Source organism: Pangasianodon hypophthalmus, chromosome 12, assembly GCF_027358585.1.
Source record: "Pangasianodon hypophthalmus isolate fPanHyp1 chromosome 12, fPanHyp1.pri, whole genome shotgun sequence".
Lineage (NCBI taxonomy): Eukaryota > Metazoa > Chordata > Actinopteri > Siluriformes > Pangasiidae > Pangasianodon > Pangasianodon hypophthalmus.
Window position 1 is genome coordinate 4,451,128 of NC_069721.1, and position 144,179 is coordinate 4,595,306.

The 144,179-nt window shown below is 38.2% G+C and overlaps 7 protein-coding genes and 1 long non-coding RNA gene across 18 annotated transcripts; 6 read left to right on the plus strand and 2 right to left on the minus strand.

Moving 5' to 3' along the window:
- The first annotated feature begins 8,944 nt into the window (after positions 1-8,944).
- LOC113527300 (uncharacterized) lies at positions 8,945-12,739 on the plus strand. The gene is made up of 3 exons (XR_008303118.1): positions 8,945-9,258; positions 11,853-12,027; positions 12,211-12,739. It is a non-coding gene; the product is annotated as an uncharacterized LOC113527300 (long non-coding RNA).
- Positions 12,740-15,415: 2,676 nt separating this feature from the next.
- On the minus strand, positions 15,416-23,317 carry LOC113527719 (uncharacterized). Of its 2 annotated transcripts, none has more exons than XM_026915799.3 (3): positions 23,180-23,317; positions 22,996-23,085; positions 15,416-21,863 (listed from the first exon to the last, which is right to left on the minus strand). In XM_026915799.3, the coding sequence occupies exon 3, from the start codon at positions 21,772-21,774 to the stop codon at positions 16,135-16,137; it is 5,640 nt and encodes a 1,879-aa protein (XP_026771600.3). In that variant the 5' UTR covers positions 21,775-21,863; positions 22,996-23,085; positions 23,180-23,317; the 3' UTR covers positions 15,416-16,134. The 2 variants fall into 2 exon arrangements, with proteins under 2 accessions (XP_026771600.3, XP_053094825.1); XM_053238850.1 differs by having other exon boundaries at positions 22,983-23,085.
- A 515-nt stretch (positions 23,318-23,832) lies between these two features.
- LOC113527299 (transmembrane protein 273) lies at positions 23,833-32,824 on the plus strand. Of its 4 annotated transcripts, none has more exons than XM_053238851.1 (6): positions 23,833-26,352; positions 26,439-26,514; positions 31,959-32,012; positions 32,190-32,306; positions 32,397-32,421; positions 32,506-32,824. In XM_053238851.1, exons 1-6 carry the CDS (start codon positions 26,323-26,325, stop codon positions 32,531-32,533), a joined length of 330 nt encoding a protein of 109 aa, XP_053094826.1. In that variant the 5' UTR covers positions 23,833-26,322; the 3' UTR covers positions 32,534-32,824. The 4 variants fall into 4 exon arrangements, with proteins under 4 accessions (XP_053094826.1, XP_053094828.1, XP_034165382.1 ...); XM_053238853.1 differs by having other exon boundaries at positions 32,196-32,306; XM_034309491.2 differs by lacking the exons at positions 23,833-26,352; positions 26,439-26,514 and adding an exon at positions 29,002-29,306.
- A 3,559-nt stretch (positions 32,825-36,383) lies between these two features.
- Positions 36,384-53,625, plus strand: vstm4b (V-set and transmembrane domain containing 4b). 2 transcript variants are annotated; one of them, XM_026915384.3, is made up of 8 exons: positions 36,488-36,876; positions 37,912-38,310; positions 45,515-45,568; positions 45,806-45,913; positions 50,122-50,155; positions 50,248-50,369; positions 50,490-50,554; positions 51,477-53,622. In XM_026915384.3, exons 1-8 carry the CDS (start codon positions 36,825-36,827, stop codon positions 51,600-51,602), a joined length of 960 nt encoding a protein of 319 aa, XP_026771185.1. In that variant the 5' UTR covers positions 36,488-36,824; the 3' UTR covers positions 51,603-53,622. The 2 variants fall into 2 exon arrangements, with proteins under 2 accessions (XP_053094831.1, XP_026771185.1); XM_053238856.1 differs by lacking the exon at positions 45,515-45,568 and having other exon boundaries at positions 36,384-36,876; positions 51,477-53,625.
- A 3,303-nt stretch (positions 53,626-56,928) lies between these two features.
- lrrc18b (leucine rich repeat containing 18b) lies at positions 56,929-60,927 on the plus strand. Its single transcript, XM_026915615.3, has 2 exons — positions 56,929-58,421; positions 59,311-60,927. Exon 2 carries the CDS (start codon positions 59,313-59,315, stop codon positions 60,078-60,080), a length of 768 nt encoding a protein of 255 aa, XP_026771416.2. The 5' UTR covers positions 56,929-58,421; positions 59,311-59,312; the 3' UTR covers positions 60,081-60,927.
- A 4,311-nt stretch (positions 60,928-65,238) lies between these two features.
- si:dkey-191m6.4 (rho GTPase-activating protein 22) lies at positions 65,239-90,510 on the plus strand. 4 transcript variants are annotated; one of them, XM_026915685.3, is made up of 10 exons: positions 65,239-65,977; positions 70,142-70,341; positions 75,727-75,814; positions 83,795-83,923; positions 86,384-86,591; positions 87,188-87,320; positions 87,509-87,582; positions 87,676-87,797; positions 87,887-88,808; positions 88,942-90,510. In XM_026915685.3, exons 1-10 carry the CDS (start codon positions 65,935-65,937, stop codon positions 89,162-89,164), a joined length of 2,142 nt encoding a protein of 713 aa, XP_026771486.2. In that variant the 5' UTR covers positions 65,239-65,934; the 3' UTR covers positions 89,165-90,510. The 4 variants fall into 4 exon arrangements, with proteins under 4 accessions (XP_026771486.2, XP_026771487.2, XP_053094668.1 ...); XM_026915686.3 differs by having other exon boundaries at positions 65,244-65,977; positions 87,914-88,808; XM_053238693.1 differs by lacking the exons at positions 65,239-65,977; positions 70,142-70,341; positions 75,727-75,814 and adding an exon at positions 80,999-81,708.
- A 119-nt stretch (positions 90,511-90,629) lies between these two features.
- On the minus strand, positions 90,630-114,113 carry mapk8b (mitogen-activated protein kinase 8b). Of its 3 annotated transcripts, none has more exons than XM_053238695.1 (12): positions 113,906-114,113; positions 106,908-107,086; positions 106,637-106,766; positions 106,134-106,192; positions 104,511-104,649; positions 101,892-102,057; positions 101,067-101,138; positions 98,056-98,238; positions 97,560-97,684; positions 95,456-95,519; positions 95,125-95,202; positions 90,630-94,066 (listed from the first exon to the last, which is right to left on the minus strand). In XM_053238695.1, the coding sequence occupies exons 2-12, from the start codon at positions 107,027-107,029 to the stop codon at positions 93,918-93,920; spliced, it is 1,287 nt and encodes a 428-aa protein (XP_053094670.1). In that variant the 5' UTR covers positions 107,030-107,086; positions 113,906-114,113; the 3' UTR covers positions 90,630-93,917. The 3 variants fall into 3 exon arrangements, with proteins under 3 accessions (XP_053094670.1, XP_053094669.1, XP_026770947.3); XM_053238694.1 differs by lacking the exon at positions 101,067-101,138 and adding an exon at positions 99,890-99,961 and having other exon boundaries at positions 113,906-114,110; XM_026915146.3 differs by lacking the exon at positions 101,067-101,138 and adding an exon at positions 99,890-99,961 and having other exon boundaries at positions 93,907-94,071; positions 113,906-114,041.
- Positions 114,114-119,083: 4,970 nt separating this feature from the next.
- On the plus strand, positions 119,084-135,434 carry frmpd2 (FERM and PDZ domain containing 2). Its single transcript, XM_053238745.1, has 24 exons — positions 119,084-119,096; positions 119,368-119,531; positions 121,020-121,085; positions 121,249-121,428; positions 123,851-123,861; positions 124,302-124,428; positions 125,113-125,184; positions 125,334-125,511; positions 125,670-125,805; positions 125,918-126,056; positions 126,964-127,116; positions 127,350-127,535; positions 128,514-128,720; positions 129,037-129,161; positions 129,821-129,903; positions 130,414-130,491; positions 130,633-130,740; positions 130,896-131,012; positions 131,157-132,361; positions 132,474-132,567; positions 132,712-132,904; positions 133,919-134,064; positions 134,247-134,428; positions 134,929-135,434. The coding sequence occupies exons 1-19, from the start codon at positions 119,084-119,086 to the stop codon at positions 131,333-131,335; spliced, it is 2,322 nt and encodes a 773-aa protein (XP_053094720.1). The 3' UTR covers positions 131,336-132,361; positions 132,474-132,567; positions 132,712-132,904; positions 133,919-134,064; positions 134,247-134,428; positions 134,929-135,434.
- The last annotated feature ends 8,745 nt before the right edge of the window (positions 135,435-144,179 follow it).

The following is a 144,179-nucleotide window of genomic DNA, read 5'->3' on the forward strand; positions in this document are numbered from 1 at the left end:
GCTGTTGTAGAAAATGAATCAACATCTTTATCTTCAGTGCTTTGGTATAGTCGAAATGATTAGACATCAATTCTAATTAGCACTTTTATTTATATCCTTAAGAAGGTGTACAGCTTTCACTACATTTAATGCCTCACCTTTTCGAAACGGGATGTTCCACACATGCTCCACAGTAGCTACAGTGAGTCTGAGGTTTTAAGCCCACCCACCACTGTTTGTTTACCATGTGCCAATGTGTCTTATCAGTCAACGCATGGTGTGACGTGTGTGTATGTATATGTATATGTGTGTTTCAGGGCAGCGTGTGGAGAGGAGGGGGTGTCAGATGGCTGGGTTCATTTCCGGATAATTCTCTGCTGTCAGAGGACATCAATATGGCAGTGCCAGAGGTCTCTTGGGAAGGAGCAGGTAGAAAGTGCTGAAAGCTTGGAGATGTGGGTCCAGGCATGTCTTAAACACATGGATGTTGGGGCAGCTTCCTGAGGTTTCACCAGCGTATGGACGAGAGAATGTGGGAGCCAACACAACGCAGATTAAATCAATTTTTAACGTCAACTCATCCATCCATATTCATGGAATATATATATGTGTGTGTATATATATATATATATATATATGTGTGTGTGTGTGTGTGTGTGTGTGTGTGTGTATACAGTGGGATGGAATATCTAGTGTCTAAGACATAACATACAAGATAAGGCAGAGACACTGTACACAGGACTACATAAAGGGCAGATAGTCTGACCGGTCCAAGATCAATGTACAAAACTAGAGCTTCAGTACCGTAACATGCACAGTACAATACAGACAGTGAGAAGCTGAGAAGACTGGATTCAAACTACACATGAGCATAAACCATCCTAACTGGGAGAATATAACACGTAGCAGCAAAAAGATGTATATAGATTGAAGTAAACATGATATCTGGAAGAACTGTCCTAAGTAAGAAGTGAGAATAGTCCATGTGAATGTAGAATAATGTAGAATGAAGCTCAATATGAGATAAGCTGTAGCTGTAGTAATGTAATTAATAAGTAATGTAATGTGATACCATTCGCAATAACATTGTACAACAGCTCACCTGTGTGTGACTGATGATAACACTTTCACATTACACTACTACAAGAAAGCTATCGTTTAGAAAGCTGTCCTTATATTCTACATTCTCAAGGTTCTTCATATTCATTATTCACTACCAGGTTTCACAAGCGTACTCATGTAAATACTGATGTAAATCTGGTTAAATCTACAACTGTGTTCCATATCTGCACTACTCCATTTAATTTAACTTATTGTATTTTATATTTTATATTTTATATTTTGTGTGTGTATGTGTTGTATCTTGCTACTGACCATGCTGCTGTAACACAAGAATTTCCCTCATGGGATCAATAAATCAAGTCTATCTATCTATCTATCTATCTATCTATCTATCTATCTATCTATCTATCTAATTAGGTTATGGGGTGTACATCCATATCTGCAGAGGTCATGGTAGAAATAAACAGAGGTTGTATTCATTTCAGTTCACTGCCAGTCAAACATTTTTCAACACCTGCAGTTTGTTGTAAGGAATAAAACACAAGATGGCTTGCTGTTATAGACGAAAACCCATGATGAATAATTTTCCTATAACAGCACATCCCGAAGTGTTTTCCCCCATCTTATACCACAGCAGTTTGCCAATGATTACAATTTCTCATTTACGTCTTTCTTTTTAACCATTTATAGTTAGATTCAATATTGTAGGAATTATTACTGATTTTAATATTGATTATTTTCCAATAACAGCATGTCCTAAAATGATTTATTCTTCACAGCAGTTTGGCAATGATTGTTTTTAATAAATGAAGAATGACATCATACTTTTTATCTGTTTAGAGTTACATTTAATGTTGTGGAATGTTCATGAAGCTTGTTTCTGTTATCACTTATGTTATAAAATCTATATACGTTAGTTCCCTCACCTACCTCTCTTTTTCTCTCTCTTGACGTCAGTAAGACAAAAAACACAGCTTGTCAAGTTACCATGAAACTGGAGTCCTATGTGCTGAAGACTTTCCTGTGCTGAAATGTGCTGGCTGTTACAAAGTGCTGACACTGGAGACTCCTTCCATAAATGTTAAATAAACAGCTCTTTACAGAACACTTCACCATATCAACAATTATAGGTTTTTCCTTTAAAAAAAACATTATTATTTAACAATGTGTTCATGATTAGTCTTACATTATGTAGCTTGTCTGCCATACAAGTCCCCGTGAATGAGTTGTTGCTATAGAAACAATAATATATTAAAATAATACTCACCTGTGATTTGAATTACAGCTGTTGATTTGAATTTGACAGGCACTATGATCAAAGCTGCTATTATAGAAAATGAATCAGTCAGATTCGAGAATTAAACAGTGCTGTAGTACAATACAGATACAGAATCGCAGTTAAATAAGAAATGCTAGATCTTTGTAAAACTTATTAATAGGACTCTAAATGAGTGCTTTATTAAAGACAGGCTCACTTGGACGATAAGGCTGTTAAGAGTGCCGTATAGATAAAAGACTCATAGACAGCACTAGTATTAAGTATAAAATATAAATATATGCTGTGTATAAAGCACCTAATTAGAGTGATATGGTTATCATTCTGGCCTTTTCTGATTCAATTAGATGTAGATTGTTCCAATATAAATAGTCATTTCTAACATTTCTCAATGCACTAAACATTTTACAATTGACATATACTTATTCTTTGGTTAGATTTCCAAAGTTTAGAGCATTTAAAATGATCTCATTTAAACAGAAATGTTAAAATACACAGTGTTCAGAAGCTTTGGATTGGCAATATTTGCTATATTAAGTAAGAAGAAATAGAGTTTCAGATGTTAATTTTTATTTGTGTGTGTGTGTGTGTGTGCGTGTGTGTGCAGACACGTGTTTGCGTGTGTGTGTGTGTGTGTGTGTGTGTGTGTGTGTGTGTGTGTGTGTGTGTGTGTGAGAGAGAGAGAGAGAGATTATAATGGCCTACAGGCATCTTACTAATTTCTTTCGATTTTATGTCAGCAGAGTGTGTGAGTTCATTCTGAAATGCCTGCTTTTAGTAGAAATACGGAGCAGATCCAGGGACGCAAGTCAAAACCAAACTGTTCCTGGCCTCATTCTTTTTGTCTGGGTTAAACAGTGGTATGTAAATCTTTCCTGGATTATATCAGTGATTTTTGTTAGAAACTCACATTAACCATGCAGCGTTGCTTTATGGTGGATGGCAAGTGATGAAAAAAAAAACAAGTGAAACTAGAGAACATGCAAATCTACTGTGCTACAAACACACAGTTCAGATCAAAGATTAAAAGGAAATGAGAAATAAGCAGCAACAAAGCATCTGCTCACACTACCTTCCTCCTTTCTTTAACCCCAACACCCTGCTAAGCCCCATGGCCCTGAGGTCACGCAAAATTCAGTCACACTGAGTCTGAAAACATAAAATGCCAGAGCTCCCATAATCCCTGTGCAGTGTGTTTCCACTTTAGCAATAATTGTATTTTCCCTGCACATATTTAATAGAACAACAGCAACGCTCACTGCTCATTTAATTCCTTCCAGGTGTTCACCATTCAAATAATAAAGGAGAAGGGCACTGATACAAGTGTGCATCACTGACCAGAGCTATTTGCTGCTCTCTCCTTCAGCTAAATAATTCTACTTCTATATAATTAGCATGAGGATGTTAGCACAATGATATGATTCTGTGCACAGTATTAATACAACAACTGACATTTCTCTCTATACAAGTGCAAAATTCATATTTTACTCCTATGTGTACAGAGGGCTCTATCAGGCTGTGACGCGGCTGTAGCAAAGCCCAGAATGCCACTCACAATGAATCAGGACAGCAGACAGTCTAGCGTGTGTTAGTGTGCGTTTTATACGTGTGGCATTTAATAGAAAGTATAAGCATGAGAGTTGTGTAAAGTTCAGGCAAACTAAAGACTTTCCTTGATCAATGATGCCATCTAGTGGAGGCACTTACCAAATAGTTGATGCTCTGCTTAGGAAAGTGCTACAAAAAAAGTCTACTTTCTACCTAGATAAAGTTCAACACTAGGAATTGTGCCACCAAAAACATTGCAACCAGAAGAGTAAGACTGCCAAAGATTAATGACTAAAGAAGGTATCCTCTTTCTGCTAAAAAAAAAAAAACAGATTAAATATGCAAAGTATCAAAATATGAAAATATAATGTTACTTTCAATCAGAAATTAGAAATTTTGGCTAACATTGTGTCCTTTCTTCAATGGCCATAATATCAATAAAGCATCTACTAGGCGAAAGAGATAAAAACTGACCATAAAGACGAAAACATCTAAAGCAGCCACTTAGATATGAAGGAATATTAAATAAATGAATGAATGAATGAATGAATAAATAAATAAAATGTGTCAATGAATAAATATAATTAATTGAAATTTGAACAAAATGTAAAGTGGCACATATATTTATTTGTTTATTTGTTTGTTTCATTGATGCTACATGTGAACCTGATAATATCCTTTGTCATTAAACCTGTCACCTTTAACCTTCAATCACAGAGAGCTTACTGATTGGTTGAGGATTTATGACACTGCAACTTATTGCACTGTGTGCGATTTGTCAGTCATCTCCATGGCAACATCCACAACTTAAGAGAAGAAAATAAAACACAGATTTCCTACATGTGCCCTAAACCACTATCTGTCTGTCTGCCTGTCATATAGTGGTTTAGGGCACATGTAGGAAATCTGTGTTTTATTTTCTTCTCTTAACTTGTGCATTTGTGACAAAAATAATTCATGAAATCACCAGATCTTTGAGCGAGATATATTTGATATAGAATGTGTTTCTGGTATAGTTTATCTCGAGAGCATTTACAGCATAGCTAATGCACTTAGCTAATGCCAATGCTTGTTATTCACAAAACAAGTTAGTTCCTGTTACCACCTACATTACGCTCCTGTTATTACATTCACATTATAATTGTTTATAGCAGCTATAACATTCCCTCACAAGCTTCTCTTTCTCCTGACGATAATAAGACATACAGAGCTTGTCATTTTACAGAGAAAAACACAAAACAGCACTGTTTACATGAAACGATCTTTGCTCAGTTGAATGAAATGGAAATGTCGGCCAATATTGTGACAGAGAATATCCTTTTGAAAAAGAGGGCTTGTAGAAATGATGACGCACTCGTTATTACTGTTTGAGGCCATGAAACACTTGTTATACAATCGCTGTTTGTCAGATAAATATTAAAAATGGGCCTAGCTGTTGCCATTTCTTTTATTTACTTTCATACAGTGATGTTTTTTTAAAAGGATTTTCATTTAATTATCTTGTAGTCTTTCAAAAGCATAAAAAAGAAAAATAAATTATTACAATTTATGCAACATTGAAAAAAAAACACAGCTTAAATTATTAATATAACAAGTCAAGCACTTTTTCAGTCACATTTCAGGTTTTCAGGTCAAAATCAAGTAAAATGGTCTGAGAATACTAATCAGAAACCCATTCAGACCCACTGTTATTATTATTATTATTATTATTATTATTATTAATAGTAGTAGTAGTAGTAGTAGTAATATAGCCCTGTGATGGTCTGGTGTGTATTCCCACCTCCCACACAGCACTAACAGAGACAGACAGAAGGTGTAGCTGCTCCACTCCCTTGAACAGGGAAGAGTGAGGACATCATCTGTGTTTGAACATAGTGTATACGCCAATTAGCCATAGCATTAAAACCACTGAGATGTGACGTGAATAACATTGATTATTTCATCACAATGGCACCTGTCATGGGGTGGGATATATTAGGCAGCAAGGAAACAGTCTTGGAGTCAAAGTGTTGAAGCAGGAAAAATGGGTAAGTGTAATGATCTGAGCGAATTTGACAAGGACCAAATTGTGATGGCTAGACGACTGGGTCAGAGCATCTCCAAAACGGCAGGTCTTGTGCGGTGTTCCCGGTATGCCGTGGTTAGTACCTAACAAAAGGGGTCCTTGGAAGGACAACCGGTGAACCGGCATCAGGATCATAGGTTTCCAAGGCTCACTGATGCATGTGGGGGGTGAAGACTAGACCATCTGGTCCGATCCCACAGAAGAGTTACTGTAGCACAAATTGATGAAAAGTTAATGCTGGCTATGATAGAAAAGTGTCAGAACATACAGTGTGTGTAGCCGCAGACCAGTCAGAGAGCCCATGCTGCCCCTGTCCACTGCAGAAAGTACCTACAATGGGCACGTGAGCATCAGAACTGGACCATGGAGCAATGGAAGAAGGTGGTCTGATGAATCATGTTTTCTTTTACATCATGTGGATGGTCAGGTGAAGAGACGGCACCAGGATGCGCTATGGGAAGAAAGCAAGCCGAAGAAGGCAGTGTGATGCTCTGGGCAATGTTCTGCTGGGAAACCTTGGGTCCTGACATTCATGTGGCTGTTACTTTGACATGTACCACCTACCTAAACATTGTTGCAGACCAAGTTCACCTCTTCATGGCAACGGTATTCCCTAAGAGGCAGTGGCTTCTTTCAACAGGGTATTGCGCCCTACCACACTGCCAAAATTGTTCAGGAATGGTTTGAGGAACATGACAAAGAGTTCAAGGTGTTGACAAATTCCCCAGATCCCAGTCTGATCGAGCATCTGTGGCATGTGCTGGACAAACAAGTCCAATCCAGGTGGCCCCACCTCACAACTTACAAGACTTAAAGGATCTGCTGCTAATGTCTTAGTGCCAGATACCACAGCACACCTTCAGAGGTCTTGTGGACTCCATGCCTCAAAGGGTCATAGCTGTATTGCAGCACAAGCGGGACCTACACAATATTCGGTTTTAATGTTACTCAACAGTGTAGGTATAGGCTGCAGGATTGGGAGAAATTCTGAGCTGATAGCAACAATGCAACAGTATGCTGAAGAGCAGAGCTTGGAGGAGATTAGTACAGCCACGTTGCATGCAGAAACAGATCTTGATGTACCCTCAGTGGCTGCTTCTGATTGTCTGAACTTGCTTTGCTCATGAAGATCAAAATGTAATGCAGACAGGGACATGGGTGAATGGTATCCTGTAATCTCTTTCTTTCTTTATTTTTATCTCATAACAGTAGGTGTAGCTTTAGTAATTATTAGTAGAACTGATGACTCTTCTGGGATGAGTGATGAAACATCTTCAGGGTTATAAATCATGATCAGATGCTATTACTATGAGACTTTTGTAATGATGCATGAACAGAGTAGGAAAATCCCACACCTCAGTGCCATCAGTGCGTCACTGTTGAGTCCCTACGTTTACCTAACACACTGCAGGGAGACCTGACTGCACACAGATAACACACAGCAAACTGCTACAAAACCCTGCATTGCCCTCAGCCAGCAGTACACACGTCTTTTTATTGTCCATTGACGTCATGAGTTAATGTTCGCACTGCTCTTCTTCACTGCTTACAAACAACAGAATGAATTCTGTTATCAGGCAGTCATAAGCGCTTCATGTTCTTGGAAAGCTGTACCTTCTTATTTATTCTTATTTCATTCTTGTCTTGATCAAATTATCATTATTATTATTATTATTATTATTATTATTATTATTATTATTATTATTGTTATTGTTATTATTGCTTATCACAAAGGTGAATATCAAGAGCAAAGAGGCCACATGCCCCTAGAAAAATCATCATCATCATCATCAACAACAACAACAACAACAACAACAACAACAACAATAATAATAATAATAATAATAATAGGCTAATAACTGATTAAATAAAAAAAAAAGGTTTTGCTTGTGGAGTTCTACATTGTGTGTTCTTTGGGGGTTTTCATTATTATTATTATTATTATTATTATTATTATTATTATTAGTTGTAGTAGCAGTGGTATTGTTTATCACAAAGGTGAATATCAACAGCAAAATGTCCACATGACCCTAGGAAAAAAAAAATAATAATAATAAAATAATAATAATAATAACAATAATAATAATAATAGTAGTAGGCTAATAACTGATTAAATAAAAAAAAGGTTTTGTTTGTGGAGTTCTACACTATATGTTCTTTTGGGGTTTTCATTATTATTATTATTATTATTATTATTATTATCATTATTATTGTTGTTGTTGTTGTTGCTGTTGTTATAGTTGTTGTATTTTATTTGGACTTCAGTTTTCTGGACAGTGTTTAAGTTCTGAAGCTCTTAAGTGAATAAATGAAATGATTTATGTGGGAAGAGACTCAGAACTTAACTGCTGCACTGCATCTTTATTTTATGAATAAAATTCGACGTGGAGCGGCAGCACTTCCTTTAATTTATAGTGATTTTGGATGAAAAGCATGTTGAGCACAATGAGCACAGCAGGTACATTTACAGATGTTGAAGTGCTACCTGCAGTCCAGAGTGACCGGTGCTGTCCAGCATCACATGACCTCATGCCACACTGGCGCAAGCTCCGCTCTGATGCTCAATCTGTGCGCACTGACTGCTCTGTAACTAGCCATGGCTTTGCTGAGAAGTCTCTATCTTCTGGAGATCCTTGCCTTGCAGCTGGTGTCACTTTTCAGTGTGTTGCCCGCTGATGTTTCTGAAGCGCCAGATGCGCGCGTGATTACAGATGTGTCCAAGCAGCGCTCGTGGAATGACGCGCTCCAGGTCCCAGATGTTCGGCGTCATGTAGCGCGCAAAAAAGCGCCTCGCTTCATGCTGGAGCTGTACGAGGAACATCTGAGGAACCCTGCGATTCTGCAGGGGAGCATCGTGAGGAGCTTGGCAGGTGCGTAAAACCCTCAGCAGCACTCAGACCAGTCCACAGAACACCATCTGCTCTTAGCACTGCATCTTTTCACACACACCTCTTTTTTTCCATGCCTCTGTTTGCCATTCTGTTATAGCTGCACTGTACTATCTTTCAGCGCAATCGAATGGCGCGTTTCACTTTTTCAACCTGACATCATTTGGCCACCGAGAGAAGATCACCAGAGCGGACTTCCGGTGGTTTCGGCGCGCGCACGCGCTTTTACCTGGACATCACTTTTACAGAGTAAGTTTTAGTTTAGTTTATTCTGAGGTCAGAAGCATCAGACTCACAGCTCTCTCTCTGATGTCGGGTCTTAGGTGGATTTGTATGAAGTGCTGGACAGCAGAGTGAAACCATGGCGAGGAAACCTGGTGCTGTCACGGTTACTGTCTGTGTACACTGAAGGATGGGAAGTGTTTAATATCACACAGACGGTGAGTTACACACACACACACACACACACACCTGATCCATGCACTTCCTCTGATACAGACACACAGATATCAGGGGGGTCTGGATACTTGCTCTTGCACTGCCATGTGAAGAGTGCATCAGGGTAAAGCAATGTGGTTGTTCTGTTAGGGGACAGTTTCAAACTTTCGCACAAGCCACAAATACTATTTTTTTTTCTATTTCTGTAAGTTTATTAAATATAAAGTAACTGTGCATTAACATTTGACCTTCTACAGGTATCGAAGCAAGCTCAAATCAACCAGTATGATCTGTGAAATGTTTCACATTATATTTCTTTATCTGACTCTCAGTCACTCATGACAATGCACATATCTCTTACCTATATTTAAGACTAATACCTGCATATATGATATTTTTTATATTATAATATGGTGTAATTACCATTCATACTGTTATCTACTCAATAGCTACTGCACATATTCACCACTCATAGCCTTGTTATTTATTTACTCTGTGTGTGTGTGTATATATAGATATATACACTGCACATATTCACCACCCATATATATATGGGTGGTAAATATGCGCTGTAGCTACTGAGTAGATAACAATATGAATGACTATGAAAAACTATAATATGATATAGTGTGTGTGTGTGCGTATATATATATATATATATATATATATATATATATATATATATATATATATATATATATATATATGTATGTATGTATGTATGCACACAATCACCATCCACTTTATTAGGAACACCTGTACACCTGCACATTCATGCAGTAGTTAGCTCATCAGCCAATCAAGTGGCAGCAGCACAATGCAAAATTCATGCAGATACAGCAAGAGCTTCAGTTAATATTCACATGAAACATCAGAAAGGAGAAAAAGTGTGATCTCTGTGATTCATGGCATGGATGTTGGTACCAGAAGGGCTGGTTTGAGTATTTCATAAACTGCTCGCAGGGAATTTCACACACAGCATTCTCTATAGTTTACACGGAATGGTGTGAAAAGCAAAAAACATTCTGTGAGCAGAGGGTCTGCAGGCTGAAACACATTGTTGATGAAAGAGATCAGAGGAGAATGACCAGACTGGTTAGAGCTGACAGGAAGTCTATAATAACTCATATAAGCACTCTTTACAACCACGGTGAGCAGAAAAGCATCACAGAATGCATAACACATCAAACCTTGAGGTGAATGGGCTACAACAGCAGAAGAGCACATTGGGTTCCACTCCTGTCAGCCAAGAACATGAAATCTGAGGCTATCATGGGCACAGACTCACTGAAACTGGACAGTTGAAGACTGAAAAAAAGACAGGTGATTTTTTTTTTCTAATCTTCTACTGTCCAGTTTGTGTGAGTCTGTGCCCATGATAGCCTCAGATTCCTGTTCTTGGCTGACAGAAGTGGAGCAAACATTGTAATGTTGATGTAAACATTAACTGAAGCTCTTGACCTGTATCTGCATGATTCTGCGCTGCTGCCACATGATTGGCTGATTATCTCGTTACAGTGGCCCCTGTAAACGGGTGGGATATATTAGGCAGCAAATGAACAGTCAGTTCTCGAAGTTGATGTGTTGGAAGAAGGAAAAATGGTTAAGCATAAAGATCTGAACGACTTTGACAAGGGCCAAATTGTGATGGCTAGACTGGGTCACAGCATCTCCAAAACGGCAGGTCTTATCTGGTGTTCCTGGAATGCAGTGGTTAGTACATACCAAAATTGGTCCAAGGAAGGACAACCGGTGAACTGGCAACAGAGTCATGGGCATCCAAGGCACATTGATGTGCATGGGGAGCAAAGGCCAGCCCGTCTGGTCCGATCCCACAGAAGAGCTACTGTAGCACAAATGCTGGCTCTGATAGAAAGGTGTCAGAACACACAGTGCATCGCAGCTTGCTGCATATGTGGCTGCAACATGGATGCACTAAGGGAAGAAGGCAAGCCAGCAGAGGCAGTGTGATGTTCAGTATGGCAGTGGTATTCCCTAATGGCAGTGGCCTCTTTCAACAGGATAATGCGCCCTGTCACACCGCAAAAATTCAGGAATTGTTTGAGGAACATGACAAAGAGTTCAAGGCATTGACTTGGCCTCCAAATTCCCCAGATCTCAATCTGATTGAGCATCTGTGGGATGTGCTGGACAAATTGATAGAATCATTGCCAAGTGTAGTAACAAATTGTCTAGGTCAGTATTTAATTACTGGTATACCTGCATAAAATCTGGATCTGGGTTTTTTGAGTCCACTTGTCCCCTTAGTGAGATGGGTGCACTGCAAATCAAATTATTCACCTGCTTACAGCCCCAATGGCTGGGGTTGGTTCCCTGGCAAGTAGTCGTACCTGGGCTGTGGTGGTGAGAGCACTGAGGCCTAACCACTAGTCCTCCAGGGACTCTGAGCCATACAACATGTAGTAGCCTATAAAAACCATGTATGCGTGAATATCCTCAAACCTTGCATTTTTTTTTTCCAAGGCACTCTTGGTAGTCAGTCCCACAATTTATAGATCCACATTCACACTCCAGTACACTAACAGTGCAACAAGGCTGACAAAACTGTATGTTTGTTGTCTCAAATGTATAATAGGTCACCAAATGGATTCTCAACAGCAGTACAAATAACGGCATCTTGGTTGTTTCAACTTTAACATCGGGTCACTGGTTGGAGACAACTGTACAGAGTGCGAGAGAAATGGGCCATGAGGAAAATGATGCCTATTTGGTTATCTACTCAGACGATGGTCGAAGAGGCTCTGGTAAAGGTGATCTTTTTTTTATCACAAAAGCCCTCTATGCTGTCCATATCAAATTTAATCTCTTTTTTATATAAGTAAATGTGTTTTACTACAAGTACAGTAATAGTTTCACACAAGTGGATTTTTTAGATGCTGGACTTTCACTTTTATCAGAGTAGCATTTCTGAAGTCATTTTTATGATTCCACAGGTGAAGGAGTTTCTCCATCAGGTCAGAACACTGACTCACCCTTAGAGTTCCTCGAGTACAAAAGCTCCCTCCAGGCCGCGGTGCGAAGGCGCAGGAGTACACATCAAAGGGCAGCTGAAAATGAGCATGCTGTAAATTGTCAAAGAACACCTCTCTATGTGGACTTTGTAAAACTCGGTTGGTCCGGATGGATAATATCACCAAGTGGCTACAATGCATACCATTGCACTGGGTCCTGTCCGTTTCCACTCAGTGGAAGCTTACGTGCAACTAACCATGCCATTGTGCAATCCATAGTAAACACATTAAAACTGTCCAAAAAAGTGGCAAGGCCATGCTGTGTACCAGACAACCTTCAACCTATAAGTCTGTTGTACTTTGACGATGAGGAAAATGTTGTTCTCAAACAATATGACGATATGGTGGCAGGCAGCTGTGGCTGCCACTGAATGCACTACTGTACATCACCATCTGTTGAATTTTTAATATAATCCATAGGGAATGATATAGGCGAATAAAGAGCAGTGTGTTGCAACAGAAAACATTACCATGATGTTTGTGTGAACACCAAAAAAAGCTGTCAATCCAATTATTTTCAGACTTTTTAAGCTTTTATATGGAAAAAAAAAACATGAATGGTAAGGTAAAAACTGAGATTCTCCCTGTATTTATTACCTCTGCTTTATGTAATGCAAAAACAGTTGAAAAATATTACCCTTTTTCCCTGAAGAAGAGATCAGGTTATATAAAATATACTGTATAGTGGGGCTCAATTAGCATGTTATACCAACTCTGAGCACTAGGGCCATCTGTTTTTTCCCCCTTCCCCTTTGTGGGACCAAGTGAAAAATTCAGTGGAGTGAAATGTTAACAATGGTTATGTTATACCAGTTTTCACCACAAGGAGCCACTGTTTCCTAAATATTATCTGCAGAGAAAAAAAGTTTAGCTCATTGTTTATAATTACCACATGGGTTGTGATGATGGAATGGTTAAATATAGCAGCATATTATGTTTTGTGTCAAAAATAACTAGGCTAGTTTTTTTGTTTGTCCTCATATGCACCTGTTTTGAGCTGTACAGATGCAGATCTGGTATCAGTCAGATTAACAACCAAAAGACATCTCATTGTCATGAACATAATGTGGAACAATGTGAAATCCAAAGTGACTAGGTTTTCCCCTTGTTAGCTAATGCGTCTGAGCACAATTCATCAGTATCACTTAAAAGGCAGAATTTGTCTTTGTCAGTAATCTTTTGCTAAAGTGCATCAACTTTTGATTGCCTCTAAATGGCCTGTTTTTTCAACCATGATTCCATGAGCATGAGTAGTAAAATAAAAATAACCACACCCAGCTATGATCCAACAGAAAAAGTCAGTTTGCGCTCCAGTCCCTGTGAAACCAACTAGCAAGCAGCAACGCTAGCAGGATTATCACTGCTTTAGCTAACGTGGGAACTGTGAGTACCGGACTCCATGTTTGGCTTTCAGTAGCCAATTAAGTCCTGCCCAAATCTGCCCTTTTTCTGGGAACTACAGACGGGTGGCACATTTAAATGCTTTTTTATTGCTGGCAAGGTTTGGGTCCACTCGTCTCTTTAGAGGGAAGGGTCACTGCAAAATCAATACAAAATTCCTCTGACTGATCACCTAATGCTGTGGGGTTACGAGCAACAAGCAGCACTATACTTTACAGCAATGTTTGTGCAACGTAAGGGTAAATGCAGCAGTTTTTACTGTGATACAAATGCATATAATGCAGCCTCATTGAGCCATCACGTTGCTCAAACCAGGGCAATAACAGTATGTGGTGTATTTAACCAAGATTCCACGACTAAGTGGAGGACCACTTCACTTCAGGTTTCCTTCAGACCTGTTGAAGTATTCCCATATGCTCATGTCATTGCTGAGTGCAAATGACACTGTTGTCATTTTATGACCTCAACCTCATGAGGCTACATCACAATTGTTCTCTGGCCATTCTCTTCAACCCAAGTGACCAAGGTGTCCTCCATTTAGTTGCAGAACCACGGTTACATATGTGGCCTTCTGTTCCATGTAGAATCGGTCAAAGCTTTGGTACTGTCTCTGTGCTCGCTCTACCGTATGTATGTGTAATGAAGCAACATTCAGTCTGTAAATTCTGAAGGTAGATGGTGAGCCCCATGCCTTATTTTGTAAAAGTCTGAAAGTGACACTGCTTATCGGACCACAGAGGAGGTAGCGATAGCATGTGGAGAGAGCATCTCTTTACCTGCATTTCATTATTTTTTTTACCCAATGGGCTAACCTAATTAGAGACTCTTAATGATGCTCCCCCAAAAAAAGAGACCACTGATCAGTGACCCATCAACTGCTAGTCACTTCCACATAGCACTTAAGAGCCCTCACTGGATACAGAGCTGACCTGGGTACTTTATCATCTCTTGATATTATTATTAATATACTGAGGTGCTAATACCATTGGAATGCTTGGTTCGGCCACACATGTTTGAGCTCCAGTCCCCAACGCTTAAGATGCATGCTGACCAGTAACACATGCAATTCACCAACTCGTCTTGCTATAGTGATGGCCTGCAATACAGCACTTTATATCTGTATCTTCCGTTGGCACCCACTGCTTAGCACCAGCTCTGGAACCCGCTGCCAGGCCATTGTTTCATGTGGTGGTTGGAAATGTACCTGGCGCTCAGATAATGTTGCCACATGCACTCTTGGAGAAGACCTAGAAAGAGATGCTTCTAGCTGGCTCCCCCTTAAGGTTGAAACTGTTATATCATGCAAATTGTTAGCGTGTAGTAACTCCGCTGTTTGTTTGTTTTTTCCACCTGGTCCCACAAAGGATAAAGGAAAAAATCAGGAGATCTTTGTGGTCAAACTTGGTATAACATATTAATTGTTAGCCATCTGTTTTTATTGCTTACACAATAAAAAAAAAACCCTGATTTGGCAACATGCTAGTTTTTTTTCCCCTTCCCTTTAGGGCTTATATATACTTTAGTTAATGCTCAGAGGTAGATACCTCAGATTCATATCACAGTGAAATTTCAGAAGTCATTAATGTGTTAAAAACGTCTGTGGAAACGTGCTTAAAGAGAAAATGCATAACACAATTCACATCTAAACATGGACAGTGATTGATCTAAACAGGGGTTTATTTAGACCAGTCACTTAAAGCTGACCATTCTTACTTAATATGAAATGTTAGACATTTGTTGAGTTTTATTGGAATGGTTTACATTTTATGAAGCCAGCAACACAGCCTCATGAAATCAATCAATCATTTCAAAATACACAAAATATTACATAAATACACCAAATACATAATTAATGTCCAACTTAACCTTTAAATATGCCATTTAAGACATACAGCCACTACTTTCACTCTTCTCTATTTAATCAGTGCATTTTGTCATCCGCAACAGTAAATATGGCAAAGAATGTGAACATTGTTATTTTTTTTTTAAATACACTTGCAATAATCACTGGGAAAAGCACTATTTTTAGACATTCTTGTAATAACATAATAACCCAATCAAACATCACAAAATACATTAGAAAATACCAAAGGCCAATACCAAAGGAAAGAAGGAAACTAGAGTATTTTAGAGCTAGGCGCAAAACATGTATAAAACATGTATATTCATCTAGGACAAAAATACTAGTGCCTGAATTCAGACTCACTTAACTCCAAGACCATTTATTGGTCTATAAGGTAATTACATTTATCTTCATCTATTTTAACAAATTCTGATTATGTTTAATCAAAAGTGCTCTTTTAATACACGCACAGCTCATGGGTAGGGATGACGCTCTCTTTTGTGCTTTTCATAAAGGTCATCATGCATTTCTATCTCACTGGCTTTTAATAAGTTCAAGTAAGCAGGGGCAACAACAGAGCTTGCTTTAACAGTGGATTTCGGTTATGGTAAAGATGAGACAGGCACTGGAACAAAGCCATGATATAGCATAAGTGGAGGTGCGTTCACAACTTCTACAGATTGTGCCCGTGGTACAGACCCTTCAAGTGACTGAACCGGCAGTTGGACGTAACTTCCTGTCTCTGGATCAAAGAAGGTTTTCGTCTTGACCTGCACAGGCATGTCCACCACAAAGTACTGTCCAGAATCAAGATCTTGCAGAAGCTTCCTCTGGGTCATTGGGAAAGACTGTGGTACAATGTTATTTGTTGGAGAGCCATAAGTATGTTCAATGCTGTTTCGTCGCAAAGGTGCTGTCTGTGCAGTGGCAAGCTTCTTTAACGCCTCCGTATTGGTTTTAGAGACAGGATCTTCAGCGCTAAGTAACCTATGCTCATGTTTGCCACTTGAAAATCTGTCCAAACTATGAGCCCTGCGGTACAGCTTATGTGGTAGGTATTTCTCACTAGTACGTCCCAATCTCTCACAGTCAACATTTATATTCTGGGTATCAAACTGATTTTTGTGTTGTGATTGATTTTCTTTTTGCTTTTCAGCCACACAGCTCTTTGCATCACCATCCATATTGATTAGACTGCTTTGACATCCATGCTGTAGTTTCCTTCCAGTATCTTTCTCCTTCCTATGGCTGTTTGGTTTACTATGATGTGTGGCATGTCTTTCACTTGTGTGGCTCTTTGCCAGCGACCTCTCACTGCTGCTTTCCCCAGTGCTTTGATTGCTGCTACCTCTGTCAATACTATGTTCTCGTTGGTGTGACCTGTCACTGAGAACTTTGTCACTACTCTGGTGCCTCCTCTCACGTTTCTGACAGGAACCCTTCTCACTGCTCCGGCCACGCTCTGATTTACTTTTAGCTTCTGCTTTCTGGATCCTCTTTGTGGTCAGCTTCATAGCACGACGCAGCGCTTTCTCTGTTTTTGGAGGGACAACAGGTGGCTTGCCCTGAAGCTGATTTTCAATGCCACTACAGGCTGATTCAGATCTGTCACTTGGTGCCTTTGATCCCTCTATGCTGTCTGTAGGTGCAGTGTAGAATGCAAGCTCCTCCACAGTGTCTTCTGCACTCATTTCACAGTTTTCTCTTCCCTCTGAAACTAAGGTTTTAGCCAATTGCCACTCCTCTTCTTCTAGCACTGTAGAAGTATCCATCAGTCCTTTTCTGTCCCGGACTGTGGTGGATTGAGAGGATGGATGGGGTACAACCTGTATTGATGACTGGTTTGGCTGGGTGATTCGGACAGGTGTGGAAGGCAAACATTGCATGTCTACAATGTCCTTGAAAATGTCTGGATCTTCTTCACCCCGTTCAGACCCACTTAAGCTTTCTCTAGGCGACCATGGCTGTGTAACTCCTGCAACAGTTTTATGGAGTATGGGTCTTACTGTTTTGGTAACAGGGGATGCACTGAATGTGTTGTCTTTCACTTTAAATAAAGCAGGTTTTCCCAGTGTGGGAGAAGAGGCATTGGACTGGCATGTTGGTGTTAGATTGTGAGCTGAGTCTATCAAACAGCGCACCCACCCTCCTTTTTCCACATCTTGTGGAGGAGGAACTGCCATGTCTGAGTTATGCAGTTTACTTTCAGGGTTGCTATTGGAACAGGAATCCATTGTGTCTAAATTCTCACATTTTCTTTCTTCACCATTATTCAAAGATGGTAAGTCTTCTGTTTTGTGTGAAAAGGATGAGTCCTCTGATAGTTTGGAAGGTAGATTGCTTTGTTCTAATGGTTTAACATCTACCAATGATGAAGGTTCAGCTTGATTAAGAATATCGTAAAGGGTTATCCTATCCATTGGAGCATTATCAGCATTTAACAAATTCAAGGTTGGTTTCCTCTCAGATTCATCATCAGGTTCATCAGTGTTCCCAAAATGGTCAGATAAATACTCCTTGCTTTCACCATGACATTTGGATTTGGTCTGGTTGCCTGTTTTTCTCAAAACGTCAGAAGCACTTTCATTCTCTGGTTTAGTCACATCTTTTTTGTCCTTTTCATTTCTTGTGGCATCTTTATTACCAGTTTGAATGGCCTGTTTATCAGCAATTTCTCCACCTAGATTTTCTTCATTTCCCATGGCTAGTTTTGAATTGTTGTCAGGTACTTTCTTGCTGTCTGAATATGCCTCTCTTTCTGTATGATTATGTTCTGTTAAAATTTCTTCACCTTCAGTCAAACCCATTATATCCTTTGGTGAAATTGCTTTTTGTTTTAATAAGTCATTTCTGGGGTGGACCATGAGACCATCTCCTTGATGCAAATATTCTTGGACATTTAAACTTGGCACTACTTGTTCTCTGTTGAATTTTTCCATAAGTGATGATACATGGCCGATTACTGGTCCTTTATCCTTTGGTAGATTAGCTTTCTGCACTTCAGTGCTTAAACATTCGTCATGATTCACTGATCTCTCAACACTCCCTAAATCTTCCTTTCTTTGTCTTTCATTAATTGCTCTGTCTTCACTTTGGGAATTTGCTCCTTCTCGTCTAGGAGGAGCCTCGGGTTTGTAAGAGCTCTTCTTTTTCTGAATAGATGACTCATCTTCACCAACACTAACAAGCTTATTGTCAATATAGTCCTGGACTACTGAACTTTCTTGACCGAGGCTTATATTTTTAGGCGTGGACACTGTTTCTTTAAGTTCAGTTACATTAGCCATTGACTTGATATTGCTTGTGTCACCTTGTTGACCACGTCTGTCAGATCTGTCCCTGTCTGAATATATCAGTCTACTTGGGCTGTGCTTTGCAGCACCTTCCTGCTTATAAGGTTCAGCTAATTTTACCTCAGGCACATGACATTCACCATAATTGGTGTCTATGTCTGACATGCATCCAACATTTTGGCTAGTTGGTGTAAAATCAGAAATGGCCTTGTGACCTCGTCTGTCTGGTATAACACTTCCTGTTTCCTTCTGGCCCAATGCTAGCATATTCTCTTGATTGTCTCTTTTCATGGGTAAATCCTGTCCATTTTCCCTATCACTTTGCTTTTGTCTCCGTTCTTTCTCAGCATTACTTTTCTCCAAAGCCATTGTGGCTAGCTCATACTTATCCTTTACTATGTTCTTTTTCTTTGAGACTGGGACTGTATTTGAGGACTGTTCCTTTAAAGTGAACAGTGCTATTTTTGCTGACGTGTTTCCTTTCATAGAAAAAGCATTTTTGGATACTCCTTTTTCAGTGCATATACCCAGGTCATTCTTCAAGGGTACGTTATAATTATTTTTTGTAGAGGCATCATTTGTTACACTTTCTTTTATAAGTGGAGCATCCATATTTTCCTGTACTTTATCTTTATGCACATCTACATTCAATTCCCTCTTTCTCAGCTCATCTCTTCCTGCAGAAATTACATTCTCTTGCCAATATTCACATTCATCGCCATCATCATAATTCTCATCTACATTCACATATCTTTGATTTTTGATGTAGTTGTTCTGTCTTGCAGAAAATAAATGCTTAGTTTTTGTTTCTTTACTTTGACATTCGTTATATCTAAAAGGTCTTTCTTCTGCCTTACATATTCCTCCTGTATTCAATTTTTCTTGATTTCTACTACCTGAAACTGTCGGGGCGTCTTGTTGCGGATTGTGCTTCTTTAAAACTGTAGGAAAATATTTTTCCTTCAGAGCTACAGCATCTGTTTTCTGAGTCAGTACCTTGTCTGCAGTCCCAACATTCAGGTGGGTATATTCATGGTTTGCATTGTTTATTTCAGGTTTAGTCAAATGACATTTTCTTTGCAGTTCCTTACTATCCTTCTCTGGCAAATGTTCTTTGCTCAACTTCTGTTCAGCACTTTTATTTACTATAGAATGAGAACCAGGAACATCCATTGGCATGGTTTTAGTGTTCAATTCTACTGGACTAGATTTCCGGTACAAATTTAACGATGGATATGTAGCTTTGGCCAAAGAGTTCTTTTTTGATTTCAAAGGTTTAATAGGTGAGCCTCTATTTCCAGCTTGCAGTAGACTAAGTCCCAAAAAGTCATCTGGCAAAGTGCTATTTATATGACCGCTGGATTGAGAGCTCTGTACGTCTGCAGTTGCAGGACTCATTGGATAGTTAATGGTTTTTTGAACAGTCGATATGGTTTTAGAATCTGTGATTTCTGGACTCTCCAGAACATTTTTGGTAACATCCTGTTCAATCAGAGGAGATAGTTTATTTTGGTCTGCTGCATCTAAACCTTTAAACTTTGGTGGGCTGTATGTTGCCTTGACCCGTTTTCTGTTGTCCTTGAGATTAAACAAGAGACTTGATGCCTTGGATTTGTATCCTTCTCGTTTGATCTCAGGTGATGGACGAATCTCTGTCTCATGGAGTGCTGGGAAATCAAGGGCTACGGGCGAGTGAACAGACTGCAGTATCTCTGAGTTTCCTGTACCTTGTCTGGAGGGTATGACTGGAGTCAACAGCTGTGAAATACTGAATGGAGTTGGATTTAAGCAGGTTGCTTCTTCCACTGTTCTAACCTCCTTTTTATTTTGTATTGCACCCTCCTCTCCAGTGTTTAACCTTTCGCAGCCAGGTGAGCTGACAAGTGGCTGAACAACACCTTTTGCCCTGCTTCGACTTTTCCTCCAAGGAGCATAAAGGTCCCCTTCAGACTGACACCTCTGAAATGATCCAGAGGACGTCTGCAGCACTTGTGGCTGAAGAGTCTCAATTTGAAGGTCAGGCAGTTTCAGGAGCTTTAGCTCAGAATGTTTTTCTGATACTGGAGGTACAGTTTTCGAAGTCTGTGCTGTGCACTGTGATAAATCTGGTTTAGATTTATGCTGAGGTTCCAGAGGTGAGGTGCTTTGGCTTGTCTCTCTTTTATTTGGCTGTGGTACATGTAATCTGTTTGAATTGTTCAGTTCTCTGTAAAGTGGGGAATCATACAATCCAGCTGGGCTATTGCATGGAAACATCTCCATGTTCTCCAGTCCAAACCTATTTAAGTCTCCCCAGGACTGGAATGGGCTGAATTCACTGTGAAGGAAAAAGTTTTTGGAATTCAGTTTTCTCAGCTTAGTGGATTTGCTGTGTTGATTTTTAGATGATTTTCCTGATGAGTTATATGTATCCTGGATTGATTTATTAACAGTCCCTTTCTCAGAGGGCTTACGATGATTCTTGACCTGGTAAATGTGTTCATCCATAAGGTGGTTTTGATAATCTGAAGAAAACTCTGATAGCTCCGTTTGGATGCTAAGCAGTGCTGATTTGTCCCATGAGTCCCCGTTTGTCATTTTTGTGTCACTGTTTTTCTTAGCTGCAAATGCGGAAAAAAGTGATGACACCTTTGATTTGTTTTTATTTATTTGCCATGGTGTGTTGTACATGCCATTGGGCCAGTGAGCTCCATGCTTCTTAACATCCAAGGCAGAGTTCTCTCGAGGCTTTTTTGGTATCTCTTCAGCTAGTGGCTTGTGACAGTCTACTGGAGATGGTAAAAGTTCTGAGTCATTGTAGATTGCCTCATCACCGATGCACAGACTCTTAAAGGCCCGGTCTGTAAGGTTCATAACCTCTCGGTCCGTCTCATCCATAAAGCTATCCAGGTTGGAAGGGTGCTGCATGCTTGCTTTTTGGCTCACATGCTGTTTCTCCAGGCAGCTCATGGTGAATGTATAATCCACGTACTTCAGTCTGATGTCTGTAACATCCTACGTGGCCATCACCAGTATTTCACCACTACCTCATGATTTTCCTGCAAAAAACAGATATCAGATTATATGAAATTGCTTCCCTTTTAGCAGGCCTTTCTTTCAGAGGGTTTAACCTTCTCATGTGTTAAACCAGAAGGGTAAAGTGCACAAGTACATTTAAGAGAAATGCACCAAGCCACACATAAACTATTTTTAGGAGAGCCTGGATGCCTATCTGCCTTTCCCAACACATAAGCCATGTGCAGCAGCATGACTACAAGCATGAAGATAAGCAATTCCCATCCATGGGCTTAACAAAAATAGCTCAGCATTCACATGATACACAAGACCTGCCTGTTGTCAATGTATTGTTTCAGGTCATTACTCTGGTTCACACTTTGTGACCTCCTCTGCAATTCCTACTGATGGTAAGATATAAACTTTAGACATTAAAACAGACTGAATAAAACACACACACAAGAAAGCTATCGAACTCAATGGCTTTCTGACAGCAAATGTTCATGCTGTCATCAATTTACATTAGTTTTTTTCTTAAAGCATAAGAGATTGAGCACAGAACTAAATCACACCAGTAGAATTGCAAGCAAAACACAAATATATTCTAATAGAACAGTGAGAATCCTTAAAGATACAACTGTAATTTTGGATGATAGACAACTTGACCGAACTCCAGTGACGACCAAGGATAGCAAACATTATGAAAGCAGCCAAGAGAATTTGGACACCACAACTTTTTCCAGTGCTCATAATTTCATATCAACTTGCTGTCTGGATGATTTCCCTGCATCTGTTATTTACATGTAACTAAAAACTATGCTACCACAGCAAGACCTCAGTAACCACCAGGAAAAACTTTAAGAGTCATTTTCTTTTGAATTTAAAACATACAAATTAAACTTGAATTGTAAAAACTAAATCAGGAACAGCCATATGAATACAGAATATGCACTCAATGATTTTGAATATCATCAATAAATGGACCAGAATAAAAACAATACTTAAACCTTTCAGTACTATTTAAGTACTACTTATGTACTTAACTACTACCTACAATGGAAGTCATTAGTGCCTAACTCATTTGATAAAAAAAAAAAAAAAACACTAAATTTTCTAGCATTGCATTTGTTTAGTATTGTTTATCAGTTAATGAAAAAACTTACTTTTATTTCTTACCTTTTGACTGGGTTTCCATGTTCCATGTTTCAACAAATACATGAGCTAAAGTTTCCAGAGATGATCATTCAGAAATCCATACAGAGCCACCTGTTTAACAAAATACAAAAAAAAAGTGAAGAGTAAGGTAGAGATCCACGGACAAATAAAAAGAAGGAAAGCGAGCATACAAAGCAGAGCCTACCAAAATAACTGCAGTAGTTGAGCGAGGCTGAACACAGTAGGAGCATGGGAAGTAGCTGGTGAGCACTCATCTGCTATTTTGGTATTGGGGGCATAAGTACCATTGCTGTCCCCTTATTACCTCTCAGCCCCCTAAAGAGATGCTATTCAGGAAGATCCAGGGCTGCCTTATTTTCACATGTGCTGTTGGGGTATAGGTGGCTGCACTGAGTCTGGGTGTGTGACTCATTTTTGTCTCCTGCAAACAGCAGAGTCAAATATAGCCACTTGCATCAACTGAGCAAGTGTCACACAATTTAAGTGTGGAATAAGAGGCAAATGGAATCTGATTACCTTGAGAGGCTTGGTTTGGTTATTACTCACACTAGTCATGCTTATTAGTAACACTCTCTGTCCAAAATCTCACTGGTCGCACTTGTTGTTTATGAGCAGAGAAATTTTGGCTTTTTTAGTTTCTCTGTATCTCAGTCAGTGACTTGTGGCTAAGTCTTCTCACATTTCACTATTGCCCTATGTCATGCTAGTTATACTGTCATGTTATTTATGCTGTCAGGCTATTTATGCTGTTCTATTTCAAACACCCTGTAATCTGTACCCTAATGGCCTGAACCTCCTTCCGTCATATCCTCCATAACTCAGCCAATCAGTCAGTCAGCAAGGCCCAGACAAGCAGAAGAGAGCAAGAATCGTGGCCTTGCTGATCTGGCAAATTTAAACATGTAAATTGAAACATGTCATGAAACATAGGTCACTAGGTATGATATTAAGAAATATAGATTATGTATTATGTACATTATGTATGCACATTTGTGCTATTCCTGCCTTCAGTTTCATATCTCACACCAAGGAAAGTCCATATATAATATTTTAAACACAACACTCCCTCTTGGGCTGTGTCAGCAGCTAGAATATCGAATAAATCTGGTGCTCTTTTACTATCTGCTAGTGCTCGTGTCATAGGCAGATCAGATGGAGTAAGGCAGATGGCTCTCTACCCTCAGCAACCGAGTCAACCAAATGGCTCTTGTTTCAAGTCTTATTCCAAGCAAGAAGGCAGCGCTATAATAGGACAACTGGGGCACTGCTGCATTCCCTCCTAGGAGATTTGGGTGGCAAAGACAAGCCCAGTGTGTTTGAAGTGATGGACGTCCACACATGGGCCAAGAGCAGAGCAGCAGGAGAAAAAAAAACATCATTTGCAGCCACTTGGGATCAGAAAGAAGCAGACAAACACCTATTGCATGTACACTGACAATACATTAACAAGAGACAGTACAAATTTCTGCTGTATACTGATTACTAAGGTATATTTATGGAGCAAGGAAAGAAAAAACATAAAACCGTGATGATACACTAATTCACTTCCAAGGTTAAAATGTATGACTGGACACACAAGCATGGCATTTTGCATGTCAGTGTGCATGTTAATAGTAATAAAAGGATTGTTATATTCTAAAGCCTATAGTTTTCAACTAAATGTCACCCTTATAGAAGTGCAAATGAAATTAGATTTATGTGCAAATAAATGTAATAAATGAAACAGTGATGAACGCTGAACACAGTTTGGCCAAAGATTAATTTTACATTTGTAAGCATTCTTTTATTAAATGTTGTAAAAAAAAATAAATAAATAAATAAAAATAAGTAAATAAATAAATAAATAAGCTTTTGTTAAAATAAAGCTATAGAAGTATGGGACAAATATCAAAGTAATTTAAATGAAGAGTTCAGTTCTAACAATAACATTATCTCAGTAATATAAATTATTCGGAATATAAATTATTATATTTTTTATTCATAAACAGTTTAATAAAATAACTGAAAAAGTCCTTATTATGAAAAATTATAAATAAAACATATGAATCTAATCAGAACTATATTATTATCCTATTCACCTGTAAGATAAAGTTACGTATTGCTATTTCGGCCGTCTGAAAGCCACTCACCGTACCTGAGACTGATGCTGGCCCACAGCGACATTCAACTGTTTGCTAAGAAAGAAAATGCTTCCAGCTTCAAGGTGACTAGCTATGCTGTGTAGATAGCAGTGTCCCAGAGTTTCAGAAGCAGCATAAGCAATCACATAAGGCTATTTCAACAGAGCAAGCATGACCCATGTCTTTATTAGGTTAGAAAATTGTTGTAGTATGAAGCAAGTTGTGCAATGTTGTAGGAATGGAGATTTCACAATGCTAAACTGGAGGTTATAAGCTGCTCTTACTTGCTAGCCACATTAGCCTCATAGCTTCGGTACAAAGAAGTATTAAAGTATTAATACAAAGTATTAAAGAAATAAACATCAAATGGAAACATTTTGTCTGAAGGGGTAAAGGGCAAGGGGAAATTGTGTATTAAACAGAGTATTTAATGTATATAAAAAAAATGTGTGTTTGTGTAATTTTTGTGATTGTTGGATAAGAGTGATTTGTGTCAGAGGTGTACTTTAAACAACAAAAGTTGTGTCTGCACTGATGGCACATAAGGTAGTTCTTGAAACTCCACAAGTTCACGTCATAATATCATTTTAAATGACACAAGAGCATTGTTTCAAAAACAGAAAGAAAGAGGGAGATAGCCTGATGAGTACAATACATTCACAATACTGCTACATTTGCATCATGGCTTTCAAAGCACTAACTATTGCTTTTGACAAGCAAAACACTCTGTAGCTTGATGGTTGTAATCTGTGATAACAGTCCATAAATATCCTGATTATGTGTTAATGCTTTCTCACTTTGCTTCGCTTTATCACGCCTCCCTTCAGTAGTCGCTCTATTTTAGATCCTGCACTGGTGACATGACAGGAGCTGGGCTTTGTGTTGCTTCCAAAATATGCCAAGCAGTTAGGATACAGAGTTTTAGCCATGTACATGCATTAGCCTTTACTATAGATAATGAACATTTAGTGGCTCAGTTATTCACATTTGTGGCAGAGTCTAGATCAGTTGGCCATGTTGGGCGAAATGCCATTTTTCAGTGAGTAAGGTTCAGACAATTTGATGCTCTAATATCTAGTTGTATTTAATCAGTAGTTATTAATAAATGTTTAAATCATCTCAGTTGTCTAAATGGTTCCAGCAAAAATCCCAGAAGTAGAAAATCCAAACATTTCCAAACAACTTTGCAAAATAAGGGAGTGAGCGAATGACATATTCCAGCCCAGGACTTATTACTGTGAGTACAAACTCTGTATGCTGCTATCATATTTATTAATCTCTATCATTACTGAATTACTATTTGCTTTCTTGCTGCACTTTCAGTTTTTTACAGTGAATCATTTCTGGCACATTTTGGTGCTGGTATTTCTTGGGATGTGCACATCTTTGGAGCATCCAGGTGAGATAATTCACTGCAGCAGGAAGGTAAACTGGTGAATTATAGATGAAATCAGGAGGAAGCAGTGCAAGGGTAGTACACACATCACCAGTGTTATATCAGACAGGTCATAAGGAGCATTACTGTAATGAGACCTTGACAGCTTTACTTTGGGCAACAGAAGCACATGTACAGCTCAACAGGCCAAAGTAACAGACTGCTGGGAGTGTACCTAAGATCAAAAGGTGTATATATTCAATTCCATTCAATTTTATTTGTATGGCGCTTTTACAAGTGGAAATTGTCACAAAGAAGCTTTACAGAAATATATAAATTCTGGATATAAATTTTACATTTATAAAGTTATTCCTAATGAGCAAGACAGAGGTGATGGTGGCAAGGAAAAACTCCCTGAGACAACATGAGGAAGAATCCTTGTGAGGAACCAGCCTCAACGGAGAACCCATCCTGTTCTGGGTGACACCGGAGAGTGCGATTATAAATCATTTCCCTCTAAAAGTATTCATAATGAAAAAGTGCAATTGTGTAACCAGGAACTTGTGAGCTTATGAGCAACTTAAAAATATGAGCATCAGAGTTATTTCTGAATTCATTATAATTTTAACCTGAGTGTATGTGGGGATTTGTGGGGATAAAAATTTTAACTGAGGGTATTTGAGGGCTTGAGGGTATCCTGTCTTCACTCCATCATCAAGAAACATGAAAGCTGGACCATTTAGACTATTTAGCGCTTTACAGTTAAGTCATATTTTGTAGGCATTTTGTAATAAATGCAAAAGTGATATGATAGCTAATTGGTTGGTTGCTGATCAACTAAGCTGCACCTAAACTAAACCTTTGTTTGTTTATCCTCTACAGGAACATCAAGACATCAAGGGGTTCTAGCAGTCTAAACTAGACGTAGTAAAGGCATGGGTTTTTCTGTGTAATGACAGTATTGTTTCCCCATTTTCAACTGTCCAGGTTCAGTGATCCTGTGCTCAATGTAGTCAACATCTGTGGCATGGCTGTTGGTGCCAGGCAGCCTGGTTTGAGTATTCCAGAAACTGCTGATCTCCTGGGATTTTTATGCACAACAGTCTCTAGAGTTTCCACAGAATGGTGCGAAAAACAAAAATCATCCAGTGAGAACAGGGCTGACAGGGCTGTGTTATGAGATAATCTTCTGTTCACAAAGGTTGCAAAGAGTGGTCATTTAAGTTACTGTATACTTTCCGTCAGCTCAAAACAGTCTGGTCATTGTCCTATGACCTCTCTCATCAACAAGGTGTTTCCACCACAGAACTGCTGCTGCTGCTACTCTATAGAAGTGAAAATCCCAGCCAGGAGATCAGCAGTTTCTGAAATACTCAAAGCAGCAACAACAATGGTCAAAGTCACTGGAAATAAGATTTCTGTTATTTGATGTGAATATTATCTGAAGCTCTTGACCTGTATCTGCATGATTTTATGCATTGTGCTTCTGTCGTATGATTGGCTGTTTGGATAATTGCATGAATGAGCAGGTCTACAGGTGTATGGCTGGTGAATGTATTTACAATATTTCTTATTGTCATTGTTTCTTAAATGGAAGTAGGCTGTCTTAGTAACATTATCTACATGACCTTCAAAGGAGACAAAATAGACAAGCCAAACCTATTCACCACTACACATGATGCAACTGATAGCCATTGAGAGATAACATACAATGATTAATCTAGTGTCTAGCAGCCTTTCCCCTTTGTTTGACTTCATGAAGTTCTATCTATGCTGTTACAGAAAGTTGTACATAGTGGAATTCACCAATTACATCTGTAAACAGATAGCAATCAGTCAGATAAATGGTGGGTTTTTTTGTCAAACGTTTCATGAGATTGTATAACAGAAGCAAAGACACACAACTGAGGTACTTAGGCAGCTAATTAGACAATTATAATTAGACAATTGATATAGGTCAAGATAGCAGCAGTGACACAGTGAGTAGCATAGCAGCCTCACAAATACATATGATTGTGTATCAGTTATTCACGTTTGTGCAATTCTCCAGCGCTTTTTGCCCAGGATGTTACTACAGGTCACTGACTCATACCTGATGCCACTTGGAAGTCACTGTTGAAGTGTAGGATTGTGTAAGCAGCTAATGCAAATGTCACACACTGAGGGCCATGCAATGGCAGAGAGTTGTATCAAGTGTCCCTCTTAAACAGGCTTGTATTTCAAAACAAAGGCGACAACAGTTCTCACATTCATGCAAGGGTTTCATATTCTTGTCTTGCAAATTAGGTCAGGTTAGGTTCCCAGAAAGGAAATGTATCCACAGTATAAATATAAAAGTATTACATACATTAACCTGAGTTGACAAACACACACACACACACACACACACACACACACACACACTTCCCTGCAGAGTATGCCCAAATACACTATGTAAAATCTTACATAACATGTAAAATCTGTGTACTGCATACAGGAAAGCATATCTGATTCATGACCACAAAACCGATTGATCTTCTCAAAAGCATTTTGCAAAAGGTTGTGCCGTGCAGTTTCACATTCATCAACTCCTTTATGTGCTTACTGTGTTCACGTAATTGGGTCAAAAGCTAAAGCCACAGCATCAGAGAATTTATATCTCTTCCTTTTATCTGAAAACTTCTTTGCAATTCTCCAGCTCTTTTCATATAGTGCACGAACAGGAAATGGCTTCATTTCTCAAGAAAGCACGCTTAAGAAAGGCTTTTATTAAATGCTTTCAAATATGCCTGACCCTCAAAGACATCCCTTTGTCATTATATTTGTTTTCATTGTTGGTAAGTAATTCTCTAATTCTTATTATGTGTCTGGTTTGTTTCACAACTGAGCAGTTGCCTTGTTAGGCAGTTTAGTGTAGTCTGCATTTAGCCATTTAAGCTCTATAATCTGGCTTTAGCCTACTTTTTTTGTGTGAATAATGTATTGTGTATAAAATGATAACAGATTTAATAAGCGCATAATCCAGTGCAAATAATTCATGGGGACTTAAAATTCATGGGGTTAAAATTCAGTGACTCCGTGTCAGGTGTATTGAAGTGCACATTTTGAGGTGCATCTGGCTTTGCACAGACGCACAATCTGTTATCAAAGACTGACTAAGAAACACAAACTGTCTGCTTTAATTTGAGTTTATCTCCATATATCCATTGAAAGAACATGTTAGGAACAAGCCTTTTATGTACATTGTACTCTCAGCTTAGGCGTAAACATCAGCTCTAGAGATGACGATTCATGATGTGAAATTTGTGTAAAAGTGCTACTGTAACATAAGGACCCAAAGAAGTGTATTTGTGTGTTCAGTAATAATATGATAATTATCTGTTTTTGGTAGTTACCATGTGATTCAAATGGCCATTTAAACATGATGCCACAATATCATATAGCATATCAAAATAAAGCCCTTATATTTCAAGAAATGTGATATAATATTATACACTACACATGCAATTATAACTGGATAAAACATTGGAATTGGTAATATCTGGCAATGACTCCATGTTTAAAAACAGTTGCAGAAAATGTGACTTTTGGTGGATTTGTTGGGACACACTGTATGAACATACTGACACAAAGTAAGCCATTATGAGGCTTAATATTCAGAAAATTAGCTAGAACATTATCTGTGTCAAAATCACCAGGACTTTGTTAAGAAATCACCGAAGAGTATATCAATAGCATATGACCATGTATACCACGTATACCACCATGTATTCCTCCCTCTGGTACCTTATCTGCTCAGATTAAACCAAATGCCTTGAAGATAAGACTGACATATGCAATTGTAGCAATTATTTAGGACCCTAATCCCTTAAACTCCCTGGATCTCACTGTAAAAACTCTTATACTTCTCACTCTTGTAACTTCTATATGTTTCTTAGTAGTTTTGTTGGAGTAGCTGAATAATTAACTACGAAATAATATGTTTTAAGGTGAATGACTGAATAATAAATCCAGATGTTAAACAGTTAACTGGACAAGTCCTTCTTCCAGGTTAACATAGGAGAGACAAGATTAAAGGTTTAATGACCCTAAAACAAGCTGAGAATAAAAACAGCAGCACAATAGGTGGTGAATTATAGACTCTGGGGGTCACAGACCTCAGATGATAACTGACAAGGAAATGTGAAATCAAGTATCACAGCGGTACTGTTCAGGGCAATGGTGGTTTAGTGATTAATGTTCACAGGATTCCAGGACTGCCAGAAAGCCACTGCTGATTATTCGATCAAAGCTCTAAACAATCGACTGATCAGTGACTGTCTGCCTGAATTTGATTCAGCTTCACTTGTAATATGTTATGGATTCAAGTGTGACGACATACAGTGTACTGTACATTTACATACTGTATGTTTATGTTAATTTAAATTCACAAAAGACATCTAGGGTTTCTGCCAGGTTCTCCGGTTTTCCTGCCTCCTCTCAAAAACAAGTCAGGAGGAGGATTGGCTAAACCAAATTGCCACTCAGTCTGAATGAGTGTGTGAATGTGAATATAGGGAGTTGTACAGTGATGGCTTGGGACTCTGCTTGCTCTGGTGGCTTTGGGGCTGCAGTTGCCACGAGCAGTTTTGCATTTAGGACTCCATCAGTGGACAGTGGATAAGTTTAACAAACTGGACTTCTTGTGAAAACTGTGATGAATTTACTGGTTACACAATTGCACTATTTGTCCATATAGTACACAGTTATAGAAGGGATTTATTTATAATGGCACTATCCGTTATCACCCAGATGAGGATGGGTTCCCTTTTGAGGCTGGTTCCTCTCAAGGTTTCTTCCTCATATTGTCTCAGGGAGTTTTTCCTTGCCACTGTCACCGCTGACTTGCTCATTAGGGATAATGAGTCCAATGTCCATTGTTAAAAGTGCTATACAAATAAAATTGAATTGAATTGAATGTGTGTATGGATCCCTGCAATGGACTAGTATCCCATTCAAGGTGTATTCCTGCTTCAGGCCCAGTGTTCCCTGACCAGGTTAAAGTGCATACTGAAGTGAATGAATGAACAAAACTCATCCAGATTAATTAAGTAATTCATCGTTAATACAGTTTGTGGAAAGATGCTGCCCTGGTGTCATTGGGTTAAATAAACCAGACAGAAGAGGCAATGTATTATCTGTGCAGAGGGATAAAATGCTAAAAGGAAAGTAATTATAGCGTGTTAAGTAGCAGAACATATGAGTGATCTTATGAGTGATCTTATCTCTTATCTACATAAAATAAAACTTCCTGTTTTTGTCAATCAAAGTCACGCATGCACACACACTCACACACACACACACACCAAGCCTGGTTACTGCACCAAATGCAACTTCTGATTCATGATCTTAATTTTTAAAAAAATTATAAAAACCTGAGCATGAAATTTGCAAGTAAATGCCTTAAATGACAATAATATAATGTAATTAGGAAAATATCTGTGTTTTAGACACACTCTTCATACAGGTAAGAGGGGATGAGCCGTCTCCTGTACAGGAGCCAGGTACGTAAATCTGCTTCAGACCTCTGATATTCATTCCACTCATATACAAGAACATGCATTTTTGTAATCATCTTCATACCATAGGTTATATCATGTATAATTACAAAAGGCTACAACACATACAAATGCGCCCTTATTTTTCACAAAGTCATTTATGTCTTTTAATTTCCCCCTGAGCCTCAGAACTGAAATATGCAGCAATAGGAATAGGGATCGGGATATTTCTCTCCATCTGCTTCCTCGCAATAAAGATGTACATGATCAAAAGACACATTCTGGACAATGAACAGTCACGTAAGTTCATTACATACCATAAAGGGCATATTTTCCCTCTAACATACTATTATTCTCCTAACTAATATTAGAATTCCTTGTTTTTTTTAGAGGATTCAGTAAGAGCATTTTCACGGTAAACAGTTATTCACTTATTCTATTGTTTATCTACATTATTATAAATGTTATTCCACTGATATTTTCGTAAATATATTTTTAGAAGTATTGATGGTGAAAGCAGGACCTGATTAATGAAGCAAAACCCGGTCACAGAAGGGATAAGCTATGGCTCAGCACAGACTTTATGTTATTATGTAATGTTTGTAATGTCTGTAATGCCTGTAATGCTATTTTGTTATTCCTATTAAGGAAACTATATCCTTTAAATCCTTTCAAAATCGTTTATTTTGGGAAATCCATTTAGAAAACTGTTTGCTCATGCATTAGACCTGTTTGCTCATTTATTATCATTTTTTTACTGTAACTGACAAACTATTCAATATGTGATATAAGATGTCCTTGTGAAAAATCCTTGTGAATTCTGCCTCTATGATTCTTTCTTTGTGTCCATTGACATCACCTAAAGGTTAAGCTTAAAATATCAGGTTTAGGGTTTACAATATTTTCACACACACACACACACAAAGAGAGAGAGAGAGAGAGAGAAAGAGAGAGAGATGGTTACTGCATCAAATGCAACTTTAATGAAGTGCAAAGCAAACTCTGTTAGATCTTTTCTTTTTAAATACATGCAAACCATTTCCATACAGGGACATTAGGCTATTTTAGTTATTTCACATATAAGACACAAAAAGTGGTTTAACTGCGGGGACATTTAATGCCCATAATAGTCCTCAAAATGAGGTCAAACCCTTGGAATAATGTTATGAGTATAGTAAGCAAGTCGTGAAAGAAAATTCAGTCCCATAAGCATTAGTCTTTCAAAAAAAAAGGGGGGGGAGGATCATAAGTCCACTAATCATTAATCATGAATCATTTATAAAATACTATGGTGGAGAGATTATAGGTTGTTGCACTTTTGGAAGATGAAGAGATGGCATTCTCAAAAAGACAGTACACAAGCTTATGGATTTACTGTAAATCATACATCATCCAGAAGAGGGCAGCCTACACTCTAAAATGCAGATCCTCAGCATATCAGCTTACACACGTCACCTCATTTTCAAGTGCTTTTTCAAGACTTGTAAATAGGTCTGGTGACTTAGGTTAGCAACACAACAGCTGGATTACTCATGTGCTATTCCACATGAGTGTTATAAACATTGTACATGAAGTAGTCACCGTCGATATAGTCATGATAACTACTAACACAACATAGTACTGATACTGATTAGCTGTGGGTTAATCTCACCTACACAATGTAGACATAGTGTAGATGTATGCAGGGAGATTTTTCCTGCAGATTTTTGAAAAACTGCTTTGTGACAATGTCTATTGTTAAAAGTGCTACAAAAATAAAATTCAAATGAAATTGAAATAAAATTTATGTCAGCAAGACATATACACCCATTAAAACAGACAGGGTGAGAGAGCTGCCTGTGCTTCAAGCTGCAATAAACTCAGGGGTGTCTTTGTGGTTGAGAGTTAGAAAGATACTTTCCCCTCTGAAAGTACTCAGTCAGTTCTTTCTTGTTTTTGCTATACGCTGTAGATATCTGGGTTTGAGATCAAAAGATGAATATCAGATGATAGATCAGAAGTTCAGTTTTCATTTCCTGATATTTACATCTAGATGTGTTAAACAACTTAGAACATTGCACCTTTAGTGGCAGAGGACCCAATTTTTAGGTGATAAAATGTATAGGACCAGATAGTCTTAAAGTAAATTAAAGTAAATAACACATAATATTTGTTTGTATATCTCTTGCAATAACTGAATCAAGCCAACGACCCACTGACATCACCAAACTGTTGCACTCTTCTTTTGTGATGCTTTTCGAGGCTTGTAGCACAGCTTCCTTCAGTTATTTGTTCTGGGGTGTTTCTCCCTTCAGTCTCCTCTTCAGGAGGTGAAATACTGCTCAGTTGTGTTAAGGTCTGGTGATTGACTTGGCCAGTCTAAAGCCTTCCACTTCCTACCCTGATGACGTCCTTTGTTGTGATGGCAGTGTGTTTTGGGTCATTGTCTTGCTATATGATGAAGTTCCTCCCAATTAGATTGGATGCATTTCTCTTTAAATTGGCAGACCGAATGTTTCTGTAGACTTCTGTATTCATTCTGCTGATACCATCATGAGTTACATACATAAAGATTAGTGAGCCCGTTCCAGAAGCAGCCATGCAAGCCCAAGCCATAACAGTACCTCCACCAGTCTTGACCAGTTAACTCATTTGTTTTGGATCATGAACAGATTCTTTCTTTCTCCACACTTTGTCCTTCCCATCACTTTGGTAGAGGTCAAAACCTTTGTGGCTTGTCTCTATTTCTTTGTGAATTCCAATCTGCCTTTCTGATTCTTACTGCTGATGAGTGGTTTGCATCTTTTGGTATGGCCTCTATATTTCTTCTCTTGAAGTCTTATTCAAACAGTGGATTGTGATACCTTCACCCTTTCTTCACAGCTCTCACAATGTTTCTGTAATCAATTGCTGTTTTTTTTCCCTTGACCAACCTGTTTGATGTCTGGTTGTTATGACAACAGCAGTTTCTTTCTTTTTCAGGACATTTCAAATTGTTGTACTGGCTATGCCCAATGCTTGTGCAAGGGCTCTGATTGATTTTTCCCTCTTTTCTCAGCTTCAAAATGGCTTGCTTTTCTCCCATAGACAGCTCCCTGGTCTTCATGTTGGTTTATCTTTTTTAACAACAAATGCAGTCTTTACAGGTGAAACCCAGGGCTCAAACCAAGAGTAGACATTTAGAGCTATTAATCGTTTAAATATTCAGTCTAACAGGGCACACATGGGCAACAAGAAACAGCTGTCAGTCACATATATTTTATCACTTGTTCTTTAACACAACTAGACGTAAATATCAGGAAATGAAGGCTGAAATTCTGATCTATTGTCTCATAGTCATCTTTTGATCTCACACACAAATGTCTTCAGTGTATAGCAAAAATGAAAGAATTGGCCTTGCTGTTCAAATATTTTCAGAGGGGACTGTAGTTCCACCATCTAACAGAGCTCAGAAGAGTCCCCAGAGGCCCTGAATACACCATGTAAATGGTTCAAAGGGTAGTTCATTGATGTGAGCAGCTATAGGGAGCCAGAACCTTACTAGATTTTAGTAGTTTTGAAGTTGAAACATGTGGCCATGTTTTGGATCATCTGCAGTGGTTTAAGAGTGGTAGGCCAGCCACAGGTCTGAGTGATTTCATGATTTGGGTGCCATTTGTGTCCCACAGATAGTACATTTACAAATATGTATGTAAAGTAAAGGTGAAAAACATTTTAAACACAGGTAAAATGTACTTCACAACAACCTAAGTAAATATTTCAGTTAAATAACTTAAAACATTAATAAAGCATTTTCAGCAGTTAGATAACAGCATTTCCCCCACCCCAGCCCACTATAACTTCACTTTACCTTAATAAATAAAGCTTTTTCCATGGGTCATCCATAATATGTGAAAAATATACATTTTAGTTCCCACGGCATTCACTCAACCCAACAGGCTTCATCTGAATTTTTCAGTGATGTTGTGATATAGACTGATAATGTCACTTTCAATGTACAACCATGTTACGCAAATTATAAATTGAAAGGAATCTTTTAATTTAAAAAATTTTAGTAAATCATTAGAATGTCCTGAATTTCCTCATTCCATTAGCATAAATGCTAGTTAACCAAATTTTTTCTATGCTAATTCTATGCTTTAAAAATACCTCCTAGGGCTGTTACTGATTTAAAATAAAATGCAACCACAGTCAGCAAATAAACCTTGTAAAAATGGGATTGTTGTCTAATATTTTTAATGGTTCACCGCATGATTTAATTGATTCAATGTTGAAAAACAGAAATAAAGCTTAATTTTTAAGAGTTACAACGGCTAAATGGCACTGCAATTGTGGAATTACCACATGGGAAGACAGTTGCCTGGACAAAGAGCTGATTCCGACAGATACAGTCTGATCTTCCTGATATTATATAGTATGTTAACAAGGCTGCAAGATCTGGAGGTCACTGTGATATATTCAGTGAAGGCAACCTGGTCAAGGACAGTGATGGTGGCTGAACTGAGCTTCAACTCTGTTTCTGGACTGGTCTCCTAAACCAAAAATAAGGTAGCATTTAACTAAACTGCAATGCCAGTGAAAGTCATTGAGGGTTACTGAGTGCAGTCTGTGTGTGTGACAGAGAGAGACAGTGTGTGTGTGTGAGAGAGAGAGAGAGAGAGAGAGAGTGTGCGCCTGCATTTGAGCAATAGGAGGAGGAGCGAGGGAGTACACTAAGAAGAAACAGAACATGCCCTGACTCAGGTTTCAGAGTGGAAAAGGGAAGAAAAGAAAGGAGACTGGACGGGCGCCTTTCTGTGGCAACAGTGAACTTTTTTATGGAGCCAGTCAGACTGGAGAATGAAGATCTGTGCAGGGTTAACAGTTTTCCTGACTAGTGTTTTCTTCAGAGGTAAGCAAATTCTCTTATGATATGAAATAAACACTTGTGCTAGACTATGTAATGATGTTAGGTGTGTTTAATATCATTAAATCAGCATGAATTGTTAAATGAGCCCATAATAAATTAACTAAACCTTTTGAGTTCGTTAGTTTTGTTGTATGGATCTGCCAGAAGCTGTCAAAATAAAGAAACTTAAATTTGAACTTCACTGAAATTGATGAGACTTAATATCAAAGTGTCAAAACAGTTCCAATTTAGGAATGCAAAACTTATTCACTTATTAAAACATATAAACCCTTCAAAAACACAAGCAGTGCCACAGAAAGACTTTCCTAGAGCTGAAAGCCACTCTCTTGCTGTTGACTTTGTTGTGGCTTGTGACTCCTCCCTAACCAGAATACTGTATTTACCACAATGTAACTCACATGCTTGAGCCAAAGTCATGCTGGTGTAGGTGTATGTATAAGTATGTAACCATAATATCTGTTACTATATACAGCATCTGAGCATTAGGGCCTCTGTAGGGTCCTGTGTTTGTTTCTTTGACTCTAAAAAAAGTGCCTACTGTCTGTGGAATAGAAACTGTCTTACTGTCTCGTGAAATAAGAAAGCCAGATGTCTGAGCTGATCCACAATATATTAGACAACAATGACACCGTGAAACAGTTACTATTTATTCACAGTGATTATCTGTCTGAGGTCCAAAAAACAATTTCCATATGGTCCACCAATTTGGGTTCATCAAGTAGCCACGTTTCGTCTTCTAGGATACATTACTTTAGAGCATTAAATAAATGTTGAACGATGCTGGATTGCAAAGAAATAACAGGACCAAGGCCTAACTAGGTAACCAGGTAAAAAACTTTAGGTAAATTTTTACCTCAACTGGGCCTAAAAATGTGCTTTGCATTATTGAGGATTTTTTCTTCTCCAGTTTTCTGGCATTTGCACTCAAAGTTTCTATGCTATTTTTATTAGATAGACAGAAACCTCCACCTTAACTAAGCTATTAACTAACCTAGCTAAACTTTTCTGTATCTCTAGGTGTTTGCACAGCCATTAATGCCACAGTCACTCCGTCTCCATTCCTGGTGGCAGTTGAGGGTGAGAACGTCACTCTATCATGTCAGGTGACCCAGCGGCACAAATCAGACACGGCTCTAGTGCTACGCTGGATTTTCCATCCTGCTTCTGGAGGAGACGAGCAGCTCCTTGCCAAAGTGAACATGAGGCGGGCCAAATTCTATGGAAACTACACCAAGAGCTTCCCCAAACCCAAGATTAAGTTAATAGTTGTGAAGCAGGGTAAGATCTACAACCTCTTGATCATCAACATTACCAGAGATGACAGAGGCTTGTACAGCTGCAAAGTGCAGGAGTTTAAGAAGCATCAGGACAGGTGGAAATCGTCTGCCAACTCCACAGCAGCTACAGAACTTAAAGGTAAGACTTTGGAGTAACATTTAAGCATTTTGCAAGCACTTTTGTCCAAACTCACTTACAAGTGAGAATCCAATTTAAGCATACAGCTGAGGAGATCTGGGTCTTGCCTAAGAACCTAAGTGTGACAAGCCTTGCAGTTTGCACTTGCAAGCTTTGGGCCATTAGCGCAGAACTTTAAGTTGCTTTCTCATATACAGTGTTTAGTCCATTTGAAATGAACCTTAGTGTGTTTTCTCCCTTGGAGCAGTTCTTTAGGGAGGTGACAACACAGCAATCACACTCAGGTGAGGACAACATGACTAGTCAGAGAGCGTCTAAACAAGGTCATCTCAATCCGCTTCCAAGCAAACTATAAATTTCAGTGAGAAAGCGATTTGACTGTGAATTGGCCCAATTGCAGGAAGTGAATCAAACATGCCATATATTTTGGCTTGCAGGCAGCATTCTTTGTAGATATGAGCTGCAAAATTCCCTGTGTTCTTCATACTCTAGTGATTTATGTGATTTCTACGTGCACTTGGCGAAAGGTTTCTTTACCTTCTTCTGTCACTGTATTTAGACAGACTGACAGATTGGATTATTTATTTACCATCTATAGCAGGACCACCATTGTACAGTTGTCCTAATTAGAAAATAACTTTTTCCTATTCATTTATTCATTTATTGTGGAAATGTGATATAAAAGTCAAATCATATATCTGTGTTTTGGCTGTCTGGTTTGATTTAGTCTTCTAAGTTGAGTTAGAGTTTCCCTTAATTCAATTACAAAACTTGGAGGACAAAACAACAGTGGAACCAGACAAAATAAGCCTGATTGATGAAGTTGTGTATGTGTGTACAAGAAGGTGAGCAAGAAATGTAATAGATTAGCCATCCAGCCAACTAGCATCTAGTGTGCTGTCACCCAAGGTAAAGCTTTCTAGATTTTCAGATGCTATATTCAATAAATTTGGAGTTAATCTGGAGTTAAAAATGCTTTATGTTAACACACACAATACTTTTGAACTTTAAATCAACCTACACAAGGTATAGTGACTATTAAAAAAATATGCAAGTATTAGTTATTAATCCATAAACCATAACACTGTTAAATGATTTATTCTGATTGGTCAGAATGAATTCACATCAGGCTGCATCACATCACCCTGTCGATTATGTGCCGCCGAGGTTTTTCCCTTTATTTAAGATAGTTCTGAAACCTGCAACAACTAGGAAAACCTCTTTGTTTGTGTCATTTAGCTGAAATTAACCTTTAATATAATCTTTAAGCATACTGAAATAACAGCGTAGCTGGACCATACATGACCTTTTACAAAGCCAGGTCAGAACTTTGTAAATAAACAGTCACATGAAAATGATCTGACCCTGCAAGTATTGTCAGGAAGCCACTGAGGTTGTAAGGAGCATTTGTGTTTTTGGTGTAGGAGTTTGCTGTGGTGTAGAGGATGTGGTCAAGATTTAAGTACACGGTAGCAGAGAGAGTGGAGGAAAGCCCAATAATGTTTATGGGCAGGATAACAACACAAGGGAGGTGTTCTGTGGAAGACATGGAGGAAGTAAAGCCAGATCCATCGAAGGCTGAATGATCTAAACAATATCTATTTTTGAAATCTACATTTTTGGTAGAAGAAGCAAAAACACCAAGAGCATTTGTGGGCTGCATAACGACACACTGTAGTTTTGTGGGGTTTGTGGAAGAATGGAACTAAATTTAAAGTGTACATTTTTGGTTAAGTAAACAACTTACTTAAACAGCACAAAACAAAAATAGTAAAACAGTCAGAATTCTAAAATGTTGCTAAAATGCAGAATCGATTTAGTTTGTAGATAAATGAGTGGATACATCCACCAGCAGCCAACAGCACAAAAAACAATGCTGGATGCAATATACAGTATAGGATGACTAGAGTAAACTCCTGCACATATTAAAGTTGCTGGTTGCTGCTGCAAGATATTAAAACTTCACCCTCTATGGTAGAAAACTGCTACTACAAGCTACTTTTACTGAGTATTAGCTAAGTACAACCACCTCCTTTCAACATCATACATGAATCTTTTCACCCCTTTTTACGCCTTTTTATATTGGACTCACTGTGTCTCTCTGTCTCCTGATTGGCTGCCAGCTTCTGTGCATAGTTTGACTTCTTTCATGCCTAAAGCTTGTGTGTGATGACGTTTGATGTTTCTGAGCTGATGTAGGATGTATGTAAATTTCACACAAATTCTGACCCGACACCCCTGAATGTACACTATTTCAGGATTGTCAGGGCAGCACTGATTCACAGCAGCTCAGGAACATCAAATTATAATGATAATTAGCACAATGATTTCTTCAAATAAAAATTTTTAGAAGTTTTCTTAAAATCAGTCAATGTCCATTTTAGTTGTTCTTTACCATATAGTTTTTGGTTGAATATTGCATCATGATATTATGACAATCATCTCCAGATATCCAAATCCAGATATATGCTGCATTCAAATTACCTTGCAAGTGTGAATTCGGAGCTCAAAATGATGTCATTTTTTTTTTTTACCACCATACATTCCAGCTACAAAGTGGGCAAAAAAGATGCTTCCATACTCATCTTTTGTTAGCAGCTAACTGTGATGAGTGATGTATATTTTTCCCCTCAAAACAGTTAACTGCACAATGTCTTTAACAAGCTAATATGTCCGTTATGCTGATTGATCAAAAGCAAATGCTAGTATTTACAGCATAACTCAAGTAGTGCCACTTTTACTTACTGCTGATGTTGTGAGCAGCCATGTTGATTTTTTGTCACTTTTTTCCCCCTTTTAAAAAAATAAAAGTTGTTGCAGCTGGATTACTGATGCAGTTTGAGAGACTCTGTGTCTCACAGAGTGACTTTTGGCATCTCCTCATCTTTTTTCCAGACTTCATACTGAATGAATGCTGTGGTACACCATTTTGTATCTGGGTCTCTTTGTCCAAATATGTGCTGTGTGACTGAAGAGAAAGAGTCTCTATTCATTTTCCAATTCTGTCACGCATAAATTAGAACCAAAATAAGTGTATTATTAAGCAGGCCATGAATGCTGACATACATAAACAAAAATGTACTGTGGTTTATGACATCCATTTTTAGAGACAGTTCTCTGTTCTTCTACATAGCCATTACTGAATTCAATAATGCATTTGTCCTACATGATTTAATCTGAAAAAAAAAAAAAAGGCACACTGAATTCCATAATAAAGTCTAATTTGATACAGTTGGAATGATGTCAATAAAGCTGATAGGAAGACTCTGTGATTATAACTTGTGGGTGATTTATGTTGGATTTCATGCAAATAAAGTCATAACAAAACTCTACAATTGCAAGTCCAGCCCTAACCTTAACAATCTGTAGGTTTGCACACTAGTTGGCTTATTCAAAATTCTTACAAATTTGCAATTTTGAGTCCATGCTGGAAAATAATTATTTTATGAGACACAGCATGACTAAACGGTTCAATTAGTCTATTAATCATTAATGTAAAATTAAAAGTAGTAATGATAAAGTAAAGATAATGATAACTAGAAAACTATAGCTAATTTGTATTACTAATTTGTTTTTTTTAAGTATTAATAAAGGATCATTTATAAACATTAATTAATACAGCAAAAGCCTTAGCAAATCATTAAAAAAAGGATTAACCACTAGCCAAAGAGAGTAATAATAATTATTATTGCTAATTATTAGTTATTATTAATGATAACTATTATATTAGTTTCCATATGAATTAAGCAATTATTATGCGTTAATGTGACTAAGCATTGCTTATATACATACTGTATATATATATGTGTGTGTGTGTGTATATACATATATATATATATATATATATATATATATATATATATATATATATATATATATATATACACACACACACACACGCACACACACACGCACACACACTGATCAACCATAACATTAAAACCTGTCTAATATTGAGTAGGTCCCCCTTGTGCTGCTACCACAGCTCTGACTCTCTGAAGGTGTGCTGTGGTATCTCTCACCAAGACATCAGCAGCAGATCCTTTAAGTCCTGTAAGTTGCGAAGTGGGGCCTCCATGGATCAGACTTGTTTGTCCAGCACATCCCACAAATACACCAGTCGGATTGCGTTCTGGGAAATTTGGAAGCCACGGCAACAACTTGAACTCTTTCTTATGTTCCTCAAACCATTCCTGAACAATTTTAGCAGAGTGACAGGGCGCATTCTCCTGCTGAAAAAGGCCACTGCCATTAGGGAGTACTGTTGCCATGAAAGGGTGTACTTGGTCTGCAACAGTGTTTTGGTAGGTAGTATGTGTCAAAATAGCATCCACATGAATGCCAGGACGCAAAGTTTCCCAGCAGAACATTGCCCAAAGCATCACACTGCCTCCGCCAGCTTGCCTTCTTCCCATAGTGCATCCTGGTGCCACCTCTTCCCCAGGTAAGTGATGCACACGCACCCGGCCTTCCACATGATGTAAAAGAATATGTGATTTATCTGACCAGGCCACCTTCTTCCATTGCTCCATGTTCCAGTTCTGATGCTCACGTGCCCATTGTAGGTGCTTTCTGCGGTGGACAGGACTCAGCATGGGCACTCTGACTGGTCTACGGCTATACAGCCCCATACACAGCAAGCTGTGATGCACTGTGTGTTCTGACACCTTTCCATCACAGCCAGCATTAACTTTTTCAGCAATTTGTGCTACAGTAGCTCATCTGTGAGATCAGACCAGACAGGCTAGTCTTCACTCCCCACACGTATCAGTGAGTTTTGGGTGCCTATGATCCTGTTGCTTCACCAGTTGTCCTTCCTTGGACCACTTTTGGTAGGTACTAACCACTGTACTGCATACCAGGAACACCCCACAAGACCTGCCATTTTGAAGATGCTCTGACCCTGTCATCTAGCCATCACAATTTGTCAAAGTTGCTCAGATCCTTACGCTTGCCCATTTTTCCTGCCTCCACCACATCAAATTCAAGACTTGACTTCAAGACTTCACTTTCTGCCTAATGGAGTGATAGCCTTCCTTGTTCAAGATCCCTTTTATCATGTATAAATGTCCCACTTTAGCACCACCAAACACCCCCAGATCATCATCCTTCCTCCACCATGCCTGACAGATGGCTTCAAGCACTCGTCCAGCATCTTTTCATTTTTTCTGCATCTCACAAATGTTCTTCTTTGTGTTCCAAACACCTCAAACTTAGATTTGTCTGTTCATAAAACTTTTTTTTCCAATCTTCCTCTGTCCATTGTCTGTGTTCTTTGGCCCATATTAATCTCTTCCTTTTATTGGCCAGTTTCAGATATGGCTTTTTCTTTGCAGTTCTGCTTAGAAGACCAGCATCCTGGAGTCGCCTCTTGACTGCTGATGTTGAGACTGGTGTTTTGTGGGTACCATTCAATGAAGCTGCCAACTGAGGACCTGTGAGATGTCTGTTTCTCAAAGTAGAGACTCTTATGTAAGAGAGTAATACACATCGTTGTATGAAATCTTCAGTTTCTTGGCAATTTGTCACATGGAATAGCCTTCCTTTCTTAGAACAAGAATAGACTGATGAGTTTAAGAAGAAAGTTGTTTTTTTCTGGCCATTTTGAGTCTATAATTGAACCCACAAATGCTGAAGCTCTAGATACTCAACCAGCCTAAAGCAGGACATTTTTATTGATTCTTTAATCAGTTTTCAGTTGTGATCAATTAACCTTTTATCAAATAAACCTGATAAACCTGGATTTGCTCTCACACTGCTATTAGAACACAGGAGTGATGGTTGCCTATGCAGATATTCCATTAAAAACCATGAGTTTCTAGCTATAATAGTCATTTACAACATTAACAATGCCTCGATTGTATTTTTTGATTAATTCATTGTCATTTTAATTGAAAAAAATGTGCTTTCAAAACCAAAGAAATTTCTAAGTGAACTCAAACTTTTGACCGTGTGTGTGTGTTTGTGTGTGTGTGCGTATAAAATATTTTCATAATTGAGTAATGGCAATTCAAATTTAAGCAACACATGCTTTTGTGAAGTGCATTCTAGTTTTCTAAGACTTAAAACACTTAAATACTAAAGTGGTTATTCAGCTTATTTTTATATTATTATTGATTATGTAAGGAATAAAGCACATGCTGTTACTGGTGGTGTGATGTGGCCTGATGCGAAGCAGAGCTACTGTTCTCACCCTGAAGTTGATTATATCAAACAGCATATCAAAAAGTGTTTTATTCCTCTTATAATGCAGCAATTTGCCAACATTTTTAAAAATTTATTAAGCAACAACATATCATACTTTTTATCCATTTGCATTTAATGTTGTGGAAACAAGCTGGTTTGTGTTATCGCTTGCAGTATAGGTGCTATAAACACAAAAAATGCTGCTTTATACTTATTATGTTGAGCATCTGCTATACAAATCCTTGTATAAATTGTTACTTTAGAAATAATAACATATTAGAACAAGGGCATTAAAACAACCTTGTGATGTGCAGTCAGCACTACTGCCAGTGCTGCTTTTATAGAAAATTACTCAACACATACTGACCAATCAGAATTGAGATTTTGACTGCATTTTGGTATTTATTTGGTAATGATTATTAGTGCACTGCTATTAATAATGATTATTAGTGCACTGCTATTACTTAAACAAGCTACCCATCATTACTATCATTAGTTAACTGTTTAGTAATGCTTACTGAAGTATTAAATAATGTGTTACTGACTTCTCTGTGTATTTTACAATAAATAGTTCAAATTGCTAGTAATTAAGAAAAATCTAAGGCACATTTTAAGATACACTTTATGCTTGTATCTTTATACATTCTAAAGAATTGAGTCAATAGAACGGTCATTGCTAAATAGTAAACAGCACATGAGAATTAAGGCAGATCATGAACAAGCAGTATATCAAAGTGCCAGCATTCCTTCTGCTTACGTCATGCCATCTGTAGGCCTGGCTAACCTTGTTATCAGCTGCCGACAGGGTTTATGAGTATTTCAGAGGCTCCCAGTGGGTGTCAACTATGATGAGCTGCTTGGCCAAGAACAAGCGCCTCCATAGAAAGGGATAGCCTACATGCTGTCATCCCACACACAGCGGCCTGTAATTAACTTTATTTAACCCTGAGTGCCACGCAATTACCAGGCCTATGGAGCCGCAGTGATGAGTGTGCACTTCTCCCTGTTCTTTCTGCAGTGCACTTCCTTCCAACCACCAATGCCAAGGACGGGCTTTGGAGCCTGTTTGAAGGTAAGCCACAGATTTATTCTTACCCATCCAGTCCTGGACAAAAATAGTGCAGAGCTCCAAATAATGTACCATCCATGGAAGTGGAAGGAAAGGCTTCTCTTCTGTTGAAACCTGAGAAAATAAACTTCACTCATTCTCCTGACAGTAAATAGTCTGGTTGAAATGATATGATTATGAGAAACTCTTGTGGTCATGGTTCATGTTCGAGTTGAAGGTCATGTTTTGTTTGTGTTTCAGATGTGTATCTGTGCGCGGTGCTGATTTGTTGTGTGGGGCTCCTGTGCATGTGTATGTTTACCGTGGTCGTAGGCTGCCAGTATCTGCAGAAGAAGAGGCATTTAAAAGGTACAAGCTAATTTATTTATAATAACTTCAGAAAGTGAATATGTATGAATATGAGATGACAAGGAAAGTTTTTTGTGCAGTTTGAAGTTTTAAGTTTAATGCAATTTAAAGTTTTAAGTAGCCTTTTTTAGATTTATAATTATCATATGATTTTAAAAGCACCATAGAAAAATTTGCATCAACAGAGCTCTTTCTATACCTGACAGAAAACTATGCCACAGTGGTCACAATTCCTTCTTTATCAAAATTCCTGGGAAATGCAACAAGAAGTGAAACTAGCATCAATACAGTAGGAGAGCCTTGAAAGGTTCAGAGAGCATCAAAATAGACAGAAAAGTTGTATTTTTCTTCTCCTGGTTAGCCAAAAATACATTAGTGCTGTGGTAAATTGGGGTGTAATGGTTGTGAACAAAAAAACTAAATCCGTTTGACAGTTCATGACTACTGCTGCTACTGCTACTACCACCACCACCACCAATACTACTACTACTACCACCACCACCACCACCACCACCACTACTACTACTACTACCATCACCACCACCACCACCACTACTACTACTACTACCATCACCACCACCACCACCACTACTACTACTATCACCACCACCACCACTACTACTACTACTACTACCACCACCACCACCACTACTACTAATACTAATACTAATACCACCACTACTGCAACTACTACTACTACCACCACCACCACCACCACTACTACTACTACTACTACTACTACTGCCACCACCACCACCACCACCACTACTACTAATACTAATACCACCACTACTGCAACTACTACTACTACCACCACCACCACTACTACTACTACTACCACCATCACCACCACCACTACTACTACTACTGCTACTACTACTGCCACCACCACCATCACCACTATTACTACTACTACTACTACTACTACCACCACCACTACTACTACTACTACTACTACTACTACTGACACCACCACCACCACCACCACTACTACTAATACTAATACCACCACTACTGCAACTACTACTACTACCACCACCACCACTACTACTACTACTACTACTACCACCATCACCACCACCACTACTACTACTACTGCTACTACTACTGCCACCACCACCATCACCACTATTACTACTACTACTACTACTACTACTACTACCACCACCACCACCACCACTACTACTACTACCACCACCACCACCACTACTACTACTACTACCACCACCACCACCACTATTACTACTACTACTACTACTACCACCACTACTTCTAATACTACTACTACTACCACCACCACCACTACCACCACCACTACTACTACCACCACCACCACCACTACTACTACCACCATCAACACCACCACCACTACTACTACTACCACCACTACTACTACTACTACTACTACCACCACCACCACTACTACTACCACCATCAACACCACCACCACTACTACTACTACCACCACCACCACTACTGCTACTACTACTACTACTACCACCATCACCACCACCACTACTGCTACTACCACCACCACCACTACTGCAACTACTACTACTACCACCACCACCACCACCACTACTACTAATACCACCACCACCACCGCCACCACCACTACTACTACTACTACTAGTACCACTATTACTACTACCACCACCACTACTGCAACTAAAACTACTACTACCACCACCACTACTACTACTACTACTACTACTATGACTACGACTACCACCAGCACTACTACTGCTACTACCACCACTACCACCACTACTACTACTATTACCTCTACTACTACTTCTGCTACTACTACTATTACTACTACGACTACTAATAATAATAATAATAATAATAATAATATCAGCAATAGCATACTGTATATCATAATACCAACAATAATAGTAATACCACCAACAACAAAAATAAAACTTAGACTCTAACCAAAACAAAAGCATATCATAAAAAAAATCACATCAAGTGAACTTGAAACAAAACAGCATGAACTGCAGCACTCATCTGTCAGAACCACACCACATGCTGAGAAGGGGAATTTGTGACAAATAGCATGGAAATGTGGCTTTCTTGAAATTTCAGGGCCAAGAACCCTGTTGCGTTTGTTATTGCCTGTATATGAAAGCAGGACAATCTGGCCATGAAGACTCAGTGTACTCAGGTTTTTCTTTTATTTATGGCACCCAGGGCAATTCGATTTCTCTAAAGTCTTAAAAGATTTTCTTGCCTGTTGCAGATGCATTTTTTTTGCATGGAAATACTGTTAAACACTGATAATTTTGTCAATGATATGAGCTACATTGATAAACATCTTCTTACTTACAGAAACCCAGTGACTCATCAGGCCTAATTTGTTGGTTAATGTGGCCTCATATATTCCAATCTAAGTCTCTATCAAACGTTCACCATATGTAATTGTCGATACTTTGATTAAACGCTGTAATCATCGGCTCTTTTAGATAACGTACAGTCTATGCTACAATAATTAACTCTGTACAGACTATACTTTCAAACCAAGATTGCTAACTTTATTCATAATGATAAAAGCTACACTACAATAATGATACAGTTAATAACTATAATTTAGCAGCCTGGCTTTTGTCAGGGCATTAAATGCAGTTCAATGGTTTATGGAACCATAACTGTTACACACATTTCATTACATAGATATACTTTTCACAGCTTAGCAGTAAACCGGAGGGGTCTTTTGGTGATATAGACAAAACCTTTTTGCTATCTAGCAATTTACCCTACTGTATCTCAGCTATGTCCTAGATGTTAATGATATCATATAAAGATATTGTTGGTGGTGTTTTTAACAAAGCATGTCATTGTGTAGAACAGGCTTTATCATGCACACTAAATGCAAATTTGTTTGTGGTGTAGCAAAAAAAATTGATCAGTGTGCATGTACACTGTAAAAAAATTTACTGTAGATTTTACAGTAATTTACTGGCAACCAGGGTTGCCAATAAATTTACAATAAACAACATATTTACTGTAAAGTACTGTAATATCATACATAGTATAAAATATCACATTTCCCAGTACATTTGCTCATTTGGTTGACATAGGATACAGCTGAGCTGAAGAGTCTTGCTCAAGGACCCCAGTCAAGGTAGAATGGTGGTGCTGGGATTTGAGCACACATCCTTCTTATCTGTGATATAAACCCTTATCCTTTGATCCACCACAACTACCTCAACTAGCTTGCATTGATTCAATGCAATCTTTTAGTGGAGTTAATTCAGTGGTAGAAGTAGTTGCAAGCTAGTTGTGGTATTGTTGTTGTTTAGTTGCGATGATTCAGTGGATAAGGCTTTGTGTCACAGCTCATAAGGTTGTGTATTCAAATCCCAGTACTGCCAAGCTGTCATGGTTGGGCAAGACCCTTAACCTTGAGCTCAGTTATATCCTGCATCAACCAAATGAGCATGTTTATTGGGTTATGTGTTATTTTATACAACATAAAAATATTACAGTACTTTACTGTAAATATGTTTTACTGTAAATTTTACAGTATTTACCTGGCAACCCAAGTTGCCAGTAAATTACAGTAAAATTTACAGCAATTTTTAACAGTATTCCCTTAGCCCCAGAGTTGTTTCAATTGCTTTGCAGACGTAAGAACAAATTTTACAACCCAAAACTTGTTTGGAGAATGTAGCCTATAATAGCTAGATCTAATTTTGTGGCAAAATTGAATGTTTGCAAAAGGCAAAGTACAGTCTAGCTTTCAGGTATCATAGCATGTTTAAATAAATACAAAAGACATTTTATTTCTATATAAACAGATAAGTTGGTGGACTATGTCTTTATCAGTTTCCAGTTCCACATGTATGTAAATCATTGTTTATATTCGTAAGTGTCGCCATCCCTGCAATCCGTAATTTCACGAGGGAGGGATGGGGTTGTCAGGGAGCAGAAGTAAAGCCTTGTCAACGTTTTATTGCAGTTCACTTCACAAGGAGCAGGGGACACAAATTTACAAGCTGCTTTTGTTTTGAGCAACACCTAATGATGCTGTGTCATTTGGTGTTTAAGAATGCAGATGCCGTGATATAGCAAAAAAAAAAAAAAAAGACAAACATTCATACTGTTTTTATTCTGCTATTTTGCTAGCTCACAACTTCTGACTGAAATTTGTGATTAATTTAATTAACTTGAATTATTTTTTTTTTTCGCTTCTGTTTGCTCAGAAAATTATCATTTGGTGAAGAGTCCCCAAAACAGGTGAGTTTGTTTAATAATTTAAAAAAAAGCCATGCTGTGTTAGTGGAAGATCGCCAGCCATGACCATTAAACTAAATCTTGTCTCTGCTCAGTTCTGGAGAAACAGTCACAAGCGTTGTTAGCTTATCTCCAGCTCTTCCCAAGAAGCAAAAGAATTACAAGATGAAGAAAAAAGTAGAACAGGTGGAGGAGCCACCAGAGATCCCAGCTAAAGGTAAAAGTGCCACTTCTCTCTCTCTCTCTCTCAAATTATTACTTAAAGGCTTTAATTTATGACTGAAGACTGTCTTACACTTTTAATTACTCACAATTTCACCAATATTTTATTTCCCAGCACCCATTGCTGACAGACTGAGAAAGCCAAAACTTTTAAAACCTCAACCAAGAAAGATCATTTTGGTAAGTTCACCAAGGATGGCTAACCTTCATCTTCTCTTTACTAGCAATGGATGGCCAATTTCTTTAGAAGAAGCCAATATATCTTTACCTTAATTATCAATATATTAATAATTATTATACCACAGCACTACTGAATTCTCAAATCGGAGGGTGTTGATTAACTTTCGATAACAAGGCTAATGTGCTCACTGTAATGCATTATCATTTCTATAATACCAGCTCCATCACAGGGATGGTATGATTGTATGAGTAAGCACCATATAATCTAATTACAAACACATTAAACATGTTGTTATGTTGTAATCGTTGGCAAATGTGGTGTGTGAGGAATAAAACACTTCCAAATGTGCTGTTATTGGAAAATAATCAACTTTGGATTGGTAACAGTAATGCTGCTTCATGTTATTTATTCACTCATGTGGTGTTAGCTAGTCATTGATTTGATGGAATGGCATTGATTTTATCATGTGGTGTTGGCTAGCTAAGCATAGAGCAGCCACAGCAAAGCTTTCCAGGTTACCATGGCAACTAGCCACTGCCTGTGGTTATGACAAAAACTGTATTTTTTGGCCAGATTAACTACAAGAGAAAGAAAAATGGGGCTGATGAGGTGAATCCAGTTTATAACTGCTATAACATAAATGATAACAGCAACTAAGTTGTCTCACCAATGTTCAACAACATTAAATGTAGCTATAAGTGGACAAAAAGTACTTGACATTCTCATAAAATATAATGAAATTGTTAGCAGATTGCTGTGGTATAAGAGGAAGAAAACACCACAGGGTATTCTGTTATAGGAAAATAATCAACTTTAACAAACCTCCCTGTGGTGCTTCATTCTGTACATAATGAATATAAGCAATACATGGTTCCTAGTTATTGGTTTGTTGATGACATCAAGATTTCTCTGATCTTACAGCCAAAGATTGCAGAGGAGAGTTTAACTTATGCAGAACTTGAACTGGTTAAACCTCTGCCAGATGCCAAAACTTCAAAGACAGGAACTGTGTATGCCCAAATCCTTTTTGAAGACAAAATGGTGTAGGATGAAATTATTTTCCTTTATTATTGATTATTTATAATGCTCAATATTACTGACAATGTCTAGTAAACTTACCTGAGACCAGATTTGTAACATAGTGTTGAATTGTAATTCTTTGTTCATATTGTGTTGTATTATTTTTATTATTGAGAAACTCAAACACTCTGCATATAGACTGCTACACAAGACGCCGGGCCGACTGATGACACAGACAGTGGTAAAGAACATTCCACTGTGTTTTGTCTGACACATCTCCTAGCTGTATAAACAGCCATTTTTAGCCATAGACTCCCCTGTAACTACTCCTCTTATCAGAGGTCTCCTTTCATCTGTGTGCCAAGATCAACTCCCTCCTCTGGCTATGCACAAATTAGTGATCCAAGGTAGACCTTGATTGCTAGTTGGAGCTGGAGAACCAGACATGAGCAAAATACTGAAAAATCATGTTTGCTTTAATCACTGTATGCTACATTATGTTTATCTCTTTAGTGCATGCTACGCTAATGTATGAGCAAAATACTGACTGAAATGATAATGATAACCTTCGTATCTGTATCCACCAGTTTTTAGAGATCAGAATCAAAATCTCCTTACTTGCCATTCAACATACATCTACATTATGTAATTACTAATAAAACCTGTATATATGTATATACACACACCATGAAGCCAGTTTACTTGGTAGTAAATAGTTGGAGCTGGTAATCTTGAAAATCTGTGTATATGCAACAACATGACACAACACATGTAACATGGTCATAACCTATGACAATATAAAACGGTACACTCTCAAAAAAAAAGGGTACTTTTCTTGCCACTGAGGTGATATCTTTATCTTTTTTACCTGGAAATGTGAATATAATGTACCTTGAAAATGATTTAAGGTACATGACTGAACTGTAATTGCCTTTTTGAGTAAAGTTTTGAGGTGCACTACGTGCACCTTTCTAGGTAAAAATACACAGTAGAGGTACAAAAGGTGTACAACTGAGGGTATCACCCCAGCAAACAGGAAAGGCACCGTTTAGTACCCTTTTTTCTAAGAGCGTACAGTATTGTAGCATTGTACTCTAATGCAACTTCATGATTGTGATGAGTGTGAGCAGATGGGATTCAGCCTATTGCACGGTATAATTAAAAAAACATATCACACAATAAACCACGATAGGAACTTTTGCATAAATATCTATTATAACTGTCCATTACAGACAGTAATAGTCATTTGAAACCTTTGGGATTGACAGATGGAAGTGGACAACCACTATTCCTGAGCAGCTTAACTGGAACTCATCTGCATCTTTTTCCATGTTTTATTATTTTTATTAAATATATTTTATTAGTCCTTTGGACTCAACTCTGGAAAAGCCTCATTTTCCAAACAAGCAGAAACCAACATGGAAACCTTCATGTTGCACAGAATTATGGGATGCCATTAACCCTTCCATTTAGAAAAGGGTACTGACATTATAACAAATCTTTGTCTGGGAAAGTTATTTAACTGTGAAAATGAAATACTCCTCCAAACCACACTGAGCATAATGAGAGACCACTGTGTATACCACTAATAAGTACCAGCTGTGAATTCAGCACAACAAGGCCATCCTGAGCTCACACAAACAGAACACGCTGCATTGATTCTCTCTTTCCAGTCACACGCTTACATGAGCATACTGCAAAGGTTTTATAAAAGAATAAAATTAGGTTTGTGCAATTTGAGTAAACATGTTGACATGGTAACCAGGTTAATTGATTAATGTATACCTTATATGTGTCCTGTATGTATTGTTTCTTATATGTATTGTTTTTTTATAAAGTAAAAAAAAAAGACAAATGGCCATGTTTGATTCATTGCCAAATGACAACAAATGCAGAAAATTATATCAATATCTTGAATATACAGATTACATTTATCTAGCATTTCTTATTATAAGATCATGACAAACAAATATAACATCTCTAGACATTTTTTTCTACTAATTCCCAACCTGACATTGGCTTTTGTAAACAAAATGCCATTGGTAACTGTTTTCACATACCACTCCTCATTAAATATTAAATAATTTAATACATATTTTATATTTTGTATATTTGAATAAATATTTAAATATTAAACATTTTAGTACTTACAGTAATATACAAGTTGACTCCATTTACAATTACGCAGTTGTATAACCACAAATGTATGTGGTGAAGAACTGCAACAAATAAACCATCTTGGTAAAATCAAATAAACTTGGTAAAATCCATCCTGTAATTCAACCACATAGTCAGTCATTGTTTTCAGAAAATGAGAGAGAGAGAGAGAGAGAGAGAGGCTGGTGAGGGAATGGCTGTTTATAGCTGCTATAACGGTACTGATAACAAGAACTAACTTCCCTCATGGATGTTCCACAACATCAAATGTAACTTGAAATGGTTAAAATGTTGTTGATTAATAAATTAAAAAATTGTAATAGTTGGCAAATCGCTGTAGTATAAGAGAAATTTAAAACTTCAAGACTTGCTATTATAGGGAACATAATCCTCTTCAGGGTGGTAATGGCCTCAGACCACCCTGTTGTGGATCATTTTCCTATAACAGCACATCCTGTCGTGTTTTATTCCTTACATAATGAATGGTACATTCTGCAACACTATCTTCCAAGATCTGACATCAGTGTATGAGAGAAAGCATGACAGCATGGCTCCGTGATATTTCAGGAAATAGAGCAAGATGGTCGTAAATCAGCCTACAGAAAGCTCAAGAAACAACTCAAGAAACAGATCCCCTTCTAGAGTAAACGAACAGTAGTAGATGAATGATGGAACAGAAGTAGACAAATGGGTAATGATTCAGTTACTTAAAAATAAAATCTTTCAAGTTAGGCTAATGTAATTACATGACACCGAACATTAATGAAGTAAGCAAAGCAGGTGGAGGAAGGCTCTGTCCTGTGCACTACTTAATGAAAGGGCGTTACAAAGACAAGCATGTAAAATCCACGTCCTTCTACTGACTAAATAAACTGACCCTAAGCTCTAGCTACCAACTTTCCACTAGATGTCTCAAAGACGAATTTAGTTCTCTACAAGCCTACATCTTTAGTCAAAAAGAGTAAGCATAAGGTCAAGCAGTACAAGAAGGCCTCATGGATGTAAATTATAGGAGTCATATAAAGGCTGACATGAAATATAGTATTTAACATCTTGGGAACTTAAGTCAAGTCGTGTAAATTTAAGTGGCACTGGAAAGTTGCACCAAGCCAACACACAAATTGGTTTTAGACAGTAACACTATGAGACTATGAACACACATGCTTTTAACAGTGAGTTGATTTCAAATGACCATATATTATGGTGTATATTTTCCACATTCACAGTTGTGGACTAAGACCAAAATGTGGTCCTTTGCATAGTTATGTTAAGATTGGTCCTACAGTTATCATAGACTTATGTCTAAGCATCTAAGCATCTATTTGTGAAATGGAAAGAGCCTTTGGTATTTATTTTGCTTAAATTAGGTCATGTATTTTTTTTCATTCATCTTACTTTAGTACATATTTATTAGGATAAGTGGACAGTCAGATTTGCTTGATTCTGTTCCACGGGCCCAAACAATGTCCCATTTACTCGTTTCCATCGTCACGTTTTCCATCCGAGTTGTTTTGACCAGAGGAGATGAGAGACGGAACATGGGGAAAATAAGGAGACGTTGTAATGGATTCCTCAGTTGCAGAAAGAAGAAACCAGATTGACCAAATCCACTGACACACAAACCTGAGAGCGAGACAAAGGGTGAAATGTACTCCCAAGGGATCCAGATCACCTTTCACATACAAGCAACTACAGTGTACACAGAGCTGTCATGCACACACACACACGCATTTATATATATAAACGGCATGATGCTGCACAATTAAATGACATTTCTATGACCTTACATAAAATGATACAATTTTTACTTCATTCATACAGAAGAAAACACTTGGGGGCATTGTTATAGGAAAATAAGTTATTGTTACAACCCCAAAGATTATTATGTTCCCATAACAGCACATCCTGAAGTGTTTTATTCCACTTATATCACTGCAATTTACCCACAATTGCAATTTAATTTATTAAAGAACAACAAAAACATTTATAGTTTGTTTAATATTGTGTAGCAACCAAGAAACCAAGCTAATTCCTGTTCTTACTTATGTTATAGCAGCTATAAACAGTCATTCACAGCCCTCTGTGCTGAAGACTCTTCTGTGTGTGAAAACAATGTTAATGTTACAGGTTTGCCTCTGACGGCTACATAGTGCTAACACTGGAGACTCCTTCCAAAAATAATAAATAAAAGTCTCTTCATATATCAACAATTATATGCTAGTCACATTAGTCACTATCACGTTCATGTTTTCAAACCTGTCCACACAGTTTGTGGACTAAACACTAAATACTTTTTTAGCATTTTGATACAAAATCTTTTTGCACACCTTTTCAATTGTTTTCTACCACCAGCAATACCACAGTATGTATTTCTACAACATAATTTGCAAATGTGTCTATACTTTGCTTCAAAAGTGATGGGTAGGAGATTTATAGGGAAAATTGCAATACAATAGTATATTGAACTAAATAACCATTCTAAAACAGGCCCCAGTAAATGTTCAGGGTCACAGAGGTACAAAAAATGCACCCCATGCAGGAACATCATACCACTAATCCAGAATCGGTCGATACAATACAGAGTGCCTGGTTTCAATTTTGGATGTGTTTGTGGTGTTTTAGTAGTTGCATTTTGGTCTGGAAATGAAATACCAAGCTGTGTATTTGTGCAGTAGAGGTATGAAGAGTTATGAAAAAAAATTAATTTAGTAATTGACGAATCATTGTTAGCAATTGTAAAGAGTACATGAAATCTTTCAGTAAATGAAATGAGAAGAATTTATGGGATTTCTAATGATTCAGTGCAGTTTTTTGTTGTGTTAATTAAAAATGAATGAAAAATAATATCAGTTTATAAACTACTTCCGTCTATAAGCTTTTATTCCTAACCTATATGTATGCACGTAGTCCTACAGTTACATGAGCTGCAATCTTGAAAGTGTGTTGATGTCTGTGGATTTGTTGTGTCTTTTCTAAACAGCTCTCAGTCAAAACAGACACGTGTTTAAACAATTTATGTGCTTTAATGCCAAAGATCAAATATATGAGGTTTGAGTTAACTCTGCTTTTATATATATATATATATATATATGTATATACACACACACACACACACACACACACACACATATATATATATATATATATATATATAGATAGATAGATAGACAGATAGATAGACAGAAGCACATTTGCTTGCCTAGGATGGGGGGCAAATCCCACCTCCGCCCTGTGTGCATGGAGTTTTCATGTTCTCCCTGAGCTTCAGGAGTTTCCTTCCCCAGTCCAAAGACATGTGTAGTAGGCTAATTGGCATCTCTATATTGTTCGTAGTGAGCGAATGTGTGTGCGATTGTGCCCTGCAATGGGTTAGCACGTCATCCAGAGTGTCCCCTGGCTCCAGGCTCCCCACGACCCTGTGTAAGATAAGCATTACAGAAGATGGATGGTTACAGAAGATAGATAGATCCCTTATATATAATTATATATTTATTTAGATGTAGCTCAATAGGTGTTATTTTAACTTGGTCTATTCATAGTTTTAGGGCTTTTATATTGTTAAACACTCTACCATTAAAGATCGCGGATGTGTCTCAGCTGCATTTCTGTACTCAGTAGGTTTGCAGTGGAGAAGAGTGGGTTTTTATTTCACTCTGGAAAAGTGCTTCTGTACAGCTGTAAGTAAAGTTTGTTTGTGTCTTCATTGTGTCAGAATCTCCTGTAGTGAATGACCAATAGCAGCTGATCATCAAGAACAATGTACAGTGTGCAGTCTGCTTTGCTTGGATTGACATCATTAATTGTAAAATATGCCACATAGTATCACCTGGTATCGGCTGTCAATATCAGGGTATCTTTTACGAGTAAATGGTATGGTTTTGGGCCGATACCCGATACCAGTACTGGGATTGATGCATCCCTTAAACTTTGATGTAGAACTAATTAGTGACTGTGGATTTGTCCAGTTGTTCTACTGGCCCATGAAATACTTTGTTTTAGTCTTATAATAATAATAATAATAATAATAATAATAATGTAGCCTACAGTATGTATACATTTTTCACATACTGTGGTGATATGCGGTTGTAACAGTAGCCATGAAGAGATAGGCAAAGACATTTGTTACATCATGAAAAAATATGCTTTACCTCCTCAGCCAAGCATAAAAACTTTCCCCAAATAGGCATTTTATTTTTATTTTTCATATCCGTTATTTCAATTCAAGTTTTAAATTTGATATTGTCAAAAAAAAAGCATTATACATACATACATACATACATACATATATTAATTCATAATAAATTAGTAATCAAATTATTTAAAGTATGGGAAACCCACTAATGTTTCCTATATGTCATTATTTGTAGAGCAATAGTTTAGCTAGCATAGTTTCAGGCCCTGAAAACTCCTCCAACAAGCCTGAGAACAATAAAACAAGCTTCTTTCAGTTGCCTGGTTACTAAAGAAAACACAGCCAGCTTAAATAATGCCAGAGCACTGTTCCGAATGTCTTGGAAAAGGGAGAAGCAAGCAAATCGTTTTTATTTACAGGCTAGTGAGACTGGATTGTGAATAATTCATATGGAAGAAGTCTCAAGAATAGAGAAACAGCTTTAAAGAGGACGGAGCAGCTTCTCTGAGCTAGAGACGTGAAGCTATCTGGTGGTAGATCTGCCTCTGGAACAGCAGGTAAGAATTGAATTTGATTAACATAAATGATTGTTTTGGGGTGATTTTTTTGCTATAGGTTAAGGCTTGACACTGAAGTGCTTTAAGGATTTGTCTGATGGTTAAATTATATTTTGAAAAATGTAACCCCTTTTTGCTTTTTCCAGTTCTCAGATTGGCCAGAATGTGTTGATTAATCTTCTACAACAGCAGCTCTGACAGTAGTTTGGCTGTATGGCTTGCTGTAATACATTAATGTTTCTATAGTGACAGCTCATTCACAGGGAACTGCATGGCAGAAGCCCCACATAAACTCAGCTTGGATTAAAAACCAACATCAATATTAAATATTAAATGTAACCTTAAACTGATCAAAAGTATCATGTGACATTTTTAAATGAATAAAAAATGTAATCGCTGAAAATTGCTGTGGTATATGAAGAATAAGACGCTTCAGGAAGTGCTGTTATAAGAAATTAATTGAGGGACTATCTTTTGGAAGAATGGTGTTCATCCCTCTAGTACAGTCCCAAAGTTCTGGCAGCTTGTGGTGGTCTAACAATAAAAATCCATTCTGTGCATGCTGCCTACTGGGTTAAAAAATCTAATAAGTTATTTAATATGGAAGTTCTAAGAGTATTTGAGACTATGTAATATAACCATATTATTAATATTCCTAAAACTAAACTAATAGCTTACTTACAGTGTACATTTTTTCAGGTATCCTAGACATGCTAGTACATTACAAGTAAACTAAGTATACATGAACCTTCTCACCCTGTATACTATGCTTGTTCTACATATATATAAATGACTATTTGTAAATTCTGCATTTAGAGTCACAAGATGTGTCTTGGGCAGTGGTACCACATCACCACTCACTTGATTATCTATTTCTGTTTCCTAAGAGAAATGGCAAAGGGTAAAAGGAAATCAAATGACCCCAAAGGCCGAAAAATCACGCTTAAGATGGCCAAGAATGCTGTGAAGCTGACGATGGACGGCAAGCGCCGTTTAGACCTCAGCAACATGGAGATCACCACTTTCCCTAAGTGTATCCTCAAACTATGTGATGTGGATGAACTGGACCTGAGCCGCAACATGCTGAAGAAGATTCCAGACTTACTCAACAAGTTTGTCAACCTGCGCCTGCTAGACCTGCATAGCAACCATCTGGAGCAGCTTCCAGAGGCCATTGGTCACCTGCAGAAGCTCCAAAACTTCAATGTGTGCAACAACATGCTAACCACCTCCGGGATCCCACGTACACTCGGCCTCCTTAGGAACCTGAAGAAACTCAACCTGGGCATGAACCGCATCGAGACGGTTCCACCTTTCATTGCAGGACTGAAGGAGTTAAGCGAGCTTGGGCTCTTCAACAACCTTCTGACTCAAATTCCACAGTGGCTAGAGAATTTGCCCAACCTTTGCATGCTCAATGTCAAGTGCAACCCACTACCTTTAGAAAATCCACCAAAACTAGACCCGATTCAAAGGGTAGAATGTCTCTACTTGGTCAGGAAGGATTGCCTTTGTAGTAAATGCCTCAAGAAGTGTAAAGAAGAGAGAGAGAGGCTGGACCAAAGGCTTAGTGGAAGCTCAGTGCAGAGAAAAGCCATCATTGCTGGGTTACTTATGACTAATTCCACAGAGCAGGGTGATGAAGCAGTGTCCAGATAAAGGCAATGTGTGAACCTGAAAAACTGTACTCTGATTCATATGAAAAATAAAAATTGCATACTGAATATATTAATGATCATAATTAAATCATTATTATACTACAGCGTTGATTGGTCAGAAAGTGATGATAAGATGTCAATCACTGATAAGTTAAAACTTTCTATAAAGACATCTTCATTTAACCTTTTTGGATGATGTCTCCAGTGTTAGCACTTTGTAACAGTCTGAGGTAAAGCTGTAATTTTAACAAGAGGAAAGTCTTCAGGAGAAAGGACGTTGTCTTCTGTGGCTTCCTGGAATGTGTTATTTTTCTTGCTAACTTGCTAAGAGAAACTGGGCAATGGCTGTTTATAATGACTGTTTAGCTGTTAAAAGTGATAACAGGAACTAGCTTGTTTCATGGATGTTTCATAATATTAAATGTAACTGTAAATGAATACAAAGTACAATGTGTTGTTTTTTTGATAAATTAAAGTTGTACTTGTTGGAAAACTGCTCTGTGTAAAAATTGTCGGCTACGCACTGCTCAGAAAGAAAAAAAAAGCAGTGTAAAACTCTTTTCCACATCTTTTCAGCTTAGCAGTCAGCAGTTTTGTAGGTCACTCATCATTTTTGGCTTCAGTTCCTCACAGCCACATACACAAACATCACCTTCTCACTGCAGACTAAACCCTCTAGACCATATCTCCACCTGCTACACTGTGGTATAAGAAGAATAAAACACTTCAGGATGTGCTGTTATAGGAAAATAATCAACTTCAGGGTGGAACATTGGGCTGCCCATTGTTACTTTGTCTTTTTTTTACTATAACAGCGTGCCCAATATTTTAGTCCTTATCACTAAATAATCTGCACAGTTACATAGATGAATTGCTTCAGTCACTTTATTAGACCACATGAAAACTGCAATGTGTAAATTGTGTGTGTGTGTGTGTGTGAGAGAGAGAGAGAAAGAGAGAGTAAATTGGGGCTTTCACTCCTCTCTGACTCTTCAAACAGCAGATACAAAGGCTCTTGCATAATGCCACTGATAAGCTGGCACAGTGTGAATGCCAGACAGTAATTTTGCATTTATACTGCTGAGCTAATCAGCGTTATGACTAAAGCACCGTTGTCTGCTGTAAGCTACTGCTTCTCCTTTCTCTCACTGATCTCACTGTCTACAAGGTGCGAATCAGTATGACTGCAATTATTTATCTCTGAATTTATGTACTCACACCAATCTCTTCTAATTTGTAAGAATTCCAACAATCATGAGGGATTTTATTGGATCTCTATGAGCTACAAAAATCTATGATCATTGTCCCCACATTTAGACATTAGTCTTTACCCAGCCTTACCCAATCTGTCAATTATATGGCAGCATTACAATGCATAGAATCATGCAGAAACAGGTCAAGTGCTTCAGTTAATGTTCATATCAATATTTGGAGTTGTCCAGTTTAGGTGAATCTCTGCCCACTGTATCCTCAGATTCTTATTCTCGACTGACAGGAGTGGCACCTGATGTGATCTTCTGCTGTTGCAGCCCATCCACTTCAAGGTTTGGAGTGTTGTGCATTCTGGGATGCTTTTCTGCTCACCACAGTTGTAAATGGTGGTTTTTTTAAGTTACCGTAGACTTCCTGTCACCTCAAACCAGTCTGGTCATTCTCCTCTGATTTCTCTCATCAACAAGGAATTTCCGCCCGCAGAACTGCCATTTACTGGATTTTTTTGTTGTTGTTTTTTTCACCATGCTGTTTAAACTCTGGAGACTTTAAATACTAAATACTAAAACTAGCCAACGGGCACCAACAACCATGCCACTGTCACAGTCACTGAGATCACATTTTCCTCATTCTGATATTTGATGTGAACTTTATCTGAAGCTCTTGATCAGCATCTGCATGACTTGATGCACTGTGCTGCTGTCGCATGATTGGTTGATTAGATAACTGCATGAATAAGCAGATGTACAGCTGTTCCTATTAAAACAGATGAGTGGTTCCTATTAAAGCAGATGAGTGTATTTGTCATTGTAATCTCCTATAAAATTGTTTAAATTGGATTTATTAAAAGAACCACCAAAACAATTTGAAAATACAGTTTTCCTTTAGTTTCCCAGAGTGCAGTTTCTTGCCATGTTACATAGTGTGTGTATTATTATTATTATTATTATTATTATTATAAACATAGCGTATTATTAACAGTGTAATAATTGCAGATTTTCTTATCACCATCATAGTGATATTTTATAATGATGTTATAGTCTACATGTAGCACAGATGAGATCAGATCAGATCAGTGCAGATCTAGGCCATGAGTCATTATCATTATAATTATTATCATATTTCACAGAGTTTTATTATATTATGCCACTGGAAATTAGCTAACTACTTTGTGTTTCATAATTATATGAATGCTTAATTATTTAGAGAATAACAAGTGAGTTTTTTGTGTTCATTTATTATAAATCAAATATTTTAAAGTTGATAAACCTGGAGTCTATTGACAATACTAAAATTTTTCAGGTTTAAAAATTATCAATCTATATAGTGATATATTGTTAACAAACACTATGAACTGACATCTAAAAAATTGTATTGATATAATTTGCATTTTGCATCTTAGGACCCTTATAATTAAAGCTTAGGTCAATTTTATTGGCCCTTTGAGCATTTGCACACATGTGGCACAGCATGACTGTCAGCAAAATGACAGAAGTGCGTAATGCTAATTGACGTAATTGACACACTGGTTATAATGTAAGTGATGACCTCTTTATCCCTACTTGTATACAGGAATTCACAAGGCAGTATGATCACTTACTTCAAAATTAATGACATAAAAAAGACATAAAAGCAGTCTCCATAGAAAGATCATTGCTCATATACTTATACCTCTAAGGCTACTTCCAAACCACAAACTAAGACAAACTAAGAAGTAACCATAATACTAAAGAATATGTCAGTTTATTACACTCATCTGTGGCATACTTCATCCTGACTAGGCAATAGATGCTTTTGGGCAAGTATTTTTTTCTGAATGACAGACCGCTGAATCTGTGTAACTAACCACTGTGTCCTGTTCCTGCTTCATGTCTCTCCTGTAATTCCACTTAACAGTTGTTGTTACTCATTATAGCCTGTAATTATCCATTCACCTAGTCTCACTTTACTATAAATGAAGATGCATAACACTATAATCACTATATAGAGACTCTTGATAATTGTTGCTACATGCTAATAGTGCTGAAATTAGCTAGCTATATTTGGTGATATACTGTGACACAGAACTCAGAATTATTTTATATCAAATTCAGTTTATTTGGACAGCAACTCCTATGCAGTTATCTTGATTTCACTATATTTCTTAGTTTATATCTGGTAATAAAATAATTTAAAATCATTATTCTATAGTGTTGGGTTGAATACAACCCTAGTCGAGAACAATACAAGACCAAGACCACAGCCAAGTCAAGAAACATCCGAGTCAAGACCGAGTATAACAGCAGGGCAAGACCAAGACCAACAGCACACATGGCCGACTCCATGTCAAGGACAAGGCCAGACACTTATTAGGGGTTAATCTGTTAGTTGTAATATCTTCCTAAGTTGACATGAAATTTCTTTTAAATTAACTAAAATAACACATCAACTTTGGTATTATCATTTTGTACATACAATTACACAGGACATACATAGGACATGTTAAGCATAGCCCGTTCTTCTAGCAAGCACTGCACTGTAACCCTACAGCATGCATGAGGTGAATGAATTCACACAGAGTTTACTAGTTATACAATTTTTTTTTTTTTTAATGAAATGAAAAAGGAAGCAGAACAGCACATAAAAATTTGCCAATCAAAGCACACTTCCTTTGATTCAAGCACACAGCAGGTAAGTAAAATGCATTATAAACTTGAATTTGTTTTGGCTCATTCAACTTTCTGAGACTGAATACAGCTGGGAATTACAAGTAGTTGAGCTATATTATTTTGAAACATGAAGTCACTTCAAAATTTGCATAGTTCTATTGATGAAAGTGACTTCACGTTTCACAACATCATTTTTAGGTGTTACGTAACTCTATAGACATTTACATTTTGTACTGTACCAGGAACATTACAACTAACTTGTTCATGGAAATGATCTTATGGTCTCGGGTGGTGTTGAAAAAATATTTCGAGTGGTCGTAGGCCAATTCCAAGACAAGACCAAGTAAAATTTCACCCAAGTTTATGACAAGACCTAGACCATTGATTTGTGGGCTCAATACCAGTCTCAGAAATCACAACACTACAATTCTTATATAAAAGTAATGGCTTTCTTGAAACTGATTAGTCAGAAGGTGTAAGCAGCTCTGACAGCAGTTCTAGCTTTAAGGCAAATCACATGTTTATATAAATGGGTTTATTTTAATATATTGTCCGATAATCTAAGCCTAATGATAGATGGATATAAAAAGTGGTGTTATTTAACATCATTATTTCTGTAAGGAGATGTTTATTTAACAGTAAGTTTTCTGCCATGGGAAAGTGTTCAGGACAGAGGATTTTGCGCCTTCCAGTTCCTTAGCAACGTCATGCTATGTTTTTCTTCTAATTAACTTCAAATAGAGAAAAAAGAGAGACTGGTGTGAGAACGACTGTATGCTTTATTTTCCTATAACAACAAACCGTCTAGTGTTTCATTCTTTACATAATGACTGGCTGGGTGTACACCTGTGCTACGCAGCCTTAATCATGTAATGTTGGCTAACTTAGCATTCAGCAGCCACATCAAATCTTTCCAGGTTACCATGGCAACTAGCCACTACCTGTGGCTATGTCCAAAACTGCAATGTAGCATAATAAATAATATGCTAATGTAGTATGACATCTTATGGTAAGTCATAGTAGTAGGGCATAATATGGTGATATTTTAAATGTGAATTGTAGAACTGTCACACTCATCAGGATATTTTACACTTATTTGGTTAATTTGATTCCTCCGTATTTTTGCTCGAAAATTCTGGATCATTTGTAGGGAAACATGCCAGCTGACAAGGGTGCAAGTGCTGAAGGAGCCATTACTGCTCTCTCATTTCAGTTGCCTCCTCCCCCACCCGGCCTATAAGAGGAGCAGCTGTTCTCCATACGCTTGATTCAATTGCACCAGCAGAGCAAGAGTTATTATACTACCATCCTGGAGGTGGTCTTCTGATATTCTTGGAAATGATAAAAAAAAAAAGAGGCCATAGAAGGTGAGGGGATCGTTTTTCCATCGAGCTTTTGCCTCTGTGATGAATCTGTGATCTAACACATTTAGTGAGGGAGGAGGAAATGGAGGAGAAAAAACAAGGTGAGAGGATAAGTGGAGATTTGTTGTGAAAGAGAGAGAAGAGGCAGACGAAAGGGAAAAACAGAGAGAGCTGGAGCAGAAGAGAAAAAAGGGAAGAACAAGAGGAGATCCCTAGAGAGCAAACCAAGCTGAGCTCACATGCCTGTGGCCAATTAAACGTCAAGCCTATTGTCGTAATACCACGCACACACAAACACACACACACGCACACACACATGTACGCGCACACACTGAGTGGTCAATGAAGAGAGGCTGGATGAATAATGCACCAAAGAGTGGGTGTGGAGTGCTTATGAGGGAGTGTGTAAGCGTGCGTGTAAGCGTGTGTGTAAGCGTGTGTGAGGGATCCCTCCCCCGTCTCACTATGAGGTCAGCAGGAGAACGACGGTGTTGGGAGAGAAGACAGAAAACCGGTTGAAGGAGAAGAGGGAGCTGCGGCGGAGCAGGAAGAGGAGGAGAGGGAAAGAGAGAGAGAGAGAGAGAGGGAGCTGGAGGAATAATATGCTGAGCAGGGAGTGAGGGCTGCAGTGATGACGGCTATGCTGAGTCCTAAGATCAAACAGACCAGGAGAGGTACAGTATGCTTCCGTTTCTCACACACACACACACACACACACACACACACACATCATTCACACTCATCTTCCTGCATCTCCAGTTCAGCTTGCATCATTTAATCACGCTGAGCTGCACTGCTGATGATAAAATCCTGCTCTGTTATACTCGGCTCATGTTGCTTTGATGAATCTGTGCTTATGTCATTATGTTATTTGACACTGGATTTATGTGCTGATGACATTATTCATGCTCTCATACAGTATACTAAGCTTATTTATTATTTACTGCTTATTTAGTGCTGATTAATATGTGCTCTGTGGATATGGAGAGAGAAATCTGCAGTTAAGGCTAATATGCATGATATAATGCATAAAGCATTAAACTACTTAATGTACAAGCTTAATGTTAAGGGGAATAATATATATATATATATATATATATATATATATATATATATATATATATATATATATATATATATATATATATATATATGTCTTGCCGATTATGGATCATTTCAAACATGGCTAACATAAATCCTCCACAAATTACACTGCTACAAATGATCACAAATAATGGCCAAACAGCTTGTCATTACATAAGAAGAAGCAGGAAAGAATACGAAACAAGCCTTAATTTAGAATCTCCTTGCCTCAGTTTCATTGTGTGGTGGCTGACCATGAATACACAGCTGAGGTTACACCTCTCAGCAGCTGGGCACATCCCTCCTTTACACACACACACACACACACACACACACGTTTGTCTTACTATCCTTGTGAGGACCTTCCACTGACATTATTATTTATGTATTTAATGATACAAACCCTAACCTTCACATAAGTTATGCAAAGGAAACATTTAGGCCTTTATTCTTTTATTCTTTTTTTAATAAAAGCTGCATTTTTGTTTAAAAAAATCCCCACAAGGACAAATTATAAGATATTCCCATAAGGTCCCCACCAAGATATTAAAATATGCACACACACACACACACACACACACACACAGGTCTATCTTCATTAACCATCAGCAGCACAGTTTCTGGTAAATGTACCGGAAAACGCAGCGCAGGCTGTGAAGGTGATCTGTATATGGAATATGGATGACACTAAATTTTACATACAAAGACTAAAAAATATACATAAGTGCAACACACATATTTGGAATAAGGTGGTCCAGTTCATCACCTGACATATTATTATAAATACAAAATGTTCTGTATTACTGCTGATACAGTGTTAAATCAAACAGCTTTTATGACTCCAGATTTAGACGTAATGATTAATATTAAAGCATTGGATCTTTCCAGAAGACAGCACCAAACCTTCCAAACAACAGTAATTCCATAGCAACAGTACCTTTGATGATTTCTAATAACACCATCTGCTACAGACAGATTTCCAGCATATGCCTGATCACATGGTTAATACCCTAATTATGATTACAACAGTCTTAAAGAGAAAAATGGGAGTATATGGATCGTAACTCTGATTGTGCTGCTGTGTGCTAAAAGGGATATTTTACGAACCACATCCTAGAAACAACCATGACAGACTGGGAAGGTATGAATCATCACACCAAGAAGTCTCCAAAATGAAATACTGTGCTGTGTTCAGCTTGCACACTGACTTCCAAACTGGCTCAAAGTTAAAAAGGCTACGTTTACCACAGTGCAAACAGCCCTGCCACAAATTTACAGCCAAGACAGAACTGTGAGGAACAGATTATATAAAAATAGATATAAATCTGTCAATCTGTATTGTGCAACAGTTGTAAAATATGTTTCTTACATCTGCTTTAGAAATAGGAAAATATGCACATCAGCAAAACCTGCACATTAATCAAGCTACGAACTAATGTAACACACCATCTGCTTATGTTCCAAGTTTTTATCCATGAAATGAATAAAACACCCTCGATGAGCATTTGCACAATTTTGCCACAAGATGACTAGCATTAGAACAGTCCTCAACATGAGACGTTAAAATGTGATTATTAATTACTACTTAACATCACAAATTATAAATGGACGAACAGATCCAAAAATAAAATAAAATAAAATAAAATTACTGAAATACTAAAATGTTCAGTATTCAATATTTTTTACAGACCAAATGGATAGGATAGATAGATAGATAGATTTGTGTGTGTATATATGTGTATGTATTATATATATATATATATATATATATATATATATATATATATATATATATAAATGTTATAAAGTAGGCCATAGACTAGACTGCTTATTATATAGGTTCAAGATAAACTAAATGAACTAATTCACTACATAATTCTCCACAACTGATATGCACTATGCTAAATCCTACACACAAACTGCCTAAAGGGTCCTCAGCACATTCACTTGCTGAAGTGAAGAGCAGGCTACACTACAGGACACACACATGTGCACACACACAATGAAATTACAATCAGCAATGCATCTGCTTTATTGATTTTTTTTTTTTTCAGACCAGAGGCCAGGACAACATTGTCCGGTTTCCTCAAACTCATTCTGTGCAAAAGACAGAAGAGACATGGCTTATAGAAATATCAACACATAATATGTTAATAAGGCTGTTTTCAGACAATTACATTTTAAATGTTCTCAGTAAATGCTTAAGTGATACTTGTGCAATACTGGTGCAATATCCAGGTTTCTATCAAAGCCAACACTTCCTGAGACACATGAATTAGAGTGTCAAATAAAAAGGAAGGAGAAAAAAAAAAGATTTTCTTTTAGAAAGCTACACGTGCATTGATCGAGTGCCTAAGGCCCAGAGGCAACAGGCACACTGGGTGTAGGATTGATTTCCATAAATTATACATGATGAGTCTGTCCTCAGAGCCCCTGTGGTTCAGGCGAGTGCAGCCCTTCAGTGTTCATAACTGCAACAATTCAGCTCTCATTTCCTCCCCTAACTATCATATCTGGATATGTCTCTTTTAATGGCTTATTCTATGGTGAGTTCTTTAATGCCTGTATAACAAATAGAGTGGTGGTGATATATCAGTATGACAGTATATCATAATAAGAAAACCTGAAATAGTTTTAACTTTAACATTATGCTATACTGATAAAGACAATGGTGCTTTTTTGGCTCTTAGATCCACATCATTTCAAAATATTCCAGCAGTTTTATAACTAAAAATAATCTACAGTGTCATATAATATGCTGAATTGTACTTTATTTTACTGTTACCAACATTTTAGCCCCTAACATACAAAAAAGAACCCTATTTGTGTTGGAATTAAATGAAGGAAGCAGGTATATATCTACAGTACATGGAAATTCAGAATCAAATCTTGTCCAACATAACTGAATAATATACAGCACCATTAGACCTGCACTACAACCTCAATGATACCCTTGAGGCATTATTAGGGTTGAAAAGAGCATCAGTGACAGAAAATACACAGATATTTGGACAGAAGCTATAAAACACTTACCTAAGGGTAGTCAACATGGTCTCACAATTGTACATCAGGTACAGAAACCTGCACGAGGCAATGCATTAGAACAATATATTGGTTAAGATCAGGTTGAGGGGCAGTCTAAGCCGTTGTAGCTTTTCTTGTGATTTCATTCATATGAAATCTAACCAAATCATTCTTTCTTGTTACAGTTCCTATGAACTGTGACGTGTGCGATCGGGTTGCTGTGTGGTAGCCAAAAAAAATCTATTTGTCTACAATCCTTATACAAATATTTAGTGCCAAGTCTGACTTGGAACACTATGACCAGTAAGTTATTAGATTTGAATCTAAAGTTTAAACGTGTTCACATATCTAGTTTATGGCCACAGTAGCCCATCTGTTATGATTGTAAAATACAGTTTTAATCTATTTCAAAATACCCAACCTAATGTACCTCTATGTTAATTACTAGCAATATAAATTATATTAACGCAAGTAAGGAAAAGAAATACCCTTTACCTCCTTCTTAGGGCATGTGCATAGATGGGAGTGTAAATAAAAAAGACAGTGACATACATTTTTTTATTATTAATCTGAACATAATTAAAGTAGCAAAGGTATTGTTTAATGATAAAAAATAATCATGCTAATAATGATCTTCTTTCAGTAAAAAATTTGTAAATATAATCTTCACCTGCACAAAATATCATAAGATGAAAATAAATCGTCAGGATGTCTGCTGTCTTTACCTACAGCCAGGTCAAAGAGCATGGTGATGGGCGAGGTGAGCCATGGCTCGGGTAGTTCTACATCTCCAGGTCTCCATGAGGGAGTGCTGAAGGCAGGCTGGCTCAAGAAGCAGAGAAGCATCATGAAGAACTGGCAGCTGCGTTGGTTCGTGCTGCGCTCCGATTATCTCTATTTCTACAAGGACGAGGAGGAAACAAAGCCTCAGGTACATGACTAATAAATACACTTAGGCAGCACAGTAGTGGGTTAAGGTTGCTGAATACTTGCTTTAGGCCAGGATGTGAAATAGTTTATTACACGTTTATTACTTGATAATTTCTTTGGGTCCCCACTTGAACTTGCGTCTTAGTTGCCCGAACAAAAATTTAGCCACTTTTTCTGTAATTCACACTTTGAAGAAAGTAATGCATGCCAGAACAACAGCAGTAGCATCACAATAAAGGCATGTGAGCAGATAAAGCCAAAAAAGCTTTATCTGAGTGGTCTCAAAGGAGAGAAAACACTGGAACTTCCTAATGCTGTAAAGCAGAACCTTACAGTATATGACTAAATCAGGTTAGCAACATGAGCAAAGAAAAATAGCTTAATATCTTGATGAGGTTCAAACTAGGAAAGCAACTCAGTCTTGCTAGGGTTTAGCTTCGGGTGATGAGTTGCCATCCATGATAAAGATGTCCACCAGACATTCTGAGGTCTGTGCAAAAACATTTGTCTGAGGTAGGCAAGGAGAAAATGAGAAAACTAGTGTCTAGCAAAAGGAACGTTAGCTAGCTACCTAACTTACAGTAAGTGGAAGAATTCTGTTAGCAAATGTAGATTCTGCGCAGCAGGGCTTTCTGTACATGGGATTATTAAAATATTAATGGTCTTTACTTTGTACCTGCAAATTCTACCCAAAACCCCTTTAAGAAATTTGACAGAGAATAATGTCCTCTTTAAATGGAATCTCACCTCATCCTTAAATGGAATCTCGTTGTTGCTCAATGGGACCTGCTGTACTACTGTGGACGCTGTCCTCTAGGTGAGGTGGCAAGATCCTCCCACTCATCTTTAACCAGCAGTACCCTGAAACATTTTGTTCTTGAGGAATGAAAGGTAGGTTTTTGGAAGCAGGGCAGGTCATGGATCCCATTTGCCATTTTAGGTGTAGTGGGATATGTCCTCCAATATCAGCACTCGGAACAGTTAAACAGTTATGTCAAGGGATGTCTTTGCTTTTACGTAGGATTTGAGGCAACAGAGCAAAGCTCCCGTCTAGACTCACTCATAGTACAGTAATAAGCAGATGGATGAGGTAATAACATGGTAAATATTGTAGGTAATAATTGATAGTTAGCTGAAAGGCATACGAAATGACTGGGTGAAACATGGACTCATCTAGTGCAAGACTGTCAAAGCCCAACATCCCGACTAATGAGTTTACTGGATTTATTTATCTCAGTAAATACTATAGCAAGCAGCTTCTTGAGGGCTCTGGTCTGCTTGCTGAAATGACTTATGCACTTGGGGATGAGTAGATCAGCCTGCTTATAATGAGAAAGTAAACTGGAATTAGCTGGAACCTGAATCTATTGAATGGTATACAATAGCTCCTATCATCTACAGTATCATGCTTCTTGGCGTCTCTTGGCTCACATCCAAAGGAAGGATGATAGTCCCACAGAATATTTAGCTGAAGAGCCCTGTGTTTGTCATAAGATGGCTCCAGGTAGAAGTGCTTTGGAGAATGTCCTTGTTTACATCTATTTAGCTCAACAAGAACTCTCAGCATTTTGCCTCAGGTTACAACATTGTCTGTAGTTTGGTCCCTTTGAAAACCTTGTAGCAGTAATACTCTTAGTGCAGCCGGTGAATTCTGCCTCCAATATGCTGTTTAATTTGCAAAGTTTCTTTTCAAAATCTTCCAGTTACTATCAGGGTGGGTTTGGTATATGGATATACTCAAACAATCCTTGAAATGTTTAGCTATTGTGTTTACAGTGTGAAGCAGGAGTGCCTATGTATGCCTAGAATTTTAATTGTTGCTACTAGCATTGTCCTCTCAGAATTCTGGCCAAAGATTGCAAATGTGGCCAAGCTATAATCTTTGTAATGCACAAGCACAGCAATGACTTTTGGCATAATCCCCTTCTCAGCCACACATCTATTCAGATGTGTCCGACACAATAATTAGGCAGATTTCTTGTTCAAATGATGGGTTCTTGACCTGGTCTGGTATTCTGCAGCATTTCTTTAAGTTGGTGGTCTGATCGATGTAGTCTTGACAAGGGCAGGGTTGCTTAATAGTCTGTACTCAAACTTTGAGCTGGTCCTGGAGAATACACTGAACTTTGTGTGCTTTGCTTTTGCCTTTCCTTTTTCATCCAAATACTCTCCTGAGATGACAGAGTGCTTTAGCAAAATTGCTTAGCCACCATGTGACCAACATTCATTCATGCCTTCATCCTTAGTAGGTGCTTTTGTCCAGGTCAGGATCAAAGTAGATCTGGAGCCTATCCCAGGAACACTGCGTGTGTATAAATCCTGATCAGTCCATCACAGAGCATGTGACTAACATTTCAACTCAATCTCTCCATTATGTCTTGGTAAGTCTGTAATAGTCACTACAGCCCCTGGATTCTGCAGTATTCCCAGGGTTTCAACACACTCATTATTTTTCCCAAAGTGAGTTGATTGTACTCACTAAATCTCTCTGTGTAGTTTGGAAGGGCATTGGCACCAGCACGAGCTTGTCTAAGTTTAAATGGTTTATGAATATCTTCTATTTAGAGTTCACATCTTGAAGTAAGTTTTCAAAAGCTATACTTTTGTTCTTATACAAGAATGTTTTTGATATAGTTTTTGGGTTTGTGTAAGGCTTACCTGTGGTGAACATTAGCTTTTTACTGTCAGTCATACAGTAGGATAATGTGTGATGACTGGGAACTGGGATGAGCTCTGTACTAGTTTTTTCCTCTGTCTATAATCTAAATTATGAAGCACTCCACTATGTGGTGTGATGGCTATTCACAATATACACTCCACTTTATTAGGAACACCTGTACAACTTCACATTCATGCAGTTATATAATTAGCCAATCAAGCAGCGCAGTACATAAAATCATGCCGCTACAGGTCAAGAGTTTCAGGTAATATTCACATCAAACATCAGAATGAAGAAAAGTGTGATCTCTGTGGCTTTGATCATGGCAAGTTGTTGGTGCCAGATGGGCTGGTTTGAGTATTTCAGAAACTGATGATCTCCTGGGATTTCCAAACACAACGGTCTCTATAGTTTAAACAGAATAGTGTGAAAACCAAAATACATTGAGTGAGTGACAGTTCTTTGGGTGGATACACCCTGTTGATAAGAAATGGATATGGCCAGACTGTTTCAAGCTGCCAGGAAGGCTATAGTAACTCAAATAATCAGTCATTACAACCATGGTGAGCAGAAAAGCATCTCAGCATGCACGAAAAACATCAAACCTTGGGGTGGATGGGCTAGAACAGCAGAAGAACACATTGGGTTCCACTCCTGTCAGCCAAGAGCAGGAATCTGAGGCTATCATGGGCACAGACTCACCCAAACTGGACAGTAGAAGATTAGGGAAAAAAATCACCTGGTCTTTTCCAGTCTTCAACTGTCCAGTTTCAGTGAGTCTGTGCCCATGATAGCCTCAGATTCTGGTTCTTGGCTGAAAGGACTGGAACTTGATGTGGTCTTCTGCTGTTCTAGCCCATCCTCCTCAAGATTTGGTTTTCGCACCATTCTGTTTAAACTACAGAGACTGTTGTTATGCATTCTGAGATGCTTTTCTGCTCACCATAGTTGTAAAGAGTGCTTATATGAGTTAATATAGACTTCCTGTCAGCTCTAACCAGTCTGTTCATTCTTCTCTGATCTCTCAGCCTGCATTTCAGCCTCTGGTATTTCAGCCTGCAGACCCTCTGCTCACAGAATGATTTTTGTTTTTCGTGCTAAAAAAAAAAAATGTGTGAAAATCCCAGGAGATCAGCAGTTTCTGAAATGCTCAAACCAGGCCATCTGGTAGAAACAACCAAGCCACAGTTACAATCACAAAGATCCATTCTGCAGTTTGATGTGAACACTAACTGAAACTCTTGACCTGTATCTGCATGATTCTATATGATTGACCTGTGCTGCTGCCACATGATTAGCTGATTGGATAGCTGCATAAATGAGCAAGGGTACAGGTGTTCCTATTAAAGCGACCGGTGAGTGTATGTACTGTATGAGGGCTGTAGCTGGTGGGATACATCCACCACACATTTAAATTGTGCAATTTTGCTCCAGACAGTGGGTTGAACCTGCCCGTCACCATTTCCAGATGATTGACATTTTCCTCAGAATACAAATACAGGCATTAACAACTGTCAGTGTTCTGTGGCCCAATCAATAACATTCGGTTTTTGTAAGCAACTCATTCAGACTGCCTGAAGTGTATAATAGACAGCTCTTCTCATCAGAGCCTGTCAATAATCTACCAGTCACAAATGCTTCACTCACCAGGGTGTGTGCGCAAATGTCAAACCAGTCTGCTTTCCTTCTTTTAATCAATAGAATTCCAAGTGCTGAGCTTCACAGGCAAATTACATGCTGTGAAAAAAGGAGATAGAGAATGAGCCATCTTCATACCGCACCTATTTTATCTAATCTGCAAGGATTTTGAATTGTTCATAGCCAACTATTCAGTTGAATCCGAACCTAATAATTGGCTACAGAGGTAACTTAGCACTGCTAGTGTCTGGAAGGTTGTAAGTTAAAATCCTAGGACAGCCAGAAAGCCGCTTGAGCAAGATCCTTAACCTTAGACTGCTAGTGCTGAAGTGATATACTGTCATGCTTTAAAGTCTCTTTAGATAACGGTGACTTTCAAGTGGGTAAATGTAAACGATCACTGAAAATAAATTCAATACTTCAGTCTAAAGCCTAGGGGTGGAATGGTGGCACAGCAGGTAGTATTGCTGCCTCATGGCTCCAGGGTCTCCAGATGGAGCCTGATTTCAGGTTACTGTCTGTGTGGAGTTTCTCATGTTCTCCCATCAGTTGGGCATTCCTGCCTCATGCCTAGTGTTCCTGGAATAGGCTCCGGATCAACCGTGACCCTAAACAGGATAAATTACTGGATATAAATGAAAGTCTGAAACTGAGATATGTTTACGTGATATACTTTACCATTTATATTAAATGGAACTGTGCATCTTGAAGTACTGAGATCTTTGTGAGGTTAAATCCTGGACCCTCAATGACAATCAACAATGAACTAATCTGAAAAATGTGTTAAACATTTTCTGCCACAGTCTGATGTTAATAGGAATGGATTTAGCACTATGTCTGCTGGAAAAGTAAATGGCTTCATGAGCTGCTGGTGCTACTTCTTCAATAAATCATGGTGAATAGATTAGACACTTCTTTAACTTGATCGTTCAACCCATTAGAGGAGTCAAATTAATCCAGATTGACAGATTAACAAGGCTCATCAATAATGCTTATTTTGTGTAAAAGTAATAGAGTTATATAAACAAATGTGTTTACATTTAAAACATGTATTTTAAACATACTAATGCAATTTTTTTATCGCCGCAGGGTTGCATTTCACTCAAGGGAAGCCAAGTGAATGAGCTTACAGCTAATCCTGAGGAAGCAGGCCGATATCTATTTGAGATTGTCCCAGGTAAGAAAAAGAAATGAGCTGTATAAAACAAAAAAACTTAACATTGTCTGAAATCCCTGGTCTGAAACCTTTTTTTTCCACAAAATAATTAAACAATTTAAAACAATAATCAGGGTTATTGTGCTAGGCCTATTTTTTTATCCAGGACATTTCACCCTGAGAGTAAATAGAAAAAATAAAAAAAAGGTGATTTTAGTCACTGTCACAGTCTCACCCACCTGCGCACACAGAGCAACCTTCAGGACATGGGAATATCACTAATATATGAGCTGAAGATAAACAACACACATACATTGCTGTGGTCTTATAAAATCTAAAATGAGGGCCTGGTTCAATGGGATCTAGTAAACAGAACATGAGGTTTAAGCAATTTTGCCATTATTGCAATGGTGCTAGGCAGTAGAACTGAAAGCCTTGTATTTTGAATAACCGGTTACTTTTACATTTTGGCATTTGACAGATGTGACTTACAGAAAGTACTTTGGAGTCTCTCTGGACTTATACAAAGTGACTTACAGAAGTGCTTTGGAGTCTTTATCAAAAACACATCCTCATGCTAGTTCACTAGATCTGGTTCTAGGAGTACCATCAATCAAAAAACCCTGTTGGAGAAGTTTACAGTACAAAAAAGTACACAATTTAAGTACTTGGTGAAAAGGTAGGTATTTAGTCTTCATTTGAAGCTGTTGAAGCTAGTGACTCCGCTGTTCGGGCAGCCAGGGGACGTTTGTCCTGCCAGGGGAAGTTTGTCCAACCACCTAGGTGCCAAGACAGAGAAAAGCCTTGATGCATGCCTTCCTTGTACCCTGATAGATGCTGGGTCCAAGTGAGCAGTGCTAGAGGATCGGAGGGAACGTGGTGCAGAGAGAGGTGTGATAAGTTCTCTAAAGTAGGTGGGCACTGGTCCATTTTTGGCTTTTTAGGCAAGCATCAGTTTTAAATCTAATTTAAATCTGATATGACCGGCTACCGGAAGCCAGTGGAGGGAGCATAACAATGGGGAAGTGTGGGAGAACATGGAGAGGTTGAAAACAAGTCTTGCAGCTGCATTCTGGATTAGTTACAGAGGTTTGATGGTGCACAGAGGCAGACCTGCCAGGATTGAGATGCAATTCAGTCTCAAAATGACAATGGACTGAACAAGCACCTGAGTGGCCTCTGTGGATAAGAAACGGCTGTGTCTTCCTAATGTTGTAGAGGAGGAACTGGCATGAGAGAATCAGTTTAGCAATGTGAGGTGAAGGACAGTTGGTTTTCCCTGGTTATCCAGAGGTTGTGCGCAGTGACAGATAGTGAGATCTGAGAGTTGTCCAGGGAGATCACAAGACCTTGACATCTCCAGAGGTGTACAGCAGCTGAGGAGCTGCCAGACATGCTCAAATCTGTGTAGAAACATGGGTGTCAGGGGGAGGAAAGGAGAGGATGAGTGTCATCAGCATTGCAGTGATATGAAAACCCATGTGAGGATATGACCTCCCCAAGAGTGCAGATATAGAGGGAGAACAGAAGAGGACCCAGCACTGAGCCGTGTGAGACACCAGTAAAAAGTCTGTGTGGAGCAGATGTGGATCCCCTCCATGTCATTACAGGTAGGAAGCAAACCAATGCCATGCTGTGTCAAGACTCAAGAGGATGGACAGGAGAGTCTTGTGCTGATTCTGTTCTTATTAAAGGCTATAATAGAATAACACATTTACTCCTCATCCCATTTACTGTAGCCACATGTGTATGTGTGTTTAATTTATGACTAATTTATGAGTAAATATGGTACAGCATTACGTCCATCCATTCTGAGAGTCTGAGCATTTATTTGAGGACAAACACATTGCCAGGCTTTTACCATGACTAAAGGTTATGACTACATTATGATCAGATTTCACCTGTGTGCTGTTACCTCAGATACACACCTCGTAATCACTAACCCATTTCAATCTCTACGAACCCACTCAGTGTTCACAGAATATTGAATTTGCTCTAATCCCTTGTGACTTACACATTCTCCTTCTTTTCCTTTAGTAATCCACGTAAAACTGAAATATTTTACGGTTTTGAAATGAGCAGTGCAGACAGCTGAGGGTCAGCAGCCAAACACAGGGCTTCCATCCAAACAGAAAGAGAGTAGGGTTATATGTTAAGATGCAAATCTGTAAACACTTGTAATAGTGGCAAATTAGGTTAATTTAATGCCTTTATTACTTTCTGTATATTAATAGTAGTCTTTGGATGCTATTTAAAAAAAACACACACACACACACCAGTTGAGATGTATGAAATAATTACACCAAACTGATGTACCTTATACCACAGCACTGCTGGATTCTCCAGTCTGTTTGGTCAAAAAGTGTTGATTAATTGTCTATAACAGCAGCTTTGACAGTACACAGAGTTAAGAATGTGTATAACTGTTAATATGGTGAAGTTTTCTGTAAAGAGACATTTATTTATTTAGAATTTTTGGAAGGAGAGGTAAAGCTGTAACTTTAAATATTCCATCACGGGAGAGTTTTCAGGACCATGTCTTGCATTTTCTTTGTATTTTAGGTCATTTTCATTTTAAGACACAGAAAGAAAGGAAGAGAAGCTGGTGAGAGAATGACTGTATATACCTCTTGTAATATACAGTAGGTGATAACAGGGACTAACTTGTTTCACAGAAGTTTCACAACATTATTTGCCACTAGCTGATGCAAATTAAACTGATAAAAATGTATGACGTGTCATTCTTTAAAAGAAAAAATGCAAATTTCTGTGATATAAGAGAAGTTCAACACTTCAGGATGTGCTGTTATTGGAAAATAATCAACTTGCGGGGTTGTAACAGTAACTCTGCTTTATGACAGACTGTATCAACTCCCTGTTATTGATTAATCTCCTATAACAGCAGGCCCTATCATGTTTATTCCTACAAATAGACACAGATAATATTAAATGTTATGTTATTTTTGGTGAGATGTGGTCAGTAGATTATATTGGATATGCCAGTCTGATAGAGACAGTGATTAAGAACCATAATGAGGGGAAAAGATAATGATAATGATAAGAGTTAAACACTGGATGCTGGACACTGGGTACCACAATGAGCATAATTACAAAATATGTGTCAACCCATGACAATGATTATATTATATTATATTATATTATATTATATTATATTATATTATAATTGGAATAGAAGTGAAAAGGTGTTATGTTTTTAAAAGACTTGGCTTGTGTTTTTGTAGAGTGTGAAAGATAAGATATGAAATTTCACTTGACAGAAATAGTCCTACTGGAATACACAGTGTAAGCCTCGAGGAAGGATTAAATGTGCAGTGATATCTGAAAGGGAATATCTTTAGTAGTCCCACTGCTACAGAGATTGAATCTCATTTTCACACTCAATGAAACAAAGTCAATTTAAACTAAAGCACAGATGTTGCTAACACTATGCCCTGGCCCTACTGGCTCTGCATCCGTTCCTTTCGCTTCAGTTTACACACAGATAGATATTCTGTTTAACCTCCAGCCTAGAAACCAGCACAAGCCTTTAATGTTACTTTCTCTTTACAGACTGGCACACTCCATACTCTCACAAACCACATCTGGACAAGTCCCCACACTCGCTATATTAACCTGTCAACTTCCATTTTCCATGTGTGACGTTAAAAGCAAAACCTAACAGCATGAATAAATGCTGGTGAATTACAAACACTGCACATGCTTCTATCCAAATGTTCTGCAAAACTTAAAGTGCAATCCTATAAAGTGGACAGACGCAAATGTGAATTGTTTCCATCAGTGTAAATATACTGAGGAAATGTAGCAAGATTATGTAATCAAAAGAACACCAGCCAATCACAGCAGTGGCAAAGTCAAGCATTCATTTCAGGTGGAGTTAATATGCGAAATAAAATCTCTGCATGAACTATACATTTAAACTGATAAGTGTGACATGCTCATGCATTTCACACGGCTACAACACAGTAGTAGAAGCATTAAATGGTAATTAAATTTGACATTAAATTATTAAAGTCACAATCTACCATCAACATAATTAATACCTTTATGACAGTCACACTGTCATTAAAATGATTAAAATTATATGCCTTTAACAGGAGGAAAAAGATATCTTACCTTAAAAAGCCTTCAATAAACCCCCAGTACGTCATCAGCTGCCACCTCGATATCCCTATGCTCAGAGGGGAGCTAGCTGGCTAGTAGCTTTCAAACAGAAACAGGAAAAATCCATGATTCTGATTGGTTAATCCTGTTTCTCACCATAGAAATTCTCTCTAGATGTGATTAAACGAACTAAGGGACACATTTGTTTAACATATGGTGTGGTTAAATGTGGTGGAATCGTAATGATAGTTTTGTTAAACTTTTATGAGTATCACTGTAGCACATTTCGCAAAACAATCTTATCTGACACATATATAATCAGCTGCACTGTATGTGTGTTATGTTAACCTGCTACGAATAAGCATTTGGAAGTATCATAGAATATTTCAAGAGGTTCAAACCCAAAACACTAACCCCACCATACACCCCCAACCCAGCAATACCTCTGAATCATAGCCATGAACTACATCTAAAGCTAGTTTACTAGGTATAGGTACACTAGGTACTTGGCATGGAAAGCAATGTGAAACAGTCTGCCCCTGTTGTGTGTTTTCTCTAACAGTTTATAACAGTTTTCTCTATTACAATAACAATGACCCACTAACTGCAGCTACTCAAAAAACTGCATACTACTATACTAAATAAAATGAGAGTACACCATTATTCATATTATAGTCGCCTATGGCAGTACACTAATTAAACATACTAATTAAACATACTGTTTAAACATACGATGGTACTATGCAAGTTTAGGCATGGGCATCTTGATTTATTTGCAAAATCTGTTAGCATCACCTTGATTTGCAGCAAATCATAAGGAATTTTTCACTCAATATGAATGCCCTTTTTTGTCTATATTATTCATCGTGCAAATATTCTTCAGTGCAAATTCATATAAATTATTCACATAAAACTGCAGAAATCAATGTAGTAAGAGCTCATAATCTACTGAAACTCCTCTTTCAGTTCAAAACATTTATTTAAATATTGTTCCTGAGAAGTTATGCCCTCTGGACAATGAGCCAGGGCTGGGGGGTTAGGGGGGGTTGGGGGGGTTGGGGGAACTGTTTCATTGATATGCATAGAATATAAGCAACAATGGCACTGCTCATTACTGTGGTGCCAGTGACGAGAGGGTGGTGAAACCAGTGGGAAAAGCCTGCAGGCTGACGGGAATTTCCCCCAAACGCAGGCTTTAAACTTACAGAGTGTAACTGTGACACTGAAGCATCTGCTTAACCCATTCGATACTCACACGACCAAGAAGAGGAAATGCTTCAGTAGAAAACGAAAGACAGTAGCTCCAGGACAGGCTTGGGAAAAGGGGTCTGGTCCAGCCAAGTGCTCTTGGATTAATTGGTCTGCCCTCTTTGTTTGAATATGCGTTTGTTAAAGCTGAGGCGTTGTTTGAAAAGGATTGACAGAGCAGATTGCGTCAACGTACATTGAGAATAGGGTGAATGAAGCTAAGAAGTTTTTTGAACCTTTTGGGGACATGCAAAACAGCATTTGATTTAAAGAGTTGCCTGAAATACTAGCTAGCCCATTGAAGTAAGTAATGAAGTAAGTGAATGAAGACTTGTTCTTCGTCTTTTGGGTGAAGATGATTTGGCACAAACAGCTCCAAATGATTTGTACTGAGCCGGCTTGACTCGTGCCCATTCTGGGTTGGGGTACGAGGGACACAAGCTCAAGTGATTGGCATGGTCCCGATGTAGCACTGTGCCAGGTCTTCACCCAGCACAGCATGGGGCATAACTGCTGCAAGCGAAGAAGGAACAATCCACTACAAGGTACAGTTAATATTTCTAATAATATTTACACAGGTGTTTACAGCGTAGCAATTGATGACCCATGAACTGCAGCCATCTCTTTTGACATTACATCCATACAACTGTAGTGTTTGTTTTAAAATACCCGTTATACGTTATATATAATACATTATACCTCATATTTTATCTTGATTAGTAACAGTATAAAAAAATATTTATGGAAATACACACAGAAAGCTTTTCCCATGATTGGGGTTTGATATTTTTCATTCAGTGTGCCAGTAGTTTTGCACTGGAAAGTAAGTTAGAGATTGATGTAATGTGACAATTGGTTTAGTTTTACAATACAATACAAAATAAACATTCTTTATAGGAATATGTATATATATATATATATATATATATATATATTTTATAGATGTTTTTATAGGTATGCGGTATGTACAAACGTCTTAGGCACCCCATATTGTTTTATACATTTTTGATATTGTTTGCTTTAGTTTGTTAATAGAAAAGACCAAATTTTAGATGTCCAAAAATTAATTTTCCAAAAAATATAATGTTACAGAAAAAAATAGATGGCATGTAGTTTTACACATTCTCCCCATGTCCAGTTGATTTCCTCTGGGTTCTCCGGTTTCCTCCCACCTCTCAAAAACATGCCGGAAGGTGGATTGGTGGCTTTAAATTATCCCTAGGTGTGTGTGTGTGTGTGTGTGTTTATGCATGGTGCCCTGCGATAAACTGTCATCCCATCCAGGCTGTGTTCCCACCTCATCTCCAGTATTCTCCAGATCCACCTCGACCCTGAGCAGGATAAAGCATTTACTGCAGATGAATGAATTAATTAAGAAATTGAGCCCTTTTCAGATGAAACATCACTGGAGCTTTCTGTAATTACAAGGAAATATTATTAAATAATTACCAGCCAATTTGATTATAAAAGAACATGACAGTGTTCTCAAGAGAACTGATGCAGTTGATGTAGGCAAAGGGTGTGCACAAGTATATTGATTTGTTTTAGCTTTTATATTAATTTATATTATATATAAACATTTTCATTAAAATTATTTTTGAAAGCATCTTTGCTTTCAGAATTCCTTTGCATGTGCATAAGAGTTTTGCACAGTAGTGTGTGTGTGTGTGTGTGTGTGTGTAATAAAACCTGAATAGCACTATATTAGCTATTGAATGACTTACATATGTCAGAATACTGGCACTTTCCTAATATACATCATCTGTAAGAGGTCAGTGGGAGCTGTAATAGTCCAATTAAACTGCAAATTTCTCAACACACCACACACGCTGTGAGTATGTGTGTGTGCATTACGTAACACTCTCAGAGGACAGATGGCATTCGAATGCCTCACCACAGTGAGATAAGAACGACTCTGTGTACTGTGGGTGTGTGTTACATCCACATGTCTAACTTTGTCCAGTCCATTACATTAAATGATGCTGATTATCTAATTGATTTATTTGCATGTCGTATATTTTTGGTTTGAAACTGCTAGAAATCTCTTGACTGAACGTCCGGAAAATGCAGCGTTATACTTGAGTTATGGAAGAAGACCCTGATTCTCTTTATAGTCCTTTCACAAGAATAAAAGTTTTTTACATGAATTATAAATAGATAGATAGATAGATAGATAGATTATACTGTAATTATATACTGTAAGTTTATTATACTGTCAGTATAGTGTTGCCACCTTTTACATGGGGAGCAGAGCCATCTGCTGGTGATACATCAACCTGATTTTAATGTACATGTATATACAATTAGCTCCACACTTAAGCTATTTTTTTTATTTCTTATTGTTTTAGTGTGATTATCAGACAATGTGGATGTTACTTTGATATAATGATTCTTTCTTTGAACGTTGGATTTGTGATTGATGATGTATGAATGCATCATTAGCCAAAAAAACAGGACAGTTAAAATGCACTGTTCAGATTAAGACAGATTAAAGATGACACACTAAGAAAATTAGAAATAGTGAATTGTTTATTTGTTAAAACCCTCGAAACTCCACACCAGTGTTAATAAAAGTAAAATATAATAGGTGTACTGCCATTCAAACATATTCAGTTTTAATCTGTTTCCCAGGTGCAGCTGGTGAAAAAGACAAGACGCCTGTGAGCCATGAGACCTTTTTGCTCATGGCCAACTCCCAGAATGATATGGACGACTGGGTGAAGGCGATCAGACGAGTCATATGGGCCCCTTTAGGAGGAGGTAAATATAAATAGGAGGTGATCAGGGTAACCTGCTTACCAGATCACAACCCTGCCTGTATAACTGCACCATGAGGTTCAGCCGTGTTTTACAATAACCACATCTCTCAGGGTCAGATAAAAAGTTTCTTACAGCCACCTCGGATTTAAACTACAAGCTCCACCCCAGTTACATTGAGATTTATAAAAAGTAAACTTGGTGTAAATGTGCGTGTTGTACTCATACTCTCAAATGTGTGTATGCACACTTTTAAACTTTTACTAGGGGAATGAAACGAAATACTGAAATGAGCAAAACTAACATATAAATTAATTGTTATTCATTTTTCTACAGTAAATACTTATACCTGGCATTATCCTGGTAGAGTGGGCCCTAAAGCTTGTGCACACATAATCTTGCACTGTTTGATATTTATCAATCTGATCTGCAGAAAAATGCCTATATTGGATCAGGAACTAAAAAGGAACCACAGCCATGGAAGTTAAATTGCAACAAAGGAAGAAATGTAAAAAAAAAAAAAAAAAAAAAAAAAAAAAAATGTGAGTGAGGGAGCCCTCTGGTGGTCATGGGGGAAGGGGAATTGTGGGGAAGGGGAATTGTACTTGACAGTACCTGGGGTTTTGGAAAACTTCATGTGATTGAATTATACCTTACAGTTATTAAAATCACTAGGTTTTCAGTAGTCATTCAATGAAAATTTCTCACTGAGGATCTTCCACCTGTATCCATCCCACACCACTTCGTAAAATAACATTTTTAAAAGTCGCAAAGACACCTTACTCCCTCGTATCTCTACCATCGTGGAATCCCTTCTTTTATCCTGCCGTGGTCAAGCAATAAAACATAATAAATCAGACAGTCAACACGGAGGTTCCTCTAAACTCTATCCAACAGCCTAGACAGCAGAAACATCCTATTTCTCTCACAGTCATACAATAAGAACAGAGAGAAACCACAAAACAATACACACTTGCCTCTGGGGGCAAAACAAAACAATTTCCATGTTTCAGCTTTTGGCAAAACCTCATGTGTGCTGTATGAATAATGTTCGATGTGCTTGTATGTGCTTATCAAATAAAAGATCAGTGTACCAAGTCCTTTTCAGTTCATTAAAATGATGATCCAATGTTCAACGATCCAATGTTGGATATCTTTCCTCACCAGAATATCCTCACACTCGCAGACTAAAGTGTTATGCTGACTATTTATCCTGAGATTAGGTTTCAAATACTGTGGTATTAATAGTATGTTAAAATAGTTCGTAAAGATATCTAGATTAACATATGATTTGTGAACTAGACATGAAATAACAGTACTGTCTTCTGTGAAAGGAAGTAGGGATGATTCCAAATTGTAAACAGATACAAATACAGATATAAATAGGAGGCATTCTATTAATCTTTTTAGAAAGTGGGAAAAAGAGGAAACTAAACTAGTTAGAAAATGTCACAGCAGGTGCAAAAAGTATATAACTGCACAAAAACCCTTCCAATCTAGACCATGCCTTCTTCTGGTTTAAATCTGAATCCAGATACAAATCCAGATACAAATATCTGTCCTAAATGGATACTGATCAATGACAGTCATTGATACAGACACAGATAGTGGCATTGTGTTACAACCCCTGTGGGAGGCACTGGACTAGTAGACCTACAATAATAATAATAATAATAATAATAATAATAATAATAATAATACATTAAAATGTAGATTTCATGTAGACTAAATATAGCATACATTCCAAGCAGGACTAGAGAGATATTCTCTTACCATCGAGTGTCAGGAATGTTTCTGACTTCCCCACTTACAGAAATAGCACTGACGCCATGGTGTTCATTAGCCAGCCACCGATATTCCTCAAAGGAATAAACTGGTGTGTTACATAATAAGGACTAAATCTGTAATCCATTTTTTTTTTTTTTTTTGGTAATTTGTCATTTTAAAACTTTCCGTCTGCTTTTAAGCTTTGATAGGACTGACTCTGTAAGCGTGCCTGCGTGCTATTTCTATCTCACTCGTCGAGACGAGCACCATGCGACACACTGGAATGGGATACCAGTGACCAGATGTTCAAGAAAATCAAAAATATGCCGTTTTTTGTCCCAGAAAAACGAGTGTTGTTTTGTAGTTCATGTTCCTCTTTGAGCTACTATAATTTTTGCCCAGTATATGACAACTGTGATTGTGCTGCACACCGGCTGTATCATCAGAAGTGTGGTCTGGACTTCGGCTGGAGAAGAGCAGGTTTTTGGCAGGATTTTTCAAATGCTGTTAAACGCTATTTAGATGAGGCCTTATATTATATTTGTGTTACAGAAACATAATATCCTAAAGACTTTACATGTCTGTATTAGTCAAATATTCCAGTTGTGCGTGAGTATTGAATTGTCTTTATTTCTTTACAATTAACTGCAAGTGTAATAGCATAAGCTGTCTTCTGTTATGTACTATTTTTGATAGGAATTTTTGGACAAGGCCTGGAGGACACAGTTCAGTACGAAAAGAAATTTGGTGTACGACTTGTGCCACTTTTAGTCGAGCAGTGTGTGAATTTTATTCGGGAGCGAGGACTTGATGAGGAGGGTCTCTTCAGGATGCCAGGCCAGGCCAACCTGGTCAAAGAGCTTCAGGATGCTTTTGACTGTGGAGAGAAACCTCAGTTTGACAGGTACAGGATTTTTGTGTCAATATCTCTTTTTTGTGTCAGGATTAGTGCGTCAGTATCTCTAAATATTGTTTATATCACCAGTGACGTGAAGATATGTTGGGCATTTTGAAATAAATTTTACAATTGGATTGCCATAACATGAAAAAATATGGCCTGATGTATTATGAAGAAGATGGGATTAATCCAAATAACTGCCATTTTTATGATATTTGTGATATTGACTATAGTGACTGGTGGTCCTTGGTTAGATCCTGATTATGGGTTATTGTCCGTGTGGAGTTTCACATGTTCTCCCACATGTCCACATGGTTTCCTCCAGGTTATCTAGTTTCCTTCCACATCCCAAAAAACATGCCAGCAGCTGGATTGGCTATGCTAAGTTACCCTTTGGTATGATTAAGTGTGTGAATGTGTGTCCATAGTGTCCTGCAATGGACTGGTGTCTTAACCTGGGTATAATTCCTCCTCATACCCAGTGTTCCTGACCCAGTGTTCATGACCCAGATCGTGATAAAATGGATACTTAAGATGGATGAATGAATGAACTATCATGACTAATGTTCATAAACCATGACTAACACTTTAAACATTTGCAGTAACACTGATGTCCACACTGTGGCTTCCCTGCTGAAGCTCTACCTCAGAGAGCTGCCTGAGCCAGTCATTCCCTTCTGCAAGTATGAGGATTTTCTTACTTGTGCTCAGCTCTTGGCCAAAGATGAAGAGGAGGTAAGTAATTATCAGTAATGATCTGCTAGCACTATCCCCTTCAGCCAAACAAGTAGCTGCAAAGCATGGACATTTGTGGTATTATGTACACACTGCTACCACAACTACTGTGGTAGAATTAACCTTGTGATGCAACATAGTCTTTATCAAGGCTGCATGTTTACCTTTTGTGCCACCATTATTCACAGGGACTACAAGAATTAGGGCAGCAAGTGAAGACTCTTCCCTCTGCTAACTACAACCTCTTAAAATATATTTGCAAGTATGTCCATAGTACAGGCTTTAGGAGCTACCTACAATACTGAACCAATTTTCACCCAGCCTAGTAAAATATTTCTTGTGTCTGAACTTTTAGGTTCCTCGATGAAGTACAGTCACACTCTGGTGAAAACAAAATGAGTGTACAGAACTTGGCCACTGTGTTTGGACCAAACATTCTTCGTCCTAAAATGGAGGACCCAGTAGCTATCATGGAAGGTATTTTTTGGTCATCAATGTAAAAACTAAATTCATTACCTCTCTAATTGTGTATGTCAGGACATTGCACTAAAGTCTTTTCATTTCAGACCACAGTTTCTCATTACATTTGGCAGGAACCTCCCTGGTCCAGCATCTCATGACTGTACTCATCAGCAAGCATGATCAGCTGTATCCTGATCAGGAGTTTGAAGCACCTGAAGTCTCCATGGAAGTGAGATCTCAGTGCCAGCACTACCAGCAATCCAACCTTGTTGGCTGGATCTCTGAAGAAGATCTCCAAAGCCTAACACCTCCTGGGAAGAACCCCAACACTAGTGACAACCCCAGCAGCAGCAGTACCTCATCCCTGGATGGTATCTCAGGAGGCCCATCTCCTAAATCAGCCTCTCAAGGAAAATCTGAGACAGCCATCAGTCCAAGCAAGCAAGCCAAAACTTTACCTTCCTGGAAATATACTTTCAAAGGTTCCTCACCGCGACCACAGCCTGCCAAAACTGCCGGTCCATCTGCAGATGTGACCAATGTCTCCAGTGGAAACTGGCTCATGAATGGACTCTCGTCATTGAGAGGGCACCGTCGTACTTCTACAGGTGAACGCGCAAAGGATTCTGGGTCATCCCAAAGACTGTCAACCTATGACAATGTCACATACTCGTCAAGCCCTGGGAGTCTTCCAAGTGTAGACAGCACTCAGTGGTCCACCTTATCTTGCGAGATCTCAGTGTCAGGGAGTGACAACTTAGAGGCAGACACCAGGACAGAATCAGATGAAAATTCTGTAGATCCGGAACCGACTGTGGATGAAGTAAACTACATAGAGCAAGAGGATGCTAGTGGCAACATGGTGTCCACCTGCAACAGTGACACCAATATACACAATATAGTGCCAGTCATCACAGTCATGGCCGAGGACACTGACGAAAGCTCCTCATCACTGGTCAGTGTGGTAGGAGCACTGAAAGAGGAACTGAAGAGTCAGAAACTGGTTTATGAAACCAGAATCAACAAGTAAGTCTTACACTTTTAAAGAGTCATCCATAACTGTATCTCTAATTAAGAGTAAAAAAAAATAACTTTTCTTGTCTCTAGAAAGGACCTATTGTGTCAATGTTTCCTTGATTCCTTATTTTCCACTCTGCAGGCTGGAAGAGTCAAGTGCACTGCTCCGTGCCCAGATGGAAAGATTAGAGCATGACATGGCACAGGAAAGAAAGAAACAAAGAATGCTGGAAATCAAACTGAGGAACTCTGAGAGGGCCCGGGAGGATGCCGAAAACCGCAATCGGCTCCTGGAAAAAGAAATGGAGGACTTCTTTTCTACACTCGGGGACCTGGCTCTTGGAACTAGAACAAGTGACATTTAGGTTCTATGTGTTTTAGGACACGATGGAAATCATCCACAAACCAGTCTGTGGAAACTGTGGACAGTACTGTCTCTGCATTTCCTCAGGTCTCTAGAAGTGTGTGGACTGAAATTCTATGTTTATTCCATGACTATTTCTCTAACCTCATGTTAATTGATTGTCTTGACCAGGACCTAAAGGATGACAGAATATGTAAGGATGGACACAAGGCTTTATTCAACAAGGCCTACAACATATCACTGTGGATGTTAGGTTAGTCGGTTCCTACCAGTAATATTAGGCTTTTTAGCCAGTTGTTTACACTTACAGCTGTTTTGTTTGGCTCTTTGTCCAGGTAAAGAGACAGTTTCCCAACTAATGCAACAAGACCATTTACACCCAAAGCCCGTATAAACTGCTGGCATTATTTGGTTTGGGAACATAAAGTGTTACCTCTGCCCTAGAAAAAAGGAAGAATTGTAATGACAGTGCCTTTGTGGAGGTTTTGTGTTGAAAAAGTATCACCTGGCTTGCGTGACTCAAATAGTTTCTAGTGTTGGATTAAATATTGGAAACATTTCATGTGGTGTATTATATTAAAATGAAAGGACTTGTAAAAAGTTATGAAAAGTCACATTACAAAACACATCATACATGGGAAATGGTTATTCTCAGATTTTATGAGATATTTAAGAAAGTGATTAGAGGTTAATATAATGTTATAAGAATGTGTTCACTGTGTTGGTTGGTTAATTGGAATTTTGAATTGACTTTATAGTGTGTAAAATCATTACAGGGATGCGCTGTGTATATTTCATGTTGGATGTGTCCAAATCAGGCACTGAAGTAATATTTTAGTAACAGCACCTATGAAAGTTATGTTACATCTCTTTTTGTTATACTTGATAAAGGAGCAGTCAATGTTTATAAATCTGTATTACAACTGGAACTGATAAAGGATACATGGCCGTATCTGCAATGGAAGTTTTGTTGATTTGCACCCAGTATTTCTAATGCTTCTAATATCAGTTGGTTTAATTGACCAAATTACAGAATGTTCCTCTGTAGCTTCTTACACTAAAGTCTATTTCTGGATACAATTCAAACAAGTTTTTTATGACTGTCGAGCATATTAGGATGTCATAACGATCCATCTCAATGTGCTTAAGTGTTATTCATATTTTTGAACCAGTTTATGTGGTGCTATGTATCTGTACACAAATATGTGCAATTAAATGGAAAACTGGAAAAGAGAATAATTTATAGGTGTTTTTTTCCTTAATGGACAAATCACAAATTGTGTGATGTGATAAAATGTGATGATGAAGTGTGTGTGTGTGTGTGTGTGTGTGTGTGTGTGTGTGTAGCCAGATATCACAGAGAAACCAGAAGCCTGTAGTGAAGATATAGGGAATGAACTTTTATAAAGGTTCTGCTAAGGCCACTGTGTTTCAGGAGCTACAGAATCAAACAAACAGAAGCATAATTCCAACAGAAGTATTTATTTGCAGTACATGTTTTAACATTGGCTTGGTGAGATCCCAGTGCATTTATTCTAGTAGTGCACTTCTGATAGTCTGTATGCAGGAAGGAGCACACAGAGTAAGGATTTTGCATTGCCAGTATTGCTAGCAAAGATTACAGACCAGCTTACACAAGTAGGCTTTTAGGGATTTTTTTTTTTGTCTTTCAGCCTTACTAGAATGATCCATTGGCCATGTAAATCATACACCTCTGTCTAGTTCCAGATCATCAGTTTTTGTGACACAAATTAACTTGTCACAGAGAACTTAATTAAAAATAAAGATCCAAATTCATGAATTTAGCATTGCATTTTAGCTGAATTAAACTGAACTGAATTGACAGTACCTAACATTTCTCTACCTTTGGGAACATACAGCTAACATACTGTAGCTAGATACACTTACAAGTAAGCACACAGAGCAGAGGGTATTGCACATGAACTGTTTAAAAAAAAAAAAAAGGAAAAAAAAAAAAAAAAAAAAAAGAAAAGAAAAAAAAAAAAGAACAAAAATTTACATTACAGTCCTTTTACTTCTACGTGAAATATACATACTGTACAAAACTAGACGTTTTTTTTTACTATTGACAAACGTTCAAATAAATAAATAATGGAATTTGTATTAACACATCCTGGACACCTAATGGGCAGCTAAATATCCAAGAAGTTGTAGAAATTTGGAGTGAGGTAGTTGATCAATGTGTACTTTAATTAGAATTATAATGTCATTGTAATGTGATAGAATTGTAACTGCGCTATCACATTTGAAGAAGTAAAAGAAAAGCAAATTCATCAAAAGATGAAATTTCATCAAAAAATTCATCAGATGCTGCCTTCAGAAAGAAGGCCAAAGAAATAAGAGCACTTAGAACAAAAATACAACAAAGAACGAAAAGCTAACTGCAAACGTGTAGAAACCTGTGCTGTAACATGATTAAAGAGTCATAAAATTTGTTGGCCGGCCATTCAGCATTATCTCCAATTCAGCTTCCTGCCAGTCACCACATACATAAACCCTCAATAACGTGACGTTTTACATTCTATAACACCATGTCAAAGACCATCACCACCACATCAACGTTAGCTTTTCTTCAAACTTTGAGCTCCAAACACTGTACAATTATCATCCACGAACATTTACAATTTAACTACTTTTATACATCCTGCTTGCTAAAACTATCCTACTGAAATCAAAGGCTGTCACGTTAATCATGGTACACCTGACACACTATCACTCCAACAGTCTTCGAATCGATCATATCCATTAAAAAATAAAAATAAAAAATAGACACTCCATACATCATACCAACTGTGATCTGCTCTGGAATTTCCAAGAAGTTTCATGTTTTATGAGCTGTTTGAGAATGAATGACACAGGCACTTTCATAAGGAACATGAAAACAAGTCCAAAAGGAAACCGCTATTGCATACAGGTTTAGGATTTAGCATTGACTTGCTTTGTTTGGTTGCATTGCATCAACAGGCAGGCATACAAGTCTAGTCACAGATCTGCCGATTACATTAATCTGGTATGTAATTACTCGAAGGGCAATAAAAGCTGGTTATTCAAGGTTATTGAGTTGTGCTGAATTTTAGGAAAAGAAAAAAAAAGAAAAAAAAAAAAACATTCACCTATACAAAAATGAAATAATAATAATAATAGTAAGGCAACACTTTTCATTAAGGTTCCCTTAACTAACATTATTTACAGCTTTAATCAACATTAACAAACCATAAACTTCTGCAGAATGTTAACACTTACAGCTAAATGTTCAGAACTTACTGAACGCTGGTGTTCAGGTGTAAATATTACAACTTTCTTTTCAGCCTGCGTTCTGAATCTCCCAGGTAACAACCACATGTTCGTTAAGGTGATGTTCATGTTGCCCACATCACTGTAGGCTTTAGTTTACTGAGTGATGGTAGAACATTGATTAATGGACGTGTTGAATATTTGGTTTATTATTTAAAAGATAGCATCAATTAATACAAGTGTTATTACTTCGATTGTTAACGTTAATTGGATTATTAATGCTGGAGTTTATGGTTTGTTCATAGTAATGTGTATTAAATAATGTCACTAAATGGACACTTAATGTAAAGCGTTACCAACAAAATATCTGAGTGAGACAGCTTTTTATAATCTTACAGAATACGTCACTACGTATATACGTAGAATATACGTATATAATTCAATTATATACGTACGTATATAATTTCAAATCATAACTTACTTTCTTATCTATACTGCTATTCATACATTCCACTGAAATAACGCCGTATTTCCTGTATTTCGAGTCATAACTAAAAGCTTACTGGAAAATACCCCGTGCACTCACAAAGTCCTGTAATGCCCTGCAATAGATAGTGTCCAAATGACACATTCTAGCAGGCACAGAATACCCAGAATGCACTGTGCCATTTAGAGACATGACCTATACTGTAAATAGGGTTTCACAAATGTTCTACATCAAACTGTTCACCTTACAAGAGCCTTGCAACATTCCAGGGCCAAGCGGTACAAAGCACTAAAGACCAAAAAAATTAATAATAATAATAATAATAATAATAATAATATAACCTTTAATTTACCCTTTACTGCTGTTTAGATTTTAACCTCAAAACCTGTACAGTATGGATGTATTTAATCTATAAAGTCCTGTAGCAAAATCAACCAAAAAAGAGAGGACAAAATAAGTATGTTAAAATGCCTATTATAAATAATTTTTTTTTTGTAAAATAGTGAAAGAACCGAATAAATGCGCTATGACCTGATCTCAGCATTAAGTCATGCGAGAAAGACTCTGAAGTAATATTTGCTTATTAAACAAATATTCTGGAAATTCATTCAAGATGCATTGTATTTAACTCTAAAACAGTAACAGAATGACAGAGCTGAGTCTTTAACACAATGTGCCATTCTGCTAAACTGCCATAAACTTGGCTCACAGCAATCTTGAAATTCAAAGCATCTTCAAATATAAATTTACCGTACAACCGTTACAAATGAACAACATGGCATTGAGGAGATGCAGCGGTAGTTTCAGTCTGACACTAAATCAAGTCGTTCCCCCCCCCAACCCACAAAAAAAAAAAGCGACCAAAGTAACGCTGGTTTGGTGTAAAAGCTTCTTAAGGTGCCTTTTAAAAACTCCCACCTTACTCTGACTTTTTCCCCTGACCGAAAAGAAACGAAGTCAGTCTGAAAACGGATGGAGGAAGGTCACGGAGGTGAGAAGGATGGGGTGATGGTCAACTGCAGCAGCCGACTGGCCCGGTGGAGGAAGAGGAGAACAAAGTCTCCAAGCTGCTTTCTGTCTCTGAGGACAGCGCGAGGACGGTGGACACGGAGGACGAGGAGGACGTGGAGCTGTGCTGGGAGCCGCTGGTCACTGCTGCACCTGTGCTATGAATAACAAAGAAAAATCAAACTATCAGACTGGAAACTGTATCACACCAGTATCAGACCAGTCGAGTGTTTTGTTTGGTGGTGTTAGCCACACCATCAACAAGATTGCAACTTTCTGTGAAGTCACCAAACACAACACGGATAAAAAGCCATGAAAAGGTAAAATTAGCAGCTATAACTTCTTTCAACTAACATGAAGCACTAGGATTGGTACATGAGATCACATGAGAAGTTGACACTGTGGTGTTCCAAAGGTAGAGGAAAAAAAAAACACAAAAAAATCCAGTGGATGAGATGCAACAGTAAGAAAATGTCTGGTGTGGACCTGATCCAAGACTAACCATAACCCAGGAGAAGCTCTACCACACGGAAAAACACACTTTTTCAGCCTGAAACACACCACGTTGACTTTTGGTATGACCCCGCCCAAGAAGAAGGAGCTGGATCAGGTCCAAATCCACCCCCTGGACTTTTCGTACTTGTACAGTCTTGTCTCTTTATATTCTATTGGCTCATAAGCCTGAGGCTAATTAATTCACAGGTCAAAGTTCCCCTAGATGAAGTCTGAGTGAAGCGAAGGTAACCGCTCCCAGAAGTAAATGCACATCTTTCACTTTCTGCCTCCTTTCCCTTCCAGTGAACTGGCTGTTCTGCTGGGCAAAGTTTAGCCGTGTTTGGTCTGACCATTGCTTTATGTGATATTTATGGATGTCCTGATTAATTATTTTCAATGTCAAAATTTATTTGGAATTCCCTAGTACATACTCATCAAAACTGTTAGGAATATAACAAGAATACGTATTGCCATTGCAAATGATCTGAAGTTTGTACATGTGAGATATTGTTTCATATTTACTAAATAAGACTATTTTTAACACTTATTTTTAACACTTTTATGTCGCCCTGGTAGTCGGTTAAAGGATCTAAGCACACACTCTAAGATATAAACAATTATTAATGAACATTAAGCCAAGCACATGAAGTTACATTTTAATATGAACCAAAAGGGGTCATTTTGACAGAAAACAGAACATAAGAGGTTCAACTAACCTACTGAAGCCGGTTGTCCGCGGATTACACCATTTTTCGAGCGTTCCTCCCAGTCCAGCACCTCTTTATATATCAGCTCTGATGAGGGAGCAGAAGGTTTCAGAGGAGACTGAGTTTGGACAACAAACACTCACTTGGATGATTCTAGAGTCGATGACAAACTAATATTTGGATTTTTTTTTTCTTTACATTTTTAAAATTATTATTGTGTCATCAGTTTGCAGACAAATACTCCAACACTGACAATGAAGTGAGAGTTCAGTTTCCTTTCAGGCAGTGAATACAAGCAACATTTCTCATTAACACTAAAGTTAGTAATACGAGTCAACACCTTTCCACTCCTCCACAGTGTGTTCCCTCTCATCCAGCTGCTTGTCTGTGATCAACGGTGGAGGCTGGAACAAAGAACAGCAATTTAATATTTCAAAAAATGATTATATCTATTGCATTACAGAGACTCTAGTGCATGGGATGTGTATCAGCCGGCTTGTCTAAATCCAATAATTAGTGCAATCATGGGTGGCACACCGTCACTGTGGCATTACAGCTCCAGGGTCAGTGGTTCGATCCTGAGCTTGGGTTACTGTCTGTGCGGAGTTTTGCATGTTCTTCCTGTGTTTGGGTTCTCCTGGTTTCCTCCCACCTCCCAAAAACATTCTGGACTGACTACTTTAAATTGCATGTGAATAAGCTTCTATGAAAAGTAATAATAACAACAACAATATACATGCATAAATATTACATCACAAATCCTACTGAGGTAACATACAAAAATATGATTTCTGTTCAACCGTGTTATTGCACGGTCCTTCCTGACCCAGGGTGAGGCAGACTGTGTTACAGAATAGCCATATGCGCAGGCAGACCAATTCAACATTAAGCCACGTTCTCCTCACACTTTGCTATGACTTTCGCACTAATTAAAAGCTGGTGTGTGAGTGTGTGTATGTGTGTGTGTGTGTGTGTGTGTCTGCACACCATCAGTGGCCCCTACTCATCCCTGAATGCTGTGTGCTAAGACTGAACACAAGTGCACTGACTGGAGATGTGCCCCATCATTCATGTTTGCTGGGGAGTGTGTTAATTAGTGCAGAACACCTTTCCTCTGGGGTAGTTATCATTGACCAAAGGGTTGCCCAGGCTTTGCCTGAAGTACTGATAAATAAAATATGCAATCAGATAAAGATACTACTCTCCTGGGCAAAAAAAAAAAGAAAGGGGCCAAGCCCAAAATGGCTAAATATTAAGCTTTTAATGGCCTTAACAACAAATCACTAGTCATTAAATTAGCAGGAATTAAACAAATACTGTAGATCTCTCCCTGCTGTATCAAGCTGCTTCAGGTGCGGCAGATAACCAAATAATGACTAATCTTTTAAGAAAAAAAAAACATCCCAGAAGATATATTTGGAAAATTTTGTACACCCACAAAAATGTTAGTTTGGATTTCACATCAAACATTTTAATCATTATCATGATTTTACCTTTGTGTACAAGCTGGCTATATAAGTGAATTTGCCTGTTTCTAGCTTTTCCCCAAACACTTCACTGCAGCAAAAATAAACCAGCTAATGGTGGCACAGGAGGTCTCAGGAGTGCATCTGTTTCATTCTTGATCATTTTCTCAAGAATTATTTTTGTTAAGACCATTACAAGTTTCATATTTTGCCATTATTGGGCTTGGCCCATTTTTTTTTTTCCCCCCAGGAGTATAGCCAAGCCTAGTTTTGCTGGACTGCCATCAGCTGCTTATGACTGCATAGCACTTGTCGCACACTGCTTGCCTGTGCCCTGCGATGGGTTGGTACCCCATCCAGGGTGACCCCCGTCTTGTGTCCTGAGCCCCAGTCTACCCCACAACTCTCTGTAGGATAAGCGGTAAATGGAATTGCGTACATCGGGTTCCACGTGAATGAACTGCGCTACATTAACACAATTTGTTTTCGTACATCCAACGTGATTTGATCATGTATTTTTCAAAGCCAAATAAAATCCCTCAACCCAGTGCAGGACTGAACCCGGGCCACTGGGGAAGAGAGGCAGTGATGTTTACCGCTGTACTATTCTACTATTATCTTCCCATCAGCACTAACATCCTTATAGATTTTATAACGTGACTGAATCACACTAGGTGAACTGATGACCCTCACTCTACATAAAACAAACTAGTAATTAGAAACTTATTTAAATTAAATTTAGTAGAAGGAATGGAATCACATTTTGATGAGAAACTTTGTATTTTTATTTAAACTATATGTAATATGTTCTTAAATCTGACCGACCACATATTCCCTTATGTCAGTGTAGCTAGACTCCTCAAGCATGTTTCAACAATGGGACTGACTCAGTCAGTCAGTCAGTCTGTCTGTCTGTGAGCAAAAATGCCTCTTCTAGGCAAAAACCAACCAAAACCAAAATAAAAAATAAATGCCTACCGCTTCAACTTCACTGGGATCATACCACACATTGATGTAGGGATGCTGCAGGGCCTCGTCCACAGAGATCCGCTTGGATGCATCTATAACCAGCATTTTGGACAGAAGGTCTCGAGCCTGGCTCGCTGCAGGTAGGTAGAAAAAAAAAAAAAGAGTGTAAGTTGGACAAAAGTTTTTTGGATGTTCTTTGGAAAGTCAGCAAATTAGTTGCTTGGCTTGAAGGAAGATACAAGAAAACAATAACTCTAAAACAAAAAGCCATATAAAGCCAACCGTGGTGTAATTCACTAAACTGCATAAACTGAGGCTGGTCATACAACACATCAACACATCGCTCAGATGCCTCAATATCACTGTTACCAAAAAAACTACAAAATGGCCAGGAAGCATTTAGAAAAGGACATGACACTAAGTTAGACCACTGACCTGGAATAAGGTAGTTCTTAATCCAGATCATTTTAACAGATGCATGCTGGGAACAGTAATAAACTCTCACCTTTGAGTTTGTTGTGGTCAGAGTCAGCAGGGAAGAGAACATCTGGGAAAAGCTTCTCAAAACTGTACCCTGCGTATCGGGGTCTGTTCTCCACGTAGGTCCTTACAGACTGGTTCAGCTTCATCATGAACTCCTGAGACGGCGTGCCCAGCTGCTCGATCACCTTATTCCACTGGTCAATATCTAGAGTTCACTTGGTTAAGGAGAAAACATGGACAAAAAGCACTGCTTGGGTGGGATTAGTCCTGGAATGAGAAATGCCATCCTTTATGGCTGCTAACCCATCCTTCTAGCCCAAGCTATCTAGAAGCTTCTAGCCCAAGCTATCTAGAAGCTTCTAGCCCAAGCTATCTAGAAGCTTCTAGCCCAAGCTATCTAGAAGCTTCTAGCCCAAGCTATCTACTGTTTAACTAACTCAAGGTGGCTGATCTTTTCAGTCCTGTTCATATAGACATATTTCTGATTTTACAGGCATTGGAAAACCATACAAACAGTATATAGTTGTCTTTGTGTGCCTAGAGAATTTTTAAATCTTTTCATTTTAATCTCTGACAAGCACGAAATGATGGATGCGTTGGAAGAATCATTCAAAAAGTCAGTTGCTATGGATCAAATGATTTCAGCTCTAAACAGCCCATTAGAAGGAAAAAGAAAATCAGAAGAAAATCCTGCAGGCTTACTTAATTTATATTCACATTATATACCAAATATTACGCAATAATGATCCAGTAATGCTCCCATTAATGCAAATCTTCATTGATTGTTTTAATGATAATATGTATATAACACAATAATACTTATGATAATCAAAATTTATTCTAACAGGTATAAGAATTGCTTCTCTTTACAAAGTCTGGCTAAACATGCTTTCAGGATTTGTCAAAAGAAAAGATCTATTCACTGTGTTATAATTTCATAAATTCAGTTGGAAAAGCCATGAACAGTGGGAGGGATGCAGAAAAAAACTGTGTTACCTGGAAATTTAATCAGGTCCTACTTACAGTGATACTGTGGCAAAAAAACCCAACACTTACCCACCAATATTTTTCCACTTGGAAAGGTAAGGTGGAAAGAGCGGCACATGATTAAATATCCTCACCCAGAAGAGGACTGGTTCCCTTTGTGTCTGGTTCCTCTGAAAGTTTCTTCCTCGTGTCATCTCAGGGAGTTTTTCTTTGCCACTGTCGTCTCTGGCTTGCTCATTAGAGATCGAAATCTACATCCGGATTTCTGTAAAGCTACTTTGTGACAATGTCTATTGTTAAAAGCACTATACAAATTAAATTGAACTCTATATGAATAAATGATGTAATGACTAGGGCTACATCCAAAACTGCGCATTTCCTACTAAACTAAAAAAAAAAAGTACACTTATGGAAGTGTATCTGCACTTTATCGGTTTTAGCCCATGATTCCTTTAACTGGGACTTTTCTGATTATTTTGATCCTTCTCTTCCAATCATATGCATAACAGTAGTTAATGGGGGCACAGAATTCATCTTCTAGGACATTATCGTAAAAGTTGCACTGCACTTGGAGGAAATTAGACCTGGGCTGAACAGCTGTATTTCCCCCAATCTTAAACAGTACTTAAATTTAAATTGTCAGTGTTGTTCTGCAGATAAAGATCATCTGTAGTTCAGGACTAGGCTTTAAACTCCTCCTTCTGCACCGGCATTTAGTGATCATACACCGAAATAAAAATGTCCATCATTCATTTCAATCCGTAGTTTCCACTTACTAGTAATAGAAGAACACAGACTGGGACTGAACCAAAAAGACACACAAATACCAACACACAAATGGTACAACAATGAAGTTCAGGTAAGGATACGATCAGTGCCTGGAAACAGCACACTGCCTCTGACCATTTCGGCCATGATGCAGCCAACAGACCAGACATCAACTGAAAAAATGAAATGACAACCAAATTAAGAACACGCAAAAAAGAAATGCATATTGCAAATGAAATCCCACACTTAATGCAGACAAATAAACAGGGTGCAGACAAAGTGATGTGGACGTGATGTAAGAAAGAAAAAAAGACAAGACACCATGCAAATCTGTCATAATCAAATCACCCTCAAAGAAAAAAACATCCAAGTGAGAGCTTCAAAACACAGTAAGGCCTGCCCAAACTGGAGCATGATGGCAGTATGATGTACTGCATTCTGACCGGACATGGATAAAGACGTGCTGATAATCCATCAAAACACTCGATTTTGGCAAATTTTGAGGACAAAATGTACAGTAAATTATTGAGCTTCTATAATCCATAATATCTGAAGAATAATCTGTATAATATTTAATAATAATGTGTAATAATCTGTGTAATTATGTATCTATTTAATATATAAACAAATAATAATTATTAAACGCTTGTTAGGTTAGTTAGTTAGTTAGTCAGGTTAGCATTTTGTCCATGTTTACAGTAAGATGCTAATGTGTTCAATAGCACAGGGAAGAACACACTCGATAACGTTTTGTTACAGGGGTTCTGTGATGCAGCCAGATCCCAATCAGAGCTACTCTTACCACCCTGAAGTTGATTACTTTCCAATAACAGCGCATCCCATAGTGTTTTATTCCTCTTATACCATGCCAATTTGGTTAAAAATTTTTTATTTATTAAAGAATAACATTGTAATTTTTATCCATTTATTTACATTTAGAACGTCTATGAAACAAAGTTAGTTCCTGTTATTACTTACGTTACAACAGCCATGAACAGTTCCTTCACCACACAATCCCTGTGTACTTTGTTACTATTTACACGATAGCATATTATTATTATTATTGTGTAACATTATAACAAAATAACCAACACTGGTTGACCAATCAGAAACGGGAATTCAATAGCTCTGTGGAATAATATATAATCTATCATCTCATGAATGGTCTTTTCTTTAATAGAATGGTGATTAGAAGCTACTCACAATCATCAAGTACAGAAGAACTGCACTGGATGACAACCAAAACAAAAGTCAATGCTAGAGCCATCACAAGGATACAATCCCTTCCTGGGAAAAGGATTTTGTGGCGAACCATTTCTGCCATTATGCAGCCCACAGCCCAAATATCCACTTAAACATATGTAGCATAGGAGGAAGAACAGAACATAGTGTATAAGCAAAAGCATCCATGTTCTATTAGTGTACTGAGTATTGTCCGTATTTTATAATATCACAGTGTTGTGTCAAATCAGACTCTCTGTCCAATTTCCTATATGTTTTTGGGTGGGGTGATGGGGGTTGGACCTTCAGAAAGACAGAGCATAAGTATCACATCCCACTGCGTTATTACAGCCCCCACTTAAAAGCTATTTATAGATGGAAAATGTTACGTTCTTGAGGCAGGCAGATCTAATAAGCAGGAGCCATGCAAAGATGATTCGACTGACTCTGAAACACTGAAACACGCTTGGCTTAAACCACTTGTCTCAAAATTTCATAATGCATCAGCGGATGCATTGAATGTTGCTGGCTGTCAGGACAAATTATGATTTTTTTATTATTATTATCATATTTTTTGTATAAATGTAGAGCCTGATCATTACATCCTTCTTAGCAAAAGCCTTGCTTTTACACAGTTTTAAAATGTTAAGTGTCAGAGACAGGCGAATCCAATCAAGCAGAGGGCATGCATAAATGATGTGACTGTCTCTGCCACACACACCAGGGGAGCAACTAAAAGTGCCACTTTCCCATAATGCATTATCCACTCTTTCATGATGTTCAGTACTCTGTTAGTTTAGAACACAAGGTGCTCACGGTGGTAGAGAGGAATTTATTGGACATGCTGCAAGGCTAGACTGAGCCACTGGGGCTGCCACTCACCATTGGCCTGGTAACCCATGCCTAGTATGACCTCTGGTGCACGGTAGTAGCGTGTCACCACGTAGGGGGTCATGAGGAGCCCAGTGGCAGCTGTGCGAGCCAAGCCAAAATCCAGGATCTTCAACGTGCAGTCTGACTTCACCACAATGTTGCTTGGCTTCAGGTCCTGCATGGAGAGAGGAGGGAGCAGAGGCTTTAATATAACAGGCACTCTTCTGTATACAAAGCAGACAAGCAGTACAATATACAAACTACAATATAAAAAAAGTACACTTTAAAAATATAGTGTATATGTCTATATTGGGTGTTTCAGTCCAACAGGAAGTTTTAAATTGTCTAAAGAGGATTCGACTTGGCCAGTCGCTTAGATTTACTGCTGATGCTGAAATTTTCTACTATGAAGTACTACAATATACAGATCTTCCTGAACTGAAATACTTCTCTCTTTTACACAAGTTCTGGTTACTTCCACTTCCACTGAAAGACACAATGCCTACCTCTACATTTATTTACCTCTACATGGAACCTTTAAAAGAATTATTATAAGTTTACAATGAGAAATGAGTTCTCACTTTTATTATGCGCATCAGACACATCAGTCTCTGTCTCTACACCTGTAGTAAAAGTCACTCGTGATATTTAAACACAATCCTCGTTGTCCTCTCTTCACTCCACTGATCTCTGTTCATGCTAACATCAGTGGGGAAATAATCACTGACTCATTTAGTCAGCTCTGTTGGCTAAATTTCATGTTATCATATATACACAGTATACACACACACCAATCAGCCAATAACATTAAACTACTGACAGGTAACGTGAATAACACTGATTATCTCTTTACAGTGGCACCTGTCAAGGGGTGGGATATATTAGGGAACAGTCAGTTCTCCAAGTTGATGTGTTGGAATCAGAAAAAATGGGCAAGCGTGAGGATCTGAGCGAATTTGACAAGGGCCAAATTGTGATGGCTAGACAACTGGATCAGGGCATCTCCAAAACGGCAGGTGTTGTGGGGTGTTCCCAGTATGCAGTGGTTAGTACCTACGAAAAGTGGTCCAAGGAAAGACAACCGGTGAACTAGTGACAGGGTCATGGGCTCCCAAGGCTCACTGATGCACGTGGGGAGTGAAGACTAGCCTGTCTGGTCTGATCCCACAGAAGAGCTACTGTAGCACAAATTGCTGAAAAAGTTAATGCTGGCTGTGATGGAAAGGTGTCAGAACACACAGTGCATCACAGCTTGCTGTGTATGGGGCTGCGTAGCTGCAGACTGGTCAGAGAGCCCATGCTGACCCCTGTCCATCACCAAAAGCATCTACACTGGGCACGTGAGCATCAGAACTGGACCATTGAGCAATAGAAGAAGGAGGCCTGGTCTGATGAATCACGTTTTCTTCTACATCATGTGGATGACTGGGTGCATGTGTGTTGCTTACATGGGGAAGAGATGGCACCAGGATGCACTATGGGAAGAACGCAAGCCGGTGGAGACAGTGTGATGCTCTGGGGAATGTTCTGCTGGGAAACCTTGGGTCCTGGCATCGATGTGGATGTTACTTTGACACATACCACCGCTGTTACCACACTGTTACCACACTGTTGCAGACCAAGTAAACCCCTTCATGGCAACGGTATTCCCTAATGGCAGTGGCCTCTTTCAGCAGAGTAACGCGCCCTACCACACTGCCAAAATTGTTCAGGAATGGTGTGAGGAACATGACAAAGAGTTCAAGGTGTTGACTTGGCCTACAAATTCCCCAGATCTGGCATCTGTCATACATCTGACAACCATGAACATGTTTCCCTACAGTAGGGTAACTGTGTTTATGGAGTACGTGACACAAATATGTCAAATTAACTTAAACAATATTCCTTAATTTTCCACTAATGTTCGCACAAAAATATCTATTCTTATTTAGTTTAAAAAAAAAAAAACAAAGTGATAACACTTTCATTTAACCAACATACAACAAATAAGGAGGAGGAGGAAATCTTTAATAAGACTATAATGGCAGTGGACAAAATAATTTGGTATTTGTGAAATTCTGAGGGGAAATAAGACTAAAACCGTTTTTCTCTGACTAAAATGAAATATTCAGATTTAACTAAAACTGCAGTAGTTTTTCATCAAATAAACATACATTAAAACTAACCACAACCAAATGACTAAAACTATTATGAATTTTCATCAAAAGACTAAAAATAAATGCAAATCAGCTGTTGAAATGAACACTGGTCTTGTCTCGCGAGTGTGAATGCCCCGTTAGCAAAGAAACAACAGTAATCACTGTGTGTTAGAAGTGTACGTGTGTTACCATATGAAGGAAATATCATGTCTATAAATAGAAAATGAAACAAACAGTGTGTGAACAGAACATTACCATCACCCCTAAAAAAAATACAAATAGCTGAAAAAGTTCAACTAGATCCTCAAAAAAACTGATTAAGTTTAAAACGATGTACTCCTTATGTACCAGCTTTATAAAATTAGTATTGATTTTTTAAGCTGCAGTGTAATCAGTTCTTCGCAGCTGACTCAGAATGTTTTTTGAATTCCTACTGGAGGTAACTGCAGAGCTAGTAAGGAGATAAGCTCTCGGTGTTAAATGGGCTCACCCTGTGTATAATGCCAGCTGCATGCAGATGCTTGATGCCACAGAGCATCTGGTAAAGCAGATAGGAGAGTCGCTCGTGGTCCAACTCCATCTGAATCACCTGGCACAGGTTAGCATCCATCAGCTCCATGACCAGGTAACTGCAGATGACACACACACGCACGCACACGCACACGCACACACACGCACACACACGCACGCACACGCACGCACACACACACACACACGCACACACACGCACACACACGCGCGCACACACACGCGCACACACACGCACACACACACGCACACACGCACACACACACGCGCACACACACGCATACACACACACGCACACACACACACACACACATACACATTTATCCTTTACATACTGTTGCTTACACAAGTGTGTGCCTTACAAGCACATAGCAATATTACATTCTTAAATCAGTATACAGGAACAAAGGGGAATATTCCTAGCATACCCTTAGCTTCAGAATTATTGACACCTTTCAAAACAATGGGTAAAATTGAGGTACAAAATAAACATTATAAACAATTATTCAACAATTTTTACTCGACCAACAACAAAACAATCACTAACCATTACTCAAAATACAAGCTGTTTGGTAGTGGTGAAAAGAAGCCCTGAGACAAACCCACAAACTGCAGCTCCTGTACTACAACTGAAATCGTGGTCAAGTAAGAACAACACCAAACCAAACCTTTTGGCCATTAGTATGGCTGGTAATAAAAGGGGGGTTGTAAATAAACAATAAGTGTAAATGTCCTGATCAGTCACCATATTTGGGGCTGTTTTGTGGCTTGGCAAGAGGTTAAGACTTGGCAGTAGATTAGATCTTTTCATCAAGATAATGACCCCAAACCTACAACGGTTGAGGGAACACACAATCAGTTTCCTGTAATGAGCAGCTAAGGATGAGGAAACTACTGAAAACCTACTGAAGGCACCCAACTGTGCAAATCTAAGGAGAGCTTGACATGTTGTTCAGAATCCTGGACTACTTCTCCATGAACAAGTGTCTCCAATCTTGTCAGACAGTACAGGAGTTCTTCAGAAAGAAAAAAAAAAAAGCACTATACGTCAACCCCATACGTTTAAGATTGAAATATTACATTGCGCAATAATTTTGGAGCTGAATGTGTATAGAGCGCCAGAGCACACCAACTCCTGCCATGTCTCTGACCGGACGTTATTACTGAAAACATACTGAAGGGGCAAGAGGTGAATTTCTACGTCGGGGTTTGTACGAAATGCACTACTTTTGAATTTCAAGTGCCTCTTAATAAGTCAGCTATGGCAAGCAGCAGTATGCACAAATAAACAATTTTTTTCCCCTGTTAACTAGCTCTTCATGCCTATTCATCCTATACAGAAAGACAAGCTCAATACCAGACAGCACATTAATATTAAATACGCCTAACATTTTTTTTTCCCCCACACAGCAGAAACAAATGTATGAATGCACCAATTATCTTGTTCACTTCAGTTCCTCCCAAGACAAGCACCTGAAGGCAAAATCTATTTCTAGACGTATTCATGTGTGAAGACAGGAACAAACTGGCTCACTTTATGAACACGTTTCTCAAAGTTAAGAGTCGAAAATAACACAAAACTCACACGTCTTGAAATTCTTCAAGTGTTTTCTGTGGCGTGAATACATTTAGGAGTCCAATGATCTGCGAAACACAAGGAAATTAGATTAAAGTAAGTGTGACACTCTTAAGCTTCCTGCATTTTTTTTTTTGTCTTTTTAAGCCTAATGGATAATTGTCTCATTAATCAATAATTCCAGGTTGAAATCCAAAGCAAGAACTACAAATCAATGAAGTGCACTTTTACATCTGGATAATGGAGCAATAACGCTAGCAAAAAGCCTAGTAAACAATGGCGGTTAATAATGTTTATCTGATGATATTACATTATATAATGTGTATGTATTAAGCATACAGCTTTAACAAGACAAGAATTTAAAAAATGCATACATGCACGAATGCTTTTAGATCTTCTACGTCCTGAATTAATAATTCAGCTATGTAAAGTTATATATGTAGTGTACTGTATATATTTTGCACACAAATGCATGCATGGGTAGCTGCATTCTGGCCACAGACGGTGCTTACATTCTTGTGGTTGACGCACTTCATGAGCACCAGCTCTCTGTACGCCCGTTTGGCATGGGTCTGGTTCTGAAAGGGTCGACTGAGTTTCTTAATAGCGACATTTCTCTCCAAGATGTGGTCATACGCCGAGCTATAAAAAAAAAAAAAAAAAAAAAAGGCAACAGACTGTGGCTTCCGCTCTCACCACGAGTTTGACTTGCAATATTTTTTCCATGGTGCTCCTAGTATTGATTCTGTGCATGGAATTGGCTGTGAGCCTCAAATCACTTACCAGACGATGCCTTGTGCTCCAGAGCCGATGGGTCTTAAATTCTGGTAGCGCTTCAGAACGGTGAATGTGGAATCCCCGACGTCTATACTGTAATACTCTTTCTCACGCTTATTCCTGTTCATGGTGATATTCGTGTTAATTGTGTGCTGGGCATTCAAATAGATCCCACGACACCAGATCTGAAAGAGAAAAAGGCACACTGTCTAGCAGGAAAAGATCAATGCACCGTGGAAAAGCTGACTGATGGAGGAAAAAAAAAAAAAAACACTTGAACATCACTGCAGACTGATGTTCAGTTCTAGCTGCATGTTTCAGAGGCAACAATAACAGTCTTAACACCAGCACAGATATGTATTTAACTGAAGTTAACATAAACAGCAGTTTTGTTCAGGATTTTGGAAAGGGCTTGACTTTGTGCATTATTTATAAAGCACTAATGTTTCAAATATTTTCGATTTAACGAGGTTACATCCCACAGGAACACTTTTCATCCCACAGGAACACTTTTCATTTTATTTCTATTCTGCTGCTAATTTTATTGTGTTAAATTACTAAAATTAAAACGTATCTCCTGAGGTTACGTTTATTGAATATAGTAGTCAACGGAATACTCAAAAATGAAATCATATTCAACACGCTTCAAAACTAAAACATAGTTTCTCATGGGTTCTTTGAATGGTTTCACACTTGTAGTTTTTAAATGGGGATTTACCTGGAACCTTTTATGAACGACTAATCCCCGTGATGTAGGGTTCTACATTAAACTTTTAAGAATTCCCACAGACACATGAACCCTCTAGAGTGCTAGAATCTCAGAATCACTGACCCTTTTACACTACATGACTTTAATCACTTGCGATCAGTTTTCTGGTGCAAAACTACACGATGGCTCACAGGCAAGACTCACACACAGTATAATCTTTCTCCTGGAGAGACCTCTGCTGAAGTGTGCCTGATATGCAAAGCATTCTCACTAAATAAATGCAAGAGCTGTCTTTCATGTGAACTGTTTTGTACAGAAACAATAATAATAAATGTGGAGGAAATACTGACTGGGATAATGTGAGCAGTGAGGATTTTCTGTTCCGCAAAGAGAACCGGAGGTATACAGCACAAAAAAAAAAAACAAAAGCTATTTTTAAAAATGTGTGAAAGCGAAATACATGGCATCCCAAACTGTTTTATTAACCACATGTTACTCTATTTTCTAGTCCAGCTTGCATTCTCTCTTACAGACACACAAACAAACCAAAAGCCAAGACTAGGCAGTTCTTTAGCTTATGGTTCCTCTGTTTGATTAGATGGACACCAACGGATACGGCGCAAAACAACAGTTGTTGGCAAAATATGCAAAGGCAAGATTTCCATGTCGAGGAAACACTATAAACCTGTTTACCCAACAAGAAAGCACTCCAAACAGTTTGCCAAAATCCAGATAACCCGGCGCATGTGAGTGAACCAGCACCACAGCCAGAAGTAAGCAACAATAACAACCGCACATGAAAAGGCACTCCTTGCTAGCTTGCGTGCTTTAAGAAAACAAGTAAGTGCAGAAAACTCATCACTGATGCTGTGAAACTGTAGCTGGCCAAGGATATAATGCTCAGCAAAACAACTGATGATTGCTCCATTAAGTATACTAAACAGTCTTAAGAACCAACATGAAATATAATCGTGATCATATCGTGGATCATGATCCCGCCTAAAAAAAAAAAAAATCATGATCTTGGTGAATCCATGTCAAGTCAAATAGCTGCAAAAGACTTTTCCACCACTGCATCTCAGAATTTGCAGATTTTCTTCACCATTTCTTAGTACATGCATGAGAACAAAAACCGCCAAATTTTTTGAGTCAACTCCTACTCATAATGAAATCATTTAAAGATTTGGCCCAGATTCGCTTCACGGCATGCCACGCCCCCTTTTTTGAAACATTTTTTTTCCTTAATAACTCACAAAGTATGCATGCCATAAAGCTGAAACTTGGTATAATTATATATTTTTAATATGGTGAGTCAGAATCAATCAAAATTTGCATATCTATAATGATGATAAAAAAATATATATATTTCTTTTACACAGTGACTTAAAGCTGAAACTCTACACTTTCACTGCTTGACTCTATAGTACACCGTTATAGAAGAGAAATGATTTATAATGACACCAGATAGTGCGATTATAAATCATTTCCCTTTCGGGTTGCCTTTTGAGTCTGGTTCCTCTCAAGGTTTCTTCCTCATGTCTTCTCAGGGAGTTTTTGCTTGCCACCGTCGCCTCTGGCTTGCTCATTAGGGATAAATTTCAGTCTATATCTATACCTGGATATCTGTAACACTGCTTTGAGACAATGTCCAATGTTAAAAATCTTAAATAAATAAAACTGAATTCATAGCATGTACACTTTGTGAGTTATTAAGGGAAAAGTGTGGCATGTCACTAAGTGCGTCTGGGCCAAATGACCAAAAAAATTCATAACGATTGTGAGTTGACTTGAAGAATTTGGGTGTTTTTGTTCTCATACATCTTGTACATATTTTGTGGAGGGGGGAAAAAAAAAAGAAAAAAAAAAAAAACAGCAAAATCCGTGACTGTGGTTCTACCCCCAACTCAACATTAGCTTTACTGGCATTCTGTAGTACAGCAGTGTGTGTGTTAGACTGGCATTTTTTTTTTTTTTAAGCACCAGGTGACAACAACACAACGGCATGTCTACACTGATTTGAGTCGTAGTCTTGACAGATTATAAGATACATTAATATTCTGTCGAGTCTCTCTAAATAACCACATCCTTACACTGTCCCTACTGTGTTGTGTCACTGAATGTTGTTCCTCTTCGATAATGTGTCACTGTAAGCAGGTACAACTGTGTAATATCGAAAACTGGGTTACTAGTTTCTGTGGTTCTCATACTGTGAGATTTTCCATACCCCTTCACCCTACCCAAGTGTAATTATTGTCATAATTTAATGATTTTTTCCTCCCTGTTTTTTCTCCCAAGCCATTCAATTGCCAATTCTCACTCTGTGGCTACTCATCTGGGAGAGCGAAGGCTAACACACACTTCCTCCAAGATGCTAATGCAGCATCTCCATTTACAGGAGACATGAACTGCCCAGGTTCTTCCAGGCACATCAGGCAACAGAACACTGGCTAGTAGTGAGTGCGTACTGTCAGTCTGCCAGAGCCATGACTTCCGACCAGACAGCAGGGCCAGGCATGACTGGCTACGGGATTTGAACATGCATTCTTCTGACAGTAAGACGCTCATACACTTAACCATAGGCTCTCGTGAGTGGTGCGGTGGTTGTGTAATAGTGCTGCTTCTCTTCAGAATATTTCTGTAAGAAGCACATATAGGTTTACATTTTCCCCTACTGAGCTTTTGACAATTTATTTAACAAACTGACCTTGTGGCATATTTAAACCCAGTACACTTTAAAACCTACAAGCAGTTTAACACTATAATTAGGGTGTATTTCCAAGCATTAGCAGTGCAATAACAGTAACATCAGTATCACGTTTACAAACCTGTCTGCACATGTCCTTATTCTCTTTCAATCCAGTCCCTAAAGTCAGACTTGCACAAGTTCTGTACGGGGCACATCACAAGCTCCCTGCAGAAAGGAGTTCATTTAAATAAGAATAATGCTTATACAAAGCAGGAAAAAGGCAAGCGAATGACCAGTTTCTTCACACTTCATTACTCACGTTTAGAGTATTGTGTTTATTTCCTATGCTGTCCACGTACCACGTATCAGTATAACAATGTACCTTGAAACAATACGTAACAAAACTATACATCCTCTAAACCTACACAAAACACACGCTTTCCTTCTCCTCTCTCTTACTATATATAATCACGCCTCTCTCTTGTAACCAAAAGCATGGAGCTATTGCAAGAAAAGGTTTCTCGAGGTGCATTTAACCGAATGTTTCACCCAATTCGAGACGTCACTAACGGTACGCCTACGTGCGCACGGCTGTCAATATGACCAGAGTTTCATAATTCGTCACTGCAAAGACTATTTCACCCATATAACCCACAAGAAAAGCCAGAAGACGTAGCTTTTCTAAGAGCACTAAAACATCAATGAAGACACACCCTTAGCTCTCTTCCTCTGAATGCAAGCGTGTGTGTGTGTGTGAGAGTGTGTATGACTACCTAAGTGTACTTGCTATTCTGCTACCTTTTAAGGTAAATCAGTGTTACTCACAGTTGTCTATTGTTGTCTTTATTGTGTTTAGTTGTGGCACTCTCTCTCCTTCCTACTTGGTCATTGTGTGAAAACTTGACTCCTGGAACAGCTCAGATTAGATTCTATTTCACCTTTAAGTCACTTTGGATTAAAAGCATCAAATAATTAAATAGTAAATATCAGAGACAGACAATAAGTCTGTTTAAACACTATACAATCAGATGCATGGCTGTAGTACACTGTGGAGCATGTGAACATTAAGGTCAGACATGATCAAAAGCAATCAAGTGACCCAAAGTTCATTTCCAGCATACGGAACTCATTTAGTATGAAATACTTTGGGCTGCTTGTTTAAAAATGTATTCCAATGTGTCATTAATCAAAGTACCTTATTACAAATTACTGTTCACTTCCAATAATGAATCACCTGACTTGGCCAAAGATGTGCATGTGTGTCCAGAGAGGTAACAAGTGTTAAGTACTGGCAGTACACTCCACGGACAGCAGCCCAACTTTAACACTGGTGTGACTAAATAGGTTCCAGTCGTCTTTTGCAACACTTTGCTAGGCCAAAGGACAAGCTAGACATCACATAAACATCTAGGAGATAACTGCATTGCAAATGTACTGTTCTGTAATGTAATGTAATGTAATGTAATGCACTGTAATGTAATGTAATGTAATGTAATGCACTGTAATGTAATGTATTTTAATGTAATGCACTGTAATGTAATGTAATTTAATGTAATGCACTGTAATGTAATGTAATTTAATGTAATGCACTGTAATGTAATGTGTTTTAATGTAATGCACTGTAATGTAATGTAATGCACTGTAATGTAATGTAATGTGTTTTAATGTAATGCACTGTAATGTAATGTAATGCACTGTAATGTAATGTAATGTGTTTTAATGTAATGCACTGTAATGTAATGTAATGCACTGTAATGTAATGTAATGCACTGTAATGTAATGTAATGCACTGTAATGTAATGTAATGCACTGTAATGCACTGTAATGTAATGCACTGTAATGTAATGTAATGCACTGTAATGTAATGTAATGTGTTTTAATGTAATGCACTGTAATGTAATGTAATGCACTGTAATGTAATGTAATGCACTGTAATGTAATGTAATGTAATGTAATGCACTGTAATGTAATGTAATGTAATGTAATGCACTGTAATGTAATGTAATGCACTGTAATGTAATGTAATGTGTTTTAATGTAATGCACTGTAATGTAATGTAATGCACTGTAATGTAATGTAATGCACTGTAATGTAATGTATTTTAATGTAATCTAATGTAATGCACTGTAATGTAATGTAATGCACTGTAATGTAATGTAATGTAATGCACTGTAATGTAATGTAATGTGTTTTAATGTAATGCACTCTGTTAATCCTGCATTGTAGTCATACAGTGTACTGCAATACAACATTACAAAAGGTGCAACACGTCCTTCAGAAATGTTTTAAAAACAAGTCAGCCTGGTTGAAACACACTATGGTATGCCTAAAACGGTGTGATCAGTTGTCCTGATAGATTATATCACTACAGTGGTGCAGTGATCTCTGGTTTCCTCCGTCCGCCCAAAAACATGCACGTAGGTGGACTGGTTACACCAAGTTACCCTCATGAGTGTGAATGAGTGTGTGATCTGCAGCCGTGACAAGGATGACGTGCTCACTGAAGATGGATGAATGAAAGCAGGATGACGTGCTCACTGAAGATGGATGCATGCATGAATGAATGCAGGAATAAATGAAAGCAGGATAACATGCTTACTGAAGATGAATGCATGAATGAATGAACATATTCTGCCAGGCTACACAGCTAAATAACTGGATGATTCATGCACTGCCACTGCTGTCGTATGTCTCTGAATGTTCTTCCTCATTGAAAATGTGAAATTCCCACAGATACTCCTGAGTAATATCAGAAAGTGGGGTGTGTAGTTATAATATTGTGATTTTTCAATGCCAGGGCACTTAACCTACGTGTGATCAATGCATTAAAAGCATTGAAATGAATAAAGTTTATTCAGATTAATTCACTTCCTCAACTGAAATTCATTTCCCTTCTGGCTGAAGGCTGATGAACCCCGAGAAAGCAAAAACCTCAACATTTCAGGTTGTGTTGCTTACACTGTGTGTGTGTGTGTGTGTGTGTGTGTGTGTGTTACTGCCAAGCACTTGACATCCATAGCTGGCAGATCTCAGGTGACCTGCTTTGCTCTTGTTTTCTTGGGTTTTGTCTGCTTTAGCATTTGGACAGTGTGCAGAGTAAGAGAACTTCACTGGGACTGACTGTAAGCCAACATGTAATGTTCCAGTCACTTACTAAAAAACTCACATTTAACAGCTAAGTAGCCATATTGGAGTTAAACTCTGGGTTATGAGACACAAAGCCTGAACAAAGCAACAAGAAAATGAACTAAATACTGGATATGAACGTGTAATTTTCCTCAATTTGTTCTATTTTACATTAAAGTAACTGCAAAACGTTAACACCACACAGCAGCTGTAAACACACTGTGACACTTTCGAGCCTGTTTAGCTAAACCGCTAGGTTACAACATTTACTGTGGCTGAACTCCAAATGGCTTCCTATTGGACTTACAGCTAGTGCACTACGAGTGCACAAGCCATTATTCTGAACCTGTTATAGTGCACTTATATAGGACAGAAGGAGCCATTTGAGATGCAGCCTGTGTCTACTGCAACAACGAGCAGTGAGCAGGAGCCTAATACCCTTCCCCAAAACAAAGTCCTGGAAAACATATCATGCCCACTTACACTCTCAGAGATATTCAAGAAGGTCCGCGTCAAGACAAATACGCTGTATTCCTTCTCTGGGCAGACACAAGGGAATATTTTAATATTCCAGTTATTTTCCGCTTTGAGCCGCAAACCCAGGAGCCCGCTGCGCTTCCTTCCCCAGGCCAGGATCTGAAACTTGCGTAGTACGTCACTCAAGCTTGCGCTGTGGTGACGTAGGCAGTTTCTGTGCTCTCTGTGACGTTCAGCAGGTTGGCAGTGTTTTCTTCTGCAATGCAATTAACAGGTCAATGAGTTAATTTTAGAAAACGACAGATTTAACAATAGATGTAATCAGTCTTTGCTAGTTTATTGCTGATATTCTTCATTTTTTTGTGCTGAAAATTTCAAAAATAAAATGTACATTTATTTGTGTATTTGAGGCTTTGTCAGATTGATTATGCATACATTTAGATACAAATTTATAGATTTGATGTTGTTTATATTAATAAAATATATATTTCACTGTCAAGACATTCAACACTTTTTTTTTTAAAAAAAAAAGAAAAGTTTGTTGGAAGATTATTTGTTTATATTCATATATTTATATTCAGTATACATTCATTTCTTTATTGTTTTTTATGCCATTTTCAGTATAAAATCTAATATTAATGCAACAATAATCAACATTTTGGTAAATTCCTCAGTAATATCCTTGTAAGTCAAGTTGCATGAATGCAGTAGATTTTTCTTCTGAATACAATGTGTTTTCATTCTGAATCAGAATCTGAACACACACACACACACACACACACACACACACACACACACACACACACACACAAGGAATTTGACTCGGTAGGAAGCTTCCAGAACATACATACCAATAAGATGGCAAGACATATAATAATAAAATTTACAAATAATAATAATATAAGAGAATATCTAACACTGTACAGTAGACACAATAGGCTTAAATGGAATAGATATATGTACAGATATAATACAGCTATGTACAAGGTGAAGGCAATGGCAGAAGCGTTAAGGATACGTGTACAGGTAATATAGTAAAGAATGAATTTACATATTGCATAAAAAATGTATCCACAGAGAGGTAATACACTAAGAAAGACCTAGAAGAAGAAAAAGCTGCTCTTGTGCCTGGTTGTTCTAGTGGTCAGTGCTCTGAGGCACCGGCCGGAGGGCAACGGTTCAAAGAGATTGTGTCCTGTGTGCGAGGTGTCTGAAATGATTTTACCTGCCTGTTTCTTCACTCTGGATGAGTGTAGGTCCTTTATGGTGGGCAGAGGAGCACCAATAATTCTCTCAGTGGTTTGGACTGTCTGTTGAAGTCTTCTTATATCTGATTTGGTAGCTGAACCAAACCAGGCAGTAACTGAGGTGCACAGAACAGACTCGATGACAGCTGAGTAGAACTGGGTCAGCAGCTCCTGTAGCAGGTTGACCTTTCTCAGGAAGTACAATCTCTGCTGGGCCTTTTTCAAGATGGAGTCTAGGTGGGTCTCCCACTTCAGCTCCTGTGAGATGGTACAGCCCAGGAACCTGAAGGACTCCACGGTGGTGACAGTGCTGTCCAGGATGGTGAGTGGGGGCCGTGCCAGGGGGTTCCTCCTGAAGTCCACTATCATCTCCACTGTTTTGAGTGTGTTCAGCTCCAGGTTGTTTTGGCTGCATGAGACAGCCAGCTGCTCAACCTCCCTTCTGTATGCAGATTCATCACCGTCCTGGATGAGGCCAACGACTGTGGTGTCATCTGCAAACTTCAGGAGCTTAACAGAGGTGTCTGAGGTTGTCTTTGCACATGTCACCACATGGCATTTTACCTGTCAGTCTGATATGAATTTGAGAGTGTTGTTTTAAAACTAGAAAATCATTAAAAATGTACAGAACCTAGTTGATAGTTAATTAATGTACTCTTTATTCTTTATAAAACATGAAAGAGGAATTAAGGAGACTCAAAATGCTAAAGGAAAGAACATCAGTTGATGCTGATCACATTGTCTTGGGACAAACCATTGCATATGTGGACAGGGATTTCCATTACGCAACTTAGCAACATGAATTTTGCAGTTATACTTTAAATTTCATCATTTGCATCGTTTAATGAAGCCCTGTTCACATATGTACTTTGTTTTTTATAAATGCCTGTAAAATAACACTACTATGCATGTTTATCAAAGTCTAAAAACCAGTGAATTAAGGACCGATCATATTCATACAGCTTCTGAAGAGTGCAGTTTATGGTTAGACTCTGCAGGAAAGTCTCCAGGAGTTGGTCACTGAGACTTAAATCCTGCTGGCACAAGAGCAGTTAAATATATATGCCAGATATAGTTTTGTCCAAAACAATACACATATACTAGGCAAAGACTTGTAGCATTGGCATACTAAATACTACGCTAAAGGGCACAATGGCAGCAGTGAGATCCTACAGTCAATGCTGCTGAAAAATCCGGCTTGGTCTGAGCAGCTGCCAAAACACAGGCCAGTTAAACTGCTAGATCATCTCTGCCAGCCAGTAAGTTATTTTCCAGCCTCCTTATTACTTGAATAAACTTATAAATACATTGTCTTACTGTTGTGTTCTTTTCTTTAAAATAACTTGCCTACAATATAGCATTAGTAATGGTCATTCAGAGACAGAGTTTCCTTTCTACCAGCACTTACCAGCTGGTAAAGATGGACTACCTGCTTGGCCTGTGTCTTGGCTGCTGGGATCTGATCAGACCAGGATGGATTTTTCAGCAGGGAACTGCACTTTAAACCTCATTTTACTGCCAATATTAGCTTTGTTCCTCCCTTTCCTTGACCTCCCCTTTCTCCTATCTGCACTTTCTACAACACATCAAACTTTTTTTCTTTTTTTCTCTTTAAGCTTGCAGTCAGGAGGTTATAAGAACACTTTTTGTAAAGTTCGTGGAAGTGATACAGTGCTGGAATTCACAGGAAGGAAGGTGTTTAGTCAGATCACCAAATACAGATGAGAGTGCCTTGCTTCTCTCATTGGTTATACACTTTGGTAATGCAATTAAGTTCTTATGTCTATGTTCTAAGAATAGAACAAATGAAATTAAACCATTTAACTGACGAGCAGCATTTTAATAAGAATAGGCAATGAATAAATTATACCAAAGTCTAAAGCATGATTTACTCATTATTCATAATCCTTGTGAAATCTTTAGTTTGCTTCGAAGTAGTTAATTCCCAGAAAGCATGTGAGACGTACCGCATAGGATGCTTGAGAGGATTACTCCCCAGACAAGCAGCAGGACCGGCAAAAGAAAACATCATTTGGGAGTAGTAAAGTAAGGTAATATTAATAATAATAATTATATATATAAGCATTGTAAGCTTTGCTGTCTTTCTTTCAGCAATTTTAATGATTATAATAAATAATAGTCTTATAAATAGAATTGTGTCTTATTCAAACAGCCTTGCTGAGAATGCAATATTCAAGAGTTGCTCTTAGAAATAGTCAATAATTAGTCAATAGTTTTTAAACACTTATTACATCGGCATGTACATGTTTTAAATGTGTTTTAAATGTGAACATCTGGCTTTGGGGTGCACTGGACCATCTTAGAATATGAAATTTATTTGTTGTCATTTATTTCAGACCTTCTTCAGGAACAAAATTATCTAAACACTGAAAATGATCTGAAAATTATCTGCTGTAAAAAGATCTATACATCTAAACATCTAGGTGATGAGTTTTTAGGTTTTTAGTTATACGTAGCTAAGATTTAGTAAAGTATATCTTCATTCAGTAATCTGTCTTTATTTTGTTAATACATACCTGCTGAAAATCATTAGTCTACAACCAAGCATCAGTATTCAATTCAATTCAGTTTGATTTATATAGCGCTTTTAACAATGGACGTTGTCACAAAGCAGCTTTACAGAAAAACCCCTAACCATGCTGAAGTGGTGACAAATAATAGCAACAGCCTTATTAATATGTAACGTTTTATTGTATGTCATGCTCGATGTGTATGCTAGTTCTTTTAAATCATTCCGTGCAACAGATTTTCTTTACATATACAGCATGAATAATTATAACAATAATATATAGGAGTAAGTGTACATCTACATACACCTTATACTAAGAATATGTTTAACTAAAGAAAAAAGAATAATTAAAAATTTCATATGAATATTTTGTATGAATCGCTTACCTAAGAAAAGTTTTCTGGCTCAGACTAAACAAGTTTGTGATTAAAAAAAGATAAATATTTATTATCTGGTTTTTAGAATTGTTACTAGTTGAATATGAAAATTCAAACTCATTCCTGCCATCTATCCACCTCTGCAGGAAGGATGAGTACTTTTGTGAGCCTGTTGGAGGTGCTGGAGTGCCGAGGGTCCGCTCTGGACGAGGACGAGGTGTGGGCAATCCTCCTCACTGCAGCGGAAACCTTAACAAGCATCTCAGATAAAGGTACAGAGATGCAAACACGAGAGATATTCATGAAGATTTAAAAATTTTAATGCATAAGTTTTAATGCAACTTACATATCATTGCCTATACAGTACATATAATATGATAAAAGATTTACTTACATTTGATTAAACATAACCTATATATTCTGTGAAGAAATAACCCATTTTACCAAAGCACTGCTGAAACGTTATGTACTTGTTTCACTTTATCTAATAAACCTGTAACATTAGCGCCACTTACCAGTACAAACTCCATTTCCCAGAATCCTCAGCCAACCACTGAACTACAAACCCAGTCACATGCCCCATTACCTCATTTTCCAGATTTCTAATCACAGCCACCCGTTCCCAGTCAGCTTGCTTTCCATACATAACTTGGAATTTCAGTGACTCTTTGCTAAGTCATGCTTCTAGCATGTCTTTAGTTTCTCGAAACGTCACATGTCAAAAAATATAGGCTTGTCTACTATATCAGCCTGTTTTTAGATGACAGGGCCAAAAAGAAATAGAAGATCGATGTAAGCCATGTCAAATAAAGGAAGTGTATTACCTTTTTAGCATAGCCTAGATATGAAGTTTAAATAATATATGAAGTATACTGCATGTGTAGGTTGATAGAGCTTATTAAGCGCACCCAGGTTGTGTTGTTTTTATTGGTAAATGACATAATCCTACCTGTAAGATTAAAATCTACAAAAGAATAGTATGCGTCAACTCAAAAGTGGCAGCGTTTCTTCAAGTGAATGGAGTTTGAATATGCTTGTACATGGTCAGAGAGTATAGGCAACTCCAAAACACCAACCAAAACTGGACCCATTCTCAGAGCAATCCCTAAATTAGGCTTCAAGTCATCATGGATAACGTCATTACTAGAAAGCAATCAATTATTGATGTGGCGCTCTACCTTCGGGACACACACTTCAAAGCTCTGGTACCCAGCTTAAAATCACAGCCTAATACAATGACTGTCTCAAACCATGTCACAAGATTAGTTTTACCAAATATTCACTTGCTGTTGTTTACTGTCTTGATCTCTCCAGTTCCTGGTAATCTGTGCAGTATTATTAGCCCAGGCTCCATTTTGATCTCACCTAGTGGCAGTGTTGCCTTCAAAACCTGTGGCCGCACTGACAATGTGGCATCCTTCACCTCTCCTGAGATGACTGTGTCTCAGTCTTCCTCCAGTAAAGAGGCTGTGGAGAAGGTGAGCTTTCCAGGATGTGTTCTGTTTAATGTCTCCAGGATAAGGCAAGGTTCAAGTTGAAAGATAAAGGGTGGGAAACCTATAATCGTGTCAGAAAAGTCAGATCTAAAAGACTTTTCATGCTTTTCAACTTGTTATATTCTATAAAGGAACTGTCTCACGATGTACTAAACAGTACACACAAGCAGGAACTTTTTAATAACCTTTTTTTGTTTGGAAAGGGGTGTTTTATTAAATGGCACATTCACTGGTATTCAGTGATGGTGGAGATTTTATAATGTACTCAGCTAACAAGGCTTGACAGGCTTGTGTGGATCTGTATGTGCAGTGACTAATCATGATATTAGATGGCATAATAAGAATATTGGGCAAAGTAACCCTTTGTAACCCTTTTGCTTAACATAAAGGTCTGTCTTTTGTCATTTTTGTAATTTGTACTGTGATTGGAACATATGTGCTTAGTCTATATACGTTTAGTTTTATAGAGTAAATCGTTCATGTTCATTACACTCATGAGTGTACTTCACACGAGCCTTCTCAGTAACTGCTGATGATGGGTTTCAGATGCATAAGTGACTAAAAAAACATCAACCCAAATGCACACTGCAATCTAGAATATGTATAATTACATGACACAACAGTCACTGATAGGCTGCATGAATCTACAGTCTGGGCTACAAAGAAATCAGCACCAGCCTCACTTCTTCCTGCCATTGTGTGTGTTAATTTTATGACCATTGGTGGTGCTGTTGCACTTGGTTCCACAAAAGTAAAAAAAAAATCTACCTAAAAACATATGTTTAGAGCAACTAATCTGATTTGGATGCCAAAAAGAAACCTTACATTGCAGTATTTTTATCTTTGAAGGATGAGGGTGTGTGTGTTTGGGGGTGCTTAGCTGTCACATATACAAATACAAAGACTGACTAAATGAATGTTCCTATATCCCAAACCAAGTGTGTCAAGCAAACAGACATCGGGGTAATCTAAGACAGTAATCCATTTAAAAGACCATGCTCAGAAATGTACATAATTAGCCATAATGGCAGGGAAAACACAACTCATACTCATAGTGAATATAAAAAGACCATGCAAACGTGTTGCTAGCACTGTTTACATACACAGGAAGTAATACTGAGCAGGTGGAAGTAGCTGGTAACCTTGGAAATGAACTTAGACTTCTGATCACTGTGACCTCTGGTGGAGAGGGTGTGTATTACTGTGTGTTGGTGCGGCACTGACTTAATCAATCATGTCGTATTGCACCATTAGAGGGCTAAGAAAATGGTAGTACAGTGGTTACAGTTGCAATACAATGTCGGATTTCATGAAAGCATTAAAAATGATTTGTTATGCTTAATTATCATATTTACAACTTTATACACACCTCCTTACTCTAAACACCATACTGTTGATGGTAAATCTCCATTTTAAACCCCATTGATGAGTGCACAGAAACTAATAACTGGTTGCTTGTTGTGTTTCTAGATGCTAGTTTACTCTCTGGGAATGAGTCTGTACTGGACTGTAGATTATCAGCTTCCTCAAAATCAGGTGAGCTGTCAATATTTAATCATTACTGTCTTTAATGTGTAGCTTTAGCCTTTACTTTGATATTAGGTGATGTTAAAAAAATACTTTTCACAATTCCAAACCCAATATTCCTATTTGGAATAACATAGGCTACTCCTTCTCACAATGCTCTTTCATCCTGTAGCCTGTCCAGCTTAGTGATCACTTGAACAGCCTTCTACTGAGCATGTGTGAAGAACAGGCTCACAGACGTCCAAATCTGCTGGCGGTGCAGCAGCACTGTGAGCAGCACCAAAAGAACGCTCTCCTTCCACCTCCAGACAGAATAATCAGGCAGCTGGTCCAGGACGTCCTACAGCACTCGGTAGGTCTGCTTTTACAGAGCTAAAGCTTAGTTCTGTTTGTCCAGGATAATGGCAATTAGAATTATGGAGATTTTGGAGAAATATTTCAAATGGTGATCATGATTCTTCTGGTCCCCTGTCTGGATCAGTTTACTGTGTGTGTGTCTGCTGATACTAAAATTTTGTGCAGGGATGTGGTGTTTAAATTGTGTATAAAAATGAAAATTTTCTTGAAACTCTGTTGAATCGTCAATTCTGATTGGTCAGAAGGTGTTGATTACTTGTCAATAACAGCAGATCTGACAGTATTTCCAACCAAGACAAATCGCAAGTTAATATTGATTTAACACATCACAGTTTCTATAGTAACAATGAATTCATACATGAAATAGTTTTTCAGTATGAGTGGTTCATATCACTTCAAATTCATTTGACATTCATTTAAGTAACATAATACATGCCTCTTTAAGCAGCCTAAGACACAACAGTTGTTTCTCAAAATAATCATATAGTTGCTGTAATTTATTTTTTACAATTTTAAAATGTTACAATAATTTACATTAAATTACAGTAATATTGTGATACATTCTGAAACTTTTAATAATTTCCTCCAAATTAATGGAAATGAGCCTTTTCTGAAATACAGTCCCCTCTGAAAGTACTGTAATGGCAATGCTAATTCTTTTGTTTTTGCTATACACTGAAGACACTTTGGTTTGAGATCAAAAGATGACGATAGATCAGAATTTCAGCTTTCCTGATATTTACATCTAGATGTCTTTTTGTTTCAACCCACCAATTTACCAGTCTACTCTTGGTTTGAGCCCTAGGTTTCGCCTGTGAAGACTGCATTTGTTGTTAAAAAGATAAACTAACATGAAGACCAGAGAGCTGTCTATGGGAGAAAAACAAGCCATTTTGAAGCTGATAAAAGGGGGGAATTGATCAGAGCCATTGTACGAGCATTGGGCATAGCCAATACAACAATTTGAAATGTCCTGAAAAAGAAAGAAACCACTGGTTTACTAACCACCAGACATCAAACAGGTCATCCAAGGAAAACAGCAGCAGTTGATTACAGAAACATTGTGAGAGCTGTGAAGAAAAACCCCAAAACAACAGTCAGTGACATCACCAACAACCTCCACAGGGCAGGGGTGAAGGTCTCACAATCCATCTTTGGAAGAAGACTTTGAGAGAAGAAATATAAAGGCCATACCACAAGATTCAAACCACTCAGCAGCAGTAAGAATCGGAAAGCCAGACTGGAATTCGCAAAGAGGTACAGAGACGAGCCACAAAAGTTCTGGAACCAAGATGAATCTCTACCAAAGTGATGGAAAGGCCAAAGTGTGGAGAAAGAAAAGATCTGCTCATGATCCAAAACATATGAGCTCATCGATCAAGCATGGTGGAGGTACTGTCATGGCTTGGGCTTGGGCTTGCATGGCTGCTTCAGAAACTGGCTCATTAATCTTTATTGATGATGTAACTCATGATGGTATCAGCAGAATGAATTCAGAAGCCTACAGAAACATTCTGTCTGCCAGTTTACAGAGAAATACATCCAATCTATTTGGGAGAAAATTCATCATGCAGCAAGACAATGACCCAAAACACACTGCCAAAACAACAAAGGACTTCATCAGGGGGAAAAAATGGAAGGCTGTAGACTGGCCAAGTCAAACACCAGACCTTAACTCAGTTGAGAAGCATTTCACTTCCTGAAGAGGAGACTGAAGGGAGAAACACCCCAGAACAAATAACTGAAAGAAGCTGTGCTACAAGCCTGGAAAAGCATCACAAAAGACAAATGCAACAGTTTGGTGATGTCAGTGGGTTGCCGGCTTGATGCAGTTATTGAAAGCAAGAAATACGCAACCAAATTTTAAGTGTTATTTACTTTAATTTACTTTAAGACTATCTGTTCAAATACTTTTAATCACCTAAAAATTGCGTGGTGATTAAATGTTCTGAGTTCTTTAACACATCTAGATGTAAATATCAGAAAATAAAAACTGAAATTCTGATCCAGCGTCTCATATTCATCTTTTGATCTCAAACCCAAAAGTCTTCAGTGTATAGCAAAAACAAAAGAATAAGCCTTGCTGTTCTTATACTTTCAAAGGGTACTGTATACTGGAATTGTTTTTCAACTGTTTCTGTCTTGTTTACATTGATGTAGAGCTACATAGTTATTTATACAAGTGATGGTATAAACGACAGTAAAATATAATTATATAGGATGGATTAACAACTTTACAATAATGTACTGTGCACGTTACTGAAGAGCTAAGCCCAGGCTAATTGTGCAGTAAGTACAGTTTTACAGATAAACTCTGCAGATTTGGTATATTGTGAGCATGTTACAATTTATTCAGTAATGAAGTGAGACAGATATATAATAATATGATAAATATTGCTTTTTTGTTTGTTTTCCAGGCAGAGAATGCGTTAAGTAACTTTACACTGGTAACAGATCGAAGTCAGCTGATTAGACACAGGCTTCGAGGTACGGCTCTTATGTTAATAGCCATCTGATCATTTGACTTATCTTAAATCATAATAAAACAGAACTGAAAATATAAAAAAATAAATAATATATAATGTATAATAAGATCTACTTTGCATTAGGAGGAGACATGGGGAATTTTTCTTGGGCCCCAAAAGCAATCAGCTCACCATCCCACCCTTTCCAGGCGGAATATAACAGGTCAATAGTATATACAGTAACTCCACCAGATTCGTCCCAGTGTAATTTTAACCTAACTAATAGCTGTCTCATAAACCATTGCCTTATTTGGTCTGAGGCTGAATTGCCTTCATGAGGTTTGGATATTGCACTGGGCATTATGCGAAGTCAGTGATTTAACTCAGTCTGTTTATGTTCTAGAAACTCCCATTCCTCCCATCACAGAGGGAGCAGCAGCAGTCCATACCTTGACATCCAAAGGCAGCTTAATGACAGATCTAACCAGTTATTTGGCTCTTCACTCAGTCTCAGTGAGAGGAAGCTCAAGGTAAGCTGTTTTGCAGTGGTACCTTCTTTGTTTTCGAAGTTGTTCTCCCAACTCTGACTTAACCTTCTCCCCAGTGTCCCCTAATGTCCCCCGATGTCCCCTGATGTCCCAGATGCCCAATTTATTTCACCCTTTTCTTCCTGTTATGTCATCCCAGTCTCACTCTGTCCAGTTTATGCTTGTAGTTTTTCTGTCTCGACCTCAGCATGCCTAATAGATGATTCTGATTGTAAACTTGCCCATGTCTGCCTTTTTCCAACCATGACTACCGGAATTATTGGATTTCCAATGCATTTCCTACTTTCTGTTTTCACTATATGCTGTGTATTATAATTACCAAAATCTCACTACATGTTGTCACCCAGAAAAGGATGGTTTCCTTTTTGAGTCTAGTTTCTCTCAGGGTTTGTTTCTCATTTTCTCTCAGAGAGTTTTTCCTTTGTCGTATCTGAATTGCTCAGTAATGATCTAGATCTAAAAATGATGAAAATGACCTAAATGAAAAGTCTCACATGCATCCTACTCCATCTGCTTGATTAATGAAAATGAATAAAATATTTATAGAGTCTGCCCATTTTGGTGCTATTTCTGGGTTTAGATGAAAATATTTCGAATGTGAAAACCCCAAATTATTATTATGAGGTACAAAAATCATATCAATAAGATTCTGTGTCTCTTTTGTAGAACATGGGGCCAGAGTTTGTTAGAATTTTGGATGAGCCATTTATTACCTTGGAGCTGCCAAGTTCCATTGTGGTGAGTTTGATTCTCATGAAGAGTCACCTACAGTAACAGCATCGATACTCTGTAGTGGGTAGTTTGGTGCTATCTGTTGTGTCAGTGATCCACTTCCTTTATTGTTCCTTTTCCTGTGTGCTGTCATTAAGTGTCTTTTCTTTCTGTAGTCAAAGAAAGGGAAGTCATGTTCAACACAAAGGGATGTGAGAGTGATTATGCCAAATGGACAGACCATCCTAGTCAAGTGTGATGTCAAGACTAGAGGAGGAGATGTATTTGATATGATTATTGCCCATTCAAAAATGGTGGAGCACTTCTACTTTGGCCTTGCCTACACTGACAATAGTGTGTACTGATGCCATTTCTATCTGTTCCCATAGATACATATATTTTTTCCCCAAAGCTTCACTGTTTAATATTATAACAATCCTGGATAATCATAAGAAGTATGAACATTGGATCACAATTATTTTATACTAACTTGTGGTTCTTATTTTCTTCAGCCAATGAATTCTTCTTTCTGGACAACGAAACCCAAATTTCCAAAATTGTCCCAGAGAGCTGGAAAAAAGTACCCATGTCCACGTTTGTTCTTCACGTCCGAATCAAATTTTTCATCAATGACGTCAGTCTACTTTTGTAAGATTCCTTTGTCCCTTAACGATGCAGTTTGTAATAATTAAACGTTCTAGCCATATATCTACCACCTTGTGTATGAATATTATAATGTTCTTATGTATTATTTTGGCAGACACAAGCTGACGCGACACCAGTACTACCTGCAGCTCCGGAGGGATGTTCTGGAAGACAGACTGCCCTGTAATGAAGAGACTGGCCTTTTCCTCAGTGCTTTAGCTCTGCAAGCTGAATTTGGGGACATTTTGCCTGAGGTATTGCCAAATTAATTAAGAATGATATAGCCTTTCTGTTCTTCTTTAGATATCTAATTATACTACAACACAATACATTTAATTCTGCACTTAGTTATATTTTCACAACCATAGTACATATGTGTAGGGGCCTGAAATTGCAGCCTGACATAGCACTACTGTGAAAGATCTTAAAACAGCTGGTCATGATTGAACTGACAGTCCGCTGGGAGGACTGGATTGAGAAGGCGGAACTGGTGGGGACAGGCAGGGCAGTGCAAAAATATAGAAATAGGTTATAGGGGCTTCGCTGGACACTCAGTCTGCAGACTTTACACTGTGCTCGGCATCACTGAGGCTGCAAAGAGAAAAGCCATCAGGGCCACCACAGAGGCAACAGAAAGAGCCTCAAGATGGCGTTAGATAAAGAGGGCTGACCCATCGCCTAATGCTGCCGGGACACAAGCTGGGGTCTGATCAAACCCAACTGGGTCGCCTGAGCAAGGTGTTGAAGGTGTTGATGTTGAAAGACTCAAAACACCCGATGACTTCAGGTAACATCAATGATGAAGTGTCCCAGTGCATCCTAGGATGTATCTAACATCATGAACATCTGTAGCTGCTGGTAAATATCATAACTTAGCCTGAACAAAAGAGTACAAATGTTAGTAGTGCACATTTTGGCCAGAAATCCTCCTGGTATTTGAATTGCTTGAGAGTAGAAGCAATGGATGTATGCCACATTCAAACAGATGTATGGATGATCAATATTTTACAAACTTCTCCAGTACAAATTACGTCTTGCAGAGGATGAGAACTGGACTTGGAGATTTTTTTAATAAAGGAATGTGTATTTCCCATTAAACAAATTTAATGGTAATGCATTAAACATGCAAACATGCCACAACAGTTGTATATCTGTTTTTAGATGTATGGGAAGGAGTACTATCAGCCTGAGCACTACATCCCTAAGAGCATCATGAAGAAAATGTCCATGCCTTGCCTGAAACAAGAGTTACTGCGATTACATGCTAATAATGCGAACATGACTGCTGAGGAGTCTGAGTTAGAATTCCTCAAGGTGATGCACACTTTTCTCTAATTCTATATCTATAATTATGCCGTCTTTTATTAACCATAGCACAGAATTATAGGAAAATCAGCACGTGATAATAAAACTGGCTGTGAATGAGTGAATTTGCCTTTAGCAAACCATTAACAAATGTATGTAGATATAGACTGATTTCATGATGGATGTATGATTTTGGAAGGGTTTTTGTTGTTGTTTTTGACATCACCTCGATGCTTGTACAGGCCATCCAGCAGCTTCCGGAGTATGGTATGCTTTTTCATCATGCGGCCTGCCAAAAGATGGTCAGCGCAGGAGAGCTGCTCTTGGGGGTGTGTGCCAAAGGCATCGTTGTGTATGAAGTTAAAAATAACACCCACACCATGAGGTTCAGATTCTACTGGAGAGAAACCATCAATATCTTCGCAGCTGTAAGTCCACTCCAACAGAAACCTGGACATGCTTGAAGACATTACCACAGCTCAGTGGTTAAAATGTGGGACTACTGATCCTAAGATCATGAGTTCACATCCCAGCACTGCTAAGCTGCCACTGCTGGGCCCTTGAGCAAGGCCCTTAAACCTCAACTGCTCAGATGTATATGTAAAAGTAGGTTGCTCTAGATAAGAGCTGGATATTGTCTGCCAATGCTGTAAATGTAATCTCAATAGATCTCACTATCCTGCTAATTAAGAAAATTCTATATTATTAGCTATTTCCTTCAAAAAACAAAAAAAACTTAGTAGTAGCAAGCTTACTGTACACTTTGAGTTCACTGAGATTCATTTAAATTATGGGATAATTTTGTTTATACCACAGTGCGAAAGTTGATTAACAGAAGGTTGATTGATTTTCTATAAAAACAGCTCTAAAAGTACGCACAGATTTATATTAATGTTTTAATACGTTATCGTTTCTATAGTAACAACTTACACAGGGACTCGAATGGCAGATGCTCCATATAAACAGATTAAAAGGGCATGTAATTGTTGATATGGGGAAAGTTTTTTGTGAGGAAACGTTTACTTAGCAGTTTGTCGGTAACACAACAAGCTGCATTTTTTATTACCTTGAAGAGAGAGAAAGAGAGGCCAGCTGAGGGAACAACTGTTTAGTTCCTGTTATCATTTTCATTATTACAGCTAATCTTGTTTGCAGATGTGCAACAACATTAAAAGTAACTATAAACGGATAAAAAGTATGATTTGTCTGTGGCAAATTGCTGTAGTTTAAGAGGAGTAGAAGAGCCTGGTACATGCTGTTATTTGAAGACAGTCACCTTTGGGGTGATAACACATCACATCACCCTGTCAATCATTATTTGTCTATAACAGCACACTCCATGTTTTTTTTTAATTCCTTGATTATTTGACTGCCAATGTTTTACTATTTGTTTTTTCCCCCCACAGAAGCGTAAATTCATAATTGTGAGCAGCATCAGTAAGAAGAAGCACACTTTTCATATGGAGAAGTCCAGAATCGCAAGGTACCTCTGCAGCCTGTGCACAGCACAGCACAAGTTTCACACGGAGATGAGCTCTCGCCAGCTGAGCCACAGTCTGGTCTCGGGCAAGTCCTATACTGTAATACCAGTCCTGCAATATTTAGCAGATAATGTATCTTCTAAACTAAATCTAGAATATCTTGAATGGCCTGTTAGTGTTTTCTAATTAATTAAAGAAGACACAATTACTTCAGTTATTACTTCAGAAACCTTGTGGCTAAGACTTAATGAAAACTAGTATCAGTTTGTATGATCTTATTGACTAACAATGCTAACTAGGTTTCATTACTAGCCATGTTAATATTACATTAATCCAACCCAATTTATTTGATATACGTCCCTTTTCTGTTTCTCCAGAGGATAGTAATTTACAGTGTGAAGTGTCCAGTGCCCAAAACGACACGAGCAGGAGGATTTCCTTTTTTGAGGGGACGTCCAGTGATGGCAGACCTGATGTTGCTCACCATGACTCCATGAGCAAGCTGTGTGATGACATTGCCAATCGTATTGAAACCAGAATCAAACGGCAGAGAGACTTACTGGAGCACTACAAGTTAGAGCACTAAATTCTGTAGAGACTTGTAGATCCTGCTAATCCTTACATGCTTTAAAAACATGATACCATCTCAACTGACATATATGTCCACCCATACATAGTGTCAGGCAGCAGAGGCAGTTGCAAGTGCAAGTATCGCCACAGGTGAATAAATCCAAAACTACAGTCAAAAGCAGAATCAAAAACAGGCTTGGGTCAGGTGATTGATAAACAGACTTTCAAAAACAGAATCAGAAACCAGGAACCCAGAAAAAGACCAAGAACCAGATAGCGTGCAGACAAAATACAAAGGCTTAGTATTGTTGTGCGTAAACTCAGCGAGACTTTGCAGTGAGTGTATGTGAGTCACACAATAGTGACTGTGGGTGATGAGAAGTGGACTCCGGATCTGCCATGTTATGATGTTCTGGTGGATTCTGGGAATCTGAGTCCATGGCCGAATCTGGTGCTGGCATGACACATACAGTAGATACTTTATAGGGAATTGTTTCAGCAATCAAACATATCCCAGTGCAAAAATGAAGCAGAGTACGAGTAGCAATTAAAAGTAAACAATATAATAAATGTCTGAGAAAATATGCCCAAGACGATGTTATATTACACCTGTCATAAAACAATGATGATATTAATGGGTAATGGATATTATGACCTTGTAGTGCCTTGAGTCGAGATCTTCAGAGATTTGCTGGATCTTCAAAGCGAAGCTCAGGTGTTCCATCCATTCCTTCCTTTCTCAGAGGTATGGATAGATATTTTTTTCATTCATATGTAATCTGATTTGTTAATGTGCCCAATATGAGATGCAGTTCTAGTACTTTTTTATAGGAATATTTTTATTAGCTGGCCAGCAGTAGATAAACTGATATTATTCAGTTCCAGATCTATTCAGGTGCAGATCACTCTCTCTAGGTCATTGCAATTATTTGCTAATTTTTCCAGATATTTTAAGATTTTTTTTTTTCAGCATGTTCCTGTATACTATGGCAGGTCTGAGAACATATTTATTTGAATAGTCCAAAGATTTCCCTCCCTTGGTTCAGCACATGAAGGGGCATAATAAGTAACTAGTCAGTTTGATCAGGGGTATTCAGAGTGGATAAAGCTCAAAACTCTACAGAGCAGTGAAACCCCATTAATGAAGTTATAACATTCAATTTGTAATTTTCATGTCACCCATTCAAAAAATGGGAATTTTAGCTTTTTGGAACTTTTGTTATTTTCTGCCTTTTTCTTTCCTTCCAACTTGGAGATACTCCAACAAGTCCCCGAGCTCCTGCGAGAGAGATTCTCTGTGTAACTTTGAAGAAAGATGTGAAATTAGGCCTTGGTAAGGATGCCGAATATTAAACATTTTATTATTTTAGGTGCATGCTATCCATAAATGATTACAGTTAAGCTTAGGAATTTTTAAGGAAACAATGTTTTTCTTGTCCTAATAGTCCTTTTCTTTTGTTTATTGTAATGCAAGGTATTGTAATTGTTGGAGAAGACAGTGCCAGTGGTCTGGATCTAGGAATTTTTGTTGCATCTGTTGTGCCAGGAGGACCAGCTAATAGGGATGGACGAATCAAACCAGGTCTATATACAACAAAGTTATCTGTATGATTTATTTTGCAACAGGATCCAGGATCCGTTCAATAAATAATAATGAAAGTGAATAACATTACAGAATTCAGATGTTCAGTTTAAGCAGTAGAAATAACAGCCTCCAGTTGTCCTGTCCTCCCTCAGGTAGCCGCTTGATCTCACTGAATCAGATCAGTCTGGAGGGAGTCCCCTTCAAAGAAGCAGCAGAAATCATACAAAGTAGCCCCAACCAGGTGGAGCTCATCATCTCCCAGTCCAAAGGTAAGAGTAAATCTGGTAGTAATCAGTAGTAGTCATCTGGACTTGTTGCCAAGCAAAGATCTTAATTTGAACAATAACTGCCTTTCTGAAAGATACTGCGATTTTCAGACCAGCATGATGTGTTTGTGTATTTCTATTTTGTAGACACTCAAGCAGAAGATGGTCTTGATGAGTTGGTGACGGTGATGATGACACCAAAAACTGGGCGTAGACTCCATGTGCCTGAAGTGCACGTCCTCAGGGTACAGGTATGGCACAAGCTACAGCAATCAAATTCAAGAAACAATTGCATACCTATATTGTTTCATATGTGTCAAAGTTAAATATGTTAATAATCTACGATTAGTCTGAGAACAGAGGAGATCACAGTGCAGCTGAAAAAAGTCTCTGGCAGTTCGGGCATTAGCATTGCTGTAAGTGCATCATCATATCTTTTACAGACTGATCTGATTCAGAGAGATAATTTGGCCACCATCTGAGAAGGTCAGCTTAGAAATCTCTATCCCTGGCCACACATTTTGGCTCCTCCTGGGGGATCCCTAGACATTCCCAAGTCAAGTGTAAGATATCATCTGTCCAGTGGATCCTGGGTCTGATACACCTCTACCAGGAGCCGGCCTGATACACCTCTACTGTGCCTGATACACCTCTACCAGGAGCCGGCCAGGGGCCATACTTCTAAGGTGTCTGACCCACCTCAACTGGCTCCTCTCTAGTTGAAGAGGCAGTGGCTCTACCGCAAGGCTGTCCCCGATTGCCAGGCACCTCACTCAATCACAGAGAGTAAGTCCAAGGTGAGGCTAGGGACATAGACTGCTAAACAGAGAGCTTTGTCCGAAACCTCAACTCCTACTTCCCCTCCAGAAAACAGTACAGTGACTATAACGCTGCTTCAAAGTCTCAGTCTCCATCATTTGTAAATAAAATCCCAATATACTTAGTCATCCACCAGGGGCAAGGTCTATTCCTTCACCTGAAGGGAGCATCCCACTCTTTTCCAGGAAAGGACCAGGACCTCATAATGGGGTTCTGTTTTTCTTCACAGCAGTTTCGCATTCAGCAGCAAAACATTCAAGTAAGTGTTGGAGATCCACTTCAAATGGTGCCAAGATCTCATCATCATTTGCAAATAACAAGGATGTTACTTCTAGCCCTCATGCTGGACACGTCTCCGATCTTGGCTGTGCCTTGATATTGTGTCCATGAAGACACACCCTTGACAGAGTTGGACAACCTTGGACAACCACTTTAAACAGTTTTGACTTACTGCCAAGAATGCAGACATAACTCTAACTGCGCATACAGATACTGGATTGCACAAGGCAGCGATCCAAATAAAAAGTGATAAGGTAAGATTTTACAAATTAGATCAAGCTTGACAGTGCTACAGTTTATTTAGATGACAGATTATCACACTACAGAATTACATTGAGTGCTCAACATGGTTGTTGAATGTTGAAGACAGGGCTGAATGCAGGTCTCCAATCTGAAGGAATTTACATCGAGAGCCTGTTGCCTGGGGAAGCAGGAGACCAAGATGTCCGCATACAATCAGGTAGGTTTTGACATAGTTTTATTCTAGCCATGTATGAGTTTAGGGTCACTGTTCTTGGAATGGTTTCTAAGGATTACATTGATGTAGTTATTACATTCTGTTGTTATAGTGATTAATTTTATGCCCTTATTTGTTGTTCTTTAGACCAAAGCCTGTTAAGAGAAATGAGGATCAGACTGTTTGCCCCTTGTGGCAGTCATAACTGACTTGGTTATAGGGTGACTCTTAGCACATCTTTGTGTGTCTAATGGGTGATAGTGTCTTAGAGGTGGATGTAACCAGACTGCAAGGTTACAGAGGACATCTGGCTGGTGAGCTCCTGGCCAAGCCCAAGAAGGTGAGTTGAACTCAGTGTTCTATAGTTTCCTCACTACTTTAAGCACCTTCACTACGATAAGCATCTCCCTCCTGTATATTCCAGTAGATTATGCTGTTTCAGTGTCAAACTAGGGTTTTATTAAATCTGATTTTATGGAAGAGCAGCACTGGCAAAAAAAAACAAAGATGATACAGTTCTTTTTGTAGAATTTGTGGAGGGAGTCAGATAGCTATGATTTGACTAAAGACCTCTGTGAGGTCTTGGTTGGCACTGGGAATACTGTGCAGGGGACTTGCAAAGGCTGTAATTAGCCGATTAGCTGGATCATGTAATTAGCAGGAAGAACAGAGGGAGCATGGTAGTTTATTTAAGTGCTGGTACACAGAAGTGCTAAAAGCACTAGTCACAAAGCAGTTCAAACTACAAATCTAATCATGAAGCCTAATAATAGACACTACTTTCTATAACAAACCAGTATATTTAACTATAAGATGTGTTAGTTTATATACCTGAAAGGGTGTTTTTGTGTAAGTATTTAAATGCTCTTGGATGAGTTGCAGGAGCTTCATGCATTTCTTGAAGATTGTGATGGAATCAGCAGTTCCTTTTTATACCATAAAATTTTGGTGGAACATGGACCCCATTTTATTAGTTATTTTAAAGGCACGCAAATACTTGAACTTGACTTGATGAGCTACAGAAAACGAATGAAGTAAAGAGTGATGTAGCGTGTGCACATTTTGTTTGATAGACACAATAGCATATTTTTTGGATCATCTGCAGTTGTACATCAGAACAGCAGCAGAGTTGACAGAGTGACATCTTTCAAGAGACATTTCTGACATAGTTCTGTGTTCTTATGAAGCAGGTTCCAGTAAAACATTACCAAATTACTTAAAACACTAATTCCATACATTTTCCACAACTATATGCAGACTTGTACTCCCCAGTGATGTTTGTATCATTTCATCTGTTGTATCACTGATGATACAACTGCACAAAGGCGTTTGTGGTTGCTGTAATAAAATTCAGGTGGCGACTCTGATGCTTGAGAGGAACGGCACTCCCGTGATGTCATGCAACTTTCTGAGTCCCAAGCCTGAGGATACACTCTCTGTCCATTACCATGACGACGCCCATCACTGTTAGACCCCATGATGAAAGTTTTGCATCTGAAGGTAAAGTCAGTTAGTTTTGATTGCTTTGTCATGATTGTTCTGATGTAGGAAGGATTCTTGTATTCAGAAAGTTACAAGCATTTGTAATGTCATGTGTAATGTAATATGCAATGTCAGCCAGATGTTAAAATCTTTGTTAGCAAAATGTACATAATTGACCCTTTTGCTAACCTTACCTCCAGGTAATAGCATGAGGGTGACCTTAACGAAAGGTGTAAATGGCCTTGGCATCAGTTTCCTGCTGTCAGAGTTGAGCACATCCCTGAACTGTGGAACTGTAACACTGTTTCCAGGCTAAGCAGCAGAAGAGGGAGATGTGATCCTGGCTGTTAATGGAGAATCACTTGTGTGGCTGCCATGTCAGGTAATATGGAGGTTGTATCTGTACAGCTTAATGTGTAGGGGAAAAAACAGCCAAGCAAGGATCTCTTGAATGGTAAAGCTAAAATTTACATTAAATTAACCCTATTTAATGTTTAAAAACATATCCAGATTCTTTAGATGTTTTTATTACTTAAAATTACATGTCAAATGAATTTAAAATTTTTGTAAATATATTTTATATTAGAAAGTAAATGGATTGTCCTTGTGAAGGAATGAGTAAAAGAATGATAAAACATTATACCTGAAACAATAAAGATTATACAGAAATTGATAACATTCAGGTCTAAAATATTAAATGTTGATGACCAGAATTACAGAAAATATCATTTTGAACAAAATATGTATTTTTTTTATAAACAAAATATTTGGGTTTTTTAAAATATTTTTTAAAATTCTGTTTATAGTATTATATGTATTATAAATCACTCCGCTTAGACCACATCATTCTAACATGTCCTGTTTAATGTTTTTCACTTGCAGGGCAAAGCTTTGAGAGAGTCTCCCACTGCACATTTGTGGAAATTGTCGCTTGTGAATCACTCTGCAATGAGCTATGGCCCACTTATGATAAAAATAAATTGTGAATTTAACAGGTAAAAATATCAGTAGTTTAGAATACCTTATGTATAAATAGCATAATAATTATTGTGGGTCTTTTTTTGTTTTTGTTCTTGACTTCTTGCTCCTTTTTTATGGGTCATTTCAGGATATCCCCTGTATTTCCATTACTGATTTTTAATATGAATGCATAAGATGGAAGGGAGTTTGGATGTAACGTACTAGCAGGAGAATTCACAGCAACAGGCAAACAATAAATCAAACAATAAATCTGTTGGTTTGTCACAACGACAAACACAAAATGTGGTCAGAAGTTGGGTTTATTATGTTTTTTTATTTTATTATTATATTCAGTACTTTTGTAATAGATTGCACTAAAACCGCTACTTTTTTATTAAAAAGAGTTGTATATGTGGATGTTCCAAGCAAGAGGCAATCTGACTGGTGGTTTTCCTCTCAAACACGAGAGGAAATTGGAAACGCAAGGCCCTGTTGTCTATTTGTCTTGTTTTACAGGTGAGAATTGTGCTAAAGGAACACTAAAATTATCACATTATGAAGGCAAATGACCTATGTACATATCTCCAGCCTTGAGCTGAGTGAGAGTTTGTAGTTACTTTATGAATGTGAGTGAAAACTATGAGAAAATGGCGGACATGCTGAAGTCAGACAGTACCAGGTTTTAAGCTCCTGTTCATTACACATGTTAACGTCAGTGTTATAAAACATGTTCTACATGACTAGCACGTTTTCTCCTTCGTTTGAATGAAGCGTGGTTTAGCTGTTTGCCTCCTGTACATGTCACTGCCTGATTCTAATTAACTCCCATGATAAATAAGCTGTTAATAAGCTTTGTTTTTATAAAGCATGCAAAATTAAGGTCAGTTGAACTGATAAAAATGCAAATATGGATTTATGTACCTCATTATGACAAAAACATATCTATAAGTTGGTAAATATCCCAGGTCAGTATATTTTTGCTGAGTGGTTCTGGGAGCTAGAAGTGTACAAAAAATGGACTTTATTTTTATAGACCAGTAGGTGGCACAAGAGCCTAAGACTTTTTATATTAAAATAATGACGATGTGAGTCGAAACTGCTTCCAGTCAACATTTAGAGTTGTAAAGTAATGATTTTTATAGATCTATAGATTGTCGGCTCCAAGCAAGAGATTTTTCCTGAAAAAAACAGACTGCCTTGATAAATGCAGAGGTAACTTAAGGGGGGCACTAATATTTACAACAAACCTATATGAACATGTTCTCAAAATGTTGCTTACTTAAAAAAATACTGAAAAGCAAAAGATAATTCAGTATTAATTAAAGCATTTTTTTAAACACATGGCATAAACAGTATTTACAGTATGATAGATTACAGGAAGCCTTTGCTGGTGAATGAGAAAATGTTCAAGTTAAAGTTTTTTCCAGCTTTTCTGCTGTGTGTAGAATAATAAAACCAATTTCAGTTACAGTGGTGGAAGCCACAATCCACTATTACAAAATTGTATTTATTAAGAATTCTTATAGGCCTAGTTATTAGCCTGTTTAACTGGACACTCCTTCTGTCCAGGAAAGTTCAGGAATAAAAAGCTCCAATAATTAGCCAGAATATTTTTCTACACATTTAAATTATAAGCCTAATATTTGATTAGTTCATAAAATAAATCTGTCTGTGGATTAGTTCATAAAATAAATCCGTGGATTTTTTTTTTAAACAGCTAAAGTGGTTCTTGGCTGCAAAAACTAAAAGGCCTGGTGTGTGGTATCACTGACAACCTATTGTAAATGGAGAACCTTTCTCATAGTACCTTTTTGCCTCACATTCTTAAAAAAAATAAATATCAGTGTATTAGCATACAGAGAGGCCAAACCACTTATAGAAGTATCTCAGCACTATGGCCATAGTGAGCTGGTATCCTGTCAATAACAGGTCCTGTTTTGCTATGTACAGAAACAGTTGAAAAGGATCATTTACTATGTTTACATTTTCCACCGAGATGATATAACACAGTGCCAAGAGACTTTTCCGAGCTTTCTCTTGACACTGCCCCTGTGGCCAAAGGGTTCATCCTATACACAGTTACATCCTTTCAGCTAATGCTCAGATGTTCTACGTCTTTATATTCCAGACCATCAGGGCAGTTTACTGAAAAGAAGTAGAGATTTTATGTGTGCTTTTTTTTAACCATGTACCAATAGTAAAGTGGTCACCACATGACTAAGACTCCACATGGGTAGCCTATAAATGGTCAACACTACATCATGTTCACTGCTTTCCCATTTTTGTCTTGGAATTGGAATTGCCTTGGAATTTGCAACACTTACAGCATAGCAGAAATAGTTAGTCTATTTGAAAATACACAGAAAACTCACTGGCCAGTGTGATTCATAGTTGGAGAAATCTATAGCTGTATGTTTTTCCACTGCTGCTATGGATGGCACTGTAGTACATCCAACAGATGATGTAGTCAGTATTGTTGTTGGCCCCATTCTAAACAAACAGACATTGTGCCTCATTTATCAAGTTCATTGGATATGAACTGGTTTATTTGTAAATCGTTAGTACGAGCATTTACACAAAAAATTTGGTTTTAATGAAAATCCCATAAATTCGGAAAAATGTTTGTATCCTACTCGTGCTCCTGTAAGAAGCCTAACTAATGTGAACCTCAACTTGATCGACTTCAAATCATATAATTTGCATGGATAGTGCTCTTTTATATCTGGAATATACTGTCAAGTTTAAACTGCTTATTTTTATTACGTTTACAGCACTTAGCAGAGCGACTTATACTGTGGAAGAGATTTGGAGTCTCTATCAAAAACACATCCTTATGCTAGTTTACTAGGTCAGGGACTAAGAAAATTTTGTGAAAAACAGTCATTTTATATTATTGGCATTAATTAAAGAATATGAAAAATAAAAAAGGGATCCAACACAAACCCATAATTAAACAGAGGATGGGCCAGTCTATCTGTGCATAGCTGTAAACAAATGCCTCAGCTCGCACCCCCAGGGTTGGGGGTTTGATTCCCACCTCCGCCGTGTGTGTGGAGTTTGCTTGTTCTCCCTGTGCTTTGGGGGTTTTCTCCGAGTTCTCCAGTTTCCTCCCCAGGCCAAAGGCATGTGTTGTAGGCTGATTGACATTTCCAAATTGCCTGTTGTGTATGTGTGTGTGATTGTGCCCTGCAATGGTGTGGCCCTGCCTTGTGCCCTGAGATCCCTGGGATAGGCTCCAGGCTCCCTCCAACCCTATGTAGGATAAGCAGTATAGAAGATGGATTAAATATTTTCATTGGCATAGTAGCAATTCAAAATAATTTCCATTTCTGTTTTCAGGCTTTCCCCTAACCAGACATTTGAGTCAAAAAAAAAACTTCCACTTCTTTTTTTCAGGCTTTACTTTTGTGGGCAACAAACTACTACATGCAAAACAGCTGGGTCATGCATGCACTTCATAATTTATTGGTGATTGGCATTCATCAGCATACACATGCAAGTAGGAAGAAAATCAGTATTTCCAAAACTTATGTAAATCCAGCAGAAATGTTTAGTTCAGGTTAGTTTATGCAAAAAATTTACACACAACTTTATTGAAAGATTGATAAATGAGGTTCATTGTTTCCATCTGTTGTTAATGGGCACTCAGTGCACGCTACCTGTCAGCCCAGACCTTTCCTATATAAATGGGTCACTGACTGTGACCCAGCAGTCCACACACCTTGAACTTAAGGTCTGGCCCTTTGCAGCGACCCCAGTATACTGGCATGTTCGCAAGGGGTTAGGCACACTTTTAAGAGTGCATGCTCTATGTATGCGGCAATTGCATGCAAGCAAGTCTTAGTAGAGTTGGCTAGAAGTGTTTCTTTCTGGGGCTACTCTAAAGGTTATGTGGCAGCATTGTCTGCACAGCTGACAGTTTGCAGCTTGGGGCACATAACTTTTCTCAAGGGCACGTTATCTCCAAACTCCAAGCAAAACCTTGGATCGTGACTTGGTGCTAAGCAGTGCATTTAACCATTTAAACTCAAAGACGATGCAGATATAAAGTTACTTTTGCTTAAGACAGAGTCTGTGAATTGCATGTGTTATTGGTTAACACACAATATGTGTTGGGAGCTGATGTCCACACTGTTGTCAAACCTAAAGCGTATTAATAAAGTTATCAGCCTTTCTGCTTTTGCAGATGAGAATGTCCCCAGACCAGCCATGTGTCCGGTGAGGGCTCTCATGCTCCATGTGGAAGTGACCTCCAGCTGGCGGGTCACTGTTCAGCTGTGTGTGCTGTGGAGATCACCATTAAGGGGCGCCGTGCTCTAAAGAGAGGTCAGCTCTATGGGTAAAGCAAGTGACTGCACAGGCACAGTCAAACACAGGTCAAGAGACGCCTTCTTCCATTAAATGTCATTCAGCGTATGCTATGGGGCGCAACGTGTGCACTTTGAGCAATCCTCAACAAGCAGTTTCAGAATTTCGAGTAATCCTCATCCTCAGTGAAGGATCTTCTTAGCCTCAATATCAGCACAGTTTATGAGTTCGTTAATGTCTGCATGGTGCACTATCAGGATGTATTATGAACTCTCAAGACAACACTGAGATGTGATCTCCACTGGTTGCAAAAGAAACTGCCCTGGCAGTATGTAACCATGGTGTCTCTCAGGTAAAGCACTAATAAATCACTCATTTCAGGCTGTATTCCTGATTATTTTAAGCATTCTAGTGTCCAGGCTCTTTTTAAAAATTGGCTGTGATCCATCAGCCTGCAATAATTTTTGCCCCTTATTTAAACTACCCCTTTTATGTGTAGTTTTTGGAAAATACTAAATCGTTTCACTTTTATTTTCTTATTTTTACCCAAGCCATAGCATTGATATAGCACTGGTGAGAGCTATAGGGAACATTTTATTTTCTATTTTAATGCTCCTTGTGGGCCACATAATACAGCGTTTTAATATTTTGCTCACTTTTATGCTGTCAATATGCAGATGAAATGAAAATGACTATGTTAAATCTTATTAATTGCCTGGCAGCCATTAATGTTTGGATGTCTCATAACTTTCTCAAATTGAATGAGGAAAAAACAGATGTCCTTAATGTGGGTCCTGAGAACATCTCTAGCTGCTGTCACTTCTTGGACCTCTAGGATTGAAAGTTAAACCTTTTTCTAGAAATTAAGGTCTTTGACCCCTCTATGCGTGTTGTAAAACTTGTTTAGTCATGTTTATTAATTAAAGAAATAACAGTAAGGTAAAAAGCAGCTTGCCATTTCAGGACAATGAAAAAAATAACTCGTGTATTCATACCCTTACAGTTGGGCTACTGTAATGCCCTGTTTATCTATCTTAATCATAGCTTAGTCAGACAGACATGGCCCACCTTCAGCATGTTCAAAATGTTGCAGCTAGTCTTCTCACTCTTAACACAGGGAATGTATTGCTCCAGTACTGGCCTCACTTCACTAGTTATCCATGATTTTAATGCTTCAACCAGTGTCTGATGTGTCTGTCCGAGTTGGTTGAAGGCATACAAATTAGTAACAAGAAGAGTAGTAACTAGACTTGATGGCAGTGGAGGCATCTCCATTGATGTCATTGGCATCAAGCTCTATTTGTTAGAAATGTTTTTAATTTTAATGATCACTTGTTAGGTATTGAATGATGAGGCCACTGGTATATTGTAGAGCTATTGTTCCCACAAAAATGCAAAGATTCAAACCTGGGGCTCTTGGCTGTCCCCAGGACAAAACTAAAATCCAAGAATTGTGCTATTTTTGGTGCACCAAAGCTCTGAAATTCCTTACAAATATCCGTAAAGCCTTATGGACTTTTTTAAAGCACCTTAGAACTTGGTGGCAGCAAAGTATTTTAAACTAGCCCAACCTGGCAACCCTGTCATTGACCCCCTGAGCATGGGGCAGTGGGATTCCTTCTCCAGTGGAACTCTATACATACCACTTGTTCCCATTTTTGACCACTATGTGCAATAATAACTTTGCTGAGCTAAGTGAGGCAGTGAGCGCTGTGCCCCACGATTTTGCAACATAGAGAAAAGTGAGCAAATCAATGAAATATCTGTCAAATAGCAACATTTCTTAAGTTGTTGGTCACACAAAAGAGGTAGTTAGTATTTCAACATAAAATGTGTAGAGTTCTGAATGAGGACTTTATGAAGATAGTCTATCAAAAATACATTCTGATATTGGCTCGGTAGGTCACAAACTAGGAATACCATCAGTCCAAAACTGTTGGGGAGGTTTTTTTTTTTTTTTTTTTTTTTTTGTTTGTTTGTTTGTTTTGTTTTGTTTTTTCACAAAAACAAAACAAACAAAAAAAAACAAAAAAAAACAAAAAAAAAAAAAAAAACCTCCCCAACAGTTTTGGACTGATGGTATTCCTAGTTTGTGACCTACCGAGCCAATATCAGAATGTATTTTTGATAGACTTCAAAGCACTATTGTAAGTCGCTCTGGATAAGGGCGTCTGCCAAATGCCATAAATGTAAATGTAAATGTAAGATTAACATTTGTTGAACGGCTGATATAAATACCCCGTGGCCAAGCCGCCACTGTACGGTAGCATGCATAACCTTCTGCTCTTAATAATGCATCAGTGATGGTTTGTTTTTGTTTGACATTGAAATACTGTTTCATACTTCTATATAATACTACTTTCCTACCATTTTAACTACTCACCATCCCATCCAGCACCTTAATGACCACCTTCTGTGTTATGCCATGTGGTTATTTGTGATGTGCCTTCAAGCAAAAATGATTATTTGATCAAGTCCACCGTAATTAGTAATTAAATTTTTCATTTATGTTTATAACTTAGAAAAATAAATATAGCATGCCAGAAATAAACATTACAGCCCAGAACATTGTTTAAACAAAACAGCATCTGAAATCCAAACAAGCAAACGTGTTAACTGTAGGCAACATATGCAGAACAATCTATAAATAACACACAGAATGACTGTGACAAGTTCAGACTACCCTGAACCATGATTTGCCCCATAAAACGGCAGCGGTGTTCCCCAGGGTCATAGTGCAGACCTGTTGTCTTTTGGGGTACTGCATGGGGATGACTACTTCACTGGTGCGCAAGTAACCCCTCACCTCCACTCATAAATAAAAGGTTTCTGTGTGTTGTTGAAACCCCACGTGTGCATCTGGATCCCATTTGTGTGCATGTTGCCTTGTAAATGCTGTAAATGATCCTGGATGGTTTCAGTTAAGCAAGCCCTGTAGTAGCATGATTGGCTCTCCCAACTATGGCATTAAACAGTCTAGATCTGGAGCTATATTTTTAAAAACTGGGGGTCAGGTGAGCAATTCGTATAATGAATGACTGCCCGTAAAGGTCCTGTTTGTCTCCAAGTTATGGATGGTTATTCTGACTATGAAAGTGTTGGTAATAGGAAGGTAATGGTACATGTAATGAATGTACCAATTAAAACAATAAGGTATTTTGTCTCTCTGCACTTGTACCTTGTTGCTCTGGAATGTAATACATGTGATCAGTGCAGAGTTAGACAAGAAAGATCTACATCAGAGCCCTAGAAATGAAAAATAACAATATATTCATGCAGATTTGTGACAAGGTATAAGCTAGTGACTGTCTTCTGCTGTGGGGTCATTTTGCTGGCCTGATTTAGGTCCCAGCGGCGGTTATCAAAAAGCTAACCTGGGGCCAAATTCACACCACCACCACCTCACTCCACCCCAACCCAACAAACTAAAAAGTTTGACTAACACATATCCTCAATCATATTCCTAACTCTTGGACACTGTTCTCTAATAACCCACTGCTTTGCATCACACACTCAGGTATAATGTAATCGCCTTGTACACCCTACATAGTATACATCAGTTGACATTAATGTTGATCAAATTGTTGTTCTTCTTTTGGCTGCTCCAGTTAGGGGTCGCCACAGACAATCATTGGGCCGCATATTTGATTTAACACAGTTTTTATGCCCTTCATGACGCAGCCCTCCCCACTTTTATCCCTATTTTATACTTGTGATCATCACTGAGAGTGCGTTGTCACGTGCAACCCCAGTGGCTGGGGCTGGTGTTCTGGCCAAGAATTGATCCTGGGCTGCAGCGGTGAGAGCCTAACCACTAGTGCTCCAGGGACCCCATTAATGTTGATCAAATTAATGTTATGGCTGATCAGTGTGTATATACATATATACGAATATGTGTATGTACGTATAATCAATCAGCCATAACATTAAAACCACCTGCCCAATATTGTGTAGGTTCCCCTTTGTGCTGCCAAAACAGCATGGACTCCACAAGACCTCTAAGGGTGGACTTGTTTGTCCAGCACATCCCACAGATGCTCGATTGGATTGAGATCTGGGGAATTTGGTGGCCAACTTCCAGAAGTGACTGTTCACTTGCTGCCTAATATATCCCACCCCTTGACAGGCACCATTATAGCGAGATAATCAATGTTATTGACTTCACCTGTCAGTGGTATATATATCCATCTATTTTCCATACTGCTTATCCTACAGGATCGTGGTATCCCTTGAGACTTGAGGCACAAGGCAGGGGACACTCTGGGCGGGGTGCCAACCCCTCGCAGAGCACAATGCCAAATCAGCCTACAACACATGTCTTTGGACTGGGGAAGGAAACCAGAGTACCCAGAGGAAACCCCTGAAGCATGGGGAGAACATGCAAGCTCTGCGCACACAGGGCGGAGGCAGGATTCATACCCCCAACCCCAGAAGCAACAAGGCAAATGTGCTGGCCACTACGACGCCAAGCCCCCCCTATATATATGATTCCCCCCTGCACATATAACCACATTATAAGAGCTTTGGAATGGGGGTAGGGGGCTGTCAGTCAGCTACAAATATTTGTACTTATAATTTTAGGAGAGCAAGTTTTCACATTTTCCACTGCTATAATGTGCCATCCAAACAGGCTTGCATGCTTTTATGGGTATTCTGCCTGTCATATCCTCTCAGTCCAGCCAACAGTCTATTACAGTCATCTTGTTAATGGTTTAATTAGACTGCCATGATTAAAGTGGGCATAGGCAGTATTTCTCTAGGAAATTCTTCAAAGATGCACGTCCCTAAAATCACTGCCTTTGAGCACATGAGCAGGGAGCTGGAAGAATGTTTTGGGAAGAGTAAGGAAAAAAGAAAATTAGAAC

What these genes read in the sequence shown, in the direction of transcription:
- LOC113527719 (XM_026915799.3), bottom strand. Translation starts at nt 21,774, where the DNA reads ATGAGCTGCCTGGAGAAACAGCATGTGAGCCAAAAAGCAAGCATGCAG.
- LOC113527299 (XM_053238851.1), top strand. Translation starts at nt 26,323, where the DNA reads ATGACATATTCCAGCCCAGGACTTATTACT. An exon ending in CCAGCCCAGGACTTATTACT is followed by an intron (nt 26,353 to 26,438) that starts GTGAGTACAAAC and finishes CTGCACTTTCAG; the next exon opens with TTTTTTACAGTGAATCATTT. An exon ending in GTCTCCTGTACAGGAGCCAG is followed by an intron (nt 32,013 to 32,189) that starts GTACGTAAATCT and finishes TTTCCCCCTGAG; the next exon opens with CCTCAGAACTGAAATATGCA.
- vstm4b (XM_026915384.3), top strand. Translation starts at nt 36,825, where the DNA reads ATGAAGATCTGTGCAGGGTTAACAGTTTTCCTGACTAGTGTTTTCTTC. An exon ending in AGCAGCTACAGAACTTAAAG is followed by an intron (nt 38,311 to 45,514) that starts GTAAGACTTTGG and finishes TTCTTTCTGCAG; the next exon opens with TGCACTTCCTTCCAACCACC. An exon ending in GTGAAGAGTCCCCAAAACAG is followed by an intron (nt 50,156 to 50,247) that starts GTGAGTTTGTTT and finishes GTCTCTGCTCAG; the next exon opens with TTCTGGAGAAACAGTCACAA.
- lrrc18b (XM_026915615.3), top strand. Translation starts at nt 59,313, where the DNA reads ATGGCAAAGGGTAAAAGGAAATCAAATGACCCCAAAGGCCGAAAAATC.
- si:dkey-191m6.4 (XM_026915685.3), top strand. Translation starts at nt 65,935, where the DNA reads ATGACGGCTATGCTGAGTCCTAAGATCAAACAGACCAGGAGAG. An exon ending in AGGAGGAAACAAAGCCTCAG is followed by an intron (nt 70,342 to 75,726) that starts GTACATGACTAA and finishes TTATCGCCGCAG; the next exon opens with GGTTGCATTTCACTCAAGGG. An exon ending in CCCAGTAGCTATCATGGAAG is followed by an intron (nt 87,798 to 87,886) that starts GTATTTTTTGGT and finishes TTTTCATTTCAG; the next exon opens with ACCACAGTTTCTCATTACAT.
- mapk8b (XM_053238695.1), bottom strand. Translation starts at nt 107,029, where the DNA reads ATGAACAGGAATAAGCGTGAGAAAGAGTATTACAGTATAGACGTCGGG. An exon ending in GGAGCACAAGGCATCGTCTG is followed by an intron (nt 106,767 to 106,907) that starts GTAAGTGATTTG and finishes TTTTTTTTATAG; the next exon opens with CTCGGCGTATGACCACATCT. An exon ending in AGTGCGTCAACCACAAGAAT is followed by an intron (nt 106,193 to 106,636) that starts GTAAGCACCGTC and finishes TGTGTTTCGCAG; the next exon opens with ATCATTGGACTCCTAAATGT.
- frmpd2 (XM_053238745.1), top strand. An exon ending in TCAGTGAGAGGAAGCTCAAG is followed by an intron (nt 124,429 to 125,112) that starts GTAAGCTGTTTT and finishes TCTCTTTTGTAG; the next exon opens with AACATGGGGCCAGAGTTTGT. An exon ending in AGCTGCCAAGTTCCATTGTG is followed by an intron (nt 125,185 to 125,333) that starts GTGAGTTTGATT and finishes TTCTTTCTGTAG; the next exon opens with TCAAAGAAAGGGAAGTCATG.